This window comes from Malania oleifera, chromosome 4 (assembly GCF_029873635.1).
Source record: "Malania oleifera isolate guangnan ecotype guangnan chromosome 4, ASM2987363v1, whole genome shotgun sequence".
Lineage (NCBI taxonomy): Eukaryota > Viridiplantae > Streptophyta > Magnoliopsida > Santalales > Ximeniaceae > Malania > Malania oleifera.
Genome location: NC_080420.1, coordinates 48,403,751 through 48,547,929, shown reverse-complemented (window position 1 = coordinate 48,547,929; position 144,179 = coordinate 48,403,751). Strand labels below are relative to the sequence as shown.

The 144,179-nt window shown below is 37.2% G+C and overlaps 1 protein-coding gene across 2 annotated transcripts; it reads left to right on the top strand.

The window, feature by feature from the left end:
* The first annotated feature begins 55,695 nt into the window (after window positions 1-55,695).
* Window positions 55,696-107,493, top strand: LOC131154246 (protein ESMERALDA 1). Of its 2 annotated transcripts, XM_058106895.1 has the most exons (10): window positions 55,696-56,275; window positions 59,730-59,799; window positions 74,047-74,114; window positions 74,245-74,333; window positions 80,366-80,563; window positions 102,245-102,449; window positions 102,534-102,701; window positions 105,227-105,394; window positions 105,470-105,660; window positions 106,605-107,493. In XM_058106895.1, exons 1-10 carry the CDS (start codon window positions 55,901-55,903, stop codon window positions 106,765-106,767), a joined length of 1,695 nt encoding a protein of 564 aa, XP_057962878.1. In that variant the 5' UTR covers window positions 55,696-55,900; the 3' UTR covers window positions 106,768-107,493. The 2 variants fall into 2 exon arrangements, with proteins under 2 accessions (XP_057962878.1, XP_057962879.1); XM_058106896.1 differs by lacking the exon at window positions 106,605-107,493 and having other exon boundaries at window positions 55,744-56,275; window positions 105,484-105,654.
* The last annotated feature ends 36,686 nt before the right edge of the window (window positions 107,494-144,179 follow it).

The window sequence follows — 144,179 nt, the reverse complement described above, 5'->3', positions numbered from 1 at the left end:
AATTCTCGATATTTGATATTTTGATTTGAAGTATATAGTTGTGTTTTAAACTTGTACTAATCAGCTCTTGTTGACCGTGTCTTTGTACACCGAATTTTCTTGTGTTTTTGTTGATGGTTCAAGATTGTTAAATCATTGTACTGAGCGTGGGATATCGCTTGGAGAGGAGTGCTCTATCCTACTGAAGGAGTGTTGTAAAGGTTTGCTCCGCCCATAAAGGAGTGGTATAGTGGAATCCTTAGGTGTGTTGCCTAAGGCGAGGATGTAGGTGGGGATAGCCGAACCTCGTAAACTCTCAGTGTCACTCTCTTCCCTACTCTATTTAATTTTCTACACATATATCAACTGTGTGGATTGAATATCAAATTTCTGAAAATTAATTTGCTTTTGAGAATTGCGGAAACCAAAAGGGAGTACATTGATCAATACATATTGCGAAACCGTAAGGGAATACGTTGATTGATTAATACCCAAGACTCATTAATATTGAAAGCGGTTTACTTAATTTCTGAGTTTTGGATGCCTGGTTGAAATCTTTAATTCTTTTCATATTAAAATTCAACTTATCTTGTTGAGTGGGTTGTCATATTCAAAAGTTGAATCTTGAAAATATTGCTGAAATTAAAAAGAATTGAGAAGTAACTAATAAAAGAGGATATAAAGAAATTTTTATAATCCCAATTCATCCCCCCCCCCCCTCTTAGGAGTACACCTTCCTTTTCAATTGGTATAAGAGCGGGGTTGTAAAAAATCTTAAATTAGAAGTTATATAAAGATCTCAATGGCACGCCTAGGTGTATCTCCTTTTGCCGAGGGTCAATCCTCAACTAGACATCCTTTTTTCTGTGGTATAAACTACACATTTTGGAAACAAAGAATCAGAATCTATTTATAGACTATAGATTGGAAAGCATGGAAAGTTGTCACACATGGTGACCTTATTCCCACTAAAATCGTAGATAATAAAGAAATACCCAAAGAGGAAGAAGAAATGGCCGACAATGACCATAAAATGTTGCAAGTAAACTCAAGTAGTGCAATGAATGCACTATATTGTGCTTTGGACGTAAATGAGTTTAATAGGGTCATGACATGTAAATCAACTAAAGAAATATGAGACAAACTAGAGGTAACCTATGAAAGAACCATTGATGTTAGAGATAGTAGAATCGATATGCTCACAAGCAAGTATGAGGCATTGAGGATGAACCCGGATGAAAATATCACTAGCATGTATACTAGGTTTACTTATATAATAAACTAATTAACTGCTTTAAGGGAAAATTACCAACTTATGAAATGATTTGGAAAATACTTAGAGGACTTCCTCCAATATAGGAACCTAAGGCCACAACAATCACGGAAGGAAGAAACTTGAAAAATACTTCCCTTGATGAATTAATTGGATCCCTTCTCACATATGAGATGGTAATAAATGAAAGAAATTTTGAAAATAACAAGAATAAGAAATCAATAGCCCTTAAGGCTGCCAAAGAAAACTCTAGTGACGAAGACGAAGACAATGAATTATATGATGATGAACTAGCCTTCATTACTAGAAGACTTGGAAAGTTTTTCAAAAAGAACAAGAAGTTCCCTCAAAAGTTTAAAGGATCAAAAACTAATAAAGGAGAAACAAGTAAAAAGGAGACTAAGAATGAACCTCCTACGTGTTATAACTACAAAAAGGTTGGACATATTAAACCTGATTGTCCACAGCTGAAGAAAGACAAGAAGAAGAAAAAGAAGGCAATGAAAGTTACATGGGATGATACAAGTTCAAGTGAATCGGAGAACGAATCAAGTGAACAAGAAATGGCAAACATATGCTTCATGGCTCATAATGCTGAGGTAAACTCGTACTATAGTTCATCTAAAGAATCCAGTGAGGAGTCATGTAGTGATTTATGTGATAATATGCCTTCATACAAAGAAATCCAGGTTGAATTATTTGCCTTACACAATAGGTTCATAAAACTAACTAAAAGAAACATTGCCTTAAAAGAACAAAATGAAAAGCAAAAGAATCAACTAGAAACCTCAATATCTGCTGAAAAAGAAAAAGACACACATATTGATGATCTTATGAAGAAAATAAATAAGATGTCTTAAGATTTAGTTAAATTACAAGTGAATGGTGAAAGCAAGAAGGATGTAGAAATAAGTAATCTTAAAAGTAAAGTTGAAGATAAAGACAAGATCATCTACAATTTTACTAGAGGAAAAGAAAATTTTGAAAAGATGGTTGGACAATAAATGATGATTTGTGATAAAGAAGGAATTGGATACAATGGAATTGAAAGCAAAAAGAAGAAGAACTTATTTATGGGATATTTTGTAAAAGAAGCAAAATACAAGTACATCCTTTGTAAGTATTTATGAACACACTACTTGCTTTTTGTGTAGGAAAAAGGGGCATATAAAATTTGATTGTCCACTTAAAAAGAAGTATGTCAAAATCAAGAATGAATGGAAAGTTAACACTAAAAATAGACATGACTTAAAAAGGATTAAGAAGGTTTGGGTTCCAAAAGTAACGCCTTAAATCCTTCTTGTAGGTATGCTTTAGGACCACTCCATCAAAGAATAGGTGGTACTTGGACAGTAGGTGTTCAAGACACATGACCAGGGATAGAACAAAATTCACCATCCTAATGCAAAAAGATGGAGGGTATGTCACCTTCGGTGACAACGCTAAAGGTAAAATCATCGGAATCGGAAAAATAGGAAAAAAGCCTTCGTTAACTATAGATTATGTTTTTCTAGTAGATGGGTTAAAACATAATCTTTTAAGTATAATTCAACTAAGTGATAAAGGGTTTGACGTAATCTTTAAACAAGATAAATGCATAGTTGAAAGTCCAAGAAAACATGAAGTCTTATTCACCCTTATGGAGTTAATAATGTATATTGTATAAACTTTGAAAATTTAATTTCTCAAGAAGTTACATGCTTAGCTGCCATGAATGAAGCCAGTTGGCTTTGGCATAGAAGACTAGGACATGCAAGCATGAAATTGTTATCAAACCTATCTAGAAAGAAGTTAGTCAAAGGGTTACCTAGTACAAGATTCATAAAAGATAAAATTTGTAATGTTTGCCAACTTGGGAAGCAAAGAAAGAAGAAACATATTTCTATTAGTAGGCCCTTTGAACTTATTCGTTTAGACTTATTTGGTCCTACTAGAATACAAAGCATAAGAGGAAAGCAATATGCTTTTGTCATAGTTGATGACGACTCCAGGTTTACCTGGGTACTTTTCTTAGCCTCCAAAGATGAAGCATGCAAGATGCTAATAAACTTGTACAAGAGACTTCAAATGAAAAAAGATATGGTATTTCAAACATTAGGAGTGATCAAGGAAGAGATTTCAATAGCAAAGAATTTGAAGAATTTTGTAATGAACATGGAATCAATCATAATTTTTTAGCACCTAGAACTCCACAACAAAATGGAGTTGTTGAAAAAAAGAATAGTTCCCTTTAAGAGATGGCTAGGACCATGTTAAATGAGCATAAGCTACCTAAGTATTTTTGGGTTGAAGCGGAAATACCGCATGTTATGTAATAAATAGAGTATCCATAAGATCTAACCTAAACAAAACTCCCTATGAATTATATAAAGGTAGAAGTCCTAACATATCTTAGTTTCATGTATTTGGATGCAAATGTTTTGTACTAAATGACAAAGATGATGAGAAAATTTGATGCTAAATCTGATGAAGGAATATTCTTAGGATACACATTAAAGTGTAAAACATTTAGAATATATAATAAAAAAACTCTTACAATTTTAGAATCTATACATGTAACCTTTGATGAGGAAAATCCAGTCACTAAAATAGTAAATGTTAAAGAAGTTAAAGCTAATGCTATACAAAAACCAGACATAGAAGTAAAAGAAGAGAAAACTGAATTAACTTCAAATGATGATCCTACAAAAAATTTTGAATTACCTAAAGATTGGAAATTTGTAAGAGACCATCCAAAAGATCAAATCATAGGAGAACCCTCACGAGGTGTATCTACTAGATCTTCCTTGAAAAATCTATGTAATCATTATGCATTCTTATCTTAAGATGAACCCAAGAACATTGAGGAAGCCTTAAGTGATGATTTATGGATAGTTGCTATGCAAGAAGAGTTAAATCAATTTGAAAGAAATAAAGTATGGAAATTTGTTCCTAGATCGGATGACCATTCAATAATTGGAACAAAGTGGGTATTTAGGAATAAAAAGGACGAAAATGGTATTATGGTAAGAAATAAAGCTAGACTTGTGGTTCAAGGATATAACCAAGAAGAAGGAATAAACTACGATGAAACATTTGCTCCCATAACTAGAATGGAAGCCATAAGAATGTTATTAGCCTATGCATCTCAGAAGGAATCCAAACTTTATCAAATGGATGTGAAGAGAGCATTCCTAAATGGTTTTATAAATGAAGAAGTCTATGTCGCACAACCTCTAGGTTTTGAGGATAGTCATAACCTTGATTATGTGTTTAGATTAACAAAAGCTCAATAGGGGTTGAAACAAGCTCCTAGGGCTTGGTATGAGAGGTTGAGTGGATTCTTACTAGAAAAAGGATTTTCTAAAGGAAAGGTTGACAGCACTTTATTTATAAAAACTAAGAAGAAAGATATGCTCATTATCCAACTATGTAAATGATATCATATTTGGTGCTACAAATGACGATTTATGTAAGGAATTTGCAAAATGTATGTAAAAGGAATTTGAAATGAACATGATGGGAGAATTGACCTACTTTCTACGACTACAAATTAGGCAAGCCAAGAATGGAACTTTCATAAATCAATCAAAGAATATATAGGACATGCTTAAAAAGTTTAACATGGAAAGTAGCAAGCCTATAGAACTCCAATGAGTACTTTCATAAGTCTTAATAAGGATGAAAAAGAAAAACCAATTGATATGAAATATTATCGAGGTATGATAGCAAGTTTGTCATACTTGATAGCTAGTAGATAGGATATAATATTTAGTGTATGCATGTGCGCACGATTTTAGTAAGCTCCTAAGGAGTCTCATCAAATAGCCGAAAAAAGGATATTAAGATACTTAATAGGTACTATTGACTTAGGACTTTGGTATCCTAAGGACACCGGATTTGAGATGATTAGTTATTTATATACCGATTACACTAGATGTAAGATTGATAGGAAAAGTACAAGTGGTACGTGTCATTTTCTAGGACGATCTCTTGTATCTTGGTTCTTTAAGAAATAAAACTCCATCACTTTAACTACTGCTAAAGCTAAGTATGTGGCAGCAGGTAGTTGTTGCGCACAAACACTCTATATGAAGCAATAATTAAAAGACTTTAATTTAGAATACTCTGCTATACCTATAAAGCGTGATAATACTAGTGCTATAAAAATTTCCAAAAATCCGATATCACACTCAAGAACCAAGCATATAGACATAAGACATCATTTTCTACGAGATCATGTGTAGCAAGGAGATATCTTACTTGAATTTGTGAATACAAGTGACCAATGTGCGGATATTTTTACCAAACCTCTTCCAGAAGATAGGTTTATATCAATAAGAAGAGAGACTTATTACACAACAAGGAAGTGGTTTAGGAAGGATACAAAGAGGGAATGATAATCCCCAAAAGAAAATAATTTTGAAGAAAAAAGGTAAAATAGTTAAAACACAGAGTGGCAAACTTTTTTTTTTTTTTTTTGAAAACATAAGGAAAACAAAGAAAAACCTTGAAAAAGGTATGCGAAAACCATATTTAGAGTTTAGGAGTGTATTTGTGCTAAGGAAGTAATTAATTAGTCATTTCAGTGATGATCAACCTTTTAGAATCCCTAACGACACTGGTTTGTAGAATGGTTACTATAATTGCATATGTATTCCATCCAAAAAGAAAAGAAACAGAAAATGAAAGAGGAAAGACTTTCTTTTGTTCATTTAATGATTGAATCATTGCCAAAGCACTCTAGCATGGCTTCGAGGAGCCCAAATTGTTGCTCTAAAAAGGGTTGGCCTCAAAAACCTAAGTTTGTGGAAAGCATGATGATGACAGTCATGCTAATGAAAAACGGTTGGTTTGAAAACGTCGGGCTTATGTTGGCCTAACATGGCTTACGAATCTTATTTTGATGATAACAAATCAAGGATATTTAACATGTTTTGGTTAAAGTGATGATGTTTCAGGAATCAATTATATGAGTTCAAGGTTAAGTGATCACAAGCCCTATTGAAAGATTACATTCCAAGGACAAGTTGAAAAATGAAAACTTAAAGAGTATGAAAGCATAAATTCAAAGATGATTTGATGAAAGCTTAAAAGAGTATTGAAACTCAAAGTGAAGATGGGCTCAACAAATGACAAACATGAAGACTTCGAGCTTAGAACGTTTTTTAAGTCTTAAGAAAGTCTTTATGTAAGTGCTTCATTCATAAGTCAAAATGGACTCCTTGAAGCTTATTAGGATAAATCATTGACTTAGAGACCATATTTTGAAAAACCTCGGAAAATATTTTCCAGAGTTTCAAAGTGTTTTGATAAGTATAAAAGAACACAAAAGATTTTGGAAATAAAATGAAAAACAGATTTTTTGAACTGTCTAGGCGACTGATCCTTGTTGGCCCAGTCAACTGAACTTTATACAAAACAAAATTGGGCAAATAGTAAAGGCCTAGTTCATTGACCCTGGCGGGCCCAGTCGATTGACCCTACACTGACTTTGAAATTTCACTATTTTTTTAAAGGCTAGGGCGACTGACCTCTTGAGTCCAGTCGACTAGCCCTTCAAAATTCAAAAATTTTAAAATAAAGAGAAGTTTCCAAAATTGAGTTTTTTAAATTCTTCACGTTATGAAAACTTGGGAAACACTCCAAGTCACTTGGGAACACGAAATTCACTTTTTAAACTCTATAAATACGCCCCAAGACAAAGGATTTCATACTCCAAGAATTATAATCAGCCATCAAGCCTTATTGCTTACAATCTTCAAAAGCTCTCTTGCTCACATACTTGCTGAAGTTTCTACTGAGTCTTGCTGAGATTTTCTCACCAATCTTTGCACACAAATTCTAAATCATTCAATCAAAGAAATAAGATCACGGTGATAGATATCTAAAGCTTCAAATTCTCTATATTTGATATTTTGATTTGAAGTATATAGTTGTGTTTTAAAGTTGTACTAATTAGCTCTTGTTGAGAGTGTATTTGTACACCGAATTCTCTTGTGTTTTTGTTGACGGTTCAGGATTGTTGAATCGTTGTACCGAGCATGGGGTATCGCTTGGAGAGAAGTGCTCTATCCTATTGAAGGAGTGTTGTAAAGGTTTGCTCCACTCGTAAAGGAGTGGTATAGTGGAATTCTTAGGTGTGTTGCCTAAGGCGATGACGTAGGTGAGGATAGCTGAACCTCGTAAACTCTCAGTGTCACTCTCTTCCCTACTTTATTTAATTTTCTACACATATATCAACTACGTGGATTGGATATCAAATTGCTGAAAATTAATTTACTTTTGGGAATTGTGGAAACCAAAAGGGAGTATGTTGGTTAATCAATACATAATGCCGAAACCGTAAAGGAGTACGTTGATTGATTAATACCCAAGACTCATACATATTGAAAGCGGTTTATTTAATTTCTGAGTTTTGGATGCTTGGTTGAAATCTTTATTTCTTTTCATATTAAAATTTAGCTTATCTTGTTGAGTGAATTGTCATATTCAAAAGCTGAATCTTGAAAGTATTGCTGAAATTAAAAAGAATTGAGAAAGAATTAATAAAAGAGGATATAAAGAAATTTTTATAATCCCAATTCACCCCCCCTCTTGGGAGTACACCTTCTTTTTCAGCTTGTATTACCAAATTGGAGAAACCAAAGTTTAAGGAAAAGGGTCCGAACTTGTATTATCAGTATTTGAAAATGGTGAAAATGTTGAGCTCTGAAAGAGGTTTTAAATTAAAAATGATGAAATGCATGGATTCTAGAAAAAATAAGGGCTTCATTAGCCTCTTAAAATCAAGAAAAAACACTGAAAATACAAATTTTTAGGATTTTTTTTAGAAAAATATTTAGAAGAAGAAAACTCCAATACTAGACCTAGTTTGTTCAGTCTAACTTTGTTGGTTGGAGTTATAATCTTTCTAAAATCATATAATTCTTGAAGCTAAGAAACTCCACCTAGGGATAAGAGGAAGAAAGCACTAGAGTAGAATTCTCCCTTTTTATCCCATCATAAACCAATGACAGACTTTGGAACCAAGAGATAAGAAACTCAAAATTTTGAGATTTTTCACATTCTTCAAAATTTCAGGAATTTTAGTCATGATGAGATGAAAATAATAATAACACATGCTAAAACCCTTGTTAACATACTAAGACATACATTAACTAGCACACCTCCATTTCCATTTATGAAAATACATACACCACACACACTTATATACCTACATGCATATCCTATACATACACATATCCAAATATAATACATTGACAAGCAACACATATTGCCTACACTTGCATATATAAACTTATACATCAACACGTTTACAGACATGTATACGCATATATGATAACTTGCATGCATACATGTATACTTACATATACATACATATACCTACACATATACAATACATATATATATATATATCAAATACTAAACACACACACACACACACATATATATATATATCAATATAAACACATATATATTACATACATATACATATATATTAATACATATACTATACACATATTTAATACTCATTTATGTGTATATATATATATACACACACACACACACACACACTAAATACCACATACATATATGTATATTAATACACACACACACACACACACTATATATATATATATATATATATATATATATATATACCAAATACCAAACACACACACACACGCACACATATACATATATATATATATATATATATATATTAATATAAACGCATATATATTACATACATATACATATATATTAATACAAATACTATACACATTTAATACTCATTTATGTGTGTGTGTGTGTGTGTGTGTATATATATATATATATTTACATACATACTAATATAATTACAACAAACACATGCACACATACACATAATAAAACAGATATGCATACATACATATACACACACACACATAAATGCTTAATATACATATATAAATATATACTTACATCATCATCCATCATCACGCATACATGCGTACGCATACCTACATCAACATGCACATTCACATGCCCGCATACACCATCATGCATAACCATGGAGACAAACATATATACATATATCCATGCCTTTCATGCATCCATGCACATGCATATGCATTTGTTCATTCATGCATGCATCATTCACACACATACATACACACACACACACATACCTCCACATGCATCCAACATGCATATATGCATACACATACAAACATCAACATGCATATACGCATGCATACATACATAACTACATGCATGCACATCACCATTCATCTACCATGCATCCACTACATATACCCATACATACATACATACATACATACCCATGCATCATCATCATCCGTCTACATGCATACCTACATTTCTCCCACATGCATATACACATGCATAAATACATGATTACATGCATCCTCACATTCCTTTATGCATCCACATAGGCATGCATATATCCTACATCCATTCAAACATGTCAACATGCAATCTACACATGCATATTCATGCATCTATGCATGCATGCATCGCACACTTCCAACCATGCACACACTCACACACACATGTACACACACACACACACACTAAATACAAAAACCACACATGCAAAAGAAGAAGAAGAAGAAGAAGAAGAAGACGAAGAGAAATCGAAAGAGAGCTAAAAGCACTCTCCTTAGGCCAGCACCTCCCCTCTAGCTTTCATAGGCCAGAGGAGAGAGTAATGAAAAATAAATAAATAAATAAATAAAAGGGGTGGCAATGTGGCTCTGGCGTAGTCGTCGGAGTTGTATCGGCAAGGCATAGAGCAAGCTAATTTGAGAGGGATTGAGGGCGGCGGTAGAGGTCAATGAGGCTTGGGGGTGAGGCCTTGTATGTGGTAGAAGAGAGGGGAAGAAAAGAGACAGAAAAAAAAAGAGAGGAGGAGGTGAAAAATGGTGGCTTTAGTAGCTAAAGGGCGACTAGAGCTACAGGAAGATGTTTGGGGAAGAGGGCCAAAATGGCATTGTTTTTTACCCCATTTATATATATATATATATATATATATATATATATATATATAAAATTTAAAACTCAGTGAAACGACATTATTCCACTAAAGGGGTAGGTGCATACGTGCATGTGCTCTCCTATTTTTAATTATTTATTTTTAAATAAATGGATAGCCAACACATGCCCACACGAACGGGTGCGTTATATCCCATGCATTGGTGTATACAACCACGCGCCAACCTATATTTTTTATTTTTTTAAAGTTATTTTAAACTTCATCATCTTCAACAAGCATGGAGGATGAAGCTTTGTTCCCAGTTGTATTCATTTGTGGCATGATGATTCAATGGAAACCCTATGTATTTTGAATGGAAATGAAGCAGAAGTATATGCTTCAAGTGAAAATTGAAGGTTTATAAGAAGCGAAAGGGTGGAAATTGAAGGAAAGGGAGTGTTAGATAAGTAAAGAAGCTGAGTCAGGCGACTAAGGGTTTAAAAATGAGTATTTTTCATATATAAGTATACTACCCTCCGCATGTCAATCTCCTCACACTTGAAGAGTCAGATGCTTGATGAGCTTAATTTCGTTAGGCAGTAGCAAGTCAATCGCCTAACTCAAATGGTCAATTGCGTTACATGTAGATTTCTTGTTTTCTTCTTTAAACGACTTCTCTAATATGTAACAATCCTAGTTCATGTCTAATAGAGATAAATCAATCCTCTAAAAGTGGTTTTGTAAAGATGTCTGCCCATTGATCATTTGTATTCATAAAGTTAAGAATTATATCATTTTTTGAACATGATTTATTAAAAAATGGAGTCTAATATCTATATGTTTTGTTCTTGAATGTGATATTGGATTTTTTGAAATATTTATAGCGCTTGCATTATCACACTTGATGCGTATAGCTGAGTACTCTAAATTAAAGTCTTTTAATTGTTGTTTCATGTAGAGTGTTTGATCACAATAGCTACCTGCTGCAACATACTCAGCTTCAGTAGTGGATAATGCTATGGAATTTTGTTTCTTGGAAAACCAAGACATGGGAGATCGTCCTAGAAAATGACAAGTTCCACTTGTGCTTTTTCTAGCAATTTTACATTCCGCATAATCTGCATCTGAATAACTAATCATCTCAAATCCAATGTTCTTAAGATACCATAGACCAAAGTCAATAGTGCCTATTAAATATTGAAAACCAAGGTGTAGTCCCAAGAGGGGGGTGAATTGGGTTACTAAAATTTCTTTTAAATCTTTTAATGAATTCTTAAGCTGTTGATGATTTATGAACAACACAGGACAAGCTTATTTCTTTATTTAATCAACAACCACAAAAACTTAAATGAACAAGCAATCCTCAAAACCAGTCAACCAAACCAATTGATTTACCAAGTATAAGTGATCAAAAACTTAAACATCCACATAACCAATCAATATCTAAGTAATCAAAAACAAAATACTCAAGAAAATATAATTTTCAGTACTTTGGTAATTTCAGCTTTTGTTAATAGCCCTATGTGTATGATTGTTTCAAGCCCTATAGTGAATGTAATTTGATTCAATGCAAACCACAACTCAAATCCCAAACAACTCAGAATTTATATAAACTCTCAGTTAATTTGTCATTAGGTGTTAACCAATCAATGTACTCCCTTTAAGGTTTCCGTAAATTATTAATCAACCAACGTACTCCCTTTCAATTTCCGCAATCCCAAAACCAAATTAAACTTCTGTTTATTTAATTTCCAAATTACGTAGTATATATGATTAAGAACTTAAATCATTCACAGTTTATATATTTACTAGAATTTAAAGAGAGTAAGGGAAAGAGAGAGACACCACGTTTTTACGAGGTTCGGCTTATCCTCAGCCTACGTCCTCACCTTTGGCAAATACCACCAAAGGATTCCACTACACCAGTTCCTTTCTGGGCAGAACAAAACCATTACACACTCCTTCAGTAGGCTAGAGCAATCACCTCTCCCCTCGCTTGGGCACTCCTTCAATAGGCTAGAGTAGTGACTTCTCCAAGCAATACCCCACGCTTGGTCAACGATCCAACAACCAGGAATCATCCAAGAACTACAAAAAATATGAAATAAATGCTGCGTAAAGAAAACAATCTCAATTAGAGCACATTAGAACAAATTCAACACTATGCACTTCAAAATTTAAATATCAAGATGAAATAGAATTGAAGCTCAAGTTAACATATCATCAGAGGTTCTTTCTTAGGATTTGAAAAACTCAGTAGCAAGTTAGAACTATGAGCTTCTGAATCAACATCAATTCAGTAGAATTCTCCCAGTAAAAATGTGAGCAAGACTGAGCTTTAGAGAATATTTAAAGTAGGATGTTTGATTGCTGATTTTTGCTTGGTGATTTGATTCCTTGGGTTACAGAAGTATTTATAGACTTTTTAGGGTGAGTTTCCTTATTTCCCAAGTTACTTGGATTGTCCACCAAGTTTTTAAAATGTTTAGATTTGAACAACTAAATTTTAGAATTTTCCGTTAAAGTTCAAAATTTAAATTCCCGCAAGGTCAATCGGTTGGGTCACTTGACTGGGTCAGATTTTATATAGGTCAGTCAATTAGACAGGTGACTAACACCATTCTATCTATCTGAGAAATTTGGAAAATAATTTTTAGTCAGCTGACTGAACTCAATTCAATATTGTCAGTCATCTAGAAAAACTCTTTGTCATTCGGCTGACTGAACACACTTCAATCGGGTCAGTCGACTGATCAGATTAATTAATCGTTGTGATTTGTCGGTCAACTGAGCAAATAAAGCTTGTTTAGGTCATTTGGTTGAGCAGTCCATCTTTTCAAAAACTTTCATTTTTTAAGATTTTAAACCCTTGTTATTTGAAAAACTCAATTTTGATTTTTCAAAATCATTTTCCAGATTTTTCAAAAACTGGTCTTTAAGTCTTAATTGTATCCTAAAGAGATTCAACACATTTCAAGAGATATTCAAATATGAAGCACTTACATAAAGAATGAATTTGAAGCTCAAGAATTTAACCACCGAGTTCTTCTTTAGATTGAAAGAAGCTTAGTAAGAACACAAGACCCGAGTGATTGTATCAGCCAGAATTCAATATAACTTCAGCAAGAATGTGTGAGCAAGAGAGTTTTGAGAATTAAAGACTTTGATTGCTCGATTGTAAGTAGTTGTTGTTGTAAAAATCCTTTTGTTTTCCATGTATTTGTAGAGTTCTAAAAGTAATTCCTTGTTGCCCAAGTTTACTTGGAGTATTTCCCAAGTTTATACATAGTTTAGAGCACAAACAAAAATTTTTGAAGACTTTTCAATGCTGCTTTATTTTAAAAGTTACGAACGTTAGTCGCTTGAAAAAAAGTGTCAGTCGCCTATCACGTTAAAAATCAGCGTATTTCAAAAGTCAGTACTCTGTCAGTCGCCTAACTACTGTCAGTCACCTGAGAAAGATTTGTGAGGCGCCTATCACAGTTCTGTTTGTTTTTCTTTAAAACATATAAGCTGTCAGTCGCTTGACAAAATTAAGTCAGCCGCCTGAGTGTGCAATTTCACTATTTTTAAGCTTTTGTTTCCAAAGCTCTTTTGGATTTTAATCTTGGAAACTTTGATTTGAAATTTGAAAAATGTATTTCCTAAGGTTTTAAAAACTGGTCTCTAAGTCCATAAACATTCCTAAAGATGATTTTAAATTGAAGTACTAACATAAGACTTCCTTAAGACTTAAAACTCTCTAAGTGTGAAGTATCATGAATATCCTTCGTTGAGTTCATCTTGACCTTAAGCTTCAATATTCTTTAAACTTTCATAAGATTTGTCAAACTTTGATCTGTTGAGCTTTCTTTTGATCACTTGTTTTGAATGTAGGCTATCAATGCACCCTTGATCTTGAACTCTAATGTTTGTTTCCTGAAATGTCATCACTTTAACCAAAATATGTTAAATTCCCTTGATTTGTTATCAACAAAATAAGATTCGTAAGCCTTGTTAGGCCAATAGATAAAGTTTCCGATGCATGTCAATATGGAAAAAAAATTAAATCACCTTTTAAAACCAAAAAGATGATTTCCACAACTAGACCATTAGAGTTAATACATCTTGATTTATTTGGGCCTAATAATGTTGCTAGCATTGGCGGAAAATTATATGCTTTGTAATTATTGATGATTTCTTTAGATTTTCTTGCGTAATCTTTCTTGCAAACAAAAGAGACACTTGTAATGCTTTCATTTATTTTTGGGGAAAAGTTCAACAAGAAAAAGCTATGCCCATTGTTCGTATTAGGAGTGATAGGGGAAGATAATTTAGAAGATTTTTGCAACGAAAATGGTTATTCAGAGAACTTCTCCACACCAAAAACTCCACAACAAAACGGAGTAGTTGAAAGAAAGAACCAAACACTCCAAGAAATGGCCAGAGTAATGCTTAATGAACATAACCTTCCAAAATATTTTTGGGCTAAAGCCGTTAGTACAACTTCCTACGTTAGCGACCAAGTCATCATGAGATCCAAAATAGGCAAAACCCCCTATGAGATATGGAAAGGTAGAAAACCAAACATTTCACATTTCAAGGTCTTTAGATGCAAATGCTTTATTTTAAATAATAGAGATCATCTTGCAAAATTTTATCCAAAATCTAATGAAGGGATCTTCTTAGGGTACGCTATGAACAGTAAAGCTTATAGATCTTTAACAAAAAACCCAAACTGTTTAGGGGTCAACACACGTAGTTTTTGATGAATCAAACCCTTCTGAACCCAAAGCAACAGTTGGCTTAGAAGAATATAATTAAGTAATCTATTGACTTTTTGAGTCCGATCTCTGTTTTGATACTCACAAAGCACCAGTATCTTATGTGTATTTAAGTATGTAAACAGGTCTAAAATTCAGCACATATAAGATGAAGGGACTTGAAAGCCAGAAGAAACTCCAAGATCATTTGTATATAGCGCATTCCATGAAGACACGTGAGCAAGAAGATTGAAGACATTTAATTTTATTGTAAATGCATTCTTATTTTTTATTTTTTAATTATGGTATGTAATAATGCATTGCATGCATGATGTTAATGTAAGTTCAGAATGACCATAGTCTGACCATAGGGAAATCAAATGACCATAGACAGACTTCGGTCGACCAACGTTGTATTTTTGGGCTGAATTAAAAAACCTAGGCCATTGACTGACCTTTGGTCCCCAAACACTTCATGAAAAATCCCTTAGCTAAAATGCCATACTTATATAAATAGGGATAAAACTTATTAGGTCAAAAATTGGGGTTACCTTGATGTTTCAAAGGGCTCGGGAGACCGACTCATGGTAGTATAAACATCTCGGTAGACCAAACACACCCTAGGCCAAAAGTCAAATGTTTGAATAAGCCTCGGTCGACCTACCCTATTTTGAACTAAGCTTTCACGGTCGACCGACCATTGAATTTGACTTTTTCTACCTACCCGGCCGACCAAACTTTCAATTCAAGAACTCCTTGGTCAACCGAACTTATCCCTTCGACAAATCGACCACAATACCGGGCGAGCAAACCTACGAAAGTTTGGAATATCGCCTTGGCTCGGCCAACTTACCCTTTAAGACGGTCAACCGAACATCTCGGGCTAGGCCATTTTTAAATGTTTAAACACGCTTAAAAATTAATTAAACAATTTTAAAAATGACCAGTGTATCCCCAACAGTTATATTTTGGCCAATGCCTATATATACCCCCTCATAACTTATAATTAGCAAGATGATTAGCTAGATAATTCTCCTAAACATTTTTATCATTTTTTCATCTTCAAAAGCTTTATTTTTCATACTCTCTTATTTTTCATTCAATTCAAAATCATTTTCAAGAGAGCTTAGATTTTTCCTATACACTTTTCATTAGCAAGCTCTTTGCTTTTGGGGATTGTTCAAGGAGTTATATTTTTGGGCATTTACTTCTTCATTCAAAGCACAAGTACTCTCATTTTCTCTCTTCCTTGAAAAATCTTTTTGAGAGTAAACTCAGTGGTTTCTCCACATATTTCCTTGATAAATATTTCTGGAGAAATACATTCTTGTTTGGAAACCTTTTTGCACATAGATTTTAAATGCTCATCTTTGTTTATGAAAAATCATTTGAAAGCTAAACCCTAGATCCTCCAACACTTTATTTGGGAAAATATTTTTGGAGAGAAATTATATTTGGGTTTAAAATCTTTGAGCATTTATTATACATATTTTTATAAAAAGATTATTTTTGAAAATTCCATATACTCACACTGAGCCTATATTCATGTCATACGTGAGTGTATTTTTGAGCTGTAGTGTTGTACATATATGCTTGCTTAGAAGCATATCTTGTTGTACACAATTGTTTTTATTTGTTGTATTCTCGACGTGTGGTCGAAAAAGGGAGACTAGCCCTATGAATAGTCCCGAATTGCTCAAACTCAGTTAGGTGAGCACCAGATTGACTTAGAACTAGTTAAGAAAGTCTCAGACTAGTTCAGACCCAGTTAAGAGAACTAAATGCACCATCCTGTAAGGTGTTGTATTCGGTGCCGCTCCACCCTTAAGTGAGTCTTAGTGGAATCCTCTTGCTTGTGAGCTTGAGACGGGGATGTAGGCAGTATTGGCCAAACCCCAATATCATTTTTTATGTCTTCTCTTTATATTCCTACACTTTAATTTCCTACACATGTATGCTTATATTTGATTTATTTTATATGTTGTGCATGTGTTAAACATTGTGAATGATTGGAAAATACTAAACCTATCATATCTGATTTTAACATCTGCTCAGTTATATTGTGTTGGGTTTTGGAATTGCGTAGAAAGACCCTAGGTTGTGTTTTTACTGAATTGTGATTTGAACCAAACCTAAGCATAAATTTTTAAATACCAAATTCACCCTCCCCCTCTTGGGAATACACAAATTCCAACATAATCACAATTAGAATTGAAAAGGAACTTGAGCAGCTTAAGATAAATAATGAGCAAGAAGAAAGTTCCAAAGATAACAAAACTGATCATCAAAAGTTACAACCTAAAAAAGAAACTGTAAAATTAGATGAAGCATATTAGGAACTCCATAAAGCCTAGAAATTTGTTCGAAATCATCCAACTAATCTTATCATAGGAAATCCATCTGGGGGAGTTAGTACTAGATCACACCTAAGAAGTGGATTAAATCACATAGCCTTCGTATTCCAAATAGAACCTAAAAATTTTGTAGAAGTTGAAAATGATGAAAATTGGATCATGACTATGCAAGAAGAGCTTGATCAATCTGAAAGAAACAAAATATGGGAGCTAGTTCCTAAACCCAATAACACATCAATAATAGGCACAAAATGGGTGTTTATGAATAAGAAAGACGAAGATAGCAACATGGTAAGAAATAAAGTAAGACTAGTTGCACAAGGGTATAACCAACAAGAGGGTATTGACTGTGTTGAAACTTATGCTCCTGTAGTAAGACTAGAAGCCATTAGGAAGTTACTAGCCTTCACTTGTTACAAAGACTTCAAATTGTTTCAAATGGATGTTAAAAATGCCTTTCTAAATGGGTACATTAATGAAGAAGTCTATGTCAAATAAGCAATAAGATTTGAGAGTCATGTACACCCTAAATACGTTTTCAAACTCTCAAAAGCTCTTTATGGACTTAAGCAAGCACCGAGAGCATGGTATGAACGTTAAGTAAGTTTCTCTTGGAAGATGGTTTCACAAGAGGACAATTTGATACTACCCTGTTCTTGAAACATAAAGGAGATGATATGCTTATTGTGCAAATCTATGTAGATGATATCATCTTTGTTGCCACGAATGAAATCATGTGTAAAGAGTTTGCTCGGTCTATGCAAGAGACCTTTGAAATGAGTATGATGGGAGAATTGACATTCTTCCTTGGCTTGCAAATAAAACAGATGAAAAATGGAATATTTATTAATCAAGCTAAGTACGTAAAGTACATGCTCAAAAATTTTGGTTTAGAAATTATAAAAACTAAATAACCTCCAATGAGCTTAACAACAAAGCTTGATAGTGATGAAAATGGCAAAGAAGTTGACTTGAAAATGTATAGAGGGATGATTGGTAATCTACTTTATCTAACCTCCAGTAGGTCGGACATCATGTTCAGTGTATGCTTATGTGCTAGGTTCCAATCACGTCCCAAAGAGTCTCATCTCAATGCCGTCAAGAGAACATTTAGGTATCTAGCAGGAACACATGACTTAGGGCTCTTCTACCCTAAGAATGCTCCATTTGACCTCATTTGCTATTTTGATGCTGACTATGGGGGATGCAAAATTGGTAGGAAAAGCACTAGTGGTATGTGTCACATTCTGGGACACTCACTTGTTTTTGGTTTTGCAAGAAACAAACCTCAGTTGCACTCTCAACCATCGAGGCTGAATATATAGCAACTAGTACTTGTTGTGCTCAGGCTTTGTATAAGAAACAACAACTCGATAATTTTAAGGTTTTAGTAAAGGGTACTCCAATCCATAATGACAACACCAGTACCATCAATATCTTTGTGTCTGCACTCTAGGACAAAGCATATTGAAATCCAGCACCATTTCATTCAAGACCACGTGCAAAAATGAGATATTAAGTTAGTATACGTTAACACCGAGAATCAATTAGTAGATAATTTGACAAAACCCCTAAATGAAGAGAGACTAAGCAAAATTAGAAATGAATTGGGTAAGTGCACTCCCAAGGACTTATACTAAGAACACCCTATTCATCCATGATCTTTATTGGTTTCGAATTGAAATTTCAAGGCCACAACCCTGCTGCACTCGTCGACGGGACAGAGCCATTAGTCAATCAGTGAGGGGCACTACTTGACGAGCGATTAGCACTCATCAACGAATCCTATTGGGAAAACTTAAAATCCAGCACCCATAACTTCATTTTTTCGAGCCCTAACTCGAGAGCCCTCTCACCTTTCCCCTCTTCTCGTCTATTTGAGCCCTAATATCCTCATCCCATCAGTCTCTAAGCCCTAACCAACCTCAATGGCACCATGATCAAAATTAAAAGCCTCAACTACATCACAACAATCTGATACTCCCAAAAGCTCCTCACAAAACCTGACCTCCAAACAAGTTTGTAAGGCATCCCAAAGCTTAGCTTCTCTATAACGACGACATCTATAAGAAGAGCATTGTCTTTGGTAAGATCGTTCCGATTAAATTCATATAACATAATTTCTCAACTCTTTTAAACAAAATATGGGCTATTGTTGAATGATAGGAATTTTTTTGAGGTATTGTCTTGCCAATGTTACCCCATTCAGAGCCTGCCCAAGGCCATGTGGCCTACGAATTATGATTGGTTCGACTCTCATGAGGCACTGAAATTAGTGACAGGTAACTCCAATGTTCTTGAACTTGCCAAAAGCGAATCTAAGGAATTAACTATAGAATTTCGAGTTTTGCATCACATGATCACATATACCTTCTCCCCGAGACAAGGCGAGCGAGATTAGGTGATGCTTATGACATTTTTGCCATGTTCTATCTATGGCATGGATGGGGAATTTATCTTCCAGCTGTTAAACTTTGAAAAGGGTGTCTTTCATACACTCGTATGCTTACCAAATTCTTTGAAATTTTTGAAATTATACGAGCAAGCATACTAGTGATGGTGCCTACTCAACTCATGATGATATTTACACCGAGGCCACCATGCACAGGATGCACTTTGTTTGGGATGATTAGGCATTAATATGGAGGAAACCTAATTAGCAAGTAGGTGGGCTTGTAGATGTAGTAGAGGAAGCAATGGAGGAGGAAGCAGTGGGCGAGGAACATCATTTCCCTGACGTCCATATGGATGCTTTCGAAGCACCACCAGTTGATCCCATCATAGAGCACCTGGATAGGCTAGAGTTGGGTATGACAGCACGTATGGATGCAATGGAATAAGAAAATTGTGCCTGATTTGTCTCCTTAGACTCTAGTCTAGTAGCCATCCTTGACCCTCTGCGCAGCAACCAATAAGAACCCCTCATTTTTTTTATAAAGGCAAAGGGGGAGAAAGGCATATTGTATTGGTGTTGACCGTTGCTCACTGACCGATTACCACGTGACACTTGCACTTGTTTTTTTTTTTTTTTTTGTTATGTATGTCTTTTTTTTATGACCGTTGTTTTGATGCATCGCTTGTTGGCTTGATGCATCATCTTGTTTTCATATTAGATGTTGTTGTAATGACTTGATTACTTAATTGCTTGTTTGATTGAATCATACTGGACATATTGCTCATTTGTTGGATATTATGCTTGCGTGATTGGAAATATTGATTGTCATTGGGAAATACTACTAAACTATTGGACATACTGAACTTTTTGGAATCATGCAAGTCTATCTCAAGATTGATTTATCTCTTTCAAACCATGCATAAATTGCATACATTAAGGGGGAGGAATGTTTTCAATTTTTTTCAAAACAAGTATGCATATTTTGAGGGGGAGTTTTTTTAAGAAAAATATTACAAAGAACACCAATGATTTGCCATCATTAAAAAGGGGGAGAATGTTTACCTTAGAGGCTAAGGTATCTCAATCCAACTAGTTTTGATAATATCAACCCATTAGTGACCCTCTGGTTAACTAATCCAAACTCTCAAGTTCAGTTTAGGTATACAGGACAAAACCAAAGCAAGCATAATGATCAGGCGTACATTGAAGCAATGAGCAAAAGCCTTGGCCAAAGGTCACACAAGGAATACTCAAAGTACAACCAACCGAATATTATATAAAGACTTGTTTTTGTTTAAATTTTTGTTGGGTTGTGTGTGAGGTAGGGTCATCTTGTAACTCTTACATATGATGTTGATAAGAATACTTTGCAAAAGCTAAGAAAATGCATGTGCATGTAGTTCATATAGTTTAGAACATCATAACCGAATTTACACATGCATACCAAACCATCCTTAGTGCTCAAGATGTCAAACGAGCTTTAAAACTTGGCTTTCCAAACAAGACATCTTAAAACCTCATTTAGACAAGCCTAAAGTATCATTAGATCAAATATCATTCATGTACACTTGTCCTAGCATGAGTTAGTACCTTTAGAGGCCTACTAGTGTGGAAAACAGGGGACTTGTCGACTAACAGGCTTAGCTCGTCCATGAGAAAATCTAGTAGCTAAATCATGTCTCGCAGCCCAAATGATACGTCGACTAGAACAGGGCACTCGTCAACTAGTGGGTGTGACTCGTCAACTAGTGAGTGTCACTCGTCGACGAGTGACTACGGCAGACTCGCAATTAAAAAGCTTCAAACAGCTAGTTTTTTCTTTGTCTTGTCTCCATTAATGCCCAACAGCTAGCCAGCAACTTGCTCGTCTCCTTGGCCATAAATATAACCCATTGGCATTCATTAAACACATTGATTGAATATTGGTTGTTGAGAAATTAGTTGGAGCATTCATTCTAGGTTTTCATTTGCTCAAAGCTCTCTTGCACCTTGTTCTTATTATTCATCACTTGCTAAAAGAGAATAGTGTGAGGTTCTATTTGTAATATTAGCTCAAGAAGGAGCATCATTTGTAATCTCTAGTTGCTTTTGATTCATTGTGAGTTTGAAGGTTCTTTGTGAGCCATTGGTAAGGTAGTTCTTGGTGAGCTCTTTGGTTCAGCTCTTGGTGAGCAGCTGGGATTGGTTCCCTTTGCGTGAAGGCTTCTCTGCCTTGAAAGGAGATTGTTTGGTGGATTTGGAAATCCTTGAGTTGGTGTCAAGATGTGGACGTAGGCTGGGCGCCAAAGCACGTTAAAATCATTGTGTTAAGCTTCTCTCTCCTTTATCTCTTTACTTGCTTGTTGTATAAACTCGAACTTGAAAAATAAGAAAAATAAATAAGAAAAAAAGTAAGGAAAATTTTTAAGGGCAAACAGTAGGATTCGTCGATGAACTCCCTGCTTTCATGGACAAAGTCCCTTCTACAATTCTTCAACAAAGTTCAAGGATCGTTGACGAGGAAATGCTGAGAGGAATTTCAGGCTTGGGGTTTATCGACGAACCCCTCCTTTCGTCAACAAACATCCTTCTGCAGTTCGTCGACAAAGGCACCATTTCATCGATGAATGCGACCGGGTCAACGGTCTATAAATAGGATTTTTTCATTTCTTCTTCACTAAGAAATCATATCTCTCTCTCTCTCTCTCTCTCTCTCTCTCTCTCTCTCTCTCTCTCTCTCTCTCTCTCTAAACTAGTGCCCCTCACTCTCTCTTTATGATTCTTCACCCTTCGTCACCCAAATCAACAATCGGAGGTTACCACAAGGATATGGGGGAAATTCTCTTCAACTATAGTGGAGTGGATTCTTAAATAGGGTCTTTTCAGGCATCACCCCAAAGTTAAGGTAAGGGAAGAAAGGAGTTTTTTATCTAGCGTATAACTGTTTAAATGGGGTGTATGGGCTTGGGGGTGTTTAATGGTTATTATTTTGGGGAAATGTGTTTTCAGGGTTTTGGAGCCCGTGTTGTCGTGGGTTTGGCTTAGGAGCATTATAGGGACTCTCACAATAAACAGCTAAGGGGATTAGGTTAAGTCAAGATTTTTAATAAAGTTAAACCGAATAAAATGCTATGTATGTATATTTATGCTTTCAGTTGTTGTTTTGAAAACCAACCGTTCAAAATGGACTTTTCAAACCTAGGATATATGATATGGTATTTTAAGCAAAAAAGAACTGTGGAAAGTTTGGTTTAACATCATAAATGGGATATACTGTATACTGAAGTCGTGTGACAGATGAATATTATTTTGAAGGTTATTGTATAATCGAGTTTGTGAATGTTTTCGAAATACTGGAACTGTTTGTGATAATACAGGAATTTGCAATAGCGGTTGTGAGCAGAGTTTTATATGACGGCCGAGCGTCGGGATTTGATATAGCGGCTACGAGCCGAGATTTATATGGCGGTCGAGGGCCGGGATTTGATATAATGGCTACAAGACGAGTTGTATATGACAGACGAGGGCCGAGTTTTATAATATGGTAGATTTTATATGAAATGAATTTAAAATACAATTTTTATTACTTAAATTGCATGATATGCTTTAGGAACCCTGAGAACCAGTTATGTTATGAGCATGGTACCATTGCTAGAGATTCAGTATTTGACCATGTGCACTCACACAGTTCTGGATAGAAGTGTAGGGTGATCTCAGCCGATTGGCCTCAGTAGAGAGTGTACCTTCCTTGGCAGTCTGGACCAGGAAGTGGTAATGTAATCGGACCTGCAAGTAAGTTGCGGATGCCTGCTGTCGGAGTTAGCGGCAGATGAATAATTTGACTTTGTCTGGGTTGATCCCCCAAGGATTAGTCTAGCCTTCAGGCCACACAACTCGTACCATGGGCGAAGTAAATGATGTTTAGTCCCAGGGAGTGTCTTTTATGCATATCTGTTGATTTATGTAAATGATGTTATTTATTTATTTATTTACTAAATTGTTTATATCATGGAAATGAGATGAATATTTTCAACTATGTAAAGTGAGTACAATGTAAAATAACTATTTTCGGTTAAATGGAGGATGGATGTTTTCTGTTAACACTAAATGCATGCTGACCACACACTGATATTAACTTAATTTTCCTTATAGAGAAGTGTCTCACCCCAATATATAAATTATCTTTTTAAGACCATCTCGAGGTTGAGTTTAGAGAACTCTGGGGCGGGTTGATAGCTAGTTAGTTTTTGAGAGTATCAGTAAGAACTCTAACGTACATAAGTTGGGTTTGAAGCCCTAAGTATGTAATATGGGTGTATGGAATAAATTGTTTTTGTTTGTACTATTAATGGGTTATAATATAGATAATTGGAGGCTATTGTATGTAAAGGTACTTTAGAACTCTGGTAATGGATTATGAAGGATATTTTCTTTATTTTCGCTTCATTTATATTACTAATTATGGTATCAGGTACACAGATGTCACTAAAGTAGCACCCCGGGCCCACGTGGTGGGTCGGGGCGTTACAGATAGTATCAGAGCCAAGTTTGCTAGGTTCTACAGATTTTGATAGTTGATAATTACCAAAGTATAGGTTGACATAAGTTAAGGATAGGAATGGGTAGATTAAGCGAGTCTTGGTCTGGAAGCTTAGAGGTGGAATCCTTCGACGGTCTATTGTGTTTTTCCTAGAATGACGATTTTAGGAAAACCATGGTAAACCCATCGATGGTTTCGTTTTTGGGTTGAGAGACTGGAGCTCGAAAATATAGGTTGGGATGTTAGGGCAGTCGAGTATGTGTATGGAGTCAGTGTTATGTTGGAGACTGATACCTTAACGGTTTTGTGACAGAACTAAAGGAATTAATCTTAAAATTGAGAATTCATACACATTAGTAGTTTCTTCATTTCATACTCTCTTCAATTATGATAAATGAGGGGTTTCTAAGTCAGTTTCTATCCTATCTTCAGGATGGATTCCAGGGGAAAGGAGATCATGGCTTGAGGGGATAATTACATGGATACCTCCAGTGAAGATGACATCGATGCCTCGGTAGTGCTGCGCAGTATAGCACATCAAGTTAGGAAGGAAACTCAGAGGGATTCCTGAGAGTAGAGTCAGCTATTAGCTGATAGGGGATGCACGTTCCAGTAGTTTATCTGAATGAATCCACCGAAATTTTTAGGAGGAGCGAACCTAATTGCATCTGAAGATTGGGTTCAAGAGATGGAGGAGCTGCTGGGTGTGCTGGAGTGCACAGAGGAGCAGAGGGTGGGATTTGCCACCTTTAAATTGGTGGGGGAAGCAAATAGGTGGTGGAGGTCTGCAAAGTTGGTGGATGAATAGCGCCCAGGATATGTATCTATTACCTGGATCCGTTTCAGGGATGTTTTCTTCGGCAAATATTTCCCTGTTGCCACCTGAGAGGTGAAGGCAGAAAAGTTCCTGCATCTGACCCAGGGGCCCATGACTGTGCAACGGTATGCGACAAGGTTTGTGGAGTCGTCTCATTTTGCTTTGCACATGGTCCCAGATAAGCCAAAGAAGGCTCAGATGTTTGATAAAGGTCTGAGGCAGGGTGTACACGCAAAGGTAGTGGCGTTATTGATGTAGAGTTGCACTAAACTGGTGGACAGGGCCATGGCAGTCGAGGCCAGTATTCAGAAGGGGGAGAGAGCAGTAAACTAGAAGAAAAGGCAATTGCCTCAGGGTTTTCAGTCCAGCACCTGCCAGGGTTCATGGAGGCGGCTTAGTAATTTTACGGGCTAGTGACAGGAGTTGGGATCTCGAGTTCCTCAGGGGAATTATCAACATTTTACCTGTCCTAGGTGCCATAAGAGGCATTGGAGCGAGTGTAGGGTTGGGTCAGCTGGTTGTTACCTTTGCAGTGGGGCAGGACATAAGGCATGGGACTGTCACATGACATTGAATTACATACCTCCATAGCATCAGTATGGGACAGGTAACTACGCACCCTAAGGTGGTCACCAGAGGGGCACCGTCTAGGCGCGGGTGTATTCTATGACTCCGGGTGACGCCGAACATGCAAGAGATGTAGTTATAGGTAACATTTATGTGCTTTCAAATAAAATTGTTGTGCTCTTTGATTCTGGTGTGACACACTCTTTTGTGTCTCAGAGATTTATTAAACTGTGTGGGGTGGAAGCATAGTCGTTAGATGCCAAGTTAGCAGTAATCACATCGACAGGGTCAGTGGTAGTGTGCAACAAGGTGATTAGAGACTACCCAGTGTAGATTCAGGGGAGAAGGTTGCCTGCTAGTTTAATCATCTTTGATATGCATGGATTTGACATTATTTTGCAGATGGATTGGCTAACATCCACCTACGCAAACATTGACTGCCACAAAATGGAGGTAGTGTTTAGACCACTAGGGGAGCAGGAGTTTATATTTGTCGAGTCATGTGTGCGTTCTGCACCACAGATCCTTTTGGCGGTTCAAGCAAGAAGGTTACTTCTGGAGGGTTGCCGAGCGTACCTAGCATATGTGAAAAGGGCACCAAAGGAAGGACCGAAGCTAGAGGATATCCTAGTGATAAGGTGTTGACCTCATAGGTTACACCCAGTTTTGATAATGACAAATATTCAAGTATTTGATAACTATCTAGTTTATGTGCAGGTATATAATTAGCAAATCAAATTGATGGCACATGAAGTAGAGCTTGAAGACCCTAAAGACTATATTATGTTGAATTTCAATTCATTTCTCATTTGGGTCTGTAATAGTAAATAGGAAATGATATGTGATAATCAATGCATTACATGCATGATTAGATAGATAAGCTCGAAAAGACCTAGACTGACCTTAGGTCCCCCCCTATGCATGCATAATAGAGTGCGCTATTAAAATTAAGTTAATTATCATATGAATAGGGACAGCATTATAAAGAGAAAAGGACCAAAAGTGCCCAAATTGGCATGTTCAGTCGATCGAACTCAATTACACTGAGATCTTCGGTTGACCAAACCTCTATAGGTCAACATGTTGACCCCTTGATTGACCAACCAAAAACATATAAGCAACGCCCTGGTCAACCAAACCCCTACATGGGAATTTCCAATCGCCCGGTTGACCGAACCTCCTAGTTCAAAATGATCTGGTCAACTGAACCATGTAGATTTGAAAATTTGCTTTTGAAACCCTCAAGTACGGTCGACCATATTTCTAGTTCAAAATACTCCTGGTCGACCGAACTAGGACACTCGGTCAACCGAACCTTAGGTACGGTCGACCGGTGCTCTCAGGTTGGCGAATTTTACCGAGGTTAAAAATATTGTTATTTTTATTAACCTCACTTAAATTTTTTCTAAAATGACCAATATGTCCTGAACGGTTATAATTTTGGGGAATTCTATGTACACCCCCTCATTTGAAAAAATTAGGAACTAATTAGCAAACTTAATTAGCAAAAATCATTTGAAACTCAAAAATTCCTACTCTCATTTTCAAGCATCCTACACTCATTCTAACTCACTCTTATTGCTAAAATCACTCTGTAAGTGTGCTTGAGTGTTCTTCTCATTAGGCTTACACTCTCACTTGTTTGGTGTTGATTGAAATTCATTTATCTTGAGAGTAAGTCCTAAGTGTTTCTAGGATACTTTGTTAATAAGTCTTCCCTAGGAATACTTCATTGAGCTTTTGGATTTTGCATTGTCATTACAATACTCAAGGAGTTCACATTGTGTTTTGGTTGCTAAAAATATTTTACAAATCATTTTTAAAATATCTCTTGTGCTTATCTTTGAGAAATACATTTTGAGATATTTGCTTGAGTGCTGAAGATCTTTGTTGCTATATCTTTTTATTGATATTATCATCTTGACACAAATATCAAATAATTTTTTACAAACCATTTCTTAATATATTTTGTGGTTTATTTTGAGAAAAATATTTGTTGAGATATTTGAAGTGTGCTTGTGATCTTTGTTGTTGCATTGTGATTGAGACTATTATTTCGACACAAAGATCCTATCACTTACACTCTCACATACTAATTGCAATATTTGCATTAATCTTTGAGAGTAGACACTAAGACTGCACTGAGCTTATCTTATCTTACCATTCGGTAGTGTATTGATTACATTGGTACATACTCTGCTTAGTTGAGAAGCATATTGATTGTACGCAAATTTTATTGTGAAATCTGTTGTATTCCAGGCATGGCCTAAGGGGGCAGTAATCCAGCCCGGTAAGGATTGTATGTAAAGGTTGAGGTCAATCTTGTGCTAATTGATCTGGTTGTTTAGGTGTCTCTCCACCTGTTAAGTGAGCTTATAGTGTTAATCCTTGTGCTTGTTAGCCAAGGCGGGAACGTAGGCAATTTGTCAAACCTCGATAACATTTCTAGGTGTCATCTTTATTTATTGCTTTATTGTGCATGCTTAGCAAAATTAATTGTGCAGTTTACTTTTCGTTGTATATTTATATTGATTTACTTTATCTGTACTAGAATGACCTTAGGCTTGCGTAATACTGCTGTTAGTGGATTGACCTAGATGATAAAATTTGAAAATACCAATTCACCTTGCTCTTGGGATTATGGTAAAGCTAACACAAGGGAGTTCTCAAATGTGTTTCTTGAAGATTTACCAGGATTACCTCCGGATCGTGAGGTGGAATTCACTATTGAGTTAACTCCAGGGACAGCGCCAATTTTCGAGGCTCCATGCCGAATGGCTCTAACTAAACTAAAGGAACTAAAGGAGCGGCTACAGAAACTTCTTGAAAAAGGGTTCATCAGACAGAGCGTATCACCCTAAGGAGTGTCGGTGTTGTTCGTGAAGAAGAAGGATGGGTCGATGAGGATGTGCATCGACTACGGGGAGATTAATAAGGTGACAGTGAAAAATAAGTACCCATTACCTCATGTTGACGATCTGTTTGACCAATTAAAGGGCACATAGGTTTTTTCCAAGGTCCATCTGCGATCCGGGTATCATCAGTTGAAGGTGAAATCAGAGGATTTGAAGACAACTTTCCGAACGTGGTATGGCTATTACAAATTTCTGGTTATGTCGTTCGATTTGAGGAACACGACCGTAACATTCATGGATCTGATGAACAGGGTGTTCCACGAGTACTTAGATCAGTTCGTGCTGGTGTTCATCGATGACATCCTAGTTTATTCAAGGAGTTTGGCAGAGCATGAAGCTCACTTCAGGCTGGTGCTACGGAACTAAGAGGGAAGAGGTTATTTGCTAAATTCAAGAAGTGCGAGTTTGGGCTGGAACAAGTTGCATTTCTTGGGCATGTAGTGTAGAGACGTGAAGAATTTTAGCAATTAAATAATAAAGGAAAAGAGAGAAAAAAGATTTTTCCAAGGGGGATTAGTATCGTAGTTTTCTAATATAATGATGTGTAGAGTATCGTCCTCAGGGATTGATGTCTTAATTTTACCAAGTACCGAATTTATAATAACCTTGATTTTATTTAGAAAAATTAATAATTTTAGACTGCAAAATTTAAACAAATCTAATTTAAATAACTATTCAAAAGAAATTAAAACTGGATGCCGCTTATCAAATTAATGATGGTGAAAACTTCTAGGAAACCTATTTCACCTAGTTTCTAACTATGCTTTACTCATCTAGCCAATTTGAATTCATATTCTCTGTTTGTTAGCAAATCTCCAATTTCTCCAAAAGCCTCTTTCGATAGCCAATCAAAACTTATTCTTATTTATTATTTAACATAAGATTATGTAAATTAATAACGCAAGAATGCAATAAGACCCTCAATTTTTAATGCTACATAGGTTCATACAAGTCTTTCAATCTATATATTTACCTACGCTGAATTATCCAAGATCTATCCTATAATGCCCCCTTTCGGTAGTAAATCACAAGACTAATATCATTTAATTAATAACTAGTTAATTAAAAGCATTAAGTGCAGAATAACTAAAACAAACATAAAAGAAAACTACTTTAGATTAGCATCAAAGAGCAAGCATAGTTTAAAACTGGACTACATTGTTTTCCTAGAATACAAATATTAGTTCATTATGAAAATTAAATCCAACAACAAAGACTTCACCATGTTTTCTTTTATTTAGAGAGTAGAGGAAAAATCAACACTCGCAGCACCGCCGTCGCTCGCCGCGAACACCCCGAGCACCGCCGTTGTTCGCTGCCTTCCGATTTCGAAAAGATTTTATTTTTCTATGCCACGAGCCCCCCTTTACCGTTGTTTGTGTTGTTTTTCAATGCAGTGCAACACCTCTAAATGACTCCAAGAAAGAAGATCTCTTGGGACAGATGCCTCTACGGCCTCAAAGAAGAGAGACGCCAAGAAACCCCTCTATGGCTCCCCTTCTTTGTGCGCTCCAAAAGAAAATCCTCCTTCTCTGGTGCAGCCTCTCCCAGAAAAAAATTTTGTCCTCCAAAAGACTCCTCTCTCTGCACCACCTTCTAGCCCCCTCTTCAAACCTTACCCCCCGGTTCCCCCTAAAGAACCCCTACAAAAATATGTCTCCTTACTTTTTCCTTCTTCTTTTCAAAAATCCTCCTTTTTCTTTTGAATTTTCTTTCTTTTCTTTGTGTACTATCACCTCACCCAGCGCATGCTAAGATGACCCGACTACATGGCTGGGTCACAACTCGCTTTTTTTTGTTTTTTCTTTTCTTTTTTCAAAGCCACACGATCTGCTCTACACCTTCAAGCCCAATTTCGACCCTCCTACAACCCATAACTCTCAAAGATCAAAACACAAAAGTTTTAAAACTCTTTCTCATATTTCCTTAGAATTTTGAATTGTCTTGATCGAAGCTCGGACGAGAAAGTTACAGCTAGATTACGTAGAATTGTCGAAATAGTCCATAAAATAGCATATGATAATTTCATGTCTGATTTCGACCTTGATGTAGCTAGTATTTCACAAAACGAAAAACATGAAAATTGTAGAGAATTTTCTTACACACGGGAATAGGTTTATTTGGATTTGTGGGCTTCTCAGTAAGCCAAGTAAGGGGATAAACTAAGTCAGCATTTTTCGTGAAATTATTTATGAATATACAACATTTATTTTCAGAAATTATATATGTATAGTACAGGGTTTGAAAATACTACTGTTGAACAGCAAAATAGATTTAATACATTTTATCAGAAAATATGATTTTAGATCAGATTTTATGTTTAGAATATTATTCATATTTGTGTGGCATGAGTATAGATTTCCATGAAAATTATGTTATATCAGAATATTATGATTTTCCAGAATAAGCATGTTATAATAGTTTTCAAAAAAACCATGAAAGCATTTCAGAAACTATGGTTTAAAATATTATGTTAAATAGTGCAGAAAATTTATGTTCAGTAACTTATGATATGGCCAGCGTAGATGCCATGATTTATATGCTATGACATGACCAGTGTAGATGCTGCGATTTATATGTTATGATATGGCCGATGAAGATGCCGTAATTATGTATGATATGTTAGAATTGATGAAAATATGATCATGTCAGATATTACTTAGAAATACAAAATAGCTATGTATCAGTAATATGAAATGTACTATATGTTATCAGAACCAGGATGACTTAGTTTAGTGTTTCAGAGCATGGTACCATAGCTATATGTATAAGTTCAAGTTTATGTTAGTGTTACCACATGTCTCAAATAGAGTGTGAGAGATGGCAGTCGATGTCGCTTTAGTGTAGTGTAGATGTTCTCCTGGTAGCGGGTGGGAGAAGCCCATCGTACTTACAGACTTATGTTGACTTAGCGTAATCAGCTAGCCATTGCTAGGTCCTGCTTTCGGGTCACACAACCCTGTTATATGGGGGGTAAGGCATGACATCAACTAACTATCCATCCTGGATATTATTTCAGTATTGTATAGTTATAGAAGATGTTTTACATGATTATAGAAATTAGTACAATATTTAATATGAAGTTTATGATGATATGATGAATCATGTTTTGCTCAGAGTTTATACAGCCAGTTTTTTTCAGATATGCATATTATGTATAGTTCATGTTTAGCATGATAGTACTCATGTTACCACACACTGATATTAGTTTATCTCCCTTACTGAGAGGTGTCTCACTCCAGCATTACAAACATTTCAGGAAATCCAGATAGAAGGGCAGATAGAGCTCCGCAGCAGTAAAGGTTGATCAAACTACCCTGTTAGAAGGGTAAGTAATTGAGTTAGGGTCAAAATGGTTTTTGGGTTATGACCTTAGGGTACTTTTTGGTTCTTTTGGTGGATGATTGTACATATGACAGGTTTAGTAGAATTCTGGTATTGTGCTCGTTGTTGTATGGCATGTATGTAATTTATGTTTTTCGCTGCTTAGGTATCAGAGATGTATGACAGGTATATCCTCGGTACCCACGGGTTCGGGTTGATCATGACTATATCAGTTTAGAAGGATATTAGGGTTATTATGTTTATTGTTATATATATATATATATATATGGAAAAATAGGCAGGTCTTTACATTTTGGTATCAGAGTCTAGGTTTCTAAGTTCTGTAGAATTTAGAGTGCAGCGGAAACAATACGAGAGTATAGGAAAAGGGATTTGATGTTTTGTTCTACAGTGTGGACGCAAGACTTCTGTGGTGGTTTCTGTGTCTTTCATGGGGTGACGATTGTAGGAAAGTCATAGTAAATTATTGTCGGGCTGTGTTTCTAAAGTGTAGGACTAAATCTTGAATTAAGTTAAGGATGTTAAGATAGTGGTTAAATACGTAAAATTTAAGGATAGGGTCCCTAAGCCATGTTTATTGTATTTTTTAGGATGGACCCTGGGGGTGGTAGTGCTCATACGAGTGATAGCGAGGGTGCAGGGCCCTTGGGTGCAGGCAGATTCAAATGCGGTATTACGTAGTGTAGCTCAGCAGGTCATGACTGAGATTGCACGAAGCTTCAAAGACTAGGGAGTTCTGTCTGTAGGTCATGGGTGTACAATATAGAAATTCACCAAGATGAATCCTCTAGCATTTTCAAGAGGAGTTGATCCTGCAGTCGCCGAAAACTGGATGTAGGAAATTGAGAAAGTATTGGTGGTGTTGCAGTGCACGAAAGAATAGAGAGTCTTATTTGCCACCTATAAGTTGTCAAGAGAGGCCGAGAGATGGTGGACTGCAATAAAACTTGGTGCCGGTTTAGAGGGTTGTTCTTCGACAGATACTTTCTAGCCACTACCAGGGAGGCCAAAGTAGAAGAATTCCTGAATTTAAAGCAGGGATAGCAAACAGTCCAGCAGTACACGACGAGATTTATAGAGTTGTCTTGTTTCGCCCCGTATATCATTCCCAATGAGGCAAAGAAGGCGAGACAGTTTGAAAGAGGTTTGAGGCGTGAAATATATAAATAGGTGGCGGTGCTAAAAGTACAGGACTTTGTTTAGTTGGTGGATAGAGTAGCTGTGGCAGAGGCCAGTGAGCGGATGGGTGTAGAGGATCAGGGACAAAAAAAAGTGGTCCACACTTTCAAGTTTGTAGTAGGGATCTAGTCGTGGCCCGTGGAGGAAAGGTAATTATGGTAGGGGACAGAGGCAGGAGAAAAGGGGCCGTGAGGCTTAAGGTATGCAGATTTACCCAGTCTGTCAGACGTGTGGAAAGAAACATCTCGGAGAGTGCCTAGTGGGGAAAGGCATATGCTATCATTGTGGTGGATCAAGACATTTAGCACGAGATTGCCCAACACCACCTGGTATCGCTTCTACTCCTAGACCTTATCGGGGAGGTTATCAAGCGCCCCGTGGAGGCCAGCAGAGGAATGTAGCCCTAACGAGGGTTTACGCATTGATGTCGGGAGATGCTGAGACCACAGGCGACGTCGTGACAGGTACCCTTACTACTTTATCACGTCAAATTATTGTTTTATTTAATTCAGGTGCCACCCACTCTTTTGTATCTGTGGAATATGTTAAACTGTTTGGTGTTAAGACGCAGATATTAGATGTTGAATTGTCAGTACCTACACCGACAGGGTTAGTGGTGAAGTGTCGTAAGGTGCTCAGAGGCTATCTAGTAGATATTTAGGGAAAAGTGTTACCAACTAACCTAATTGTGTTAGACATGCATGGATTCGATGTAATACTGGGTATGGATTGGCTGGTAGCTAACTATGCTAATACCAACTGTCATTTGAAAGAGGTGATATTCAAACCACCAGTAAAGCATGAATTCAAATTTATGGGGTCGCGGGTACATTCCCCACCTCAATTAGTGTTAGCCATACAGGTGAGAAGACTACTCCTGGACGAATGTCAGGGGTTTATAGCCAATGTAAAGGAGGTGATAGAAAATGAATTGAAGCTTGTCAATACACCGGTGGAAAAGGAGTTTCCAGACGTTTTTCTAGAGGAACTACTCGAGTTACCTCCCGACCGCGAGGTAGATTTTGCTATTGATTTACTTCCAGGGACGACACTGATCTCTAAAGCTCCTTATCGAATGGCTCCAACAGAATTGGGAGAATTAAAGGATCAGTTGTAGAATTTATTGAATAAATGGTTTATCAGACCTAGTGTATCGCCAGGGAGAGCTCTTATTTTATTTGTGAAAAAGAAAGACGGGACTATGAGGATGTGCATAGATTATAAGGAGATAAACAAAGTAACAATTAAGAACCAGTATCCTCTACCCCGTATAGATGATTTATTTGATCAGCTTTAGCGTACACGAGTTTATTCAAAGATTGATCTATGCTCTAGGTACAATTAGGTAAAAGTCAGAGCAGAGGACATCTCTAAGACAGTGTTCCAAACTCGGTATGGCCATTATGAATTTTTGGTCATGCCATTCGAACTGATGAATGCTCCTGCTGTATTTATGAATTTGATGAACAAAGTCTTTCATCAATATTTAGATCAATTCGTTGTGGTTTTCATTGATGATATACTGGTCTACTCGAGGAGTTTTGAGAAGCATGAGACGCACTTAAGGTTGGTACTTTATATGCTCAGTAAAAAGAAATTGAATGCCAAGTTTAGAAAATGTGAATTCTGGCTGGAAAAAATTGCTTTTGGGGGGCATATTATATCAGGAGATGGAATCTTAGTAGATCCCAGTAAGATAGAGGCAGTGGTGAATTGGGCCAGGCCGAGGAATGTTCAGGAAATCAGGAGTTTCTTAGGACTAGCGGGATATTACCATCGATTTGTAGAGGGATTCTTAGGATTGTTAGGGCTTTTGACGCGGCTAACTAGGAAGATTGTCAGGTTTGAATTGAATGACAATTGTAAGCAGAGTTTCCAAGAATTGAAGTAGAGGCTCATCACTGCACCCTTATTGACCATTCCATCAGGAGGATAGTGATATATGATCTACAATGACGCGTCTTTTTAAGGACTTGAATGTGTGTTGATGCACAAAGGTAGAGTTGTAGCATATGCTTCCAAACATTTGCAAGAATATGAAAAGAATTATCCTACCCATGATCTAGAGTTGGCTGCAGTGGTTTATGCATTGAAAATTTGGAGGCATTATCTGTACGGAGAGAGATGTGAAATATTTTCAAACCATAAAAGTATAAAGTACTTTTTCATGCAGAAGGAGTTGAATATGAGACATAGAAGATGGTTGAAACTTATTAAGGATTACGACTGCACCATTAGTTACCACCGAGGGAAGGCAAATGTGGTGGCTAATGCTCTGAGCCAAAAATTAGGGGAAGTAGCACAGTTAGGTAGTAATTCAGCACCTGATCCAGATGGACTTGGAGAGGCTTGGTATAGAGCTAGTAGAGAGTGATCCTTAAACATTTATTGCCCACTTGGTGGTACAGCCTACTCTACTGGAAATGATTAAAATTGTTTAGAGGGATGACACAGAATTAGTGGAATTGATAGCTAAAGTGCAGGATGGTCTGGGAAAGGAATTTAGTATTTCAAATAATGGGGCTCTGAGGTTCTGTACCAGGCTGTGCATGCCTGCAGATGTAGATATCAAAAGGACAATCCTAGAGGAGGCACACAGGTCCTTGTATGCAGTTCATCCTGGCAGTACTAAAATGTATATGGATCTTCGGGAGTCTTTCTGGTGGAGCAACATGAAGAGGGAGATAATTGAATTTGTGTAGCATTGTTTGACGTGCCAGCAGGTGAAGACTGAGCACCAGAGATCAGCGGGATAGTTGCAGCCACTTCACATCCCTGAGTGGAAGTGGGTTCATATTTCTATAGATTTTGTTACAAGTTTACCGCCAGCGTTGCATAGACAAAATATGATTTGGGTGATTGTAGATAGACTAATGAAGACTGCTCATTTTATTCCTATTAAATTCAATTACTCTATGGACAGGCTGGCAGAATTGTATATTCAAGAGATAGTATGATCACATGGTGTGCTAGTGTCTATAGTATCAGACCGAGACCCACGTTTTACCTCACGATTTGGAGGAGCTTGCAAGAAGCTATGGGGTCTCAGTTGTCATTCAGAATGACGTTCCATCCTCAGACTGATGGGCAGATGGAGAGGACGATCAAGATCCTTGAGGATATGCTACACGCATGTGTGCTGGATTTTGGGGGTAGTTGGACCCAGTATCTGCCGTTGGTTGAGTTTGCGTATAATAACAGCTATCGGGCCAGCATCGGCACGACACCTTACGAGGCGTTATATTGTAGGAGGTGTCGTTCTCCATTATATTGGGATGACATGGGTGAGAGGCGAGTTTTGGGACCAGAGTTAGTGCAACAGGTATACGATAAGGTCTAACTTATTAAAGACAGAATCAGTGCAGCTCAGAGTCAACAGAAAAGTTACGCTGATACTCACAACCAGAAATTGGAGTTTGATATAGGAGATCATGTGTTTCTGAAAATAGCACCACTGAAAGGAGTTATGAGGCTTGGGAGAAAGGGTGAGTTGAGCTCTAGGTTTATTGGCTCATTTGAGATATTTGAGAGAGTGGGGTCAGTTGCCTGTCGGCTAGCTTTATCACCAAATTTATCCAAAATACACAACGTATTTCATATTTCTATGTTAAGGAAATACATCCCAGATCCCTCCTATGTGATCAGCTATGTAGCGATAGAACTCAGTAATATTTTGGCATATGAGGAAACACTAGTGCATATTTTGGATAGGAAAGAGCAGGAATTGCGCAGTAAGAAAATTTCGTTAGTAAAAGTCCTATGGAGGAATCACGCAATGGAAGAAGTTTCATGGGAACGCGAGGAGCAAATACGATAGAAATACCCATATCTTTTCAATGGGGACTAGCAGTAATTAGAAAAGATCAAGTAAGTAATAAAATGTTTCTTTTGAAGGTTAATTAGTACATGTATAGTTTCGATTTTGGTTGGTTATAGGAGAATTTTTGTTCAATTATTGTAATCTCCCATAACCATATATGTAACCACGGTATTCCTCCGTCATAAGTGAGGGTAAGTAATAAAATAAGTAGTTCATTTTTCCTTAAGGGATGGTGTATAGTATGGATAGCAAATTTCAAGGACGAAATTTTTATAAGGAGGGGAGAATGTAGATACCGAGAGAATTTTAGCAATTAAATAATAAAGGAAAAAAGATAAAAATGATTTTTCTAAGGGGGCTCAGTAGGGACTCGTCGACGAACACAGAATATTCATCGATAAGTGGCCTCTTGGGAACGTCGATGAGGACACGTGTCTCATCGACAAAGAGAAACTGAGAGCAAGATTAAGGACATGCAGGCTCGTCGACGAATGCATAGTCTTCATCGACGAACTCCCTCCTTGGACTTGTCGATGAGGCGACGTGGCTCGTCGACGAGGCCACGTAGATAACACTTTGTAAATAAGCTCAAATCGGGATTTCAGAGAGAGTTTACATGCAAAACTCTTTCTCTTTCTAAAAATCCGTCTCTCTCACCTTCTCTCTAGCATTTCAGCTTCAATTCTTTCTGGTTTGACGATCAGAAGCTGCCACGTTACTCTTGGGAAGATTCTTTGCAATACTGCTGGATCAAAATTTTGATTTGGAGTATTTGGGCACCATCCCAATATTTGGGTAAGTTGGTTATTTTAAGCTTTATAAGTTATTGGGTATTTCTGGACTGAGAGGAATGTGTTGGAAGGTGTTATACTGGTATATGTTGATTTGTTGGAAAATGTGAATTTCAGTGTGTTGACTTGGGAACACACACATGAATAGGTTTATTTAGATTTGTGGACTTCTTAGTAAGTCAGTTAAGGGGATAAACTAAGTTAACATTTTTTGTGAAATTATTTATGAATATACAACATTTATTTTTAGAAATTATATATGTATAATACAAGGTTTGAAAATACTGTTGTTGAATAGGAAAATGGATTTAATACACTTTATAAAAAAAAATGATTTCAGATCAGATTTTATGTTTATAATATTATTCATATTTGTGTGATATGAGTATAGATTTCCATGAAAATTATGTTATATCAGAATATTATGATTTTCCATAATAAGTATGTTATAATAGTTTTCAGAAAAACCATGAAAGCATTTCAAAAACTATGATTTAAAATATTATGTTAAACAATGCAGAAAATTTATGTTCAATAAGTTATGATATGGCTGGCATAAATGCCGTGATTTATATGCTATGACATGACTAGCGTAGATGCCATGATTTATATGTTATGATATGGCTAGCGTAGATGTCATGATTTACGATCGGCATAGAATTCATGAAAATATGATCATATCAGATATTACTCAGAAATACGAAACAACTATGTATCAGTAATATGAAATGTACTATATGTTATCAGAACCAAGATGGCTTAGTTTACTATATCAGAGCACGGTACCATAGCTATATGTATAAGTTCAAGTTTATGTTAGTGTTACCACACGTTTCAGATAGAGTGTGGGAGATAGCAGTCGATGTGACTTTAGTGTGGTGTAGATGTTTCCCTGGTAGTTCGGAACAGGTGGGACAAGCCCATCGTACTTACATACTTATGTTGACTTAGTGTGGTCGGCCAACCATTGCTAGGTCCCGCCTTCGAACCGCACAACCCTGTTATGTGAGGGGTAAGACATGACATCAGCTACCTAACCATCCTGGATATTATTTCAGTATTGTACAGTTATAGAAGATGTTTTACATGATTACAGAAATTAGTATGATATTTATTATGAAATTTATGATGATATGATGAATCATGTTTTGCTCAGAGTTTATACAACCAGTTTTTATCAGATATGCATATTATGTATAGTTCATGTTTAAGCATGATAGTACCCATGTTGCCACACACTGATATTAGTTTATCTCCCTTATTGAGAGGTGTCTCACCCCAGCATTACAAACATTTTAGGAAATCCAGATAGAAGGGTGGATAGAGCTCCGCAGCAATAGAGGTTGACCGAACTACCCTGTTAGAAGGGTAAGTAATTGAGTTAGGGTCGGAATGGTTTTTAGGTTATGATCCTAGGGTACTTTTTGGTCCTTTTGGTGGATGATTGTACATATATGATAGGTTCAGTAGACTTCTGGTATTGTGCCCGTTGTTGTATGACATGTATGTAATTTATGTTTTTCGCTACTTAGGTATCAGAGATGTATGACAGATATATCCTCGGTACCCACAGGTCCAGGTTGATCATGACTATATTAGTTTAGTAGGATATTAGGGTTATTATGTATGTTGTTAAAAAAATATATATGGAAAAATAGGCAGGTCATTTCATGTATTGTCTAAGGAAGGAATCTTAGTGGATCCGAGCACGGTAGAGCCGGTAGTCGATTGGGCGAGACCGAAGAATATGCATGAGATTAGAAGTTTCTTGGGTTTGGCATGGTACTATCGTCGATTCATCGAGGGTTTCTCCAGGCTGTCAGGTCCTTTGAAATAGCTTACGAGAAAGAATAGTACATTTGTGTGGACTAGGGAGTGCGAGAAGAGCTTTTAGGAATTGAAATAGTGATTAGTCACAGCCCTAGTGTTGACCATTCCATCAGAGGATAGTGTTTTTGTAATTTATAGTGACGCATCTCTGAAAGGAATCCGGTGTATCTTAATGAAATAGGGAAAGGTTATCATGTCACACCCCAAACCCGTGAGTGGGTCCCAGGTGTGAATTTAGTAATCTAACCTGTCTCTATATCAATTAAAACATACATGATACCACATACAAAGAGGGTCTGACCCCGTGGGGTGAACGGATGCCCTATATACATACATACATACATACATACGTCCATACTCATCAAAATACGTAGCAAAATACGGTCTTTTATACATAACCAGTATCATACCAGAGTCTATACAAGTTAGGATATACCTTCCCATATACAAAACATACCCCAGGTGTCTACAAAAACCATCCCGACAACCTGGATACCAAAACTCATACCTAACAAGTACTAGTAGTAGCTAAACAACACCCCTCGCTTTCGGATGCTAGGATGCTAGTTTCAGCTACCCGAAGGACCTTAAAAACATTTATATATATTCGGTGTGAGACACCTCTCCGTAAGGGAGAAAACAGGTTATATAAGTGTGTGGCATACCAGTGTCATTTTACATACTTCATAACACTATACATACGATACAGTTTGAAACAATTCGTACAATTTCATACATTTCCATACAGTTCCAGTATTTTCACAAAAACATTCCAGTTCATATGATACCCAAAACATATATACATACATACATACATACATACATACGGTCAGTGTTGTCACACCAGTTTCAAAACAACACAAGGTCACCTCATTTCACAGCGATTACATTGCTACCTACGCAACTACGCTGCGACGATCAAGACCCAATAATGATTACATTGCTCCATACGCAACTACACAAGGTCACCTAGTCTCACAGCGATTACATTACTACACGTGCAACTATGAAGATCTATGACTTAGGCCCAATAGTGATTACATTGCTACATACGCAACAACACAAGGTCACCTAGTCTCACCACGATTATATTGCCACATGCACAACTACGCTATGACGAACTAGGCCCACAGTGATTCCCTTGCTACATATAGTGTAGAACACACCCTTCGATGACCAGCCGGAACATACTGGTGATATTTCACACCCCGAATATAGAGCCGGCCACTCTCACCCATGGTAGTTAACCGATACATGGCTGTTTTACAAACTCCTGGAATCATTTTGGAACTCACGTTCCTATATATTTCAACGTACGGTAATTAGTCACCACATAGCTGTTTCACAAATATTTGGAACAAATTACATACATACAAACATACCACACTTATTTGGTTTATGACAAATCATATCGTTTACAAATTCAAGTATACAGTTTATGCAAATATGGATTACGGTCACCTTAATAATACAGTTTTAATACAACCAACAATTTTCCAAACAAAGTAGAAATGATACCCGAAATCCCCAATTTTCCCGAAAACTGTAAGCCGAAAATCCCGTGTTTTTACCCGATAGATTTTCCCAAATAAGTAACCAAAACATACATATGATCGTAGCCTACAGGCTTACCAATCCTGATTTCGAAAATGAACTGATATAAACAGAATCCCCTTACCTTAACCTGAAATCCAACTACGAACTTTACGGTCCTCGAAACTACGAACCGAGACTCCGAAACCTACAAACCACAGTACAATACATACTTACAATCCGTACTACTACACATATATCGAATCAGAAATGAAAACCAAGCTCTACCTCGATTTTAGCCCGTAACCGAAATCCTCCAAAACAAGATTCCGATCCGCTAGAAACGTAGAGAATCCTTCACTGATCCACGCTGTAACTTTGGATTTGCGAATCAAGCAACGTACGACAAAGAAAACTAGAGAGAGAGTGTGTAGGGAGAGTTCTAGAGAGAGAGAGAGAGAGAGCTTTTGGGAGAATTAGCCCCCAAGCAATCCCAAAATATCCTTTTATAAGCCTTTGACCTGGGGAATTTTGTCAACGAATTGGTGTCTTCGTCGACGAATTCTTCAGAGATTTCATCGACAAACCTTGATATTTCCAATTTCTTAAACCCCTCAGCATTTCCTCGTCGACGAACCTCTGAATTTCGTCGACGAGAAGCCTTCTGCCTTCGTTGACGAATTATGGCCTCGTCGACGAAGTCTGTAGAATTCCATTTCCATCCCTCTTTTACATATAAACCCACCTCACACGGTTCGGGTTCTTACAATCTCCCCTCCTTACAAAAATTTCATCATCGAAATTTGCAATCTCTTTTCACAATCATATTCATACTTCTACATACATACATACTCTGATGTGAAACGGTGACTATTTATACGCAGTCCCTTTACGATACATACACACTCACTCTAGAGAATACGGCGGCTATTTATACGCAGCCCCATTACAATACGTACATACATTTTCTAGAGAATACGACGGCCATTTATACATAGCCCCGTTACAATACATACATACATACCCTCACCTATGGTGGAGGAATACCGCGGTTACATATATACGTGACCTCGAGAGCTTACAATACAACAGAACTCTCCCAGAGGCTAACCACTAAATACAATATGATAGCAGAGGATTACATACATACATATATACATACATACTCATACCACCCTGCTATCTAAATACTACTCAAAACAATTGTGGATACTTCTAGCGTATTTCCGTCTCTAGTTCCCAAGAAGCTTCCTCAACCTCATGGTTCTACCACAATACTTTCACTAACGGTATCTCTTTGGTACGAAGCTTTTGAATTTTACGGTCCAGAACCTGAACAAGTATCTCCTCATACGCTAAAGTATCCCCAACTTCCAACTTATCATAACTAATAACATGAGATGGATCCAACACATACCTTCTCAGCATGGATACGTGAAACACATCGTGGACCCTCAAGAGTGTTGGGGGTAGTGCAACTCTGTAGGCTACAGGACCCACTCGCTCAAGTACCTCAAATGGTCCAATATACCTCGGGCTCAGCTTGCCCTTCCTCCCGAATCTCATCACTCCCTTCATTGGAGCAATTCTAAGGAATACCTTACCCCCCACTTCGAACTCCAACTCATGGCGGCGAACATCCGCGTAACTCTTTTGTCGACTTTGAGCCGATCTAATCCTCTCCCGAATCAAACCTACTTTCTTAGATGCCTGCTGAACAAGTTCAGGTCCTAAAACTTGACGTTCACCGACCTCATCCCAATATAAAGGAAATTGACACCTTCGACCATATAAAGCCTCGAATGGTGCCATCCCTATACTAGCCTGGAAGCTATTGTTATAGGCAAACTCCACTAGTGGCAAAAACTGAATCCAACGACCACCGAAGTCCAATACACAAGCCCGTAACATGTCCTCCAAGATCTGTATCGTCCTCTCTGACTGTCCATCAGTCTGGGGGTGGAATGCTGTACTAAAAGTAAGCTTCGTCCCTAATGCTTCCTGCAAACTCTTCCAAAATTGAGAAGTAAACCTCGGATCTCGATTTGAAACAATGGACACCAGAACTCTATGCATTCTCACTATCTCATGCACATATAGGTCTGCTAGTCTACTTAAAGGGTAGCTGACCTTCATAGGTACAAAGTGAGCAGATTTCGTCAACCTGTCCACAATTACCCAAATAGCATTTTGCCTATGAAGCACTATCGGTAATCTGATAACAAAGTAAATGGAAATGTGGTCCCATTTCCATATCAGAATAGGCAAAGGCTGCAACGGCCCTACCGGTCTCTGATGTTCAGCCTTTACCTGCTGACACGTCAGACACTACTCCACGAACCAGGCAATATCCCTCTTCATACCACTCCACCAGAACGGCTCGCGCAAATCCCGATACATCTTTGTACTACTCGGATATACCGTATATAAAGAACGATGCGTTTCTTCCAAAATCATTCTTCTGATCTCATCGTCTTTTGGAACACATAACCTGGTCCCAAATCTCAACACACCTCTATCCGAGATGCTAAAATCCGTAGCCAAACCTTGCTGCACTTTCTCCACAATCTCAGTTAACTCTGCATCACTAGCCTGCGCAGCTTTAATATGCTCAAACAAGGTCGGTTGGATTACCAAGCTAGCAAAAAAAGCCTGATGATCACCATACACCAACTCTACGCCAAGGCTTTCCAAATCTTGCCTGACATGTTGCTGAACTACAACTGCAGTTACTGCTACATGTTCCGACTTCTGACTCAACGCATATGTTACCGCATTAGTCTTCCCTAGGTGATAACTGATCGTGCAATCATAGTCCTTAATCAACTCTAGTCACCGCCTCTGCCTCATATTCAGCTCCTTCTACGTGAAAAAGTACCTGAGGCTTTTGTGGTCAGTGAAAATATCACACTGAACATCGTATAGGTAGTGTCGCCAGATCTTTAAGGCATAAACTACAGCAGCCAATTCCAGATCATGTGTAGAGTAATTCTTCTCATACTCTTGCAGTTGCCGAGAAACGTACGCCACCACCTTACCCTGTTGCATAAGCACACATCCTAAACCCCTCAGGGACACGTCACTATAAATCACAAAACTCCCATCCCCCGAAGGAATGGTCAATACTGGAGCAGTAACCAGCCGGTGCTTTAACTCGAGAAAGCACTGCTCGCAATCACTAGTCCAATCAAACCTCACCCCCTTCTTAGTCAATCGTGTTAGAGGTCCAGACAATTTAGAAAAACCCTCTACGAACCGACGATAGTAACCCGCTAGTCCCAGAAAACTCCAAACCTCTTGCATACTCTTCGGTCTAGCCCAGTCAACCACAACTTCAATCTTACAGGAATCGATGGAGATACCGCCCTTAAACACCACATGGCCTAAGAACGCGACCTGATTCAACCACAACTCACACTTTTTCAGCTTAGCAAACAATTTCTTCTCCTACAGAATCTGTAGTACCAACCTCAAATGGTACTCATGCTCTTCCGAACTCTTCGAATATACCAGAATATCGTCGATGAACACCACTACGAACTGGTCCAGGTACTCATGAAATACCCTGTTCATCAGATCCATGAACACTGCCGGTGCATTAGTTAACCCAAATGGCAAAACCAAGAATTCATAGTGGCCGTATCTAGTTCGGAAAGTTGTCTTTGCTACATCCTCAGATCTAACCCTTATCTGATGATACCATGACCGTAGGTCAATCTTCGAAAAGACCTCCATTCCCTGAAGCTGGTCAAAGAGATCATCTATACGAGGCAAAGGGTAACGGTTCTTCACCGTCACTTTGATGATCTCACGATAGTCAATACACATACACATCGACCCATCCTTCTTCTTCACAAATAATACTGGAGCTCCCCAGGGTGAAACATTCAGTCGAATAAAACCTTGGTCTAGTAGTTCTTGCAACTGCTCCTTCAACTCTCGAAATTTTGCTGGAGCCATCCGGTATGAAGCTTTAGAGATCGGTGCCTTGCTAGGCAGCAACTCAATCGCAAACTCCACCTCACGATCCGGAGGTAAACCGGGTAAATCATCTAGAAACACATCCAGGAACTCACTAACTATCCGAATTAGGGGTGAGCAAAATTCGGTGAAAATCGAATTAACCGAATTAACCGGCCGAAATTGGTCGGTTCGGTTCGGGTAAAAATCTCGGTTCGGTCGGTTCGGTTATAATTCTACAAAATTTCGGTTAATCGGTTTCGGTTCGGTTAAGGGTAAAAAAAATTTCGGTTAACCGAATTAACCAAATTACTAATTAATTAGATTTAAATATAATTTATGAATATAAATTTTGCTTATGTAAGTGCATTAAGAAGTTTAATTAACCTATTTGGATTCTTTGTTCTATGGTAAAATATTATTTTCATTAATAAAATTAATAAATAAGGTATTTAATTAAGTTGGATTTGGTTTTTAAAAAAAATTATAATTGTATTATATTTCTAACAATTAATTTTAAATGATTTCGGTTAAAATCGGTTAACCGAATTACCCGAATGGGCAATTCGGTCGGGGTCGGTTCGGTGTCTTTCGTCAATTCGGTCGGTTCGGTTAATGGTTTATATTAACCGAATTTTTCGGTTAATTCGGTTAATTACCCGAATTTAACCGAACCGACCATTTGCTCACCCCTAATCCGAATGTCCTCGAGTCTTAACTCATTCCGCGGTGGTTCCTGCACACAAGCTAAGTACCCTTGACATTCGTCCAAAAGTAACCTCCTCACCTGCAAAGCCAATAGAATCTGTGGCGTCGAATGCACACACGATCCCACGAACTCATACTCCTGCTTCCCAGGAGGTCTGAACACTACTACCTTCTTCCGACAGTCAATCACCGCATAACTAGAGAACAACCAATCCATTCTCAGTATGACATCGAAACCCGACATGTCGTATACTACAAGATTCACCGGTAGCAGTCTCTTCTGAATGACAACCAGGCAGTTTCCTAACACCTTACTACAAATTGTTATACTCCCAGTCCGCGTAGCCACAGCCAAACATTCATCCAAAAGTTGGGTTTCAACCCCACACTATTTCACAAATCTAGCAGATATGAACGAATGGGTTGCCCCCGAATCAAATAAAACAACAGCTCTATTCGAAAGCAATAACATGGTACCTATCACCACGTTCCTAGCGTGTTCCGCATCTGCTAGAGTAAGTAAATATACTCTCGCTAGAGCCGTGGGCGCCTGGTAATTCCCCCAAGGCACCTGATTACTCCCACGATTTTGGTTCTGTGCAGGCATATTCCTACTCTGTTCCTGACAGCTCTTTGCCATGTGGCCTGACTTGTCACAGTTGTAGCATACACCCCAAAATGGTCGACACTCGCCATCATGCCATTTATGGCACTTAGCACATGGTGCGGAGGATGGATCCCCCTGAGCATTCGGTCGCTCGGTGTTCTGCCAATAACTAGAGCTATAATTCTTCTTCTTCTTCCACTAACTCTGTCGATGACCACTCTGAGGACCAGAAGATACTGGCCTCTTCCCCTGAACCTGCACTACCTCATCTCCCCGAAGGTCGGTCTCAACTATAGTGACTTTATCCACTAGAATAGAGAACTCACGGATCTACAGCACCCCCCCCAAGATGGCGGATGTCTTTCCTCAGACCCCTCTCAAACCTCCGAGACTTCTCGTGCTCATTCGGAACCAAGTACGGCATGAATTGAGATAACTCGATATATTTGGCAACATACCTCTACACCGTCAAAGTTCCCTGCCTTAGGCCCAAAAACTCATCAGCCTTTGCATCCTGAGTGGAGACCGGAAAGTATCTCTCGAAAAATACCTCCTTAAAATGGCCCCACGTCATATCAGATGGACCAACTCTCTGCCTCTCAAGCAGACTCACTGCCGTCCACCTTCGCCCTACCTCCCCAGTTAGCTGGAAGGTAGCGTACAAGACCTTCTGCCCATCAATGCAGTGGAGAACATCTAGAATCCTCTCGGTCTTCTCGACCCAGTCCTCTGCCACTATCGGATCAGGTCTTCCCATAAATGTTGGAGGAGGTATGCGTGTGAACCTCTCAATGGTACACCCCGCATCAGTAGGAGAACTCTCACGTCTCCTAACACTCCGCCCAATCTCTCGGATCACCTATCTCACCAAATCACGAGACACAGAAGGAGACTCATCACTTGCCGTCTCCTCGGAGCCACTCTCCAAGTTATTATCCTTGGGCTCCATTTTGAAAATAGAATAGGAATCGGTTAGAATTCCTATATTGTACGCAGTTAACACAATCATAGACCTAAACATGTCAACTATTACTCTCACAAGACTAAGCATGTCCCGTCACACCGACACGAACGTCATCAATGGTCTGCCCTGCCTTTATTGGAATCGTCATCTTAGGAAAAACATGGAATATCGTCGACAAATCCTGGTCTAGCAATAGAACAACCCTCAACCAATACTACCCATTTCCTACATCCTATACTCTAGAATGCACTCATCAATACTCCTAACCAAGTCTACAAGACCTAACAACCTAGTTAGCTCTGATACCAAGTCACGCCCTGAACCCGCGAGTGGGTCCCAGGTGTGAATTTAGTAACCTAACCTGTCTCTGTATCAATTAAAATATACGTGATACCACATACAAAGAGGGTCCGACCCTATGGGGTGAACGAATGCCCTATATGCATACATACATACGTCCATACTCATCATAATACACAGCACAATATGGTCTTTTATACATAACCAGTATCATACCAGAGTCTATACAAGCTAGGATATACCTTCCCATATACAAAACATACCCCAGGTGTCTACAAAAACCATCCCGACAACTTGGATACCAAAACTCGTACTTAACAGGTACTAGTAGTAGCTAAACAACACCCCTCGCTTTCAGATGCTAGGATGCTAGTTTCAACTACCCGAAGGACTTGAAAAACATTTATATATATTCGGGGTGAGACACCTCTCAGTAAGGGAGAAAATAGGTTATATAAGTGTGTGGCATACCAGTGTCATTTTACATACTTCATAACACTATACATACGATAAAATTTGAAACAATTCGTACAGTTTCATACATTTCCATACAGTTCCAGTATTTTCACAAAAAAATTCCAGTTTATACGATACCCAAAACATACATACATACATACATACATACGGTCAGTGTTGTCATACCAGTTTCGCAACTACGGTCATCTCGTCTCACAGTGATTACATTGCTACCTATGCAACTACGTTGCGACGATCAAGGCCTAATAGTGATTACATTGCTCCATACGCAACTACACAAGGTCACCTAGTCTCACAACAATTACATTATTACACGTGCAACTACGAAGATCTACGACTCAGGCCCAATAGTGATTACATTGCTACATATACAACTACGCAAGGTCACCTAGTCTCACCACGATTACATTGCCACATGCACAACTACGCTGCAATGACCTAGGCCCACAGTGATTCCATTGCTACATATGGTGTAGAACATACCCTTCGGTGACCAGCCAGAACATACTAGTGATATTTCACACCCCAGATATAGAGCCGGCCACTCTCACCCACGGTAGTTAACCGATACATGGCTGTTTTACAAACTCCTGGAATCATTTTGGAACTCTTCCTATACATTTTAGCGTACGGTAATTAGCCGCCACATACCTGTTTCACAAATATCTGGAACAAAATACATACATACAAACATACCACACTTATTTGGTTTATGGCAAATCATATCTTTTACAAATTCAAGTATACAGTTTTTGCAAATATGGATTACCGTCACCTTAATAATACAGTTTTAATACAACCAATAGTTTTCCAAACAAAGTAGAAATGATACCCGCAATCCCCAATTTTCCCGAAATCTATAACCCAAAAATCCCGTGTTTTTACCCGATAGATTTCCCCAAATAAGTAACCAAAACGTACATACGATCGTAGCCTACAGGTTTACCAATCCTAATTTCGAAAATGAACTGATATAAACAGAATCCCCTTACCTTAACCCAAAATCCAACTACGAACTCTACGATCCTCGAAACTACGAATTGAGACTCCGAAACCTACAAACCACAATACAATACATACTTACAATCCGCACTACTACACATATATCGAATCAAAAATGAAAATCAAGCCCTACCTCGATTTTAGCCCAAAACCCGAAATCCTCCGAAACAAGATTCTGATCTGCTAGAAACGTTGAGAATCCTTCACTGATCCTCGCTGAAACTTTGGATTTGAGAATCAGGCGACGTACGACAAAGAAAACTAGAGAGAGAGTGTGGGGAGAGTTCTAAAGAGAGAGAGAGAGAGAGAGAGAGAGAGAGAGAGCTTTTGGGAGGCTTAGCCCCAAAGCAATCCCAAAATATCCTTTTATAAGCCTTTGACCCGGGGAATTTCGTCAATGAATTGGTGTCCTCGTCGACAAATTCTTTAGAGATTTCGTCGACGAGACGGAGATTTCGTCGATGAACCCTGATATTTCCAATTTCCTGAACCCCTCGGCTTTTCCTCGTTGACAAACCTCTGAATTTCGTCGATAAGAAGCCTTTTGCCTTCGTCGATGAATTATGGCCTCGTTGACGAAGTCTGCCATTTTCATCCCTCTTTTACATATAAACCCACCTCAAACGGTTCAGGTTCTTACATTTCGCGTACGCTTCTCGCCAACTCAAGGAGTATAAGAAGAACTACCCTACGTATGACTTGGAGTTGGCAGCAGTGGTTCTTGCATTTAAATTTGGCGGCACTACCTATACGATGAAAAGTACGAAATCTTTACCGACCACAAGAGTCTTAAGTAATTTTTCACTCAGAAAGAGTTGAACATGAGGTAGCGGAGATGACTTGAGTTGATAAAGGACTACAACTATACCATTAGTTACCACCCAAGAAAGCCTAATGTGGTAGTTGATGCTTTGATTTAGAAGTCAGTGCCTGCGTCAATCTTTGAAATTGGGGTTTAGCATGAGATTAGGATGGACTTGGAAAGGTTGGGTGTGGAATTAATGGAACGAAATCACCAGGGATTCATTGCTAACCTAGTAGTGCAACTGATCTTAAGGGAAAGGATCAGAGTAGCTCAAATGAAAGATGCAAAGCTGGCAAAGATTGTAAGTGGAATACAGGATGGGTTGAATATAGATTTCAATGTCTCAGACGATGGGGTGTTAAGATTTCACACCAGGATATGCATACCGAATGATGCTGAGATTAAACAAACCATCCTGGAAGAAGCACATCGCTCTCTATATATACAGTGCATCCAGGGAGCACAATGATGTACAGGGATCTTCAGGAATCTTTCTGGTGGTTTAACATGAAAAGAGAGATCACACATTTTGTTGAGCAGTGCCTAATGTGTCAGCAGGTGAAGGCCGAGCACTAGAGGCCAACAAGACCTTTGCAACCATTTCTCATTCCTAAGTGGAAATGGGAGTACATTTCTATGGACTTTGTCACGGGACTGCCATCGGCACATTAAAGACAGAATGCTATATGGGTTGTAGTTAACAGGATGACGAAGATTGCTCATTTCATCCTAGTTAAAATCATTTACTCTATAAAAAGGTTGGTAGAGCTCTATGTGCATGAAATAGTCAGAATGCACAGGGTGCTTGTGTCTATAATTTCAAATAGGGACCCGCGGTTTACTTCCCGGTTCTGGAAGAGTCTATAGGAAGCTTTGGGATCTCAACTCACTTTTAGTACTGCTTTTCACCCGCAAACTGATGGTTAGTTAGAGAGGATCATTCAGATTCTAGAGGATATACTGCGGGCATGTGTATTGGATTTCAGGGGTAGTTGGATTAAATATCTACCGTTAGTTAAGTTTGTATATAATAATAGTTATCAGGCCAGTATCAGGTTAGTGCCATAAGAGGCACTGTATGGTCGCAGGTGCTAATCTTCGTTGTATTAGGACGAGGTCTGTGAGCGACAGATTCTAGGTCGGAGCTTGTGCAGTAAACCTCTAAGAAGGTTCAGTTTATCAGAGAAAGAATTAAGGCAGCGTAAAATCAATAAAAAAGCTATGCGGATAATCGCCGACGAGAGCTAGAGTTCGAGATCGGTGATATGATATTCTTAAGGATTGCTCCGATGAAGGGGGTGATGGGGTTCGGGAAGAAAGGAAATTTGAGCCCTCGGTACATTGGGCCATTTGAGATCCTGTAAAGGATTGGTCTAATGGCCTATCGAGTGGCATTACCCCCAGCTTTGTCTAGAGTTCACAATGTGTTCCACGTGTTAGTGTTAAGGAAGTATGTGCCAGATCCTTTGCACGTGATAAGTTATGAGCCTTTGGAGATTGGGGATGCTCTAGCATACGAGGAGGTACTAGTTTAGATTCTGGATTGGAAAATATAAGAGCTGCATACTAAGGATATACCGTTAGTGAAAGTGCTATAGCGGAATCATGCAGTTGAGGAGGCTTCTTGAGACTTAGAGATAAAAATACACCAAAAATACCCACAACTTTTCAGAGAATTGACCCCAGACAAATTAGTAGGCAACACAGGTAAGTGTTAGTTTTATTTGTAGGTCGAGTAAGGTAGGTTTGTTTAGTTTGTTAGTTGTTTATGATTCTATATATGAATGGTCTTGGGGGAGATTGGTATGATATTGTAACCTCTCAAGACATTATATGTAACCACGGTCCTCCATAAGTGAGGGTATTTAATAAACTTAGGACGAGGCTGCTATGTGGGTAGCTACCAACTCTTTTGTAAAGATGGATTGTGAGTTAAGGATGTGATTGGTGGCAGTTAGCAAATTTCAAGGACAAAATTTTCATAAAAGGGGAGATTGTAGAAACCCGAATAAAAAAAATAAGGAAAATAAATAAGAAAAGAAGTAAGGAAATTTTTTAAATGCAAACAACAGGATTCGTCGACAAACTCCCTATTTTCATCGATAAAGTCCCTTCTGCAATTCATTAACAAACTTCAGGCATCATCGACGAGGAAATGCCGAGATGAATTTCAGGCTTAGGGTTCATCGATGAACCCCTCCTTTTGTTGACGAACATCCTTCTACAGTTCGTCGACGAAGGCATCATTTCGTCGACAAATGTGACTAGGTCAACGGTCTATAAATAGGATTTTTCATTTCTTCTTCATTAAGAAATCATATTTCTCTCTCTCTAAACCGGCATCCCTCACTCTCCCTTTACAATTCTTCACCGTTCGTCGCCTGAATCGACGATTGGAGGTTACCACGAGGATCTGGAGGAAATTCTTTACAAGTCTAGCGGAGTGGATTCTTGAATGAGGTTTTTTTAGGCATCACCCCAAAGTTAAGGTAAGGGTAGAAATGAGCTGTTTATTTAGCGTATAACTGTTTAAATGGGGTGTATGGGCCTGGGGGTGTTTAATGGTTATTATGAGCCTGTGTTGCCATGGGTTGGGCTTAGGAGCATTGTAGGAGCTCTTTCAGTAAATATATATAGCATTTTATTCGGTTCAACTCTAATAAAACTTCTGACTTAACTTAATCCCCTTACCTATATATATGTTTTTAGTTGTTGTTTTGAAAACCAACTGTTCAAAATGGACTTTTCAAACCTAGGATATATGATATGGTATTTTGAGTAAAAATAAACGGTGGAAAGTTTGGTTTAACATCATAAATGGGATATATTGTATATTGAAATCGCGTGGCAGATGAGTATTATTTTGAGGGTTATTGTATAATCGAGTTTGTGAATGTTTGCGAAATACTATAACTGTTTGTGAAAATACAGGGATTTGCTATAGCGGTTGTGAGCCGAGTTTTATATGACGGGCGAGGTCCAGGATTTGATATAGCGACTGCGAGTTGAGATTTATATGGTGGCTGAGGGCCGAGATTTGATATAGCGACTACGAGCCGAGTTGTATATGACGACGGAGGGCCGAGTTTTATAATATGACAGATTTTATATGAAATGAGTTTGAAATACAATTTTTATTACTTAAATTGCATGATATGCTTTAGGAACCCTGAGAACCAGTTATATTATGAGCACGGTACTATTGCTAAAGATTCAGTATTTGACCATGTGCGCCCATACTATTTTGGATAGAAATGTAGGACGGTCTCAGCTAATTGGCCTCAGTCGAGGGTGTACCTTTCCTGACAGTCCGGACTAGGAAGTAGTAAGGCAATCGGACCCGCAAGCAAGTTGCGGATGCCTGCTGTCGTAGTTAGCTACAGATGAATGATTTGACTTTGTCTGTATTAATCTCCCAAGGCTTAGCCCAACCTTCGGGCAGCACAACCAATACCATGGGGGAAGTAAATAGTGTTTAGTCCTAGGGAGTGTCTTTTATGCTTATTTGTAGATTTATGTAAATGATGTTATTTATTTATTTACTGAATTATTTATACCATGGAAATGAGATGAATATTTTCAACTGTGTAAAGTGAGTACAATGTAAAATAGCTATTTTCGGTTAAATGGAAGATGAATGTTTTCTGTAAACACTAAATGCATGTTGACCACACACTGATGTTAACTTAATCTTCCTTAAAGAGAAATGTCTCACCCTAATGTACAAATTATCTTTTCAGGAGCATCTCGAGGTCGAGTTTAGCAAACTCCAGGGCGGGTTGATAGTTAGTTAGTTTCTGTGAGTGTCAGTAAGAACTCTACTGTATATAAGTGGGGTTTGAAGCCCTGAGTATGTAATATCAGTGTATGGAATGAGTCGTTTTTGTTTGTATTGTTTTAATGGGTTGTAATATGGATAATTGGAGGCTATTGTGGATAAAGGTACTTTAGAACTTTGGTAATCGATTATGAAGGATATATATATATTTTTTATTTCCGCTGCATTTATATTACTGATTATGGCATCAGGTACATAGATGTCACTAAAGTAGCACCCCGGGCCCACGTGGTAGGTCGGGACATTACACTTGTGCTATTTACTTTGTCATTTATTTTGATATCAATCACTTGTATCCTATCAAAGTTTTTGTTTTGTAGAAAAACTTATTATCTGCGAAAAACGTCTATTCACCCCACTTTAGACACACACTAGGGCCGACAATATATGCAAAGGAAATAAAAGGGGGTGCAGAAGATAGTCTAGGAGGGTTTATTGTCATGGACAAACAAGTGTAATCAATCACCTAATCTTTGGTTATGCACACTTTTCAAATAAATTTTTTTTTAAAAAAAAAACCGAGTTACTTATGTCCATCATCCCTATACTACCATAAGATAAACATGTTCTATCACTAACATGGGCTACACATGGCAACACATGAGATTTTAGAGAAGGAGAGTCATCATCCAACTCTTTGGGAACATCATCAATTAGTTCAAATATTCAATTGTTCATTGTACGAGCTAGTTTACTAATGTGGGAGATCTATCTAAGCAATAACCACAAAAGCATGCTAGTCTAGCCAATGAACAAAGCTTGCTAAAACTTTTTTGATATGCTAGTGGTAAGCTAACACAATATGGAGATTTGATAGACTAATTAAACTACCATGGCTCTGATTGCAATTAGAAAGACAAAAATTGGAAATTTATTTAAGATACTAATTAGAAAAAGATATAAAGAAAGTACTAATGAGGGTCGAAACATAAATAAAGTGAAGATAGCTCCTTCGTTATGTTTGCAACACGTCTTTACCCTTATAGTAAGGAAGGTGCTTTAAAACTCCAAACCACTATCGAGTACATAGAATATATATGTGTGTGTGCGCGTGCTTGTACACTATTAGGGAAGTTTAAGCAATTTTTCGTCATTTTGTTTTGTTTTTTTGTTTTTTCTTTTTTTTTTAAATCATCTTTTCAATAAGTAAGACAAATTTATAACTTTTCATTGTCTCTTATCTCTTAGTTATCCAAAATATTGTAAATTAAAAAAAAATAAGACATAAACAGTGGCATGTGTACCAAATCCATTAAAAATACCAAACTGGGTTGGGGGTGTTAGTAACTCCTTAACCGATTTAGGTTTTTAAAATTTCAATTTCATCTCTAACTTTTTAAAAATTAAAAATGCATTAAAAATTGAATTCAAAATTTATAAGTCTAAATTGGTTATTCGAAAATCATATATTTGATGGATTCCCTCTATAAGGTTGGATTTCAAATAAAAACATATTGGATGATGTGACCAATTTCCTTTCATTCTTCTAATTAATGTTTTAATTCAATTAATAAAAGAATCATATCTTGATGCTGATATAAAGTAAGATTTTAATTCTCCTTTTTGCTTTAAAAAAACTAATTAGATGACAAAAAATTATAAATTCACGCTTATAATTAATTTCAAAATACACGTATTTTTATAAATTCTATTCTGGTTAAAGGCTCCTTCAAATGGGTAATTGGAGCAACATGTTAGATCGCATTCTATAAAACATTCTTACAAATTCACGCTTATAATTAATTTCAGTTCCAAATCACTATATTCAAATGGATAGATGGAGCAATCTGTTCGGTCGCACTCTAGAAGACATTCTCTTTGTTTCGGGCAAGCATGGAAAACATTTTCTGGAACATGATAAACAAAATGGAAGGGGAAAAAACAAAAGCGGGAGAATAAACCAGAGAAGGACAGAAAAATTCCTAGTCCCAAACAGCCCTCAAGCACGCCACAGTAGACCGCGCGTGCGCTCCCACAAAAACAAAAATGCCTTGCTTCCAAATCGAGAACGCCTCGCCCGCATTATTTCTATTCCCTCAGCACGTGCGCCCCACCCCCCTCCCTCTCTCTCTCTCTCTGGGCTTGCTTCGCAAGCGTCTGTTGGTACAATTTCGAACGGAACTCTCTCTCTCTCTCTCTCTCTCTCTCTCTCAAATATAACAAACACGGAGAAAGGGAAAAGAGAGGGAGAGAATCATATGAAGTTGGTGGCAGCGACGGGATGATGCATGCGTACAATCGGCTTCCGAGTAGCGGTCACAGCACGCCATCGCCGCCGCAGTCGCCGCTCCGGTCGCCGAGGTACCGCCACGGAAAGTCCAAGTCCGGCCGCTTCCCGCAGACGCCGGGTCAGGCCCGGAGTTTCGCACAGCGCCTCGCCTGGGTTCTCCTTTCCGTTCTCCTCCGCCGACAGGGCATCTTCCTCTTCGCTCCCCTCATCTACATCTCCGGCATGCTTCTCTATATGGGTTCCGTTTCGTTTGACGTTGTTCCGATCATCAAGCACCGCCCCGCCACCGGCTCCGTTTACCGCAGCCCCCAGCTCTACGCGAAGCTCGGCCCCGAGATGGCGGCCGATAATTCAACGGCCGATGCGGTCAGTGTTTTTAATTTTTCGATCTCGTGCAGCTGAATTCCGGTGAATTGTTTGGTGTTTGAATATGGATGTGATCTGTTTGTTTATCCTTTGTGTCTCAAATTTGTGCGTGGGCTGAGTTGGGAATCGTGTGGTTGTGATCTTGCTTTAATTTGTTGAAGGGATGTTATATATAGACAATGCACTACTAGTAAATCATTGCGCGTCCTCTGATCAGAAGTAAATGAGTACCAGGGGTTTCTCCCTTTATTGGGACGGAGGTGGGGGAGGTTGTGGGGCTTGAATTTTTAATTTTAACTGTTTCAGGATGCTCTGGTATTTGAAGATAATTGTGGCAATTATATCTGTTATTAAAATCTATTAAATTAATGAAAATTTAAATCATGAAATCTTCTTTGAACAAAGATTAATTGGGAGACAATGCAATCCTGCCTGCTTACAGCCTGAAGGCATGAGAAATGCTAAGTCTAATACGAGGTTGGTATGTCTGCAGTAATATTGAAATTAGCTTTCTATTTGTTTAACATTTGGGCAAATTCCTCCATGGCAACACTGTGAGCGCCTTATGTTGTTTGGCATGGTTAAACTCTTTTTTATTGAGGAATGCTAGGAAGAGCTGCTCCATGCACTTCCCTTGTACACTTTCTCTGATTGGCAAGTGGTTTTTGAATTCTCAATGCTACTTTTTTTTTTTGGACTTTTTAAGGTTAAAGGCTAAAGCGGTAGCTTATTTATTTTTTTATTTTTTTAAATGGTAAGTAGTCCAATCATAGAGAGTTTGTAAAGAGAGTGCATTGAGCAACTACTTTCTAGCATTCCTCTTTATTTTTCTAGAAATACATTATTAGGGTAATGGAGAATTCTCTTTGGGAAAGGAGACAAGGACAAGGCATCCTCCACAAAAAAAAGGGACCAAAACAAAAGGAAGAAAAAACAAGGAAGTGAAAACAAGTATTGAAGCGCTGCCCTCTCTAAGCCTCAAGCCTCTTATTAGACAAGTTAAAGAAACTCTTCTAAAAAAGCTTTCAGCAAAACACAAGTGAAGCCAAACTAACTAAGAGTGATTTGCTAGTTAAATTTCTAGAAGAATTCAATGCCCATAGTCTTCCATTACTCAAAGAAGAGCGAAAAGAACGATAACATTCATCAACAAAAATAAGATGACTAGTCTCCCTTTTGTTCAAATTTTTAATGAAATGGAAATTCCAAGATGTCAAATTTCCTTGAAAAAGGTAGAAATTAGAAGGAAGCATCCCAAACCAAAGATCCTTCCTAAGACACTCCCTCACTATCACTAATTTTATAACTCGCCAGATGAGAACATCGCAAGAGCTTGCGCAACAAACATTGAATCTAGTATAGAGTCTTAACGATTGTGCTGAAACTCATACTTACTATAAATTACCTTATGCTAAATGGAATTAGAATCTTAAGGAAAACGTAAATAACCATTTCCACGCTGAAGTTTTGTTTATGATTTTTTGTGATTGAAATAGTGATTCACTATAGCTGGTCTTTATATGGTGTTAACAAGAGCTAAATAAAACAATTTATAGGCCTTATCCAAATACATGGAAACAATTGGAAACTTTGTTATTTAGGATGATTCCTTGATCTCTTCCTTTTGTAATTTTTCTTTCTTCATCTTAGTACGTTGTCTTTTTCTATCCAAATAAGAATTTGAAAACTAGCTTTATCCAACATGCAAAATTTTAAGTGCTTCATTCCAATTGTAGACTTCTAAAATTGTTACAAAATTCCCATGATAAAAGTTAGAAAGGTGCATGATGACATCTAATTGATTGTAACATTTCCATTTCTATAAATAAGGACATGATAGATAAACTGGCAAGTCCTTGGAAAAGTAGAAGATGTTCCATGGTGCACATTCTATGGGAAATTCATTGTTGGAGAATTGGCTTGGTCTGCATTTTTTGGGGGGATCCAAGACTAGGCCTACATTGATGAATTGAACCCAACCAACCTATTGAAGGTGATTGGCTTCAAACTGGAACTATCATGAGTTGAATCTGACCTGTGGTTAGGTTATAACAACAACAACAAAACCAAGCCTTAATTTTCACTAGGTTGGTTATATGAATCCTTTTCCGCCGATTTATGCGATCATGAACCATTTGTTTTGACATATTCAGGGATATTAAATCCCTACTTATTATTTCCTCCCAAGTTATTTAGGGTCTACCCCTGCCCCTTCTACTGCCCCCACAGTAACTAACTCACTCTTCCTCATTCGTACACTATGTGGCCTATCTTGCAAGTGTCCATACCATTTGAGTCATCCCTTCCATATCTTATCTTCTATAGGAGTTACACCTAACTTAGTGCCAATATGTTCATTCCTTAATTTATCTTTCAATGTTATACCACTCATCCATCTAAGCATTCTCATCTCGGTAACTTTTACTTTTTGAATATTATGTTTCTTTGTCGCCCAACATTCCGATCCATATAGCATAACTGGTCTTATAGCTGTCCTATAAAACTTCTCTTTTAATTTTAAGGATATCTTGTGATCACAGAGCACATTTGAAGCACTTCTCCATTTTACCCAACCTGTTTTAACTCTATGCATTACATCATCTTCAATTTCTCCTTCATTTTGCATAATAGATCCAAGATATCGAAATCTACAAGTGCTATTTATTTCTTCATCATCAAGTCTATCTTTGTCTCTAATATTCCTCCTATTATTACTAAAATTACATTTCATATATTTTGTCTAATTTTTGCTTATCCTAAAGCCTCTAGATTCCAAAGCTTCTCTCCATAATTCTAACTCAGCCTCTTTGCCGTCCCTAGTTTTATCAATTAATACAATATCATCTACAAACAACATACACCATGGAACCTCCTTTTGAGCACTCTTAGTTAGTTGGTCTATCACTAAAACAAAAAGATAAGGATTCAAAGAAGATCCTTGATGTAGGTTAAATTAGGGAATTTCTTAATGTGGGGGAATATATACTAGTTTTAGGTCATGGCTTATATGTGTTGATAATTTGTGTTTATGGGCACACATATATAGTTTTTTTTTTTGTTTTCCTGATTTGTTGTTTTTGTTTTTTGTTCGGGGGTGGGAGAATGACACCCGGGGGGGGGGGGGGGTGCCACGTTTTTTGTTTTTCCCACAAACTTGCTATTGCCATTTGCGACTGTTTAGATTATTTTTGAACTGTGTTTCTATCAAATTTATTTAGTAAATTTATTTTCTTGTATAATGTTAGGATGCTTTATTGAAAAAGATACTAATGGGTTAAATCTTTGTTGCACATAAAATTGAAAATTGTGCATCGATATTTTATGTTGCTATTTTATCTGTGATTCCTTTTTTGGTTTATCAAGGAGTTGTTGGAGATTTCTATTTAGCTGTTGGTTTATGGGTTCTTGATTCCTTGGTTTTTTTAGTGCTGACATGATATTAAATCTGCTGTAGATATTAACCATATGGAAACACTCTGTTAAAGGTGGTGGGTGGAAACCATGTATAAACAAATCTTCAGAAGGTACTAAGAATGCCAGTAATTAAATTTGTAGAGTTCATTATGAAATTTCCTTTGTTCCAGTTTTTATTTAAATTTAAAGCTTGACCAGATCTGGCTTTTGCCTTACTCTTCTTTTAATGTCATCTTTAACCTCTTTGGTGTTGATTTGTGTTAGGTTGCTCAGTTTTGTAACATGTCATAATTTTTGTTTTCATCTAGTCTATAATCTCTTCTATTTTCGCCAATGGCCATCCTGTTCCATATAATGACACTTGGCTGGGTATTTAAAGAATCTATGGGCCTTCTTGGTGTCAAAAACTATGAAAATGAGAGAAACTAAAAACCGAAAACCAACCAGCTGTGAAACTAAAACAAATTAAAAACTTGGTTAAACAAATGCACATTTTTGTCTTTGAATCAAATAAAAATTAAAAAACAGGAATTAAAAATAAAAATACAAAAAATAATACAAGTTAAAAATATTATAATAAAAGTAAAAAATTAGTATAATTTTTTATTAATTATTATTTTTCAAAACTCATTGTTTAGTGCTACAAGAAACACTCTTATTGTACACGGAAAAATAGTAATTTTTTTTAATTTTATCATTTTTTTTTCAAATTTCAGAAAATTTATGGATATTTTATTTTAATTATATTTTAAATTCACTTGGTCATTTTATTCTAATTTTACTAAAAAATTATTTATGGAATGAATGGTTTAATCTTCAAAAGTTAACCTTGATTGAAGTATTCTGGCAATAGGTTGGTAAAACAAGTGAAAACCTGGTTTTGAGTATTTTTTTTGGCCCCAAAAATAGCTAAAAACTGGCAACCAAACAAAGAACTAATGACGTAAATAAATGCTTTGTCATAATCTATGTCTTCATTGTGTAGAAACAAAAACAATCAATAGAAACAAATAGACACTGAAATAACAAACTTGTCTGCTACTTCCTATTTGGAATATGTGTGAAGAAGTTGGATCAGAAACTACGCTGCATATGATGTTAGTATCTCGAGAAACATGCTCATGCAAGACGTGTAAGATTTCAGGAAAGTTGTCTGTTTGAACTGCTTTGGGGTGGCCTAAGCAGGTTTGGGTGCTGAAGTATAAAAATTTGTTCTAACAGATCCTATTTTTTACCAGACTAAAACGTATTTCTTTTGTGTATACTGTGCATGTGATAAAACTTTTGCGCTTTGTTTGGGAGCATGAAATTTAGGCTTCATTTGGAACATGGAATGCAAATGAACGCATTGGAAATTCCAGTGTAGCCATTCCCATTCCAAAGGAATGGGACTGGTTCACCAACTTCACTCCCACTCATGTGTTTGGATCATTTTAGTAGGAGTCATAATCATTAAAATGCATAGGATATTTTTATTTATTTTTTATTTTTTTTATCTTAATAAAAGGGCAATATTGCCATATTGAGGCATGAAAACTCATTCTCCTACCTGGATTGGCATTGCCAAACCCCTATTATTTTCTAATCTAAAATTTCAAGAATGACAATCTATATTTAGTGGTGGGGCCACGGGGCATGATTGCCAACATGCAAGTCTCATTGTTGGATTCATTCCAATTCCAGGTGCATTCCTATTACTGCGAATTGGTTCCTGCATGCCAAACATGGTTACAAACCTTGGATTTGGAATTGTGTGGGTTTGGATTAACTACAACATTTTATTGAGTTTTATCCAAGGTTGTCCTATGTAGGATCATTGGAGGGTCCACAGGATCGGATTGTAGAATTGTATCAAGGATCGTAAGATTCTATTTACAATGTAAAATAAAAATTAAAAATCAATATAGGTGAAATTTTATGTCAACATTTAACACTATAAGCTCGGTTAATAATCAAAACAAAATTAGAAGAAAAGTTGAAAACCAGATACTAGACTCAATCATTAATCTCCAATCCTCATATTATTAAAACAGATTCAGAAATTCATAATTTTTTCATAGTTTCAGACCTTAAGAATGAGGATAAAAATAAGAAGAATATTTCAAGTCTCTACTTTCAACAAATAAGAGTTTTAAGAAGATTTCATGTCTCAAGAAGAAAATATAAGAGTTTCAGAAGGATACCCTGCTGCTTCCGAACAAGAAGAGGGGCAGAGAGAAGAGATAGACCTATTTGCAGAAGAGATAGCTCTGTCAAAGCCTAATGCAGCTCTGCTTCCCAGTTTCTGTTCTGCTGCTGTCAAAGGAGATGAGGGCTGTGACTGGAGTTGCCTGCTGCTGCTGAAGGACCTAAAGGAGCTCTGCAACTTGTGCTGCTTCCGAAGGACCTGAGGGAGTCTCTAGATTGTTGTTGCCCAAAATAAATCAGTAATTTTTGCCCTAGAATGTGAAGGCTTTGTGCCAAATGGGCCAAGAGAACAGAGAAAGATCTATTCAGGAGCTTTAGAAATTCATAGTGGTCCTTATTTTTAAAGCCCAAGCCCTTAAAAATTCCATTTCAGCTCATGAAGTAGACTCCTACGATGCCATTATGAGTCCACGATTCTACAGTTCTATATGATCCTGTGTGATCCTGATTGCCCTCACGATCTGAATCGACATCCTATTTTGGGATCATATAATCATATGATCCTACAATCCGGGTCGGGAGTTTAATAACCATGGTTTATCAAATTCTACGCAATTCGAGATCCATGAACGGAACTTCATATTCACAAAGACATCTTTAATCCACTTGGCACTGCTGAATAAAATTCAAGTTTCTAAAGCTCTCTATTGGCTATGACTTTTAAGTCGGGAAGTGGGATCCCTTTTCTACATCAGTAAACTAGGACAGAAGAAGAATATTCAAATCAATGAGTTTTACTAGTGGACTTATTTACTTTTCCTGAATGTGGTACCTGAACTCTTATGCTATGTTGTTCCTATCATAATGGCTCTTTTCCTTGGGATGTTTTCTTATTATCTTTTCTTTTAACTATAGGATCAGTTATACATATTCTTTAATTCATTACTTGCCCTTTTCATACTTCAAAATTCTGAAGTACGACCTCTTTAAAGGGTTCCTTGCTCGTTATTTATTGAAGGCTTTTGGTATTAGAAAATTTCCAATGAGATGGTTTAGTCCTTGGAATAAGTGGTGTAGTTTTGCACTATTTCCTTTTTATGAATATAATTTTGAGGTTGGGTTCACTATTTAAACAACTCTTTACCCATGAGTTATGTATCCTAAACATGGTTTTAAATAAAGGCCTTGACCATTACGTAACGCCGTTACGTAAAGGTTTTTTGAGTTACCGATACCGTTACACACCGCGAAATCGGTGGGAAGAAAAATTACGGCCGTAGCGGTCGTTACGGACCGCGACTGTTACGTAAAGGCTGCTACGGCCGCTACGTAACCGCTACAGGACTGTTACACCTAAAAAATATTTTATTTTTTACTTTTTCTTCTCATTTTTTCTCTCTCTTTCATATATCATTCTCAATATACCAAGTGGCAAGAGGGGGAAAAGATTATAATGAGGATGACAATGATACAAAATTTACTATTTCTTTAAATACTCACAATAGATGCATTAATTAACAATTTCAAAATACTAACTTGTTAGGAAATTTTTTTTTTAATAATATTAGTAATGTGATATTTATGTTCTTCATTTTTCAACTTCAACCTTCTTTCTTTTCTAGCTATTTTATATTTATATTTATATTTTTCATATGTCTTATGTCTCTAATAGATTAATGGAGTGTATAATGTATTTTATTTTATTAATTCATTTAGCACACATAAGAATTTATCACAGATAAGAACAATGAGAAGTATAAATACGCGCACACACGTAATTTTCTATCAATGATGGTTTAAAACAAATGTAAACTTGTTGCCCTTACTAAATAACTTAGTTATTCAAACTAAAGGTCCAAAATACACTAAAACCCTTTCTAAGAATGGCTAAAAGTTTAAAACATGCAAGTTCGCTAATATGCACAAGGTTGTGCGTGCTTCAAAAAAATTCACAGCTGTTACACCTGTTTCCCGTTATGTAACATCCGCTCCTCCTGCTTCCCGTTACACTCGTTACTGTTACGTTACGCTACCCGCTACTGCGATTTAAAACCATGATCCTAAAGTCTTCAAAATGATTTTTATACACCTTATGGTTTTAAAGATATCTGTGGAATCTAATGAGCAGACCCTGTCCACTATGGTACAAACAACTGTTTATGATTGACCATGCGAGCAACTGGGCATCATAAAATTGATGAAGACCTATATTTGTTTTATCCTATTTAGTAAGCATGACTATTTGAGAATAAAGTAAAACATTCAAAAATGAAATGCTTGTTCGAAATATAATAGAAGGGAATAATATTTACTAATAAAATTAAGATTAAATAAAGATATAAATACTTATTAGAAGTTGAGGCATGGAAGGACCACTGTTTTCAAAGCCGATTTTGCGCCTACGAAGTACATTTGTTGACGCATATAGTCACTGCGCGCACGACCTCCAAGATTACTCAACTGGCTCGGTGTTGTGTGCAGTTACAAACACTAGAGCTTTAGGAGATGTAATGTCATTTAATTACCCAACAAAATATAAATCTCAAAAGAGAGTAGAATATAATGTTGTTTTGAAGAAGAAAAACGTATCTTGAAATGAAGTTGGATCATTGTTTATATAGGTAAAATTAAATATAACCTCCAGCATTATAAATACGAAACGTTAAAGTAGTAGTTAATATTTGAAAAATGTTAAAAACAAGATATTAAATTTAACGTATACTTAATTAAAATAAAAACCGATGACTGTTATATAATATTTATTAAAAATATATATATATATATATTAATTTGAAACATCCAACATAAATATCAACAATCCCCCACATGGTTCAAGTTAAAAAAATCGAAAAAAGTTAAAAATCAGCATTGGGTAACCACAAGGTGTAATGCATTGGGTGACAATACCTTTCAGTTTGAATTGCACTTAGAGAAAATATATTACGAGTTATAAGAACTTGGTGAATATTAAATTCTTGAACGAAATTCTTTTAACGTAACACTATAAAAATTTCACTCACATAACATCTCTAGAAACAAAACTCCTGCGGGTTGGTACGAATAGACCATGTACTATACCTGGATATTCATGAATGCTCTAGAAAGTTTTAGCCAAGTAAACTTTCATAAGCGGCCCCACTTCCAGATTCGCATAGGTAAATCTATCAAGCGTGTAATTGCAATGAAACACACCATCTAACAGTGGATATGGATTTATTAAGAGATAAACTCAAATTCACAATCATTACAGTTGCACCATTCAAAATACCATAGGGATGATCAAAACAAATAATGGTACTAACAAAACTACTCAATGACTTGTTATTACCCATTGAACCTATTCATGGGATCTCCAATTGCATAGGCTGGGTTGCCATCATTAGTAGTTTATGTTAAGGACTTAAGACACATCCCCCTCGATGTTTATTTTCTATTAGCTTTTAAGCTAGTCCTTTAGTTAAGGAAATCATTAATTAACAACTGTTTCTCAATTCTCATATTTTGATCATATTGATATTAGGTACCCCCACATTTTTGTGATCACACAAATAATTGCCCAATTTGACTGTTCAATTAGTTCAGGTTAGTCCTCAAATATACTAACCAAAGCCAATACCATGGCTGTGTCTATTATCCACTTGGATAATGCACCACAAAAATAAGTAATTTACACACCCTTGTGTGTTTACACTTTAATTTCTCCATGCCATTTTATGGCTAAGTGACTTCATCCCCACATCTTTGCTTCCATGTATTATGCCTTATTTGCACCTCTAATTTGCCTCTCAAAGACATGACAATCATTAATAACAATCATGGAGCATATATTTATTTATCTACATGTTTATGCATCATCACACATTTTCATGAATGAACAAGAATACCAAAAACCACATTGGATACCCCCCACAACTAAAGATAATAAAATTTGTGTGACATGAGAATTCACCCCATTATGGGAAAAAATAGGTAATATTCTATTTTATGTAATAGAAAATTGAAAGAAAAAATATAATAATATTGTCAACTACAAAATAGTGGAAAATGATCTACTGAAAATACTAATGGCAAATAAAAATTTTACATTTAGATATCACTAAAGAAATTACTTTATTATATCCCGTCCATGTACATGGTTGGAGCATTCATAATAAAATCAATTCAAGAATTATGTCAGCTCATTTATGCACACATGCTTCCACCACTTAAAAACAAGTCATAACAACAGTGGGGAGCATTTAAATTCTTATATTACTATAAACCCCACTATTAATTAGGTTGTAATCTATAGAGAAAACCTCACAATCCCAAGATTTTTCTCCCCATTTTATAAACAAATTTACCAGCAGTTTGAAGAAAAGAAAACAGGGTCCCAAAGAGAAAAACTCACAAGAGTTATATAACCTAATTAATAGTGGGGCCCGCCCATTGTGGTCCGGCCCTTCTCCGGACCCCGCATACGCGGGAGCTTTGTGCATTGGGCTGCCCTTTTTTACAAAGAGTTATATAACTGTATTTTCTGCTCCCTTGAAATGCATGCTTCACCCATTGAAGGCAATAATATTTGAGCTTGACGATTACTATCTCTATGCTCTGTAATAGATGGAGTTTTTTACATAACCAACAATTATTTGACACTCTCAAACCATTATTACCATTGAAAGTCTTCATAAATGAACTTGGATTTGGTTTACAAATCAGTCAAGTATTTTCAGATAAATCAACCCAAATGATAGGTATTAAGGTTCTAACAATTCATAAGAATTGGGTGAAAATGCAAATGAGATGGAGCAATAAAAAAAAATTGAACATGTCAATGAAGCACATTGGAGAAGTCAAACACTCTTGCTTAACCGAATCACTTGCTCATCCCGAACCTTAGTCAGCACCTGTAGAACAAAATGAAACTAGCCAACACACACCAAATTAAAAGCATTTTTGACAAAATAAATAATAATGCAATTTTACTAAAATTGTTTAATAAGATTAATGATCCAAAATTTCTACAATATTTGTGACATCATATGCAATTGATTTTTCCATTGTTCTTGTTTGACTTCCCCAAAGTTGTGCAACGCATAAATGGGAAATGAAGATATCATTTAAACTTCTAGCAAATATAAATAATATCAATTTAACAGGTTGTAAAACATTTCAAACCAAAAATAAAATCAAAACTATAAGGGGCTAAGTTACATTAAATAATAATGAAAGAGATGGTGATTATATCATGGTATGAAGCAAAGGAACAAACACGTTGCTTAATCGACACTTTACTTGATCCACACATTTCTTGCCAACTTCAGCAGATCATGATTGCGCCAATCAACAAATTGCCTTGATCATCAATACGACATTTATGGTCTGACCGAAGCACCAAAACTCAACCACAACAAATTAGGATAAGATGGTTGGATGTAAATTTCACGTGTGGAAGAAAAATTTGTTACTACGTGCCTTGTTCTCATTGCGCTAAAATGATTCGGCTCTAAGATTGTTGGAAATATAAAAGAAGGAAAAAGTATTTACTATAAATTAAGAATAAGTAAAAATGTAAATACTTATTAGAAGCTAAGGCGTGGAAGTACCATTGTCCTTAAAGCCGATTTTGCGCCTATGGAGTACATTTCTCGATGCATGTAGTCACTACCCGGACAACCTCCAAGATTACTAAGCTGGCTCAGTTTTGTGTGCACTAACAAACACCAGAGCTTTAGGAGATGTAATGTCATTTAATCACCCAACAAAATATAAATCTCAAAAGAGAGTAGAATATAGAGTTGTTTTGAAGAAGAAAAACATATTTTGAAATGACGTTGGATCACAATTTATTTAGGTAAAGTTAAATATAACTTCCAACATTATAAATACGAAAAATTAAAGTAGTAGTTAATATTTTAAAAATATTAAAACTAATATATTATATTTAACTACATGAACTTAACTGAAAAATTACACAGTCTTCCTTGGTTAATTTTTCTGGGATTGAAATGATGTTAAGAGCAAGTGGAAAAATTATATCATGCTTTCAACCTTGTGTGCATATGTGTGTGTTGGCACGTGCGTGCGCGTGCATGCATGCATCATTTTATTCGCTATCCATCTTCTTCACATATCCCTCTCCCTACCTTTGGCAATTCTTCTCTTTATTGTTTTCTTTTTTTCTTGTAATAGGCCTGACTCTGGCTTGTGTTTCACTGAGACAGCTTAGTATTTGAGTCATCTTGGCATGTTAAGCCTTTTAGGGTGAAAGTGTGAAGTGTAGAGCCTTTCATAGAAGCTCCCAAAGATTGTACCCTCTTGGTACTAGTACAAAAAAGCTGTTAAATTCTAAATAATATTGAAATATTTTCTTAGAATAGTTTGCGACCATTGGAAATTTAATGCTTCCATTGTTGGCCAATATCACCATCTCGTGCAATCACTAGACCAGTAATCCAAGCATGGGCTAAAATTGCCCTAGCATGATAATTGGTTGGGTCTGGGCTTTGAAAATAGCCCCATAGGCCCAGCTGAAATCCCTCGGTCTATAATTTTTTGTGTTATGCCTGGATTAATGAAATATTATGACTTTGCCTGACTCGGCCCATTGTCCCTTTAAAGATTATGTTTTGATCTTGTGATATGGTAAATTGGTAATGCTGTAGCATTTTTATCTCGTTAATTGTGTATGCTATAAAAGAAAATGATACACACGCAAACACATAGCTAGAAACAAAAACTTCCACATGCATATGCAAATCTAAATATGCCATCCAAGGTTGATTTTGGAAATCAAAAAAGAAAGAAAGAGAATTACAGCCTCTTGATTACCTCAAGATTTGAATCTTGTTTGCATCCTTTAGCAACGTAAGTATTTGGCCTCTAGTTGTGCATCCACACAAGCAGGAAATGAAAAGAAATCCCTCTCAAAACACTTAAGCACAACACATTGGTTGAGAGAGAGAGAGAGATCCTTTAGCAACATAAGCATCCAACCTCTAGTTGTGCATCCACATGAGCATGAAATGAAAGGAATTTCCTCACAAAACACTTAAAGCGCAGCATTTTCATGAAGAGTGCTACCTCCCTTTGCTGTGTGTGTGTGTGTGTGTGCGCGCGCGCGCGCGTGTGAGAGAGAGAGAGAGAGAGAGAGAGAGGAGAGGCTAATGAGTGCTACCTCCCAAAGTCACTCCTCTAAAATACCTTTATTCCTCTTAAAATGTATTTCGTACTTGTTGACTCTTTTCTTCTTTATTTGCATAGTTGTCCCTTTAACCCCCAATGGTGTGAGACCCCTTAGGTTCATTCTAATCTACTTATAAATATGACTATATGGCGATAATGATCTAGATCAATATCTTAGTTGAGTTGAAACATCTTCTAATTCTCCTTTTATGAGAAATCTTGTATCAAAGTAGCTTTATATGACACTCACTCTCACGATCCATGTGCGACACCTAGTGGTATATTATGGCAATCTAGATTAGTTTGAATGGAAAAAGCCTATTGATTACAATTACCATGTGATCTAGACCTTCATGCAAATATGTAATGTCTCGAATAAGCAAATAAGGTGTGGAAGTAACTATCAAACCCCTTACATAACTGATCACTGACAATGACTAATTAATCTAAATAACTCATTATATTCTCTCATAGCTTGGCCAAAATTTTCATGAGTCATATGACTCATATCAAGCAAGATGATGATATGTGCACTCATCAAAACAACATACCCATGCATTAGATATGTTTGATGTATTAGGTGTAAGGACTACATACATTATATAGTAAGAATACCTTGTTGACAGTAATGGGGAGCTCCATTTAGGTTTTCTAGAGGTTGGTCATGTTTAGTGTATATGTTCTCTAACATGTGCCCTTTGTGTTTGTCTTAGTTTTACTCTATTAATGTCTTGAGGCTTGCCACTTCAATTTGTGGACACGACATTAGCTAATCTATCTAGATTATCAATATGCATTGTTGATAGTCCTATGACTAGGACTCTTAGCAACCATGTATAGACTTAACTTATGGCCTCAACTTAAATCCTATGGACTGAGTTAGGTTCTTAATTAAATATATATGGGAATATGAAAAACTTGCCCTTTGATTAGGTAGAGGTGGGGAGTACAATGTAAATGCTCTTTACTTTGATTGCATTTAGGATTTTTAGCAAACAATCTCTAATTGCCTATGTATTTTATACTAATTTACTCTAAATGACGATCTAAGTGCTGTTGAGTAAGAACATTAGTAAGTGAATCTGTGGCATTCTAAGATGACACAATTTTTTGTACCTCCTCCAACAAATTCTTCAGTGGCATGATATTGTTTTTCAATATGTTTGGAATTCAGATGAGACCTTGGTTCCTTTACTTGAGTTACAGATTCATTGTTGTATTAAACAGTGGTATGGGTGAATGAGCTCAAGAAATGACTCCAAGTTCTCCAACAAACTTCTTGCATACAACTTCATTTATAGCATCTGAAGCTACATTATATTCTGCTTCTGTGGTTGAATCAGTTACTTTCTGGCTTACAACTCTTCAGGCTAACCAAACCACCCCGCAATTACATGTAAATATGAATTCTATTGTTAATTTCCTATCATCCTCAGTTGACTAGAAATCTGAATCTGTATACCATTCACTTGTATCTTTCCTCCTCTGTACACCAGGACTCCTTTGTTCTCAAGTACTTTATAATATTCTTAATTGCAGTCTAGCCTTATTAACCAAATGTCTGTGTGTCACATTTGCAATATGACTAATGTCAGGTCTTGTACATGGCATAAGTAGGACTACCTAAAATGGATGCATAAGGTATCTTGTTCATGCTTTCTTTTTCTTTTTCTGTCATATGACTCATCTCCTGAGACAAATGGATTCCATGCCTAAAAGGCAGCAGTTTTCTCCTTGAATTCTGCATGCTGTGCCTGTTGAATACTTCTGTGTACAATGACTACGACAACCCTTTTTTTATTAATAAAAAAAGAAGCTGTATTAGGTAGAGATGAGAGAAGATACAGCCTAAGAGGACAGGAAGTCCACAAAAAATAAAAAATAAAATAAAAAATAAAAAGAAAGATTTGGGATAAAAGCTAAAAAATTAACCAAGGAAACCTATTATATAAGATGTACTGCCCCATATCTTTCACGAAGAAGATTTTGGATAATCAGACATTGTCAAAGTGTATATGTCATTGTCATCTACATAGATGATAAGGGAAGTGGTCTTGCTCCCACTAACCTTTTTAATACATACAAGGCTCATGTACGTTTTTTAAAGAAACCACGACTTTGGATGGCATCATAAAAATGGATGTTCCAAGTTCAGGAGGTTTGCTTTAATCCATAAATGGATCTTTTAAGCTTGCACACTTTTGGTTATGAAGCTTTTTGGTTGTTGCGTGCAAATGTCTTCCTTAGTATATCCATTGAGGAAAGTAGTCTTTACATCCATTTGGCACATTCCTACGGCAACTAGAAAGAGGTTTTGTTACAGTCCAACCCTTGCCTTTGAGTGTAACCTTTAGTTACCAATCTATTTTTGCAAATCTCCACCTTCAAGTTGTCTAACATCAGTTCTTCTAGTTTGAAGGATTATTTCTATAATAATTATTAGGAGGAAAATCCCTCAACTTCATGGAGAAATCCATGTCTCTATGGAGCTTTAGGAATTGTAGACCGATGAAGAGGTTGTGTGTGTGCTTCAGTTGTGTTTGAACAAGGTTTCAAGGATTTCTTCTTCCATATAACACTTGTTCAAGCTCTATATTCTTTATATGCTACTCTATTGAATAAGCTTTATTTTCCCTTGAGAGAAGTAGCATTTCTTTTGAACAATTACCCTTAATTCATTAAAGTATAGGAATGATATCCAAATATTTCTTTGGGATATGTGATAAGTTGGTCTAGTTTCCATTTTGTTTGCCTAAAGTTTCTTAGTATAGGAAGTACAATCCAAATCTTAACATGCTCAAGACTTGGTTTCTTCCCATGTGACCATCTTATATGGGGTTTATTGTCAAACTTGGAAGTTGGAAGGTACTCTATTCAAAATGTAGGATGTGCTCTCTAGGGTGTAAAAGGGAATATATAAATTGGTATTACTCATCATATCACATAGCAAATCCAACAAGGTGCAATTTCTTAATCAAAACTACCATTTAATTGCAATATTTGAGGAGTCCATAAGGATATTATCCTGACTTCCTTGAGATGATCTGGAACTTAGTACTAAAGTATTCACCTCCTTGTTCTCATTGAAGTGCTTTAGGTTTGTTTCGCTGCTTCACTTCTAAATTCTTTTTAGTTTTCAAAGATTTCCAAGCTCATGAGTGTACGTACCTAATCTAGAGTGGTCATCATTAAAGATAATGAATTAAGTGTTGTTCCTTCTAGCCTTGCCTACATCTATTGGTATAATCCTAATACATCTTAGGCCCTTTCACTATGCCTTAAAAAGGGTTTTTGGTCATCTTTCTTATGAGACAAGATTGACTAGATGGATAGGTGCTAATGAGTAACCTTCCTAATTGACCTTCTTTGGCCAATGTGATGTTTCATTGATGTGACCTAATCTGATGTTGCACATGTAAGTAGGATTACAATCAATTGTAGGTCTCTTGGGTATGTTCTCACTTCTCATTCTCAAGTGAGTTTATTTTGGGGTAAAAGATATCGACCTCCTCTGAGGTTTGGCAAAAAGATACAAGTCTCTCATGAGGTTTCAAAAATCCCGGGGACCTCCCGTGAAACTTCCAAATTTTGAGACCTCTCTAAAGGTTTGCCAAAAAGACACAAACCTCCCCTTATATTTGTCCAAGAAAAAGAAAATCTTTTTGAGGGGTATAAATGTCCCAAAAATCAAATGTCTTGGGAGGTCTGTGGAATTTTAGAAACCTAAGGGGAGATTCGTGTCTTTTTTCCAAATCATAGGGGAGGTTAGCGTTTTTTTCCCTTTATATTGCCATTTAACTTGGAGAAACATAGCCCATATGCAAGTATGCCAAAACCCAATAAAACATTATTTTTTAGATAACAAAATAAATCCATTAAGAAAAGAAATAATTACAAGGTAAGGAGGATAAGACATCCTCCAACAAAGGAAAGAAAAATTACACCAACCCCTTTGAATGTTGGACAGTGAATGACCCCCCAGCCTGCAAAAGAATGAGCCCGAAAAGAAGCAAGAAAAGTAACTTTCTTCCAATAGATCTTGTTACATACCACAATAGTTGGATAACAATAGTTGCAGTCGACCAGCAAGTGGTGGAAATCAATGTTCTTTGCCTTTGTCTAAAAAGGTTTATACATGTCAAAGGGCTATGGAGGCGGTATGTGCAAAGTTTTATAGGAAAAATGACTTAATCAGGAGGTGCATATGAATAAAATCTTAAAGGGAAGGATGATGGCAGTTTCTTTGTCTGATTGACATGAGAGAAGGATCAGGGGGGAAGGTTGATGGGAGCAGTTTGTCCATGACAGGCAGGGAATGGACTGATGAGTACGATAAGGAGAGTGATTTTGATAGCAGGACTGCTGGTGATGGATGCTTAATATTGGATAAATTTTGTGAACAATATGGTTATGATTTGGACTCCCCAGATTTAGTGGGTGATATCTCTAATGTGCCAGCATCTTCTTTGGAAGGTTTGGCAGGCCATCCTATTTTTGAGGATGAGGAGGTGGATAAAGGTTCTTAGATGAATGGTCGTATAAGTCGTGTACTTTGTCTGTTCCTGCCTATCCCATATTCCCATGGAAGAGGTGAATGAGAAAGATATTGAATCTCAACAATTGATGGTTGAGATGGAACTGTGGTTGTCTGCAGCTGTAGGCTGTAGGAAATGAAGTTAGGGTGGATGGTGGTATGGGGAGGATGAAAAAAGGTAAATGTGAATTAGCTAATTTAAAATGTTCTATATATCATGGAAAGGGGTTGAGAATTGGTTTTTTGAATTAGCATGGTATAGGGTTTCTGTAGGCATCTAAAAAACATGTGAAATGCTTTTTGGTTTTTCTTTTTGTTTGTGTTTGCTTGCTTGGTGTAGCGCTTGTTAACTTGCTACTGGAAAACTTTTTCTGCTAAGCCTTCGATGCCTGGTGATTACTTGTTTAATTTTATGCATCTATTGTAACTTTGCCTCCATAGTACTTGTGCATTTTGCATGAACTTGTATACTCTCTCCCTCTCTCTCATTCTTCAAAGCTGATGCAACATTGTTCTGACTTCTTTATAGGTTTACCTGATTCTAATGGTTATCTGTTTGTTGAGGCAAATGGTGGCTTGAATCAGCAGAGGACATCGGTTGTGTTCCACCCACTTTATTTACAACAACTCCCTCTTATTTTATTTACAGTCTTCTATTTGGAAGGATTTCCCGTTTAGCAACTTTATTTACTTATATTTTCAACATGTTTCTGATTGTCCACTGCAGATATGCAATGCAGTTGCAGTGGCAGGCTATCTAAATGCAACCCTCGTAATCCCCAATTTTCATTATCATAGCATTTGGAGAGATCCTAGGTTGGTTGATATGTGTATCCTTAATCTTTTCTTTTGTAATCAAGTGGCCTAAGTAAATAAAGCATTGATATTCAAAGATGCATAAACTTAAAGCTAAATTTTATAGCGGAATTAGATGTTTGGCTCTGATACTTAATTGAAGGGAGCTTTTGCTGATGAAAACTATGTTTCTTCCATGAATTGCATTTTCTTGATAGGTCCATGAATTGAGTTTGTTAGGCATTAGTTTGTCATCTCGTCCTTGGATTCAGTATCTTATGGCTGATTATCTGTTCAGGTTTATGCTGTGCTAGTGCAATGAATATAGTAGCATGTCACAAAACCTTACCTCAAGCGTAGGTGTTGGCCTATAGGCACCTAAGAAGGATAGACAGGGGTGAATTGGGTGTTTATAAAAATAAAAATAATTAATTTCACCGACAGTTTAAATTTAGCAAACTACATGGCAACACATGCCACCTGAAATGTGAAAGAGTAAGGAGAGAGTGACAAACAATGTTATTACTATTTGGCCCTATTGGCCTATGTCCACTCCTAAGAGCCTGTCAAAGGAATTCACTGTCAATCTTAATACTATTGTGCATCATTTGCGTATCTGCATTCTTGATCCCTGCACAAACTTGCACTCTTATAATCTTGGTTAACTCTTTTCTCACAAAATAATAATAAATAAAAGAAAAGTTTTGAGCATGCTTGAATAAATACTCTCAAGGTAGTTCACTCATGAAGAAAGAAAAAGAAAAAAAACAAAGATAAACAAAGAAGAAAATTTGCCTCAACCTTAATAGTATCATAAGATGTCTCAAGAATATCAAACGGCCCAATGTCTGGGCACAATTTTAGCAATCTCTTATCTCTTTGCATCATCCACAAACTTTGAACCCTCAATTTATGCAACCAGCTTCAAATTGAGAACATTTTCTTTCTTAATGTTGCCAAAGCAAGTATCTTCAATCTCTCCAACTATTTGCCACAAATGTTCTATATTTGTCAAGAAACAAGAGGAGATCAAATGATATCATCATTCAAGCAATGTGTTCAGGCAAATTTCATGTTACAACAACATAACAAGCCTTAAGCCCCACTAAGTGGGGTCTGATGTATGAATCTTTTCCATCAGTTCACTTGATCAAGGGCATTTTCTTTGAATTACTTCAGAGCTGTTAAATCCTTCCTCACTACCTCATTCCAACTTGTTTTAGTTCTACCCCTTCCTCTTTTAGTACCATTAGCAATAACTAGCTCACACCTCCTCACTAGTGCATTACTTGGCCTGTGTTTAAATGCCGCAAACCATTTAAGTGATCCCTCCTTTATCTTATATAGAAACTAAGGAAACTAATTTCAAACAAGATGTACACGCCCACAATTTTAGGAATAAGAGATTTATGCAAATATGTGTTCTTCGCAAAATATTATCATAGGAAAATATTAAATAAATAAATTCCAATTCAAAAACTTAACAACTAGGATACACTCCACATTCCATAGGACCATTTTAATGCAATAATTAATCAAAATTAAATTTATATCTAAATTAAATCCATCAATAATCAAGTTTATCAATCAAAATTAATTCAGCTTGCATGACTCTTACATAAATGAGAATGCTTTGATTGAAACTTACATAAGTGAGCAAGCTTTGCATGAAGCTTACCTAAATAAGTGAGCTTTGCATGATACATAAACAAGCAATCTTTGCCTGATTTCATGTAAACTAGCTAGTTTGGCATGAAACGCACATAAAAAATATGACAAGCTTACTAAATAATATTTTTATCCTTAGTTACCGTGAACGACAATCTTAATGTGATAGAACTCATGTAAATGCTTTAACACACTATATATCACATGAAAGCTAATTATCCAATTCATTCAATTTTCACATATTAAACTAAACTAATGTTTTGTGACTATCAAAACCATCAGACGAGCTAAACCAATAGGATCATGTAACTGTTCATTCACATGATAGCACAGTGCATGCATGCATGTATGGACTTGACTTTTTATGTGCTTAACTGCTTTATGTTTTTATTTAGACCTTTTGTACCTTCTCTTCTTTGGATGTGGTCTAAAAGTTAGAAGGAGCCTATCAGCTTCTGTTTCTATACTAAGCTTCTGTTTCTATACTAACATAAGCATAGTTTCTAGTCTCTCAAATGTGGTAATTGCTGTTATAAACATAGTTGTCGAATGGATATTCGAATTGTGAATCAAAATTCCAACTTTAGGAATCGAGAATCGATACTTGAATCGTAAGATCAGTACAAATTTCCAAAATCAATTCTAAAAGACATGAATATATTGATATATGAAGGAAATGTCTCGATCACTCTCTCTGCCCCTCACCCCCCTTCACTCTCGTGATACGATTCTTCTCTTACTTGTGCATATGGAGTTATGGAGCCTTATGCTGTAGGCTATGGTGAATCTTTGGGTCCGGATCGAAGGATATCCTTTGATCTGCATTTAGACAAGATTGGGGAGATTTCTTCTTTACTCGTGGTAAGAAATGATGTTGCTTGATGCAGATGGGGTAGGTTGTTTAAGGAGGCAACTTTCCAGTTCGCTGATGGGTTGTCAGTCTTCAGCCAGATGGAAAGTGGTTATCGGAGCATTCCTAAGGGTATTATGCATATTGTGTGTTGATTAGGTAGATGAAGGTGGGAAAGTTATTAGAGTGGAAAGGGAGGAAATTTGCAGTGCTCATTCCTGGCAGTGCAAAGGGCAATGGTCGGAGAAACTTTGCAAACGATTATTGTGAGATTGCTAAGGAATTTCAGGACTCTGGTGGTGTAGTTATGGATGACTCTTCATGCCCTATGTTGTGGAGTCAGATGGTGCTGGAAGGCAAAAAAATGAAGGTATGGTTCATGGTAGTCAATCGCTCCTTGGAAATTAGGGTACGATGGCTGGGAGAGAAGAACGATGCTGTTGGTGTTGAGGTGCGATGCAGCTGAGGGATCATGGGTTCTCGAAGTCAGGTTCCATCACAAACTGACTGGAATCAATTGACCAGAATGTGAGGAAGCTAGGGTTCTGGTGGGAGTTACGCTTCTCTCAGATGCAGCTACGGTTGCATTTGGGAGGACATTGCGAGGAGTACTGGGCTCCGGGAGAGAGGGGGGGGGGGGGGATTTATTGTTTTGGACCTGACCATATTAATTGAAAAAAATGAGGCTTGTCTTTTTTGAACCGATTGAGCCACTTATTTGAACACGCTCAATGTTCTGGAAAATCTGATTTGGATTTTAATGTGGAGTCAAAGGGAGCTCGGCCTTTGGGTTCTATGCAGACGGGTCATGGTGGTAGTCAGTCTTATGGTTTGTGTAAGAGTGATCCAGGTACTTCTTTGCTGGAAACCAAAAATTGGCGTGGCCAAAATACTGATCCTAAAATGCATAAGATGAGTACTGGAAAGGAGCTTGGTTAGTATTGTCTAGTTTTATTTTGTAATTTTTTTTCTCTTTTTTTAATTTTTTCATTCTCTTTTTAGTTTTTCTTTTTTGCTTGGTGTTTTATTTTTATTTTTATTTTTTTGGTTTTATTGGTGAACTCCTTGTTTCAACTCATCTTCCCTCCTTTCTATCTAATATAGCTTCTTTTTAATAAAAAAAAAAGGTTGATGTATGAACAACAAATAAAATAATAAAATACATTTAAATTTTGACAATAAAAAAATGTTTTTCATGTGTATGCTTTTTCTAAACTAATGGTAAGGACAGGAATGAGAAAAAGATATTAATTAAGAAAATGAACTTTATGCTGTTTAAGGGAAAGAAATCATGAAAAAAATAAAAAATAAAAACTGAACTTTTGGTGTTTATCAACAATTTAAAAAAAAATAAAATTCATACACATTCTTTCTCAAGCTAAAAGGAAAATAAATTAACTTTAAAAAATGACAATAATTGAACAAACTACTAGAAAATCCAATTGCTGAATCTTAACTACACAACAAAACATGAGTACCACCTTGGCCATTTGAACACTATACTCCAAGAGTGAAGAATGGTTTAGGGAAGGCAACATAAGATTTAAACTTCCATTTTCTCCTCTTTTTGAGCGCAAAACTGACGTAGACAAGGAATGGAAGGTAATCGTGTACAAATAAAAGCAGTAAAAAAAGAAATGAGGTTTTTAAACAAGTTGGGTTTGTTAGGATATGATAGGTCTAGAATCATGTGAATTGATAGATTCAGATCATTTCGCTAGATTTGCAAGGTGAATCGATAGATTCAGCAATGGTTCAGTTGTTTTTAGATTCACTAGTAAGATTCAAAATGAAGCGGGAGCCTGGGCGCAACAGTAAAGTTGTCACCGTGATATTTGGAGGTCACAGGTTTGAGGCATGGAAACAGCTTCTTGTAAGAATGCAAAGTAAGGCTGCATACTATAGACCCATTGTGACTGCCCCTTCCTCGGACCCTGCATACATGGGAGCTTTGTGCACCAGGCTGCCCTTTTTAGTAAGATTCAAATTGATTTGGTGTGGAATGGATACAAATTGTATTCGTATGAATTGAATTGCAAATTGTAAGATTCTAACAACCATGGTTGTGAAGTTGTGGCTATTGATTTGTAGGCTAATGTCTCATTGTCTCAATAATTTTTTCTATTTATCTCATTTCATATAAAAACTAATTCCATGCAAGTAAAACAAGCTTGGACCATAGCAGCAGCCTTTCATTGTTCATTATGGATGAGTGAGATGTGGACTGTTTGGCAATGATGATTTTTGAGAGCTAGCTTTTTATTTATTTATTATTTATTATTTTTATTATTTTATAAAATCTTATGGAATGCAGATATCTAACTCGTGGAGTGTTTTTGTCTGAATATATTTGAATTGAAAGATGACATTATCTTTTAAGTACCTGGTGGGATTCTTCTCCTTATAGAATGAACAGTTAGTACACAAAATTTTTTCCCTAGTACAGCCTTAAATGGAGAGTCTAGTGTCACTTAGAACTGGGAATGTTCTGGTTCATGAAACAGGAACATTATCGTTAGATTTAGCATTCTGGAATGAAAATGTACTATGCTTTAGAATGTTTGTATCAATACATGGTTCGTTAGGGTGTCGGTGTTTTCTGGTAACTAACATACTCTCCACAAAAATAGAAAAGGAATCTACTGTGCTACCCTAACATTTTATGGTAACTAAAAGACTCCACAAAAATATAAAAGGAATCTACAATGCTACAAAAGCATCCATTAAACAGAGATGGAGCTAAAGTCATCTACTTTTTCCTATGAAATTTCAATTTGTTCAAAAGCCCTTGCATTTTTTTTCTGTTGATTTGAGCCAGAGCACTGCCAAACGAATGCTGTCTTCAATGATCATTTTTTTTTTTTTTTAAGTTTAGGTCCCCTAGATAGACTACTCCATTTCCTCTGTTTTCCTTCAGCATTTTCGGTTTAGTTGCAACCACAACTCTAGCTTTTTCCCTCTTGACCTGCTGTCATCACTGATTCCTGACACTATAGAACCAAAATCTTTAGCCTTCAACCACATATTTTTTCAAACCTCAAGGTATATTTCCATTTGTTATCCTTCTGCAGTCCTGGATGATAGAGTGGTGATCAGACATGGGCCTTGGAAGGAGTTTTGGAAGAGCCCCAGGGCATAGGCTTCTGAATGAATGAACCATGTGAACTCCATATAAGCAGGAAGTTTCTCCATATGTAACATGAGATTGAAAATCCCATTGTTCACTGGTTCTGACCATTTTCCTTCAATGTGTTGAATGCCTGCCAAAGAAAATGCCTCTCCATTTTATGTACACCCTTCCTGTAAAACTCGCTGACAACCCACTCCTTAGCTGTTCGTTCAAATTTGAATTTACGGGATGCTGTGTGCAATCATCCTTGAAAATCTACTTTTTCCAGCAGGTCGTTGCTTCACGTGATTAAATTGTGTTTGTGCTTTACAGCTTTCCATTGGGTGTTATTTTCAGCATTTAGATATAATATCAGAGTGTTTCATTTGCTTTGGGAAAATATCTTACTGCATTTTACTTGCACAGCAAGTTCAAAGATATTTATGACGAGGAGCATTTCATTAGCAGTTTAGAAAATGATGTCCGAGTGGTCACTAAGATTCCTGAGTACTTAATGGAGCGTTTTGACAATAACATGAGCAATGTTTACAACTTCAGAATTAAAGCATGGGCATCCATTCAGTACTATAGAGATGCAGTCCTCCCAAGGCTTCTTGAAGAGAGGTGAGTTAAAATCTCTACTTTTTTTTTTTTTGCCTATTTACTTTGTTCACTGACAAAGTGACAATTGTAATTGTATTTGCTGGATGATGAAGCTTTACTTGCATTGGTGCTGAATCTAGAGAAGTTTATGTTAATAGTGCTAAATTCGGTTTTGTAATTGTCTTTATTTTTATTTTTACTTTTGGAGCACAAGCTTGTGGCCCAGAGGCTCAATTCCTGGTTCCCACAAGGTGGGTGGGGTTCACTCCCCACAGGGGACTGTTATGTGTGTATGTTTGTGTGTCTGTGGTGTTAGTGTGTGTTTGTCTTTGCCTACAAAAGAAAGCTAAATAAGTTATGAATCAAGGCATTGAGGGGGTTCCCCCAAAATGATAAATTAGGTTGTGCTTGTGTAACTATGCAGCGGTGGGGTGTTAGATGTTTAGTGCTAAGTGCCAAGCCTCCCTTAACTCTTTTGTTTTATTTTATATTGGTAGGAAGTATGCTTGTTAGGTGCCCATTCACGTGATTGATGACTAGGGGGTAGCATTGTATTTTTTATTGGAAAATCTTCTTTTAACGGTAGTTGCAAAGCAAAGTTTTTAAAAATGGGTCCTTTGAGATTATTATTGTTAAGATTTGATTAAAATGAATGACCTAACTTGAAGATAGGTCTCTTCTTCTATTTATAATACAAATTAAATACATTCTAATGACAATAATACCCTTACTAACTCTCACTAAACAGCATACTAACACGCTCAAATATAATAATACTAAAAGACATATATAACCTCTAACACTCCCCCTCAAGCTAGAGCATAAATGTCATGCTCCTAGCTTGTTACAAATGAATTTAACATGAGCATCCCCCAATGCTTTGGTAAACAAATCAACAAGCTGCATGTCCGACTTCACATAAGCAGTTGTAATGAGCTTCTGCCCAAGTTTCTCCTAAATAAAGTGGCAATCAACTTCAATGTGCTTTGTTCGCTCATGAAAGACCGGGTTGGAGGCAATATGAAGAGCAGCTTGATTATCACGCATCAACTTCATAGGCTGAGAATGCGAAAAACCCAATTCTTCCAACATGTTCTTCAACTAGACAAGTTCACAAGCAGTGTGAGTTATAGCTCTATATTCTAATTCAGCACTTGACCTTGCCACCACAATTTGTTTCTTACTCTTCCAAGAAACCAAATTACCACCAAACAAGATACAGTACCCAGTGGTGGATCTTCAATCGGAAGGTGATCCAGCCCAATCTACATCTGTATATACATGGATATAAGTGTGATCCTGATCATGATATAAAAACCTCTCGCAGGTGAACTTTTGAGATATCTCAAGATGTGAATTATTGCGTCCCAATGACTTGTCCTTAGAGAATCTAGAAATTGACTCACAACATTTGTTGCAAAAGATATATCCAACCGAGTAACTATGAGATAATTCAACTTTCCAAAAAGTCTCTGGTATTGTTCAGGATTAGGTAGCAAATCACCCATATCTGGCATTAACTTGTTGTTAGGATCCATGAGTGTGTCAACAGGTTTAAATCCCAACAAGCCAGTTTCATCCAACAGATCAAGAACATACTTCCTCTGCGGCATAACAGTTTCGATACAAGATCTAGATACTTCTATACCCAAGAAGTATTTCAACAGTCCCAAATCTTTGGTCTGAAACTTAGTTTATAGAAAAAGTTTGAGACTTTGAATACCTTTGTCATCATTATCTGAAATTAAAATATCATCCACTTTAACAATAAGAAGGATTCTACTCAATGAAGTATGACAATAAAACACGAAATTATCCACAGCACACCGTCGTAGACCACACTCAAGTACTACAACATTGAAATGACCAAACCTTGGTTTGGGAGATTGTTTTAAACCATATAAAGCTTTCTTGAGGCGACACACACTAAGCTTGACTCCCATGAGCAACAAAGTCAGGTGGTTGCTCCATATAAACCTCCTCCTCCTGCAAGAAGTCATTTTTCACATCTAGCTGATGCAGAGACCAATGACTAGTAGCCAAGGAGATGAATAGACGTATTGATGTAAGTTTGGCAACCGGAGAAAGAGTATTAGAATAATCCAGACCATACACCTGAGTGTATGCCTTAGCAACATGACAAGCCTTTAGACGAGCCACAAAACCATTAGGGTTGACTTTCATAGTGTAAACCCAGCGTCAACCAACCACTGACTTGTTAGGAGGAAGAGGTACCAAGTCCCAAGTGCCACTATCATGTAAAACGTTCCTCTCTTCAACCGCATCCCTCCACCCATAGTAGTCAAAAGAGCGTCTGAGGCATAAGGCGCAATAGGGCGACGAGGCTAGCGCCTCATCAGGGTTGAAGCGAGGCGACCTTCAAGAGGCGCAGTACAACGTGTTGAGGCTCCAGGCGCAGTGAGTTGCGCCTTGAAATTTTTGACTTTTAAATTCTTTTTTTTTTTTTAAAAACCGTTTAAGAAAGAAAACATAGCCAACTCCAAAACCAAAGCTTTCGAACCAACCCTAGCCCTAGCCAAAGGCTTCAACTCAAACCAGTAGGAGCCCTTCTTTTTTGAGCCTTCGAACCACCACAAAACCAGTAGGATTCCTTTGTCTTCGAGGTTCAAGCCTTCAAACCAACACAACGTTTGTCCTTGAGCCTTCGAACTAGCTCGAAACACATTCATCTTCAAGTCTTTGAGCTTTCACCAACAAGAGAGCCTTTGCAAGAGCCCTTCATCTTTGAGGTTTGAGCCTTCGAATCAGCATGACCTTCGTCTTTGAGCCTTTGAGCCTTTCACTAGAGCCTTCTTCGTGTTCCTTAGGGCTCAGTATTTTGCTACTACTGCCTGCTAGATGTTGGCATTTGGCCCTGCTCTTGGCAAGTTGTAGATTAGCTATTTTGTTTGGAAATACATTATACAAACTATACATTTTTCTGAAATACATTATACATTGCTTTTGCATTTAGGATAACAAGTCTTAAATCTTAAATAGATTTTGGAAGTGGAAACTTTGGCTTTGCAAAGAAAGTCTTGCATGGAAGTATGCACATTTGGATCATAAAAAAAATAACAATAATTTGACTTGCAATTTTGGCGGGAAAGTCACAAAGGGAGGAATATTTCGGGCAAACCAACATATTGTCGGAGGATTTTGAAATGTCAAAGAATGCTCTAAGTGCCCTACTCATATTCGTGAGGAGATTAGGGAGTGTATGTTGAAGAATGATAATAGACGAGGTAACTGAGTTATTGCTTGACTTTGATGACATAGATCGTCATGGTAAAGATGAAGTTTAGGAAATTGACTCTCGTGGCAAGAGAGTGCTTAGTAGTGGAAGTGGAATTCAAAGTTCATACCAATCCACCTTGAAGAAACCAAAACAGAAGGGGTCTATAGACTTGTTTTTCACTCCTAATCCAAAGAAAGCGGTTCAAGCTAGGAAAGAAAGGAGGATGAAGCGAACATCAATAAGTGAGGCGTGCAAGACAAAATTAAGACAAAAGGCAATCGCAGATTTTCCTAGGTGGATGTATGATGTTGGAATACCATTTAATGTTGTACGTTTGGACAACTTTGTAGTGGCACTTGAATAAATTGGGCAATATGGTCCTAGAATAAAGCCGCTTAGTTATCTTGAAGTGAGAGTTGCTTTCCTAAAGAAGGAAGTTAGTTGAACGAAAGAGTTGATGAAGGTCCATAAGGAGGAATGGGCAAAATATAGATGATCGATTATGTCCGATGGGTGGAGAGATTCGGTTGCTAATAAGGACATAATAAACTTCTTAGTGAACTCTCCAAAGGGATCAGTGCTCATCAAGTCTATTGATGCTTCTAATATTGTCAAGAATGCAGATAGAATGTACAAATTACTTGATAAGATGGTGGAGGAAATTAGAGAATCAAATGTGATTCAAGTAGTAACTGATAATGCTTCAAACTATGTTGCAGCATGTAAGAACTTATTTCTAAAACAACATTCTATAGTGTATATATTTAATGGCTTCACTCCTTGATTTTTGAATAGGGAGATTGTTGGAAGCAAAGAGGCCACATTTATATTGGACACCTTGTGCTGCCAATTGCCTCGATTTGATATTGGAGGATATTGGGAAGATGCCTACAATTTATACAACTTTGAAAAGGGAAATATTTTTGAATGGTTATATTTATAACCGTGTTGGTGCGGTGAACTTAATGAGGCAGTTCACTGGAGGAAAGGAGTTACTAAGGCTTGTAGGTATAGGATTTGCAACTGCCTTCATCACTCTTCATTTGATCCACCTTCAAAAGAACAACTTGTGGAAGATGTTTACTTCTGAAGATTGGAATACTACTAAATGGGCAATAAAGGCAGCTGGCAAAAGAGCAGCCAGTATTGTTTTGATGCCTACCTTTTGGAGTACAATTGTCTATGCTCTTAAATTGACATGCCCGCTTATCCTTGTACTCCTTTTGGTTGATGGGGAAAAGAAACTTGCAATGAGATCTATTTATGAAGCGATGAATAGGGCTAAGGAAGCCATAGCTAAGGCTTTCGGTGAGAGAGAGGATAAATTCAAGGAGGCATTTGAAATCATTGACACGAGTTGGGGATGCCTACTCCATCAACCTTTGCATGCAGCTGCACACTACTTGAACTCAGAATATTTCTATTCAAAACCCCACATTTCGCAAAATGAAGAAATCATGGCGTGTTTGTACAAATGCATTGCAAGGTTGGTGCCAACCCATGATTTGCAAGATAAACTTTTACATGAGTTGGAAAATTACACTAGCGCTAGTGGCCTCTTTGGAATTGATTTGGCAATGAGAAAGGAAAAAAAAAGCACCAAGTAAAGTGACATTTTTATTGCCTCTTTTTATCTAAAACTATTTTTGCTATTTAGCTAGTAGGTATTCATTAAAAATTATTTTATAACAGCGCAATGGTGGATATCGTCTGAATCACCTGCTCCAAATTTGCAAAAGTTTGCTGTGAAAATCCTTAGCCTCTCGGGTAGTGCTACCGGCTGCGAAAGAAATTGGAACATATTCCAACATGTAAGCCATTAGGATATCTTGGATTAAAGAACATGTCCTACCAGTTTACTACTTTTTAGAATCATTATTTACTATGTTACTTTAAACTTCTTGCAGCTTCATAGCAAAAGGAGAAATAGGCTAGCACAACAATGCTTGAATGATTTGGTATTTGGGAAATATAATCGAACTTTGAGGTATTGATACAACAAGCGTGACATCATTGATCTCATCCTTCTAAAGGACATTGATGATGGTAATGAGTGGTTGATTGTTAGGATTAATGGCAATTTCGATGAAGATGATGAACTTGTGTTTGAAGATGAACTTTTGACTTGGGGTTCTATTGTCAGAGCTGCTGGAGTGAATAACCCCCTACATCACACTAGATCAAGAATAAGTGTGAATATGTTATCATCTTCTAGAGGAAAAGCTTCATCTAGCAGTGCTAGGGGCTGGACTACAGCATTGGAACTTGTAGATGAGGATGAGATCCAAGTGGACAACGTAGAGGAGACAAAAGAGGAAGAAGATGCTGGAGAAGAAAATTCAGATGATGAAGAGGAAGATGATGATATCTTGGCAGATTTAGTTGATGCTAAGTGATGACTAATGATTGAGGAGGATTTTTAGATTTTAGACTTTGAAATCTTTTATTGTACTCTTTTCTTTTGATAATGAACTATGTTGATTCTTTTGGGCCTTTGGCCTGGCAATTTCATTTCATATCTAATTTGAAGCTTGAAGTCTTGCATGTGTAATTACTTATGTTGAACTATGTTTGTTTCACTTGGAACTTGGTCCTTGGTTGTTATAATTCTATGCATTGATGTTTCGGTATAGAATATTTTGGCATTTTAAATTCTAATATTATTATTAATGTGTTCATATATCAATTACCCACCAAATTGGCATTGAACACAATTTCAATAATTGTGCACCTCACCTTTGTGAGGCATGCGTCTTCACCTTGTGCCCCGGCTCCAAATACCCTTTGCACCTCGGTGCGCCTTGCACCTTTGACTATTATGCCTTTACCCAGAATGGGCTAAGGCTTTCAAAACAGATTTAGGAAGGGTAGTAGATGATAGAGCGGTAACAAGACAATAATAGGAGGGTGATAAAAAGTCATAAGAAACATAGTTGGAAATGGGGTGTTGAGTACATGTGCATTTACCTTTCCGAACATCAATAGGAGGATCAGCATCATGGGAAGTATGATCATCAGATGAGGAAACTAAAGCGTGGTAGTAGAAGCTAGAGGGGATTCTCTTCCTTGGAGCCACCATCATGAATACTCCTGTAAATTTGGATGATCAAGACGATAAGGACTCAAACTACATGGAGACTTAGATGGTTGGTTGGACAAGGACAACAACGTAGAATTTGTAAGATTAGGCAAAGGAAGAGACTCATTGAGCTCAGAAGCGCTTAATGACCGGGTGTAGTATGATGTAGAATCAAAGAAGGTAACATTGGCATAAACAAAGAAGTGATGCAGCATAAGACTATAACAATGATATCCCTTTTGAGTATATGAGTAGCCTAGAGAGACATATTTAATAGCACGAGGATCCAACTTATCCACCCTAGGACTTAGTTGATGAACAAAGGACACACACCCAAATATACGAGGAGGAAGAGAAAATAAAGGTGAATTAGGAAAGAGAATGGAGTATGGAATTGTACCGCTAAGAACAGAGGATGACATTCTGTTGATCAGATAACAAGCAGTAAGTACAACATCACTCCACAACACTTTAGGTACATGCATTTGATAAAGTAAGGTGTGAGTGATTTCAAGAAGATGTCTATTTTTCCACTCTGCAACCCCATTTTGTTAAGGAATGTGGGCACAGGATGATTGATGAGCAATACCAAACTGAGTCATATAAGTAGTGAATTGTGCACTGAAAAACTCTTTAGCATTATCACTTTGAAGTATTTGAATTAGCAAACGAAATTGAGTCTTTATTTCAGAACAAAAGGCGCAAAATACATGAAATAACTCGAAACAATCTTTTACCAAATATAACCAAGTCATTCTTGAATAATCATCCACAAAGGTTACAAAGTACTAGACCCAACTTGGAAACAACCCTACTAGGACCCCAGACATCTAAATGAACTAACATAAAAGGGTTTGCAGCCCGTTTATTGACTCCAAAAGGGAAAGAAAGACAATGGTGCTTTCCTAACTAACAAGATTCACAATCGAGACTAGACACAAAACTCAAACTAGGAACATGACATTTTACTTTTCCAATGAAGGATTACCCAGGCAACAATAAATTTGGAAAGGTGTGGTAGTAGCAATGCAGGCAGTAGAAGGAGATAGCGGCTTTAGCTTCACGCCCTCCACCAACCGTTTTCCTTGTCTTCAAATCCTGAATAACCATAGAATCGGGGAAGAATGTCATTGAACAATTCATGGATTTAGTAATTTAGCTAACAGACATTAGATTGAAAGGAAATTTGGGAATATGTAAAACTAAATGGAGAGAAGTAGAAGAAGTGGGATTTATAGTCCCAATTCCCTTGATTGCTGTAGTGGATCCATCAGCAAGAGTAACACAAGGTAAATTTGCAAGATATTGAAGAGTGGAGAAATAGCTAGGTATACTTGTGATATGATTAGTGACAACGGATTTTACGACCCAAGGACTAGGACGAGAAGTACTGGATGACAGGCATACTATGTGATTACCTGTTTGGGCAAAAGATACAATGGGAAGAGAAGCTTGTTGTGATGCTTGATACTATTGAAACTTGGAATATTCTTCCTCCGACATAGATATAGTACGTTGCCCCCACTCAACCCCAAAGATGAGGAGTCGGTGGTGGCTGCATTGGCTACCCCCAAAGGTGTGAAGTTAGTGGTGGTAGCATTGGCAACACTTGAAGGTGTGCCATGAAGATCCCAACACTGTTCAATGGTATGATTATTCTTTCCACAATGAGTGCACTTGCGTGGAGTACCTCTACCTCATTCGTCTCTCCCAGCACAACCACTCGAACCACCGCGATAACTTTTTCTATTGTTTGGCAGACAACTAGAATCACCCTGTGTAGCAAATGCTGTCCTCTCAGAGCCAGATGCAAGAGTAGGAGAATGCGTGCTAAAGGAAGCACGAAAGACATAACAATAAACATCGGCAAATTGCAGATCGGAACCAATAAGTTTGGGACCGAACTGCCACAAACTTAGGTCTCAAGCCTACTAGAACACAAAGAACTGTCATATGCTCCCTCTGCTTTTACATCTCACAAACGTCGGCTGTTATAGGTTGCATGACGTTAAGCCCCTCATGAATACGCTTCATCTCTCCAAAATAATCTGCAATACTCCTATCTCCTTATAACCGAAAGCACTCTTGGGATAAATCATACATACGTATAATGTTACTTGGGTATAGAAGTTTGACATAATCCCAAATCTCCTTGCACGTATCTAGATGCATACACATCCATGCAATCTGTGGCTCCATTGAATTCCAGAAAAGGGGAACAATCAAGGCATCTTCTTGAACCCACATGTCTTTTCTCTTCTCATCAGAAGAATCAAATTGGAGCAAGTGGTTAGATTTCCCTAATCTTGCTAAATAAATCCCAACAGTTTTAGACCATTGAACATAGCTCTTTCTATCCAAAATTTGAGTCGTTATTTGTGGCATTGATGTAGGAAACAAATTCTTGGGATTCATAGATTCCATCCCAACACTCACAAATCAATACCACACCAAAAACAAGAAGAACAATCAAAACTAATTGGGACAATCACAAACTATGTGAAGCATCGACACAACGACGGATATAGCACTGCCACAGCACTCACAAATCAGCAACCACACCAAATACAAGAAGAACAATCAAATAATTGGGTCAATCACAAACTATGTGAAGCACCGACACAACCATAGACGAGGTGAACAACTCACCGACGGATATAGCACTGCCACAGCCTTACAACTGAACAAACAAATGCTGCCACGGCTCAGAAAAACTCTTAAAGAAGCCTTTACAAACCTTGACCATAAATTAACGCCTTAATGGAATACCGTGAGTGCATGGTCGAAAAAGGTTGAATTTTTGAGCCAAAAACTGGCATAACAGCTTGGTAATATAGTCTAAAGAGGGCATCAGAGCATGGTAGAGGTAAAAAAAGAAAAAAAGTGGCCGAAACTTCACTCACGCGCTGGTGCGTGGGGTCCGCCCTACCGGCAATTGGCCGGTGCGTGGGGGTGTGTGGGGAGTCCTCTAGTGATGGGATTTTGTGGGGTGGGTCGTTTTTGTGGGGGGGGGGGGGGGTTTGTTTATGGGTGTATGGTTGGTTTTGTGAAATAATGGAATGGAGGTGGGTCTAGGAAGGACAGCCATGGGAATGGTGTTTTCCGGCGACGACTGAGGGGAATAGAGTTTAGGTTGGATCAAGATTTGATACCATGTTAAGATTTGATTAAAATGAATGACCTAACTTGAAGATAGGTCTCTTTCTTTATTTATACAAATTAAATACATTCTAATGACAATAATGCCCTTACTAACTCTCACTAATTAACATATACTAACACACTCAATAATAATAATACTAAAAGGCATAAATAACGTTTAACAATTAAATTTGTTGAGCATAATTAAGTAAATACAATGCCGTGGTCTTCTTAATGTTTTAAATTGACAATCAACTGTTCAAGATTATGGATTCTTAGTTTGTGCTAGTTTTACTTGCTCCTTTTAGCTTTCCAGGTTTTTTTTAATGTTTTTTTATCTGGATTTTTCTAGACTTTACTAAGGAGATGTCTTATTTTCATGGCTGTATATTCTTAATCTGTTAATGAAATTCTTATTTTACTATCAAAAAAGAAAAGAAAAAAAGCTGTTCAAGATTACTTGAACAGGGATTTGGGAAAAATTGAAATTTGAATGGAGAAAGAGTTCAAGGGCTGGGCCATCATTCAGACCATTCAACTGAGTCCAAAGTGTTAATTTTGGTCTGAATGCCCTTTCCATCACGTTTGCTTTCATTATATAGAAGAGATTTACAGCCTAATTGCCTGAATTATCTCCGTTAACATCCCCCCTCAAATTGATGCTGGTAAATGAAGAAGCATCAATTTGTCAACCAAGAACTGATGCCGGTGCCAAGAAAGAGCTTTAGTGAATATGTCTGCAGTTTGACGTTCAGTGGAAATTTGAGGAAGAGTAATCACTTGTTTGTCAAAGGATTCATGTATGGAATAGCAATCGACTTCGATATGTTTCGTACGCTCATAGAAGACAGGTCGAGCGGCAATCTGAATAGCACTGGTATTATCAGCATGAAGAGGAGTGGAATGAAGCTGAGAAAATCCAAGTTCACCCAATAACCCACGAAGCCATGTAATCTCAGAGCATGCTAAAGACATAGCACAATACTCATACTCAGTGGAGACTTGGAAACTCTGTCTTCAGGAAATGAGTGCATTGCCTAAGAACATGCACCAATCAGTAACAATGACGAGTATCCGCACATCCGACCCAATTAGTATCACTATACCCCACCAACTATAAGGAAGATTCCTTAGGAAAGAACAACCTGCGTGTAGAGACGCCCTTCAGATATTGGATAATGCGGCGGACAGCGGCTAAATGAAGATGTCGGGGAGCCTGCATAAATTGATTGACTTGCTGCACAGCAAAAGAAATATCAGGATGAGTAATTGTTAAGTAGTTCAAACTCCCAACAAGCTACCAATACAAGGATGGATCTGATAGAAACTCGCCTTCCTCTTGACAAAGCTTAAGATTTACCTCCAAGGGAGTAAGAACAGAATTACCCGATTGGAGACCAGCCAATGAAATCACTTCCTGCGTGTATTTGTGCTGGTGTAATAACATACCAGTCGGAGTAAGATGCACCTCAAGACCAAGAAAGTACTACAGGAGACCAAGATCTTTCATGTGAAAAGAGTCCTTGAGATGCTGTTGTAATTGCTTAATTAACTCAGTATCAGAGCCAGTAATTACAATGTCATCAACATATACTAGAAGCAGTACAATTCCTCCAGAAGTCGTGCGAAGAAAGAGAGAGGAATCAAACTGACTCTGAGTAAAATGAAAAGCAAGTAGTGTAGAGCGAAATTTATCAAACCATGCACGTGGAGCTTGTTTCAGTCCATACAAGGATCGGTGTAGCCGAAAAACCTCTGAGGAAGGTGTAGTAAACATGTCGGGAGGTGGAGACATATAGATTTCTTCCTTCAAATCCCCATGTAGAAAAGCATTCTTCACATCCATCTGTCGAACAGACCACCCCTGCGACGCAGCAAGTGCCAAGATAATCTGCACAGTGGTCATTTTGGCAACAGGTGCAAAGGTCTCTTTATAATCAATACCATACTCCTACCGGTTCCCAAACGCCACGAGACGAGCCTTATATTTGTCCAGTGACCCATTAGGCCGATACTTGACTGAGTACACCCATTTACAACCAATAGGTTTGACACCAGAGGGACAAGTCACAAGATCCCAAGTGTGATTATCTTGAAGAGCTTGGATTTCTTCTTGCATGGCTTGCTGCCAACATGCTTGGGTGGCTGCTTGGGTATATGAGTGAGGAACATAAACACTGTCGAGAGTGGAAGTAAGCGAGGTATGAGGAAAACCATATCTATCTAGTGGATGTGTAACCCGAGTAGAGCGTTGAGGAATTGCATAATCAAATGACGGATCAGTTTCTGGAAGGGGTGTTTAAGGAGGACGTCGTCGATGATACACCACACCTAGTTTAAATTGCTTTATAGAAGAAGACACATCATCAAAAGCGGGAAAAAGAGTAATAAGAGCATTAGAAATAACTTGAGACTGAAAAAAATATTGATTTTTGAAGAAAATCACATTCCAGGAGATCCAAAATTTGTTTGCATGAGCATCATAATAAAAAAATTGTTTTTGAGTAGGACTATATCCCATAAAGGCACACGTGACAGACTGGGCAGCAAGCTTGTGATGCTCAACAGGTGGTAGATGAACAAAACACACACACCCAAAAGTATGAAAGGATTGATACTCAGGAGATATGCCAAATAATTGAAAATAGGGAGAATCATAATTTAGAGTGGCAGTAGGCAAACGATTGATCAAATAGACAGCATTAGATAAAGCTTCTACCCAGAACTTAGAGGTACAGAAGAATCAATCAGCAAAGTACTAATGACATCTAAGAAATGACGATTCTTATGCTCAGGAACTCCATTTTGTTGAGGGGTATAAGGACAAGAATGCTGGGAAATGATCCCCTTTTGTTGAAGAAAAGTCTGAAAAGAATGAGACATGTACTCCCCCCTGAGTCGGCGTGTAAAGTTTTGATACAAGTACTAAATTGTGTCTCGACAAATGCAACAAATTTTTGAAAGGCAGAAAACATGTCATCTTTAGAGCGGAGAAAACACATCCAAGTGAATCGACTATAATCATCAATAAACTCACAAAATAACGATACTAACCATGAGTAATAACATGACTCACCCAAACATCAGTATGCACAATCTCAAAGCAATTAGAAGCATGACTACGTTGCGCAGGAAAAGGTAAAGTTTTACCAAGACGACAAGTAGCACAATCAAAAGATATAGGAGAAGAAGAAAAGGAATCTTTGTGGCCCAAAAAACCATGTTTCATAAGATGATTCAAGACAATAGAATTAGGATGACCCAATTTCTTATGCCATACTTCATCATTATTGGCAATTGCTGTACAAGCAAGAGAAACAACATTAGGAATAGGAAACTGTAAAGGAAATAAACGTCCCACTTTAGGCCCCTTCGTGATCACCGTCCCCGACACCAGATTCTGCACAACATAATTACCACAAGAAAATGAACATCAGATTTATTGTCTACCAATTGTCCAATAGAAATCAAATTGGTAGACTATCCAGGAGAGACAAAAACATCGCGAAATGAAGAGCCCAAATTACCAACAACAGTAATTGGAAGAGTAATGCCATCAACAATCTGAATATTTTGCATGCCTATGTACTCACGAACACCATGGAGACTCGTCATATTACCAGTCATATGATTAGAAGCGCCCGAATCAACAATCCAAGAAGTTGAGTTAGTAGCCATACCTTGTAGGCCTAAGGGCATAAAAGTAGACACAATCATCTATTGGACCATTGCTGGTGTGAGAACAGACGAGTCAGAGCTTACAATGGGTGGCACAAAAGAAGAAGAAGAGGACTGAACAATAGCCTGAAAAGCTTGGAATTGGTAATTTTGAGGCCGCACTCAACAGTCTTTGATGTTATGGCCTTCTTTCTTGCAGTAGTTACAAACTTTATTAGGACAGTTACAAACAATATGGCTGAACTCCTTGCAACTGAAACACTGCAACTTGTTTCTCCCTCTCTTGTGCTGCATATGCTACATTCACAGACTCAAAAAATAACTTCTCAGAAGTCGTACCCATATGAATGGATAATCGTTGTTCTTCACGCAATAAATCTCCCAAAAAAATATCCAAAGAAGGAACCGGATTACGGTTCAATAAACTAGCTCGAACAAGCTCAAATTCAGGTCAAAATTTATAAAAAACTGACCGTGTTGACTCTTAGCATTAACCGCTTGAAGAGCCGCGAGTGCCATAGGGGGAACCTTAGCATGAACAGTAGCAAAATACTTGCTCAAAATTGTTCAATAGGTAAATTACCTTGACTGTAATTACTAATTTCCAACTCCAATTAGAACTTCCGAGCACTGTGATCTTGGTGGTAAATATAGTGGAGAAAATCCCACATAGCTTGAGCCGTAGTAAAACAACGAAGATTGGTCACAAGGTGAGACTCAATTGTCCCCAAAAGCCAAGATTTCACCTTAGCATTTTGACCTCCCATTGTGCAAATTCCTTTTCATCAGTGGGAACTTGAGTAGAACTATCAATATGATTTGATAATTTGTTTCCTTTCAAGAACATTTTAAATTGGAATTCCCTCGTAGAGAAATTCTTTCCAATAAATCAAACTATAGTCTTTTCAATAGACATGATGAAAGGCACTAAAAAAAAAAAAAACCCAAGCAGTCAACCAAATAAACGGCAATCCCAACTCAAATCAGGTCCAAATCCAAATAATAAGAGGTCCACAGACACAACCAGATTACAAAAGCTCAAAAGAAATGAAAAAAAAAAAAAACCCCAGATCAAACATGGAAGGCCCAGATCAAACATGGAAGCCTAACTTGAAATACCTGCCCTGTGTGAAAAACGACACAGCAGAGGAAGAAACACGACACCTTCATCGATCACACTAGGAGGAGTCGAAGCTGTCGGCCACCACAGAAACTGCTGACAGCCACAAAGATGCGCAGCCACCACGAGAAAAAACACCGAGATGAGTAGCTTGCAACGAAGGACAGTGTGCGCAGCTAAAAAAAAAATTCCGGCACCCCAAGAAAAACTCAAAACCACCAAAGTGGACATCACAGGAGAAGCTCGACGGCCACGAAGAGCAAGAAAGAACTTGCTGAAACCGAGAGAAAGAAAAAAAAAAAAACCCGCTATAAGAATCGCACCCAGTGATTAAGACCAAAATGACGGAATCAGAAGAGGGGCTTTGATACCATGTTAATTTTGGTCTGACTGCCCTTTCCATCAGGTTTGCTTTCATTATATAGAAGAGATTTACTTTGTTGTTGCCTGATTTTCAGCGCTTAAATGCTGCCAGATTTTCAGCATTATTTACAGCCTAATCAGCATTATTTACAGCCTAATTGCCTGATTTATCTCCATTAACACAAAGGAGGTAGAAATGACACTTTTCGGGTGGGCTTCTCTTTGGGCCCAGTGAAGACACAAAGGCCACAAAACTTTTAATGGTGGGTCTGGCTCAGAGGTTAGCACAGAGGCCCATTTTGGAGCATTTCAGTCCTACAAGGATGCGCTTATGTGAGGCAGGTCAAAGATGCCTTTTGCTACTTTATGAACCAACACAGATGGAGATAATTCTTCAAGAGAGGGAAGCAAATCTCCTTCGTCTTCAGCCAGAGCAAGTTCGAGAGAGGATGTCTTGAAGAGGCTTTTAGCAGCTTGCTGGAGGATTAGCTCTCATATGGGTTTGGGAGGCTCTAATGAAAACAAGGGCAAATAAATTGTTCTGTCAAAGAGAGAAGATTTAGAGGATGAAGAAGAGGATCTTAGCCCTATTTCATCAGATTATGAAGGGGCTTCCGCCCTAGGAAGAGCGAGTTCAAGGATTATCATTGGTGTGCAGATTTTGAGAGTCCCATTATTGGGGTTCCGTCTTCTAACAGAGCTTGTGTTTCTTTTTTCTAGGGTGTTGCATGCTCAAACCGGAATGCTTTTCAAGAGCCAAGCCCTAGACCCTCCGTAACCTGTGATGTTTTTGTTGAAAGCTTGGAGTCTCCTAGTGACTAATAAGACTATGCTCATTCCCTATTCATCCATCCTTTGACCTAGGACACAAAGCTCTAGAAGATATGCAGGTCAGACATGCCGTTGATGTGTGTAATCCACTTGTACCATTGGAATTTCAGAATAGCTTGGCTGCACCTCTGTGCCATAGGGTGCGATTGGAGGAGGGTTCTTCCTTGCCCCTTGACCTATTAGAAGTTGTGAGGGATAACTTGGAAGCCTAGGAACTCCTGGAAGAGCTGGACTTAGTTTTGGTTAATTCAAAAGATGAGAGGATTAGGCTTCATTATACTTGATTTGCATCCCCTTGATGCCCTTTTCCCTCATCAATAAATTTCTTCTTTGCTGATAAAAATATAAAAATAAAAAAAGGTGAGAGGGTCAAATTTAGGAGAGAGGATTCCGGGGATAGAAAAAAGGCAACGAAACTTAGAAGGGAGTTAGGAATGTTGGCTTTGTTGATGAAATATGACAAGGGTGGTACGTCATCGAGGGCCCATTTGTGTTTAAAATTCTTGGTAGTTGGGGCAAGAGGAGAGTGCTTAGGGAGCTTGTATTTAAGGCCATCCCTACTGTATCGTTCCTTTAGGGAATTGAGCGGAGGGAAGTTGACTCCTTCACGATAAGAAGTTTCTGGGGTAGTGAACATAAAAATTGGGCTTGTCTTCCTTCGTTAGGGGCGTCAAATTATTGTTTGGGGTACTAGAGTAGTGCCCTTTAAGAAAGTCCTTAAGGGTCCTATTCTTTGTCTATCCCCCTTCACATTAGAGGTGTAGGGGTATGGTGGTTCACTTCTGCGTATGGGCTGAATATAGTCTCTTTGAGGAGTCAATTCCTTAAGGAGTTAGTAGTAGATGTTTTTAGTTTGTGTAGTTCTTGTTTTTTTTTTTTTTTGTTTTGGTTGTTGTTGTTGTTTTTTTGGGGGGGGGGGGGGTAAGTTTTCAATTCATCTTGTAGCTCTAGAGAGATCCTAGGGAACTTTAGGACCTCTTTGAGCATGAGAAAGTTTGACTTCTTTATTTGGGGTTGTGTGTTTAGATATATTCATATCAATAATGGTTGATTCACCTAGGCACTTTCGGTGCAAGATGAGCTTGTTCTTTTATTGACAGATTTTCACTTACAAATGAGTGGGAGGATGTGTTTCCGCATCTCGTTCAGCAAATCCTTCCTAGACCCACATTTGATCACTGCCCTTTCCTTTTAGAGTCTAATCCATATTTACTACAAAACACTACCACCCTAGCGAACTACGTATTGGAATGCACATTCCAAAACGTGGTACATTTTCATACTGGAATGTTAAATCTAATGATCCCAAGTTTTAGTTCATTATTTTTCACATAAAATATTTTTTATTAGTTAAAATGGAGAATTTTCACATTATAATTCTATCCTATTCCATTAATTATCTATTTCATGAAGAAAACCTATTCTAGATTTTGAGACACTTTGGCAGTCTCCCCAAATATACAAGTACTGTTACAAATTTATCACCAATATATTTATGTATGTATACCCCTAACATTCCACATTTTAGAGCACTTGTGCCGTCCGCAATCGTGTTCGTGTTCCATGAACTAGAACGGACCATGTTTTGTACCATAGGTCTAACCCTATGAAGGGGGCTACCCCTTTCCATTTCAAGAACATGTGGCTAGCTCATCTTCCCTATAGGGAGGGGGTTAGTGGTTGGTAGAGTGAGTCACATGTGGAGGGTTGGGACGGTTTTTGATTCATGAAGAAGCTGAAATTCATAAAATCTAAGCTGAAAGATTGGAATAGAGACTTTTTGGAATGTCATAAGTTCTAAAAACAGCATCCTCTTTGAAATTGCAGGATTGGATAGGCTAGAAGACTGCAGCTTTGTCAAGGAAGATTGGAGCAGGATGGCCAATCTAAGTAATGAGTTAGAAATCCTCTTATTGGGAGAGGACATGTGCTGACGTCAGAAGTCGAGGGTGAAAAGGTTAAAGGAGAGGGACTGTAGTTTTGGTTATTTCCACAAGATGGAAAAGGGGAGGAGGAGGAAAGTTTACATCGAGGAGCTGATCTTTAACTTTGGCTAGGTGGTGGGATCAATCTAAGGTCAGAGTTGGGATCACTAATTTCTATAAAATTATAATTGTTTTGAGGAGACGCCAAATGGATTGATGGTGAGGAAGGCTTGGGTTGGAGTTCTGTCCAGGGGACTTCTGCTCGGTGGCTGGAAAGACCTTTTGAGGTTGAAGAAAATTAGAAAAATGGTATCTGACATGTGTAGAGACAAGGCCCCAACCCAGATTTTCTTAGTGACATACTTTCACACCCCATTTGGATCATGGATTTTGTTTGAGGAAAGGAAAGGAAAATAAGAAGGAAATATATTTTCCATTGTATTTTCACTTTACGTCAAATAGTATTAAAAATAAAGATTTATCCTAATGTGATTAAGAATTAAAACAAAATTAAATGTTATGCTAGTGGAAGTTGATATCCTAATCTTTTTTTTGATGAATTCCATCGTAAGGGTGAATACTAGTGTGAATTCCACTTTTATCACCCTCATTCCCAAAAAGGAGAGATTCAGAAGAGTTAGGACTTTAGACCAATTAGCCTAGTTACTAGCCTATAAAAAATCCTATCAAAGTTCTTGCTAATAAACTTAGAATAGTCTTTGGGGATACTGTTACCATGGCACAATTCGTATTTATCCATAATAGGCAAATTCTAGATGCTATGCTAGTGGCTAATGAGGTGGTAGAGGATGTGAGGAGGGTAGGCAAGAAGGGGCTTCTCTTTTTAAAGTGGATTTCAAGAAAGCTTATGATAGAGTTATGGGGCTTTTTAGATAAGGTGTTAAATGAAAATGGCTTTGGGGACTTGTGGAGAAGTGGATCAGCGGTGCCATAGTTTGACCCATTTATTGTCAATTGGTCAACCTAGAGAGTGGTTTAGGGCCTCTAGGGAGGGGGTCTTAGACAAGGGGGTTTGCTCTCTGTTTTTGTTCACCCTAGTTGTTTACACCCTTAGTAGGATGCTTCTCCATGCTTAAGGTAGGGGTTGATCATAGGTTTGCATGTTGGGAGGGGGGAAGTGGAGATCTCATACCTACAATTTCTTGATGACACCCTGCTCCTTGAGGACAATTTTGAAAAGTCTCAAAATATTTGAGTAGCCTTTGGACTTAAAAATTAATGTCTCCAATAGTGTGGGATGGTAGGCATCAGTATGGAGGAGAGGAGAGGGTTCTTTAGAATTTTATATTGCTTGTGGGTTCTGACTACCTTGAGTGGCCCCTATCTTATCTTGGCCTCCCTTTGGGAGAGAACCCAAACTCTCAAGCCTTCTAGGTTCATGTGCTGAAAAAGGTGACTAGGAGATTGGAGGGTTAGAAGAGGCATATTTCTCTCTTTAGGGTCAAACCACTGTCATTATTGCTTCATGCTCTAACATCCCTATTTATTATTGCTCCTTGTTTAAGATTCCCTCGAAAGTAGCCAAATTGCTAGAGGTTGATGCGCGATTTCCTTTGGTTGGGTTCTAGGGAGGGGAGGGGAGGTGAGACCATCTAGTTAGTTGGGAAGTGGTTAGCAATCCTAAGTCCTTGGGGGGGGGGGGGGGGGGTAGGGATTAGGAATATGATATCCAAAAACATCTCCCATATAGGCAAATGGCTTTGTGGGGGTTCCCTCTGGAGGGGGTTATCTCTCATAAGGTGATTAAGACAAAGTATGGGATCAAACGGAATAGGTGGGAAATGAGAGTTTGTGGCGTCATCTCTTATGTCTATCCTTGGAAATCGTACCCCAAGTAGCTTGTCATTCCTTTCCTCTCATCTGATAAGTGGGTAAAGACAAAATATTTTATTTTTGGGAGGATGAATGCCGCCCCGGGGGGGGGGGGGGACTTCGTTGGAGTTGAAAGTTCCTTGTTCATTTAAGCTTTCATTGCTACATAACAGTCCCATTAACTCCATTTCTTCCTAGGGGGTTCTTCTTCTTGGGATTTCCATTTCTTTTGGAGTCTCAATGAAAGAGAACTCGATGAGCTCACTATCTTTCTTGTTGGACCATCATGTTCCTTCCATTTTTTAGGACATGAGTGTGGGAGGGTGATTATTCGGGTGTATTCAATTCTAAATCCTTTCTCTCTCACCTTTTAAAACTCCCTCCCTCTGACCTTTTCCTTTGGAACCACATTTTTTGGAGGGTTAAGGTGCATGGGAAGATTTGAGCTGTTGACTGGACTGTGTTTCTAGAAAGGATTAACATGCATGATTTGCTTCAAAGGAGGCCCCATAAATCTTTCAATCATGACAAGTGCTTCCTGTGTTGTGAAAGCAGCGAAATGAGTGCCCATATTTTTGTGCATTGTAGGTTGGCATTGGACTCATTGAAGCTTTGGAACACTTTTTATGCACGGGGAAAGAGTGGGTAGCTCCAGGAAAGGTGGGAGACTTGTTATTGGTTAACTTCAGGGGTTTTGGAAATAATAGAATTGGTAAAGCTCTTAGGTGTGCAACTGTCTTTGCCATCCTTTGGCTGTGGATTGAAAGATTTGTGGCCCCACTGAAGCATGATCAGAATCAGAAAAATTTTGGACCAACTTAAATTGGCATGATGTGCTCTGCCATTCAACAGATCGCAATTGGCTGATTTAGCAGCTTCCTCTTGTTGGCCCTGATGCATCACTGGATTCATATTACTAAAGAATTGGATTAAAGCCAGGTTTATGTTAATAACTCCCAGACTGCTCTTATAGACAAATGCACTGTCATGGCTAGATGCAGACTCCTGTTCTTGAAGTCTCTTTGTGCTGCTTGTAAACCTTAGCTTCCCACCACTAGTGCTACCATCACTTGATATTGATCCCGATGCTCCATCATTCCACCAGAACTGGAGACTTTCAATTGATAAATCCTCTTCACCATCTCGTTCCAGCCATGACTGCCATTACTAGCAGACTGGTTCCCTCTCATGATTTCAGAGGATCTAGAATCCTTCAATCCCATCACTGACAGAAAAGCTTCCATGGAGCCCCTTTCAAACCCCAGTAACAAATTAGAGAACCTTTTCCCCTCTAAACCCAATACTATTTCTTGATACTCATCCCTATGAGTTGGTCGGTGTACTGCCCAATGGTTAAATCTCCCCATCCTCGCTAGCATGGAAAGTCCTTCAACTGAACAAAAATTGAAGAGCTACAGTCATAAATTCATCGTGCCACAACACTGTAATTGATCCCACTGACCATTCTTCTTTAGCAATTAATAGATCTCCCTGCACCTATCTTTTGAAATCTTAGATTGAAGATCCTTCAATTTGGATTGAAATTGAAGAACTTACTCTATCATCCTGATTGGAAACCAGCAGCAATGCACCACTAGACATGCGAACTAGGAAAAATAGCAGTGGGAGAAGAGAGAAGAGAGTGAGGCAAAAGCAAATCGCAGCAATTTTCCAATAGCATTTTCCACACTGCCGCTGCATATCCATGGAACCTAAGAGCTACATCTGAACTTATCATTCCGGTTGAAATATAAAATATTATGAAGTATCCAGCACAATGTATACAGATATATATAGCTATATGCATATATTTTGGACAACTAGGCTAGGTTTATACAACCTAGGGATGGCTCTTCCCCCATCCAAACCCCTCCCTATCCTTTTTAAGGTTTTGAATCTGGCATTCAATGATATTTAAAAGTATCTAATTCATTTATGATATGATTGGATTTGAGTTGGCCAAGCTTTTTTTCTGGGTTTATTAGATGTAACCCGAACTCCTTTTTTAGCTTAGCTGCCTGGTCCAGATTAGAATGCTAGTCGCCTTTGTTTATGATGCTATTCTAAAGTTAAATCAGTTCATGGACTTTAAAATTATGGTGGCTGAGGACCCTAGACTTCGAATAATTTTGTGTGCGCCATGGCACTTCACATACTTGGAAGATTGAGAACAAACTTGTTCAAGGTTGCATACTCTTCTGATTTCTGAGAAATCCTTTTTATATGCATTCTTTTAGTATACAGGATTTATTTTTGGTATGATGATGGCTTAACCCTTCAAATGATACTCTTGTGTAAATAAATATGGCGATTTGATATTGTTCATAACTGATGATGGCCCCATTATATCTACTGGTTATGTAAGTTAAAAAGTTCTCATATAGAAACTAAAAGAACAATATAGTCTGTAGCTAATTTTTAAGTGATTTGTGAATTAGACTATGTTTATTGTTTTCTTATCTGAAGGCATCTGATGTAGAATTTGCTAATTTAGGGTCATAAGGATCTCTCCTTTCGCAAATAGATTGTCTTTTGATGCTCCTCCAGCTGTTCAACGGCTTAGATGCTTGGCGAATTATGAAGCTCTAAAGTTTTCAAATCCTATTTTAACTCTGGGTGAAACATTGGTGGCAAGAATGAGAGAACGCAGCACAAATGATAGTGGAAAATACATTTCCGTGCATCTTCGGTTTGAGGAGGTAAGTTTCCATTGACTTGAAAGAATTTTTGTGAAAATTTAAGAATCTTGCTATCAGACCTCGACTATCTTCTGTCTTTTGTAGGATATGGTTGCTTTTTCATGTTGCATATTTGATGGCGGACAGCAAGAGAAAGAGGACATGAATGCAGCTAGAGAAAGAGGTTGGAGAGGGAAGTTTACAAAACCAGGTCGTGTTATACGTCCTGGAGCAATCAGGATAAATGGAAAATGTCCACTCACTCCTTTGGAGGTATTGTCATTTATACTTGCTTGATTCCATCTGTTTCCTATGGGGTGATTATCATTGCTATCATATTGTGCTTTGCAAATCCTCTCATTTCCCAGCCTAATTTGTTTACACTTAAGAAATCTGTTACAGATGTCAATGCTTTAGCCTTTTGTTTTCAGTGCATGCACTTGCTCTTCTTGAATTAGAATTCTCTAGAATCATGCATATTTTATTTCTTATTTTATATATATATATACTTTTTAGCAGTTTGATATGGGTTTCATGCATTTGTATAAATTTTTATGCATTTCTATTCATGTCTACTGTTATGCAAGTGTCAGTAGAGGGAGAGAATGTTTCTCATTAACAGTAATGTTGCCCGACCCTTTTTTAGAATTTTTTTGGGGGAGAGGGGTGGAGATTTGCTGAAGAACATTAGGTGTTTCTCTGATAAACTAATTTGATTTGGTAAAAAATTGAAGAATGACCAAGCATTTACTGGTAATCTGGTCTGCTGGGGTTATGACTTCACATTTTTAAGAACATTTTCACAGTTCGTCTTAGAGTTCCTTCTCAGATACATAAGCTAAAGCATTGCAACTGTTTACTGATAAAAAATAAAAGAAAAAAATTTAGGGGCTGGTTTAGTATCACTGTCCCCAAAAAAATGCTTAGAAACCAGAAACTAATACTAAAAATTGAAAACTAGTAACTATTTGGTTATAACTTAATATTTTCAAAACTAAAACAAATGAAAAACCTAATTAAGCACATTTCATTTTTGTGCCCGAGTCAAGTGACAATTAAACAATATGACTAAAATAGCAAAAATGCAAAAGAATGCAAATTAGAAAATATTATTATTTGAAAATAGAAATTAATTACTACTATTTAGTTAATTATTATATTTTTTTAGGAATTTTTTTAGAGCTCCAAGAACAACTTATTGTGTAGGACAATTAAAAAAAATGTAAAAATATTTTTTGAATGGATTTTATTATTTTCTCAAATTTTTAGAAATTTTATGGATATTATATTTAAATTTTATTTTAAATTCACATGGTCATATTATTTTAATCTTTTACTTAAAATTATGTAAAGAATGATTTAATTTACAGAAAAAAAAAAAAGCTATTAAAGTATTGTGGCAACACAGCAATTGAAAACCATACAATCTGCAGTAGCTAAAAACTGAACAGAAGCGCATAAACTAGCAAGGTAAACAAATTCGTTGCCATCACCAGTTTAATCACTACTCTGCGACAAAAACAGAAAAAAAGAAAAAGAAAGATATCAAACAGCCCCTTGAGGCCAGTTTAATTGTGAAGAACAGTTTTCATTTTTCATTTTTATTTTACAATGGATTACAAATTTGCCATCTCGATTTCCACTTTTCCAGTATTTGCACTGGTAAACTTGAAAAGCCTCTTTTTATTGTTTTCCATATAAATATTGGAAAATTAGAAAACAAGTGTGATGTTTTTCTTAACTGAGTAAAATCAAAAGTTATTCCCTACCTATACTATTAAGAGAAATCTATTTTAGTTCTAGACTTATTGATTTCATGCAATTATTTTTGTCATCCTAATTAAATCTAAAAATATTACTAAATCTCCTTTACATATATAAAATGGTGAGTTGGCATTCCATGTATCATTATTATTTGTTATGAGCCTAGTGTTAAAAGGAAAAATCTTAAGAAGTTTTGTTTTTAAAGTGATTATGGCTTCTAGTGCATAATTAGTTAAAATAATTCAAAAATAATATATACTTTTTTCCGTAACCAAAAATATCCATGCCCCAAATGAGCTGACTAATCTAAGGTTGGAGGGGCCTTCCATTAATTTCTACTTTTCAATTCATAATTGTTAAATTAGTTTTGATGACAATTTTATTTCAATAAAATTAATAAGTACGGTTCCTTAATTGTACAAATTAAAAGTACTGGGACTAAAACAAGTTTCAGCTAATAGTACAACGACTAACTTATCATTTCACTCTTCTTAATTCTTTGGAAAATTGGAAATGGAAAATGGACATTGTCTTCCGCAACTAAACAAGTCCTCAGGTTTTTAAGGAATCCTTTTTTCCCCCATGCAAACTACCAAGACATCATCATGTTTTAAATGTTCTCACATTGATGCGCAGAAAATTGGAGATATCGTTAAACTTTCATCAAACAGTTGACTAAATCTGAAACTTCTCTCCTTTACCACTGGGGTAACTATGTTGATGAGTGTTCTTTTCATGAATGCCAATACATTGCACTGGAGGGAATTGAAGAATGAATGTGAAGTTCTTCTCATGAACTAATCTCATTTGTTGTGGCTATCATTCCATATTTCTATGACATAGATGTCCACCTTGTATTAAAGATGCCTAAAGCAGATAAAAATTGTTTGTTGCAAGAAGAGCTAATTTTGATATATTCTTTGAATCTTCTACAGTTCTAGTAAATAATGTTCATCCAGTCATTCATGTCTTATGTGTAAAGTACTAGAATAACATGATGTTGCTAGCTGATTTTTGATTTGTGGTGTAAACAGGTTGGCTTGATGCTTAGGGGAATGGGATTTGATAAAAGTACATCTATCTATTTGGCGTCAGGAAAGATATACAATTCTGAGAAAAATATGGCTCCACTATTGGAAATGTTTCCCCTTCTACAAACTAAAGAGATGTTGGCATCTGACGAGGAGCTTGCTCCATATAAGGTTCGACAGCCTTGCATCTCTCTCATTTTGGATCTCATTCATTATCATTGCTTTAACTTGAGTTATTGCTTCTAGAACTATTCTTCCAGGATGGCTGCCATAGATTACACTGTTTGCCTCCACAGTGAAGTATTTGTGACAACCCAAGGTGGAAATTTCCCTCATTTTCTTATGGGCCACAGAAGATACTTGTATGGTGGACACTCCAAGACAATCAAGCCTGATAAACGAAAGTTAGCATTATTGTTTGATAATCCAAATATCGGGTACATATTCATCTTATTCTAGACATCTTTATGCTATGGTCAGAATTTGGGAATGAGGGAATACAGGAATAGTGTGAATGAAACTGGATACGGCAATGGTTTATGGGACCCACCTCTCTAAGTGTTATGGATTCCCAATCCAGTGGCTCGGATTGGGTTACCTACATGGGGGAAGTGAGAAGGGGAATTTTGTTAGGGGAATGGAATCTTGTGCTCTACTATAATAGTATTCCAGTCTATTAATGTATTCATTATGTCTCGATGATTCTGATTGCAACATAGGAATGGACTGGGATTCCCAGTCTGGCTCATTCCTATTCTAGGATGCAAATGAACCCTTAGGTGACTCTTATAATCCGTCCATGACTGCTGACTGAAATGGCCAGCATGTGCTGAGATTGATTGAATTTCAAACCTGGCGTGAAATAGATTGTCTTGTTGGCATCGCAAAAATGGAATCAGCCAAGGACACTTAAATATGTAGGGTATTCTGGCAAGCTGAGTTTGATACGAGTAAATGTAATTCAGTTTTTGTGACATTTGCCAGTCCCATAAGGCAGCAAGCCTTTATCTTTAAATTTTTGCATTAATGTTATATCCTCTCTGATCAAATGGCAGAAGTCAGATTGGATGATGTGATGAGTTTATTATCTGTAGAACTAGAATCATATGCTTGGGGCAGTATTGGCATCAATTGGACCCAAAAACTGGAACAATATTCTCCCAAAAAAATAAAAAATAAGTAACTACCGAAACACCCCCTCCCCCCCATCACCCCGAAAAAGAGTTAAAGTGACCTTTTATTTTTTAAAAATACTATGTACAAGATTGTTTCAATTTTTTATGGAATGATTTGGTCTGACAGTAGCTTCTGTAAATGTTCATATATGTGAAATATGGTGTTTTAACTACAGCATTTATCCCACTATTTTTTCTTCGCATAGATGGAAATCCTTCAAGCGTCAAATGCTGAACATGCGAGCACATAGTGATTCCAAGGGAATCGAGCTCAAAAGGCCGAATGATTCGATATATACATTTCCATGCCCAGATTGCATGTGCCGCACAAACAAATCTGAAGATTCAAGATCATCATCAGCCACGTGACTTGCTTGGTGGAAGTGGTTTTGTTGGATGATTTTTTATCCTGTTTTTGTGAGGGACATCTAGGTGCTGACCCCACCATTGATAAATTTTGATCCTGTAATTTTGTGACGTACCTCTAATCACTGACTGCCCCGCCACTCCTCACCCCCCACCCTGCCCCCAATTATTTGTTGTAATTCTTTCATTCTTTTTTTTTTTGCCTTCCCATTTACCCTTCATTTTTGGGCTTTGGGAGACAAGTTGATAATTATTTGTGGGAGTGGGTTGAGGGAAGTTACATCTTTTTGTACATGATGCTGGAAGAGAGAACAGAAGCGAAAAATCTGTGTTGCTGGAGCTATCTGGGCATTAACATTCCGTTGGCTGATGTATTGTGTAGATGGTGCGGCTATCAGGCTGCAAAATGACACTTGGCATTCTTCCGGCCTGGGTTCTCCGAAGCTTGTACATTGTTTTGATTTTGATCGGACTGTCAGAATATTTGTACATTTATCACAACCTAGGCAATGATTGTTTCCCCTATATTTTGCCTTTTTCCTCCTTGGGAATTCCCTTGCTAGCCATCTTGATGGTTTTGTAAGCAATAGTCTCTTATAGAACTGTACTCATCCATTCCCTTAATTTCATTTTCTCAATTTGGGCTGTTAGAAGAGTAGAATTGTATTCTTGGTTCACTTGTACAAAAAGACATATTTATGTAGTCTTCTATATAATCAGCTTCGATTATAATGTGGGGTGTTTTCTTTGGACAATGTGGAGCAGATATGAAGTGACTCCTGTAGGGGGGAACTGTTTATGATTGCTATTTCAAGAAGTTTACCGTTGATAATGAAGGCGTCTCATCAATCATCCAAGAAAACATTGTCCCTGCCTCATCTGTTTAAAGGAAGAGTGGTGGCCTGATGAAAATGATAAGTCAATTTTTACCTACCTTGTTTGTTTATTGTTTTGTTTTTCTTATTTGATTCTTTATTGATATCTTTTTTGGTTTTTTGGACTCACTTTGAGGTAAGAGTCAAGTGCACCACTGGTGGCGGTTTGGAAAACATAGCTAAAAAAGCTTTGATGTGCTTCATTCTTGTTGAAATACATTGTATGCTCCTTAAGACAAAAATTGTTAGTTTTTATGGTAGCCATCATCCCAACCTAGTCCAACACCTCAGCAACCCCTCCCCTCTTCACCCTCCTGGATGCACTGTGCTTCCTGGAACAAATTGTGTAGGTGGAGATGCAACTTTTGGCTCTCAATGCGCATAAGTTTGCTTGGAGTAACATGTTCATGAACGGAGCACAGCCATTATCATCCTTTCTCTAGGTTGGACAAAAGTCGGTGAGCTGCCACAATAGCTCTAGTTTAAAGCACCCGCCCTAAATGTTGGTCTCCAGGAATTCATGGCCTGCAAAAAATTGTGGCTATTTTGGGTTAGATATAATATGAGAAATAGGATAAGACGAGCACTTCAAGCAGAGAGAAACAACATTAATAGGAAAATCATGGATGATATTTTGAGTCAAACGGCTATAGCATGTTGGGCTTCTGTAACCATCCTAAACAAATCAAGTTAGACTTGCTTTGGAGTGCTTTTTCTATCAATTAAGCACTTTATTCATCAATCATGTAAATACCTCTCTTTAGTTTAATTGTAATATTAATCATAGTCTGCAATCACATTAATTACTTGTTCGATTGACTTCTAATCTTACAATTGGTTTTGCAAGAGTGATGCTTAGCGAGTGCTTGGGATTGATCACGAGGCGCATGGTGGGTTTCGTGATGTTATAGGGAGATTTGGCTTGGTGGGCTCGAATCAGGATTCACTAAGGGCAACTCACTTTTAACCTTTCCTTAACTAGCTCAAGTGCTACTTATGTTGCGTTTCCTTATTTTCTTTCTAGCCATGTGTCATTCTATTATTGAATAATAGAATGACACAACCAGAATGACACAACCTTTTATATTAGCCTGTTTAGAGAGCCCCGGCCAACCGACCATCTTTAGGCACAGAAGCCCAGCCAATCGGCCACCCTAGCACAAAACAACCCAACTGACCAGCCTTAACATTTGGCCATATTTGCATGCCTCAACCGATCGACCATTTAGCCATTAGAAAGCCCCAATCGACCGGCCTAATGGATCAGCCGATCGGCTTGTGAGCTAAGCTAACCAAACCAATGAAGGTTGGAAAATCGCCTGAGGTCAGCCGACTAGGACCTTCCCCAGTTAGCTGAACCTCCCAAGTTAGACCATTTTTCAACGCCAAAACGTCATTATTTTTCAATTAAACAAATTAATTATTTCCCTTCGTGTCCCTAACGGTCATATTTTTTGGGAGGTCTATAAATTGCCCATTCATAAGCATAATTAGCAAGGTGATTAGCTAAAAAATTCTCTCAAATGTTTTTGCTATATTTCTTATCTTTAAAGCTTTAATTCACTCTCTTTATGCATTCGAAAAATCATATTTAAGAGAGTTTTTATTTTCTTTCACTTCTTTCATTTGCATATTGATTGCATTTGAGGGTTGATTGAAAGAAGCTTTTATTTGGGCAATTTATTTTGTCATTTAAAGAACTTACTCTCACTCATCTTTCATTTTGAAAAACAATTTTTGAGAGTAAGATTAAAGTTTCTCCCATATATTTTCCTGATAAATATTTTTCGGGAAACATATTCAAGCTTGTGAATTGTTTTGCACATTTATTGCAAAATCCAAAAGTTCACATAGTTTTTATTGCAAAAATCTTCTTGAGCAAATACCCTAGGCTTTTCCTACATTTATTTTGAAATATATTTTTTAAGAAAATCTTTGAGTAGGCTAAGAGAACCTTGAGCATATTTCCATCTACATATCTTTGCTTGAAAGGCCTCTTACATTTATTGGGCAAAAATCATTTGAAGGCAAAACCCTAGGTTCTCCTACTTTTTTATTGAAAAATATTTTTGGAGAAATCTTTTTGGGTTTATCTTTGAAGTATTCATTATATATATTTGATTCAAAGATTGCAAAAACCTTTTTGAGAAAAGCATCCACACTCTATTGAGCATTATTTCATATTGTTACCCCTTGTGGCTAAGGTTTCTCATTCCAGCTAATTTTGATGATTTCAACCCATTAGTGTCCCTCATAGTATCTAATATATATTCCCAAGTTAAGTTCAGGTATACAGGTCAACACCAAAGCAAAGCATTATGATCAAACAAGTCTTGATGAGACAATTAGCAAATGAATGATTGAAGAAACAATAACCAAAGGTCATAACCAAAGAACATACATGAAACACCCAAAGCACAACCAACCAAAGCACATATAAAGACTTTTGTTTGTTTTTGTTGGGTTGTGCAAGAGGTAGGAACTGCTTTGTAACTCTTGTGTGTGTGATGTGTATAAGAATACCTTGCAAGAGTTGAGAAATTGCATACGCATTTAGTTCATATTAGTTTAGAACATTAAAACCGAGTTAACACATGCATATCGAATCACACCATTGCTTAAGATGTCAAAACGAGCTTCCAAACATGTTTTATTAACCAAGACATCTTATATTTGGTCAAAATTACACTTGGACAAGGTTGGATTTTAATTAAAACAACCACACTTCTTTTGAACCTATCCTAGTACATTTAGAGACTTATTTATGTAAGTAAAACAAGCAACTCGTTGACGAGACCAGGGCACTCATGGACTAGTGTATACAGGGGACTTGTCGACTAGTTTAGGGCACTTGTCGACTAGGAGATCCCAAGATCAACCTGAGATTGTAAAGGTGACTCATTGACGAGAATAGGGGACTCGTCGACTAGTGTATGCAGGTGACTCATCAACGAGAACAAGGCACTCGTCGACTAGGAGATCCCGAGACCAGTTTGAGACTTGCAAAGAAGACTTGTCGACAATAACAAGGCACTCATCGACTAGTGCATGTGTGTGACTCGTCGACTGGTCCATGGACTCATCAACTAGTGACTGTTGTAGAAAGAAATAAATGCATGATAACAGCTAGTATTGTCCTTGTCTTGTCTCCATTAATGCCCAATGGCTAGCCAACAACTTGCTCATATTCTTGGCCATAAATATACCCCATTAGTATTCATTAGATACATTGGTTAAACATTGGTTGTTGAGAATATTCATTGTGCATTCATTCTAGGTTTCATATTTGCTCTCAAGGTCTCTTGCACCTTATTCTTGTTTACACATCATTTGCCAAAGAGAGTAGGGTGAGGTTTCTACTTGTAATATCAACTCAAGAAGGAGCATTTCGAATTGTATCTACTTGCTGTTGATTCATTGTACACTTGGAGGTTCTTTGTGAGCCATTGTAAGGTGGTTCTTGGTGAACACCTTGGTTGAGCTCTTAGTGAGCATCTGGGAGTGGTTCCCTTGTTGTAAAGGCTTCTCCGTCTTGCAAGGAGATCATATAATGGATTTGAGAATCCTTGTGTTGGTCTTAAGGCGTAGACGTAGGCTTGGTGCTGAACCACATTAAATCGTTGTGTTGAGCTTTTCTCTCCCTCATCTATGTATTTGCTTGTGTTTTTTTTGCTTTGAAATAATTGTGACATATTTCACTTGCTTTTTGCCAAGTTATTTGATTTTGTACAAAACTTACATATCCGCGAAAATCGTCTATTCAATTCCCCTCTAGATGCACACACGGGCCAACAAGTGGTGTCAAAGCCAGTCACTAGACTTTCGGAGTAACATCTAGCACGGAAAGATCATGGCGGATATGTTTTTCCAAGGACAATTTGTTGATCATCCACCAAAGTTCAGTGGAAGCAACTACTTGGCATAGTAGGACCGAATGTCAATCTTCATCCAATCATTTGACTTGAAAATATAGAATGTGATCACCCAAGGAGATTACGTGTTCAAGGATGACAAAGGTGAGCTCAAACCAATCGAGAAATTGTTAGACACAGAATCAAGGTTAGTTTAACTAAATTACAAAACAAAGAATTTTCTCTATTGTGTTGTAAGTGGTGAAGAGTACAACCGCATTTGTGAATGCAACAACGCAAAGGAAATGTGGGAAAAGCTCCAAGTAACATATGAAGGTACGTCTCAAGTTAAAAAAGTCAAAAATTTATATGTTTGTTAAAGAATATGAAATGTTCAAAATGGAAGAAGGTGAGTCAATTACTTCCATGTTTACACGATTTACACATATAACAAATGGCTTGAAATCACTTGGTAGGGAATACTCTATGGAAGATAATATGCAAAAAGTGCTTCATTCATTATTGGAATCGTGGCATGCAAAGTCTATAGCCATTGAAGAAGCAAAAGACCTTTCAAAGGTCACACTTGATGAGCTCATCGGGTCTCTCGTGACCTTTGAGATCAAAAATAAAAATGATGCACTTGAAGTGGAAAAATTGAAAAGGGCACCACGGATAGCCTTGAAGGTAGCAAGTCAAAAATAAATTTTGGAAGAAGGAAGAAGAGAGTGACAATGAAGATGAAGTAGCTCTCCTCACAAGAAGATTCATAAATTTCTTGTTGAACAAACGGACTGGTAAGCCAAAGGAGAAAGGAGAATCAAGTATAAAATGTTACAATTGCATGGAGCCTAGACATCGGATGGCTGAATGTCCCCAATTCAAAAACAAAGGAAATAATTAGCAAAGAGATAAGAAGAAATACAAAGCTATGAATGCAACCGGATGGGACGAGTTGGACGAAACTTCAACTGATGGAGAAAATGAAGAGAAAGTTGCAAACTTTCATGGTGGACAAGCTAGATGAGGTAAGCTCTAATGATGAATATTTTCCTTCTTATGATGAATTGAAAGAAAATTGTAGGAAGCTTTATAATGAGTTAGTTGCAACTAAAAGGAGAAATAAACATTTTGAAGAAACACACTCAAATTGCAAGAGAAAAGAGATATGTCTTTGTTCTGCTTTAAAGGAAGAAAATGCATTTTTGAGTGCAAAAATTAAAGAACTTCCTAAAAGTTATTGAATAGGTCATGAGTTTTTCCAAAAGAAAATAGAAAATTTGAAAAATCAAATTGATGAAAGTTTTTTTTTTTTAAAAAAAAACTTGTCTTTGAAGAAGAAAATTGAGGACCAAAGCAAAATCATTTATAAGTTTACTAATAGGGAATAGAATTTTGACAAATTACTTGGAGTTCAAAGATTTGGGATTTTCAAAGAAGGTTTAGGTTATGACTTTTCATCATCCAAATCTATTGGTTTTACAAATCTATGTGTCAAAAGAAACTCATTACCAAGCAAAAACCCAGCACCCAAACCAAACCCTTTGCATGTTAATAAAACTTGCTTATACTGTGAAAGAAAGGTCATGAACGCTTCAATGGTCCTTTTAAAGGAAACAAAAGGGGAAAAAATATGCGTGGATGATCAAGAACACTAACCCCATAGAACCCAAGGAAAATTGGTACCAAAGCAAATCACCTAACTTTATTTGCAGGTTTGCTTGGAGACCTCTTCAATGAAGAACAAGTGGTTCCTTGACAGTGGGTGTTCAAGGCACATGATGGAGACACCGGTAAATTTGTCTCTCTCAACTACAAGAAAGAAGGGGTCGTGACGTTCGGAGACAACGCCAAGGGAAGAATCATCGGTAAAGGTAAAATAGGTAATTCATCTCTTTCCATTGAAAATGTTGCCCTTGTTAGCACACTTAAGTACAACTTATTAAGTATTAGTCAGCTATGTGATAAGGGACTCATTGTTATATTTCAGTCCAACCAATGCCTAATAAATATTTTGAGTGGAAATACTATACTAGTAGGCAAACGTGAATCAAATATCCACACTATTGAACTTGATGATATAAATTCTTGTGATGTTAGATGTTTGGCTGCTACAAATGAATCCAGTTGGTTATGGCATAGGAGGCTTGGTTATGCTAGTATGGATTTATTGCATAGGTTATCTTCTAAAGATCTAGTTAATGGCTTACCAAAGTGTTAATTTAGGTGTAATCCCAAGAGGGGGGTGAATTGGGTATTTTCAAAATCTTTCAAATTATTTAGCACTTAAACCCTATTTCTAAATTTAATAAATTGATTGCAGAGGTTTAAGACTGATTTAAATTATTATACCGATGAATTCTTTTCACCCAACTAATTTTCAAGTACATGAGGGGTTTTTCAACATACACATGTAAGATAGATATTGAAATGCGTTGCGGAAAATAAAAGGAGTAAAGGAAGAGATAAGGCAAACACAATTTTTACGAGGTTCAACCAACCCGACCTACGTCCTCACTTTGAGCAACCCACTCAAGGATTCCACTAAATCCCAGCTCCTTTAACCGAGACGGAGCTTCCCTTACATTTGCTGCTTACAAGAGGCAACACTTCCTCCTCACCCGGTTCACAACCCAAACTGTGATTACAATATATAATTTCAAATCTGCAAAACAACTTAATATTGCTTCTAACAAAGTGAGTGAGTACAATTGAAATCCTAACACATATCCATATGATGAAACTTGAAGTTCAGTATGTATGTAACGATACAATCGTTGTATGAATGATATGCTTCAACCAATTTCCCTTTCATCAAATCTCCCAAGTAATGATATAAGTAAAAGTTTTGGAGAAATTAGGGTTATAGTTCAACTTGCTAAATGCACGAATATCAAATGTGAACTTATCAAAAGATTTGTTTTGAATATTATAATGATCAAAAACAATAATTTAACTTTCTTCCAAATATTCAACCACAATATGATCTTTGTAATATGCATATATATATATATGATATGATTTCCAAAGATCAAAAACCTGATATAATATTTTTTAAAAAATATCCCTCAATAATATATATAGTTATGAACACTAAGGATATTTAATTAAGTAGTTTTGTAATATCGAAAATATCAAGTCTTTAACTAAATACTCACTTGAGTCAAAACCGTTTAACCAATAGCGAAAACTTTTCTCAAATAGTGATCTTGTCACAAACAATTTAATATAAGCACACTCAAGATCAACCTTTCAACAAATATTCAATAATGGATTTTGAGATGAAAAACTCTATGAAAAATAAATATCAACAAGCAAATCAATTTAGATGAAAAACTCTAAGAGAATAAACATTAACAAGCAGATCGATTTACCAAACCTCAATACCAAAATGAAAGCACAATGATAGCTAGATTGCCTTTTAAAAATCAAGATAACCTTAGCTCAGATTTAACGTATAGACTTTGAAATCCCAATCAAAAACTCAGCAATGTATTCTCCCAAGTTGTGCTAATCGTACAATATGCTCAATCGTATGCCAAAGGTACTTTCTCTTATCTCTCTTTTGTCTCTTGTATGGGGCACTAAGGTTTAGATGTTGATTATATAGGTAACCTTGCCCTTAGAATGAATCTTAACCGTTGGATCAAAAAATAACTCGTTTGTTCTCTTATTAAAAAAATCAAATTATTAATCTTCCTATAAGTTCAGACGACTAAGGGTTAAGGCTTAGATGACTGAAGTTCCTTAGAGCTTCGAAAAAAAATAACCTGGGCACAGGGTCAGACAACTGAGGTTAGGGTTTAGTCTTCTGAAGTGTCGGGTTCAGACGACTGAAGTCTGAGTTTAGTCTTTTGATGTGCTTCTGTCAGGTTTTGTGTTTCACCAATAATTCTTCAGATGACTGAACTTAATCTTCGGTCTTCTGAAGAAATTCTTCAAATGATTGAGCTTAACTTCGGTCTTCTAAAGTTGAATCTTCAGACAACTGAACGTGGAGTTCAGTCTTTTGAACTGACCATTTTTTGGATTTTCCTTTTTAGTTTGAAAAATTTGCTTTTACACTCTTTCTTTGCTCTTTTATAAAATATTTTTCAAGGTTTTAAAAACATCTCTAAGTCCATAAATATCCCCTAAGGATGTTCATGAGATGCATGAGTCCTAAGGTCAATTTAGGGTATAATTTGAACCTCAAATTAAATCATATGAAATATGTAAATACATTCAATTCTAAATATCCATTCCCATGACGATTTTGAACTTGTCGCTTGCGTCTTCGTTCTTCAACTCTTTTAGTTCCATAGATTTCATCAGGGTATATATACGTTAGTCTTCATGGCTTCCATGACTTTTGATCCTTCCATGCATGCTAAATATTGTTCATGTTCACAATCTCAATGCACATATCAAATACCAAGTAATTTGTCATTATCAAAATCGGATTGGACTCATAGAGTCAACACAAAGGAAAACTATGTCAAAGACAAAGTTTGTGATGCATGTCAATATGGAAAACAAATTAAATCCGCATTCAAAACCAAGAAATTGATTTCCACAACTAGACCTCCTTAGTTAATACATCTTGATTTATTTGGGCCAAATGATGTAGCAAGCATTAGTGATAAATTGTATGCTTTTGTGATCATTGATGATTTCTCTAGTTTTTCTTGGGTTATATTTATTGCAAACAAAAGTGATACTTGCAATGCTTTCATTCATTTTTGTGGAAAAGTTCAAAATGAAAAAGGAATGCCTATTGTTAACATTAGGAGTGATAGGGGAAAAGAATTTAGAAACAAAGAGTTAAAAGATTTCTATAATGAAAATGGTTACTTGCACAACTTCTCTACACCAAAAACTCCACAACAAAATGGAGTAGTTGAAAGAAAGAACCAAACACTTCAAGAAATGGCAAGAACAATGTTTAATGAACATGGGCTTCCAAAATATTTTTGGGCTGAAGCCGTTAGTACAGCTTGCTATGTTAGTAACCGTGTCATCATTAGATCCAAAATAGGCAAAACCCCATATGAGATATGGAAGGGTAGGAAACCCAACATCTCACACTTCAAGGTTTTTGGTTGTGAATGCTTTATTCTAAATGATAGAGATTGCCTAACAAAATTTGACTCAAAATCCGATGAAGGGATCTTCCTAGGGTATGCAATAAATAGTAAGGCATATAGAGTATTTAATAAAAAAACCCAAACTATTCAAGAGTCAACTCATGTTGTTTTTGATGAATCAAACCCATATGCACCCAAAGCTACAATTGACTTAGAAGAAGATGATTAAGTAACTACCATGAGAAGTGAAAAGAAACTTGAGCAACTCAAGATAAATAATGAACAAGAAGAAAGTTCCCAAGAAATCAAAACTAATCATCATGAGTCACAAACTCTGTAAGAATTTGTAGAAATAGAGCAAAAGCTCCCCAAAGCATGGAAATTTTTCAGAAATCATCCGATTGATATTATCATAGGAAATCCATCCAAAGGAGTTAGTACTAGGTGACACCTAAAAAGCGAATGCAATCATATAGCCTTCGTATTCAAAATTGAACCTAAAAATTTTGAGGAGGCTGAAAATGACAAGAATTGGATCATTGTCATGCAAGAAGAACTTGACCAATTCGAAAGAAACAAAGTACGAGAATTGGTTCCTAAACCCAAGAACACAACGATAATAGGCACAAAATGGGTGTTTAGGAATAAGAAATATGAAGATGATAATATTGTGAGAAGCAAAGTAAGGCTAGTTGCACAAGGATATAACCAACAAGAAAGTATTGATTATGATGAAACTCATGCCCCCTGTAGCAAGACTTGAGGCTATTAGGATGTTACTTGAATTTGCTTGCTTTAAAGACTTTAAACTGTTTCAAATGGACATCAAGAGTGCATTTCTAAATGGATATATTAATGAAGAAGTATATGTTAGACAAACCCCAAGTTTTGAGAGTCATACTCACCCTAAACATGTATTTAAACTCTCAAAAGCCCTATATGGACTTAAACAAACACCAACAGCATGGTATGAACGTTTAAGTAAGTTTCTCTTGAAAGATGGTTTCACAAGACGACAATTTGATACTACCTTGTTCTTAAAACATAAGAGAAACGATATGCTTGTCATACAGATTTATGTAGACGATATCATTTTTGGTGCTTCAAATGAAAATATGTGTAAATAATTTGCCTGAACTATGCAGGAGACATTTGAGATGAGTATAATGGGTAAATTAACCTTCTTCCTTGGCTTACAAATTAAACAGTTGAAAAATGGAATATTCATAAATCAAGATAAATACGTAAAAGATATGCTCAAAAAGTTTGGTTTAGAAATGGGGGGAAAAAAAAAACAACTTCAATGAGCATAAAAACAAAGCTTGATAATGATGAGAATGGTAAAAAGGTTGACCAAAAACTATATAGAGGGATGATTGGCAATCTTCTTTATCTAACCTCCAGTAGGCCAGACATCATATTTAGCATTTGCCTATGTGCTAGGTTCCAATCATGTCCCAAGGAATCCCACCTAAATGTCATTAAGAGAATCTTCAAGTATCTGGCAGGTACACATGACTTAGGGCTCTTCTACCCGAAGAGTGCCCCATTTGATCTAACTTGCTATTCAGACGCTAATCATGGGGGATGCAAAACTGATAGGAAAAGTATTAGTGGAACATGTCACTTTCTTGAACACTCTCTTGTTTTTTGGTTTTGCAAGAAGCAAACCTCAATTGCCCTTTCAACCAAAGAGGCTGAATATATAGCAACTGGTAGTTGTTGTGTTCAAGTGTTATATATGAAGTAGCAACTTGAGGATTTCAAAGTTTTAGTAAAAGGAAATCCAATTCATTGTGATAACACCAGCAACATAAACATCTTGAAAAACCCATGCATGCACTCTAGGACTAAATATATCGAAATCTAGCATCAGTTCATTCAAGACCATGTGCAAAAGGGGGACATTAAGCTAGTATACGTTAACACCGCAAATCAATTAGCAGATTTTCTTACGAAACCCCTAAATGAGGAAAGATTCAGAAAATTAGACAAGAGTTAGGTATGTGCACTTTCAATGACTTATGTTAAAACACCCAAATCATTCTTGGTCTTTATTGGCTCAAATTTGAAATTACAAGGCAATAATTTTTACTACACTTGTCGAAGAGTAATAAAGAGCCACTCGTCGACTAGTGTATACCACATGTTGATGATTGATAAAGAACCACTCATCGACTAGCTTGTGTCACTCGTCAACGAGTCCTGGTGGGCAAATTAAAATTCCAGCACCCAGAACAGAAACCCTTCGAGCCCTAAAAACCCCAACTCTCTCCCATTTCCTCTCAACCGTCTGAGCCCTAATCTCTCATCCCAACAACTTCAAGCCCTATAACGAACTCCATGGCATCATCCTCCAAGAGAAAAGCCGTCGGCTCTTCCCGATGACCTGATATTGGTAAGGGTTCTTCTCGAAAACCCACCTCCAAGCAAGCACACAAAGATGCCAAAGATGCAGGCATGGGACTTGTGCGTTCAGAGGCTGAGTACCAATACAACACCAACATCTCTAAATGGAATATAGTATTTGATAAGATTGTTCCAAAAAAATTTCTTGATGATAATTTCTTTACCTTATTAGATAAGATTAAAGCTATAGGATGGGAAGCTTTGTTTACTTTGAATGAGCCTGTTTATGTTGAATTAGTTAGGGAGTTCTACACAAATTTTGTTCCATCATCCTGAAGTTGTGCGGCATACTCCATAGGCTATGACTAGTTTGACTCACACGATGCATTAAAATTAGTGACAAGCAATCCAGATATTCATGAAATAGCAAAACCGAAATCTAAGGAACTAATAGTCGAATTTAGAGTTTTACATCATATGATTACCTATAATTTCTCGCCGCGAAAGGGCGGGCGACACTCAGTAACGCTTGGTGACGTCTTTGCTATGTTTTGTCTATGGAATGATTAGGGAATACATTTGCCAATTGTCATTGTTAAACATATGGAAGAGAATTTAAAAAGGAAAAAAATGTGTTTGCCATATGGACATTTGCTTACCAAATTCTTTGATCATTTCGAAATTTCTCAAGCCAGCATGCCTAGTGTAGTACCTTCTTTGGAAGACATTTACATTGAGGCCACCCTTCATTGGATGCACTTTGTGAGAGATGATCAGGACATGATTTAGATGAAATTTGCAGAACTGGTTGGCAAATCCGAAGACAAAGTGGAAGCCGCTATGGAAGCGGACTCGGCAGCCAAAGGACAGTTCCTTCCTAATGCTCTTGAGGTTGCTCCTAAGGCATAACCATTTGATCCCATCATGGAGTATCTGGATAGAATTGAGTTATACATGGCAGCAATGGATCAAAGAAATCGTGCCTGTTTTGACTCCATAGACGCTAATCTCGCAGCTATTCTTGAGCATCTCCGCCGCAACCCATAGGGACCTCTCATTTATTTTTAATGATGGCAAAGGGCGAGAAGAAATTGTGTTTTAGGAAGCATTTTGAGAAAGATTATATTGAGATATAAAGGGGTAGAAAAAGATTTTTTTGAAAGGAAGAAATACTATTGTGATGTTGCTTATTGTTAGCTGATGTTTGCATCATTTTGTTGTTTTGATGCAAATCATCTTGTCTTAGATATTTTTTCTAACTATGTTATGAATGTGTTGTTAGTCGTACTATTTTGTAAGCATGATACATGCCAATGAGTACACGTTAATAAGTAACAACTTTTTGTGGGTTCTGCTATGCTCATATGATGATTTTTGATTAATGATCATTGCTTAACTTAATTGCTTGTTTAATTAAGCCATACTGAAATAATTTTGTGTTGGACATACTAAACTTCTTGTTTTGGACATACTAATTGACATTGTGAATATTGTTGGATTGTTGGATACTGATTTTTTTTAATAATGTTTTCAAACCATGCATACAGTGCATATAGTTAGGGGGGGGAATTATTCAAATTATTCAAACAAGTATGCATATTTTGAGGGGGAGCATTTTTACGAAAAATATTTCAAAAGAACAAAAATGGTTTGTCATCATCAAAAAGGAGGAGAATGTTAGCCCTAGTGGCTAAGGTTTATCATTCCAACTAGTTTTGATGATTTCAACCCACTAGTGTCCCTCATGATATCTAATCTATATTCCCGAGTTAAGTTCAGGTATACAGGTCAACACCAAAGCAATACATTATGATCAAACAAGTCTTGATGAGGCAATGAGCAAACGAGTGATTGAAGAAGCAATAACCAAAGGTCATAACCAAAGAACATACATGAAACACCCGAAGCACAACCAACCAGAGCACTATAAAGACTTTTGTTTGTTTCTGTTGGGTTGTGTGAGAGGTAGGAACTGCTTTGTAACTTTTGTGCGTGTGATTTGTATAAGAATACCTTGCAAGAGCTGAGCATTTGCATATGCATTTAGTTCATGTTAGTTTAGAACACTAAAACCGAGTTAACACATGCATATTGAGTCACACCATTGCGTAAGATGTCAAAAAAAGCTTCCAAACATGTTTTATTAACCAAGACATCTTATATTTGGTCAAAATTACACTTGGACAAGGTACTTTAATTAGAAATACCACACTTCTTTTGAACCTGTCCTAGTACATTTAGAGACTTATTTGTGTTAGTAAAACAAGCAACTCATTGACGAGAGGGCGACTAATGCAGGGCCTTCGTTGACTAGAAGATCCCGAGATCAACCTGCGATTATAGAGGTGACTCGTCAACAAGAACAAGGGACTCATCGACTAGTGTATGCAGGTGACTCGTCGATGAGAACAGGGTACTCGTCGACTAGGAGATCCTAAGATCAGTCTGAGACTTGAAGAGAAGACTCATCGACGAGAACAGGGTACTTGTTGACTAGTGCATGTGTGTGACTCATTGACTAGTCCATGGACCTGTCAACTAGTGATTGCGGCAGATAGAAATAAATGCGCGATAACGGCTAGTTTTTTCCTTGTCTTGTCTCCATTAATGCCCAACAACTAGCCAATGACTTACTCGTCTTGTTGACCATAAATATACTCCATTAGCATTCATTAGATGCATTGATTGAGCATTGGTTGTTGAGAATATTCATTGTGCATTCATTCTAGGTTTCATATTTGCTCTCAAACTCTCTTGCAACTTATTCTTGTTTACACATCATTTGCAAAAGAGAGCAGTATGAGGTTTCTACTTGTAATATTAGCTCAAGAAGAAGCATTTTGAGTTGTATCTACTTGCTATTGATTCATTGTACACTTGGAGGTTCTTTGTGAGCCATTGTAAGGTGATTCTTGGTGAACACCTTGTTTGAGCTCTTAGTGAGCAGCTAGGAATGGTTCCCTTGTTCTAAAGGCTTCTCCATCTTGAAAGGAGATCATATAGTGGATTTGGGAATCCTTGAGTTGGTCTAAAGGCATGGACATAGGTTTGGTGCCGAACCACGTTAAATCGTTGTGTTGAGCTTTTCTCTTCATCGTCTATTTATTTGCTTGTGTTTATTTTCTTTGAAACAATTGTGATATATTTCACTTGCTTCTCACCAAGTTATTTGATTTTGTAGAAAATTTACATATTTGCAAAAATTTTCTATTCACCCCCCCTCTATATGGACACATGGGCTGACATATATCATATAAGAGTGCATATTGAGCTTCACATCGTACATCTTTGCTTATTTTAGAAGCATCCTTTTTGTACAAAAATTATTCTATCTTGTAGCCTATTTGGCTCAGCCTGATGATTGAGTTGGGAAGACTCTGCCCCGTAAGGAGAACCAGTTTGGCTTCGTCTGGTTAAGTGAGCTAGGGAGACTCTACCCCATGAGGAGAACCGATTTGGCTCTGCCCAATTAAGTGAGTTGGGGAGACTCAGCCCTGCCTCGTAAGGAGAACCGATTTTGCTCCGCCCAGTTAAGTGAGTTAGGGAGACTCTACCCTGTAAGGATATTTGTAAATTGCATCGCTCCACCCAATTAACTAAGCATATAGTGGAATCCTCAAGTGGTTTGTCTTGAGGCAGGGATGTAGGCAGGATTGGCCGAACCTTGGTAAAAATATTGTGTCTGCTCTCTCTTCCCTAATCTACCTTGTTTTCGCACTTTAATTTTCGTACATGTATGTTTGATCATTTATTGTATTGATTGTTTTACATATGTGCCTTAAATATTTGTGGGATTTGAGATTGTATAAATAGACCCTACGTTGTGTTATACTAAATGCGATTTAAAATAGGGGTAAATTGACCTAGGAATTTTAAAATACCCAATTCACCCCCCTCTCTAGGGAATACACCATTCTTGTCAATTGGTATCAAAGTCTCGTTGCAAATAGCTTAACCTCTTGTATTAAAGATCGCAATAGCTCACGTTGGTGTATCCCCATTCGGTGAGGGACAATCATGAGTCATGCCTCCAGTATTTTGTGGTATTGACTTCACCACCTGGAAATAAAGAATGAGCGTTTTTATAAAATCAATGGATTGGAGGGCCTGTCAAGTGGTTGATAAATAAATTTGTATGCCAATGAATGAAAATGAAACTAGTTTAATGCATGCAAATTCAAATGCAATGGATATTCTATATCATGCTTTAGATTATGATATCTTTCTAGAGATTATGGCATGTAAATGAGCAAGGAGTATTTAGGAGAAGATAGACAAGAGATATGGAGGAGGTAAAGAGAAGGAGACCACTCCTCCGAATGCTTCGAGTTCAAATGATCAGGAGGGGGTAAATCATGGGCTAGTCATGTTAATCAATGAAGAGGTATATGATTCCTATCTTACCTCAATTGATGATTCTTATGATAAATGATGTGATATATAATGTGTTGAATCATCTCATAGCTCATGTGATATTTCTATTAATAATTCATGCAGTGATTCATGTAAGAATTATTGTGATAAATTTTGTGATGAATCATGTGTTGAATTATATGATGAGAGCATGCCTTTGCATGGAGAACTTGAAAAAGCTTCGTTTAAAATACACAAATTTCTAGTTAGGATGAATAAGGAGAAAATATTTTTGAAAAATGGACGTAAAAGGTTGGCAAAACAATTAAAAGATCTAAAAGAACATCATGGCACCTTAGAAAGGAAAAATATTGAGAAGGTGTTACAAATCATTTGCTTGGAGGGAAAAATAGAATATCCTTACAGAATAACCCTCAAAGTTAAAAATGAAAAGAATAATTATAATAAACCTTTAGGAGTTAAAAAGAAAAATCTTTTCAAAAAGGGTTCATGCTCACTTTATAAATCCCATAGTCATGCCTCATCAAGCAAACATAGGATTAGTAAGCATAATCTTTCACGTGCATATAAAACTTGCTTGTACCTTTGAAAGAAAGGGCACATTAGGTACACTTGTAAATTTAGAGGTGCCAGAGGCAGGGACAAGAAAATGATATGGGTAATCAGGAAAGCAAACCCTGTAGGACAAAAGGAAGAATGGGTCCCAATAGGAATTACATGATCATATAATTCTTCCTTAGAATTTAAGATAGTTAGAATAAGGGCTTTTGATGACTATAGGCTCGGGAAGTGGAACGTGCTTAAAATTTAAAATCTTAGTATATGTATTCACCATACATTATTGCCATATTAAGAATCTTAAGAGTAGCAAGCCAATATGAAAATTCAAGTAACATATCAAATATGAACTTAATGCATATATCATATTGATTGGTTAAAAATGAAATTATTGGTTGTTGTTAGCTTTGGTGCAACCCCAAGAGGGTGGGGGGGGGTGAATTGGGTATTTAAAATTTATCACTTAGGTTGACTGGTTTTATCAACAGTGTAATATAGCCTAGGGTCAGTCCACGCAATCAACAAATAAACATACACGTGCAGTAAAGGTAAAGAGCGGAAATGTAAAGAACACACAAGATATGTTATCGGGGTTCGGCTAACTGTGCTTGCGTCCCTGCCTTGGCCACACCAACACAAGGATTACCACTATAATGCTCACTTAAACAGGTGGAGCGACACCTATACAAACCAGGTCAATTTAAGGGGCTGACCTCAACCAACACACCTTAACAGGATGACGCACTTAGCTTTCCTAACAGGGTCTAAGCCAATCCCGGGACTATTCCACAGAGCTAGTCTCCCTCTTCAGGCCTGTGCCTGGAATACAACCAATGTGTATAAAATGTGTACACGAAAATACACTTCTAGACAAGCAGATATGTGCACCAATACAACTCAATCAATATTGCAAGCATGATTGATATGTAAATATGTTCAGTACTCTAATGTGTGCTAAACAGTCAATAAAGTATGGATTTTCAGTTCAGATCTAGAGTGTATATTCAAGCAAGATTTGAAATACAGTATGTGAATAACACAAAATCAAATCAGGGTTTCAAATATGCTAAGAAAATTGAATCAAGCTAACTCAATGAGATATTTCAATATACAAAGCACAATGGAGTTGTTTGAAACACTAGTTTTTTGAAAAAGATTTTTGCACACCAAAATGTAGGTTTAGGTAACTTGCAATGATAATGCAAGAACCACAATGCTTAAAGTCTTCCCACACAAGATTTATCAACTAAAATTGGTGGAAGAACTTTAATGCTAAACTCTCAAGTAAAATCAGTCAAACAATAACACAAGTGAGAGTTCTAGCTAGTAAGATTAAGCACACTAAAGTTAGAGATACTCACAACACTTGAAAGATCAAGAAAAATGGAATTCTGAAGTGTATGGGAGTAGTATAGGCTATAAAATGATTTTTCAATTTGAGAGAATTTTGGCCTTAATGATCTTACTAATCTCTTGCTAATTATTCCAAATAAGGGGGGTATTTATAGACTTCCCCAAAAATATGACCGTTAAGGATATAGGCGGAATAATTAGAAAAGTTTTAATGTTATTTAATTAAATTAACGCCATTTAAAAAAGTTAACCACGGTAAAAAATAAGGGGGCAACCTGAGAGCACCGTTCGACTAGGACAAGTTTGGTCAACCCAAGTTCTTGGGGTTCGGTCGACCGGGCCAAAAATGAACTACCCGCTCGGTTGACCGGACATGTATGTCCGAGGACTTTTTGTGAGGTTCGGTCGATCGGAACTAAAATGAACTAACTCGATCGGTCGATCGGACTTATAATTCCAAAGGTGATTTTTCCTTCTAACGAGGTTCAATTGATTAGGGACATTTGAACTGAGTAGTTTGGTCAACCATGGTGTTGGGACATCTCTCGAGGACCCTCGGTCGACTAGAGCGTTGGAGTTCATTTTGGGCTCGATCGACGAGGTGGTCAAAAAGTTGACTCTTGGGAAGTTCGGTCGACCGAGGTCAAATGAACTATATGAGTTTGGTCGACCAGGTTGTGGTCAACCTGTTGACCCGGTCCTGGTTCGGTCGACCGTGGAAATTTTGTACTATGGAGTACGGTCGATCGAATATGCATATATTGTGCATTTTCGGCTCAATTTGATCATGCAAACACCCTATTCACTTAGCCATACATATGTAAGTGTCCTAGGGTCATTTCGAGGTTTTTTTTTTTTTTCCTTTTAAGGACACCAAAAAAATTCAGTGTTGGTCGACCGGTGTTCCGTAAGGTCTTTCTATGGTCTATGTAGGTACCTAAAGTCCAATTAGGATCGATTTGAACATACCTACCTACCATGCATAATGCAAATTATTACAAGTCATAGGAGTGCACAGTCTATAATTAAATTTACATCCCAAAATGAAGAAATGAAATAATGAGTATAAATACAACACACAATTCTTCATTCTTCGGCATGAACATGACACGCCATCATGATATGTCTTTTAGTCCAAATACACGTACACGGTGAACCTGCATGCAAGTCTTAGTACAACCATCAGTGTCATAATCAAAACTGGGTATAACCTATTAGGTCAACAGTTGTAACATGCGAACTTTGAACTGAAAAGGAATATGCTAATCTCTGATTGAGTGGGACGCACGTCCCAACATAATTCATATCATTCCTTCATAGTGTTCAAAGTAAAGGTCAAAAGCATAACTACCTAAAATATCTAGAACCTTAAAGGTCTAAGGTAAATAACACAAATTATCATTTCTTGTATGATATCCCAAAAGCATGCTTGAGTAAAATCCACTTCCAAATGGACAAAGGTATTTTTACCTGGTAAATATTTCGTAATGCTTAATTCAGGCTTAAATACGAATATCTTAAATTAAGCATCTTTTTTCCATTGCACAAAATTGAGCTTTAGGAATCCATCTTATATCATTTTACTATAAACTCATTTTTGAATACAAAAGTCAAAATCAAAATTTAGTCATCACTTAGGTCATAAGCACTAATTTTCATAAATATCTATTCTACAAGTGCTTATTTTAATGACATCTTCATAATCAAATTAGGGGCATCTTCTAAGGCATTCAAGCTCTTCATCTAGTTAAATCAAAATATTCCCTTGTGCTTATTATCTTAAAAACTCTATAATTTTGATTTACCTTCTCCTCCATAGGAAATCTCTACCAAACCACGATCATATCTGGTAAGGATTCATCCTTTTATTGGTTTGTATCCTTGCTCTAAATTATGACCATATCTAAAGGATACCCTCCAAATGTGAAAAATCAGTAATCAACAAAGAGTAGTGTTCAAAAATCCATATATCCCCAAATGCACGTTGCCCAAAAATAGTTAGGACATACTGTAACGACCCAAAGAATAATGGTATTTAAATAATAAAGAGGGAGGGAAATGGAAACAAAAATAGAAGGAGGCAGCAGACTTCGTCGACGAACGTGACTTTGGATGTAATAACCCAAGAAATTAATTCATGGCCTCTTTGACGAAGGGTCTCGTCAACGCGTCGACGAGGATATGTTTCATCGATGAGAAGATACCAAGAGGTTGTTTTCTAAGCTCTGAATTTCTTCGACAAGAAGGTGGTATTCATCGATGAACATCCTTCGTGACCTCGTCAACGAGATGACATGGCTCGTCGACGAAGATCACAATATAAATAGTGTGAAACACAGTTTTTTCGCAGAAAACTCACCAACAACTCTTTCTCTCTCTTCTCCCCTACGCTTCTTCTTCCCTCTCTCCTCAATTTCGACCCCATCAACTGCCAGATCGATGATCTGAGGCCACCACGATGCTCCTAGGGAAGTTCTCCCTATGTCAGCCGGAGCGGATCGTCGGTGGGACAAAGTTGGATTTCATCCCAAATTCAGGATAAGGCCTTTTTGTTGAAATTTGGCTTTCCAGTAGTTATAGGAAATGTAGGAGACGTAGAAATAGTAATATTTTGTTCTAGGATATATAGTTTTCAAAGTGTTGAGTAGGAAGTCCTGCGGGTGTAGGAATCGATATAGTAGGGGGTTTTAGCCAGAATAACGTAAGGAAAATATGCTATGTTAGGCAAACCTGCTTTGATTCAGTATAAATTATATGTATTTCAACAAATTATAATTCAGATTATTTATGTAGTTTCATAGCCTAATAAAGTTAAAGTTTAATTGTGTGGCATAAGTTTATTATTAGCCCAGTACACGGTTTCCATAATTTTTAGAATACCATGATTTTCAGTATATGTACAGAAACATAAAATTTACAAAATTTTCCAAAAAGATTAAGATGTACCTATTTCAAAACCATAACGTTCAGTTTATACAGTTAGTCAGGAAATTTAGTTATTCAGTTATGCAGACATTTCAGATAACCAGTATTTACAGTTTATTCAGCTCAGAATATATAATGTTATGGTTATTTCAGCTGTTACAAAATCATGGTAAAAAATAATATTTTAGAAATATCAGTTATGTATGTAGTATTAGACCCTGATGGACCATATTCAGTAGCAAAGCACGGTACCGTAGCTATATTTAGTTTAAAGTGCAACCCCTATTCAGATAATAGGTGGTGTTCACAAGTCGGTCGTGCCTATGTTGTGGACAGGCTCCCCATCAGATATGGGTTAAGGGGGCACGATCTGACTATCGGAGTTCAGTTGACTTACCCTTGTTGGCCAGCCAGGTTAGGTCCCGCCTTCGGGCCGCACAACCCTGTCATGAGGGGTTAATTCATGACTTCAGTTATCCACCCAGGGAATTTTCTCAATTATTATATATATATGACTAGATTTACAGAAAATAGACATACTTATAGTTATTAGCAGTAGTATTAATAAGATATTCAAAAAACTCAGTTTATGTTAAGCAACATAGGTATGATGTATTTTGCAGCAAGTATATAGGTTTCATTTAGTTATGTTATTTATGGTATTTTTCTAAATCAGATTTTGCAAGCATGTAGCTCATCTGCCACACACTAGCAATAACATGTTTCTTCTTACTGAGCGTCGCCTCATCCCATTTAACTTATATTTTTTAGGTGATCCAACGAGGCGAGCAGATCAGGCTCGCAAATAAAGGGGTTTCAATGCTGCCTGTCAATAGAGTAAGTATTTTTGGTAAAGGTTTTCTTTGTATAGTTCTAGTCTCAAATGAGGGATTTTGGACGTGCAGCTTTATATGTATATTTTGGGAGTATTCTGGCACTCTAGTATTGTACATATTTATATATGGTGGTGGTTATGTGATTTTAGCTTCCTGTTACTTATGTAAGAACTCAAACCGTGATAATGGGTTTAAATAAATAAGAGAGGGCCAAATTGGGAATTTGGCATATTTCTTCGATGAAGACAAATTTCGTCGACAAAGCCTTTGTTCTTCTCGTCGACAAAATTCAGAGACTCATCGATGAGGAGAAGCCAAGGAGTTTCGAAAAAATCAGTGATCTTAGATTTGTTGACGAGTTCATCGATTCGTCGACAAAGTCTGTGAAAGATGCGTCGACGAGAACACCATTTCGTAGACAAAATTGCCTGGGGTCAAAGGCCTATAAATAGAAATTCCTTTACTTCCTCTCTAAGAAAACTTAGATTTTATCTCTCTTTTTCTCTAAACCTCTCCCTACTCTCTCTCTCTCTCTCTAGATTTCTTCACCGATCGTTGATGCAATCAGAAATCTAAAGCTACCATGAGGATCGTGGAAGGATTCTCTATAATTTCTATGGATCAGAATCTTGTTTCGGAGATTTTCGGGTTTTGGCGAAAAATCGAGGTAAGGCTCGGTTTTCATTTCTGATCTGGTAGTTTTGTAGGTATCTATCTTGTGAACATATTCTGTACTGTGATTTGTAGGTTTTGGAACTCGGTTCGCTGTTTAGGGACCTTGGAGTTCGGGATTTGCTATATGGGGTTAAGGTAAGGGGAACTATGTTTATATTGGTTATTTTTGAAATCAAATTCAGTAGAACTATGATCCACTGTCCTGTGTGTGTTTTAGCTACTCATTTGGGGGGATCTAATGGGGAAAACTATGGGTTTTTCATTATTATAGTTATGGGAAAAAGGGGGCGACGGGCTGCATCCCTGGTTTTGTTGAAAACTGAGAGTATATATTGATTTATACTGTGATATTGGGATGGTCATGCCTGAACTTGTTTAAACTGTTATTTTTTGAAAAACCATGATTTAGATTACTAAATGGGTGTGGTTTGTTTGGTTATATGAGCATGCATGTGTGTGTGATATGTTGAAATGCTAGTAGGAACTGGGTTCCGAAATTGTTCCAGGTACTGAGAGTGTCCGGCTCTATATTCGAGGGCGTGTGTTTATCGCCTGCCACGTAGGCAAGAGTGTCCAGTTCTATATCCGAGGGCATGAGCCTATACCGGTAGATCAAGCTGAAGGGTGTGGATCCACCAGTTAGCACCGGTACGATGCCATGGGAGTCGAGGACTAGCCATGTGTCGATGGCGCTGTGCTTCGCAGGTTGGCCGGGCCAATGCCGGATTGTCACGGATCGGCTTCGGGTCGAAGGCTGTGACGACACCAGGATTGCTGATCATGTGTTGTGTGTGTGTGTATACACTGTGTAAATTAGTACTGGATTGCATTCAACTGCATATATGTTGTATCATAATAACACTCAAATGCCACACACCGATATAACCTGTGTTCTTCCTTACTGAGAGGTGTCTCACCCCTGCTATACGTACATTTTTACAGGTCCTTCGGATAACCGAAACTAGCGTCCTGGTGTAGGGAGCGTAGTGGCCGGTGTACTGCGTTTAGCACTGGGTAAGTGCTAGGAATGTAATTTTGGTGGGTTGCCATTTTGGGATGTGTTGGGCACCCGTTTGTACGTTTTGATAGAGCATTATGTCTGCTTTTGTATAGACTCTGGTATGGTACTGCATATGTATGTATGGTTTTTCCGCTGCGTATATGATTGTGTTTGGATGTGTTTAGGGTGCTTGGGAACCCCATGGGGTCGGACCCTCATCCTTTGTATTGTATTTGTAATGATTTGTATGATACAGGGACATGTTAGGTAACATTTTCACCCTTAGGTCCCATTTCGGGGTTTGGGGCGTGACAACTTAGGTGGACGGTTAGTTTTGTGTATAAAGGTATTAGAGTAGTGGAATTTCACAGTAATTATTATTATATATATAAAAAAAAGAAATCTCAATTAAATTAGCAGGACATTACAATTTGGTATCAAAGCCTAGGTTGCTAGGTTCTATAGGCTTTAGAATGTAGCGGAAGTAATACGAGAGTATAGGAAAGGATTTGAGGTTTGTTCTGTGGTCTGGGCACAAGATTTTCTGTGGTGGTTTCTGTGTTTTTCCTGGAGTAACGATTTCAAGAAAATCATAGTAAACTGTCATTGGGTTGTGTGTCTAGGTGGCAGAACTTGATTTTGAGTTAAGATTGGGGAGAGTAGTTAATAATAAATATGGGATTTGAGTGGAATGAAATAGATAGGGTCTGTACAGGAGATAAGGTTCTTAAGTGTATTTTTATTTTTCGAAATGGACCCAGGAAGCAGTGGCACAAATGCGGGAGGAGACAAGCCAGACCTTCCAGCATGGGTGGTGATACTGATGTAGTACTGCACAGCGTCACCCAACAGGTGATGGTTGGGATGGCCAGGAGTTCAGGGGAGCGTAGCTACACGATCGAGTAGTTTACGTGGATGAAGACCTCATCCTTTATTGGAGGAGATGACCCTATTGTAGCTGAGAATTGGATCTAGGACATCGAAGAAACGTTGGCAGTGCTTCACTATTCGGATGAGCAGAAGGTAGTATTTGCAGCATTTAAACTAACAGGGGAGGTGAAGCGCCGATGGAGATCAGCGCTATTGATAGTGAAGCATAGGTCGGTTCCAGTGTGAGTGACATGGGACCAATTCAAGGAGTTGTTTTTCAAGCAATATTTTCCTTCTGTCATTCAGAGCGCGAAGGCAGTAGAGTTTCTACATCTGGTACACGGGCAGATGACCGTATCCTAGTACGCAGCTCGGTTTATCGAGTTGTCACGTTTTTCTCCACATCTAGCACCTAATGAAGAGAAAAAGGCTAGGAATTTTGAAGAGGGAATGAGGCAGAACTTGTTTTAGAAGGTGTTTGGCTTCAGAGCTCAGACATTTACAGAGGTTGTAGATAGATCTGCGATTATTGAGAGTGGTATACAAAAGGGTTTAGCAGCTCAGAGTCAGAAGAAAAGTTCGGCGCCTCAGGGTTACCAGGTTGGCTTCAATAGGGGTCCATGGAGAGGAGGTCATGAAAGAGGAAATTAGAGGCAAACGATAGGACCTCGAGAGAATTAGGGTACGCAAACCTTTCCAGTATGTTAGATGTGCGGAAGACGCCATTTGGGGGAGTTTTGGGCAGGGAGAGATGTGTGTTATCACTGTGGGAAACCCAGTCACATGGCAAGTGCATGCCTAGGTCCACCAGACCAAATCCCAGCTCCCAGGCCCTATCGGGGAGGTTATCAAGTGGCTTAGGGAGATCAGCAAAGGAATGTGGCTCCGGTGAGAGTTTATGCATTGACGTCGGGTGATGCTGAGGCTGCCGCAGATGTGGTGACAAGTACTTTTACTATTTTATCATATTCAGTTATTGTTTTATTTGACTCAGGTGCTACACATTCATTTGTCTCTACATCCTACGTTAAATTATTTGGAAGTGAGACCCAATTGTTAGATATGGAATTGTCAGTAGCTACACCATCAGGGTCAGTGATACTGTGTTAGAAGGTGCTAAGAGGATATCCAATAGAAATTTAGGGGAGAGTGCTACCAGCAGACTTGATTGTGTTTGAGATGTGTGGATTTGATGTAATACTGGGTATGGATTGGTTGGTTGTTAATCACGCCAATATTGATTGTTCTCAAAAGGAAGTAATTTTCAGACCCCCTGGTGAGCAAAAATTCAGGTTTGTTGGTCCTCATGTACATGCTCCATTGCAGATAGTATCAGCTATATAGGGGAGTAGACTACTCCGAGATAAAAATCAGGGGCTTGTGGCTTTTGAAAAGGAAGCGTCAAAGAATGAATCGAAACTCGACAGTACCCCAGTCGTACAAGAATTTCTAGATGTATTTCCAGAGGAGCTACCACGGTTGCCTCCCAAACACAAGGTGAATTTTTCTATAAATTTACCTCTAGGGACAGCACCGATTTCTAAGGTTCCCTACCGTATGGCACCAATTGAATTAGGAGAGTTAAAGGATCAGTTGTGAGACCTGCTGAATAGGGGTTTTATACGACCCAGTGTATCACCATGGGGAGCTCCAGTATTGTTTGTAAAGAAGAAAGACGGGTCTTTGAGGATGTGTATTGATTACAGAGAAATCAACAAGGTTACTATTAAGAATAAATATCCTCTACCCCGTATAGAGGATTTTTTTTATCAGCTCCAGGGTACACGGGTATATTCCAAGATCGACCTCAGATAAGGGTATCATCAAGTGAGAGTAAAAGCAGAGGACGTCGCAAAGACAACCTTCAGAACCAGGTACGAGCACTGTGAATTTCTCGTTATGCCTTCTGGTCTAACGAATGCCCCAACTATGTTCATTGACTTGATGAATAGAGTTTTTCACCAGTATCTAGATTAGTTTGTAGTGGTTTTTATTGATGATATACTGGTGTACTCGAAGAATTTTGAGGATCATGAGGTGCATTTGAGGTAGGTACTGCAGACACTCAGGGAGGAAGCTTTATGCTAATTTTAGTAAGTGTGAGTTCTATCTTGAGCAAGTTGCATTTTTAGGCCATGTGATCTCACAAGACAATATATCAGTAGATCTCAGTAAGATTGACACAGTAGTGAGTTGGGCTAGGTCGACGAACGTGCAGGAAGTCAGAAGTTTCTTGGTACTGGAAGGTTATTACCGTTGATTTGTAGAAGGATTTTCAACCCTATCAGGACCTCTCACGCATTTAACCAAGAAAAATGTTAGATTTGTGTGGGATGAAGAATGCGAGCAGAGTTTTTAGGAATTAAAGAAGCGACTTGTCACTGCACTAGTTCTGACGATCCCATCAAGAGGTGATGGGTATGTGATTTACAGTGACGCGTCTTTGAAAGGACTTAGTTGTGTGCTAATGCAGCACAGTAGGGTGGTAGCGTATGCTTCTAGAAAGTTGAAAGAATATGAAAAGATCTACCCTACCCACAATCTAAAATTGGCTAGGGTGGTACACACACTAAAGATCTGGAGACATTACTTATATGGAGAAAGATGTGAAATATTTTCTGATCACAAGAGCCTAAAGTATTTCTTTACACAGAAAGAGTTGAATAAGCGCCAGAGAAGGTGGTTAGAACTCATCAATGATTACGACTGTACCATCAGTTACCACCCAGGTAAAGCCAATGTGGTGGCTGACGCTTTGAGCCATAAATCAGAAGATACAATATAGCTAGCAGCAGTAGTTTGGCACCTAATTCAGATGGACTTGGAAAGGCTAGACGTGGAACTAGTAGCAGATGATCCTCAGGCGTTCATGGCTCGTCTGGTTGTATAGCCTACACTTTATGAAAGGATTAAAGCTGCTCAGGGGGATGATCCAGAATTAGTAGAGGAGATAGCCAGAATATAAGATGGTTAGGGAGAGGAATTCAGTATTTCTTACGATAGGACTTTGAGATTTTGCACCAGATTGTATGTGTCTATGGATGATAGCATCAGGAGGAAAATTCTGGAAGAGGCACAAAAATCTCTATACACTGTTCATCCTAACAGTACGAAAATGTATAGGGATCTACGGAAGTATTTATGGTGGAGTGGCATGAAGAGGGAAATAGCAGAATTTGTGCGGTAGTGCTTGACGTGCCAGCAGGTTAAAGCTAAGCACCAAAGGCCGGTTGGTCAATTGCAGCCACTTTTCATTCTTGAGTGGAAGTGGGACCATGTATTCATGGATTTTGTTATTGGGTTACCACCGAGGCCGCATGGTCCGAATGGCATTTGAGTGGTGGTTGATATGTTGACGAAGACAGCACACTTTTTGCCCATTAGAGTTAGCTACCCTATGAACAGGTTAGCAGAGATTTACATACAAGAGATTGTTCAACCCCATGGAGTGTCGGTATCCATAGTCTTGGACCATGATCCACGTTTTACATCGCGATTCTGGAGGAGTTTGCAAGAGGCCTTGGGGACTCAATTAGCATTCAGCACTGCTTTCCATCCTTAGATAGACAGTCAGACAGAGAGAACGATGTACTTGAGGATATGTTGCGAGTGTGTGTATTGGATTTTGGGGGTAGCTGGACTCAGTATATGCCATTGGTGGAATTTTCCTAGAACAACAGCTATCAGGCTAGCGTAGGCATGGCTCCTTATGAAGCACTTTATGGTAAGAAGTGTCGTTCCCCTTTATACTGGAGTGAGCTGGGTAAGAGGCGAGTTTTAGGGCTAAAGATAGTTCAGCAGACGTATGATAAAGTCCGAATCATTCAAGATCAAATCAGTGTAGCACAGAGTCGGTAGAAAAGCTACGCCGATACTCGCCACCTAGAACTAAAATTTGAAGTGGGTGATTATGTATTTTTGAAGATAGCACCACTAAAGGGTATCATAAGATTTGGAAAGAAGGGTAAGTTGAGCCATAGGTTTATTGGCCCCTTAGAGATGCTTGAGAAAATTGGGTCAGTGGCCTATTGGCTAGCTCTACCACCATCTTTATTCAAGATTCATGACGTGTTTTATGTCTCTATGTTAAGGAAATACGTCCCAGATCCTTCCCATATCATTAGCTATGCAGAATTGGAACTCAATGGTGATTTAGCGTATGAAGAAGGTTCAGTGCGGATCTTAGATAGAAAAAAACAGGAATTACGCAACAAAAGAATACCATTAGTGAAAGTCTTGTGGATGAATCACGCAGTAGAAGAAGCCTCGTGGGAGCTTGAAGATGAGACTAGACAGAAATATCCCCACTTATTTAGTGAACACAATGGTGCTGTATAGATTAGGGTAGTAGTAATTTTATTTTGTTTAGCATAGTGTAACTGTAATATAGTGTATAGGATAGGTAATATTTTAATTTTGGGGGTAATTTTCTTTTATAGTTGTAATCTCCCAGAACTACCCATATAACCACGATAATCCTCCACCATAAGTGAGGGCAGGTAATAAAATAAGTAAACCGTTTTGCCTTTAAAGGATGATGAGTTATATGAATAGTAAATTTTGAGGTCGAGGATGAAATTTTATAAGGAGGGGATAATGTAACGACCCAAAGAATAATGGTATTTAAATAATAAAGAGGGAGGGAAATGGAAACATAAACAGAAGAAGGCAGCAGACTTTGTAGACAAATGCAACTTTGGATGTAATAACCCAAGAAATTAATTCATGGCCTCGTTGATGAACACAGGGGATTCGTCGACGAGGGTACAAGAGGGTCTCGTCGACAAGGACATGTTTCGTCGACGAGAAGATACCGAGAGGCTATTTTCTAAGTTCTAAATTTCGCCGACGAGAAGGTGGTATTAGTTGACAAACATCCTTTGTGACCTAGTCAACGAGATGACATGGCTTGTCAACGTAGGCCACAGTATAAATAGTGTGAAACGTAGTTTTTTCGCAGAAAACTCACCAGGAACTCTCTCTCTCTCTCTCCTCTCCCTTACGGTTCTTTTTCCCTCTCTCCTCGATTTTTGCCCATTGATCGCCAGATCGACGATCTGAGGCCACCACGATGCTCCTGGGGAAGTTCTCCCTAAGTCTACCGGAGCGGATCGTCGGTGGGACGAAGTTGGATTTCATCCCAAATTTAGGGTAAGGTCTTGTTGAATTTTGGCTTTCCAGCAGTTGTAGAAAATACAGTAGATGTAGAAATAGTAATATTTTGTTCTGGGATATATGGTTTTCAAGGTGTTGAGTGGGAAGCCCTACGAGTATAGGACCTGATAAAGTAGGGGGTTTTAACTTGAATCAGGTAAGGAAAATATGCTAGGCTAGGCAAACCTGCTTTGATTTAGTATAAATTATATGTTTTTTAGCAAATTATTATTCAGATTATTTATGCAGTTTCATAGCCTGATAAAGTTAAAGTTTAATTGTGTGGCACGAGTTTATTATTAGCCCAGTACACGGTTTCCATAATTTTCAGAATACCATGATTTTCAGTATATGCACAGAAACATGGAATTTACAGTATTTTCCAAAATATTAAGATGTACCTATTTCAAAACCATAACGTTCAGTTTATATAGTTAGTCTGGAAATTCAGTTATTCAGTTATGCAAACATTTCAGATAACCAGTATTTACAATTTATTCAGCTTAAAATATATAATGTTATGGTTATTTCAGTTGTTACAAAATCATGGTAAAAAAACAGTATTTTAGAAATATCAGTTATGTATATATTATCAGACCTTGATGGACATATTCAGTAGCAGAGCAAGGTATCGTAGCTATATTTAGCTCAGAATGCAACCCCTATTCAAATAATAGGTGGTATTCAGAAGTCGGTCGTGCCTATGTTGTGGACATGCTCCCCATCAAATATGGGTTGAGGGGGTACGATCCAATTGTCAGAGTTCAGTTGACTTACCCTTGTCGGCCAGCTAGGTTAGGTCTTGCCTTTGGGTCGCACAACCCTATCATGAGGGGTTAATTCATGACTTCAATTATCCATCCAGGGAATTTTCTCAGTTATTATATATATATATATATATATATGAGCAGATTTACAGAAAATAGACATATTTATAGTTATTAGTAGTAGTATTAATAAGATATTCAGAAAACTCAGAACATAAGTATGATGTATTTTGCAGCAGGTATACAGGTTTCATTTAGTTATGTTATTTATGGTATTTTTCTAAATTAGATTTGCAAGCATGTAGTTCATCTACCACACACTAGCAATAGCATGTTTCTTCTTACTGAGCGTCGCCTCATCCCATTTAATTTATATTTTTTAGGTGATTCAGCGAGGCGAGCAGATCAGGCTCACAGATAAAGGGGTTTCAGTGTTGTTTGTCGATAAAGTGAGTATTTTTGGGAAAGGTTTTCTATGTATAGTTCTAGTCTCAAATGAGGGATTTTGGAGGTGCAACTTTATATGTATATTTTGGGAGTATTCTGGCACTCTGGTATTGTACATATTTATATATGGTGGTGGTTATGTGATTTTAGTTTCCTGCTACTTAGGGGGATGGTTAGTTTTATATATGAAGGTATCAGAATGGTGGAATTTCACAGTAATTATTATTATAAAAAAAAATTTCAATTAGTTTAGCAGGATGTTACACATACTCATTAGCATGAAAATAATTTGAATAATGTCCTCTCATAATCCTCCTAAACACTCTTCTCAACTCAATAGTAAATTAATCTTTAAGAGTATTTATTCAAATTCCCTTCACAAGTTCTCAAACTTTAAGTCAAAGCATTTAGAGCTTCATATCCATAAAATGGAGTTGAATGGCTAAAGTGGTTGCACTAGATTTCATTCTGTTCAACAAAACCTATGCACGAGCAGTGAAAATAAAAGGTCATTCGAACTTATGCCTGTCACATGTTGAAATTCATAAGAAAAAGGGGCAAGGTAGGCTTATAAGCCTAAAGAAATATTGCTTGTGACTTTTTGGTCCTTTAAGCTGAAGTTTTCAAAGCCAAGTTTAAATCATTGAAAATATTAAAGCACTTGGCAAAAAAAATATTTGAAGATTTTGAAAGGATGAAAAGGGCATAAGATGAATGATAGTGCATAACTAAGGGGGAGCATTTATCTTTCATGGCTATATAAATTAAATTGCTCTCATGATCTTATATTATTTATGCCTATATGTCCATATGAGTACAGCATTGTAGCCTACTATCTTTAATGCATTAAATGATTAAATCTCTTTAAGGGATAGTTGTATATGAACTGTTGATTGAACTACTGAATGCATACTTGTGTTAAATGTCAACTGCATAGCTAATGCAGTATCTTTTGTATTGCATGCTGGTAGTGGATATAGGTGTTGCATGCTGACTAAACTGAATGTCACCTATATGGCTGATGCAGTGATTTGTGAATTGCATGTTGTAAAAACTGTTAGGCTATTTGGTGCATTTTCTTTGATCTACATGAAGGAAAAATGTTCTATTTACAGATGGCATGTTGTCAAAATTTTGTTAAATTTAAATCCTTCCTAAGATAATCAAAATTCCATAAATCATGTGTTAAATGCTTATATTTGCTGCATGTTGAATCTCATTTATAGGATGAATATATGATGAATGCGTGTTAGATGAACATTCTTGAACGAAAAATGCAAGTATGCGTGCATGAAAATATACAGGGGAGCATAAGCCCCATCCTTAGAAAAAGCATAAATTTAAAGGACTCAAATGCATCATGTTTCACTTTTTGAATATTGAGGATCTTTTAAAAACCCTGAACATTATATCTTACTCTTAAAGCTCTATGATTGTTATGGATTGCTCTTGGGTTCATGAGCACCATAGTATGCCTTAATATATACTTTTTGATGCATTAGCGTCCTATAGGGAGACTATACTGATTGCATATTTGAAATGAATTAATCAATGTTCCAGTATAGTTATCATAATTTTTTTTTTAAATGATTGCTTATACTGCTTGGTATGCTTAATGAATTTAATCTTTGATTAGAATAAGTAGTGCATCTCATCTAAGCCAACATTCAAATCTAAAGGGGGAGATTTTATAAAATCCTATTTCTTATGCTCACCCTACTTTTAGCTTAGACTTACAGCTACTGTGGCATGCATGTTTAAAGCATAATGATTTTTCTTGCTCACACTAGCTCTTGTAGCCATATGATCTAAGATTATATTGTTTGATCATTTTGGATCTATATGGCTGATTTTTCTGATTATTTTTCGGAAGGAACTTAAATGCTTAACTAGAAAAATTTCAGCTTGCATGAACTTTCATCTTAAAGTTTCTTTTTCAGCAAGCATCGACCCCAGTTTTTTCTCTAAAACATGAAAGGGGGGAATATTTCTAAAGAAATGTTTCATGAAAAAAAATATTTTCAAAACTAAAATTCTTTATATCTTGCCTATTTTATATGTATATATATATATATATATATATATATATATATAATAGCAATGACTGGTTCATTGATCATACATGAAAATGCACGCGAACTTATTATATATATATAATAGCAATGACTAGTTCATTGATCATACATGAAAATGCATGCGAACTTATTACCTATACTTATATTTCATATGTCATATGTTCTGAACTCCAAACTCTTACGGGTTTTATGAAATGTTTGAGTTCAAATGGTTTGTGGATATTTCTAATCTGACCATATTTAACATGTCTTTTTAATATTAAATGGCATGTTATACCATTTTTGGGTGTACAATTGTAAACTTTTTTAACAACTATAAATTTATATGCCCAGATTTTATATCAATAGGGGGAAGCTCTCTTTTAAGCTAAAGTTTTTTTTTCTCTTATACTCAAATACTTTCATACTTAACTTAACCCTTTTGCTGATGCCAAAGGGGGGAGAATTTTTCTAAGTAAAATGAAAAATATTTGGAAAATATTTTTGTGAAGGGGCAAATAATCTTAAATGGGGTAAATATCTTAGCTGCAAGCATCAAGTACCTGTGTTTTATTGCTAAAACGAAATACATGATTAATTTGAAATGTCTTCTGTCTTTGATATGCTTGAGCTATATTGTTTATTTTTAAATTATGCATATTGCCAGGGGGAACCTTTTCAGGCTAAACCCATTTTTCTCATGTGTATTTGTCATCATCAAAAAGAGGGAGATTGTTGACTTTTTGAGTCTGATCTCTGTTTTGATAATGACAAAGCACAAGTATCTTATGTGTGTGCTTAGTACTTGAACAGGTTAACAATTCATAATGCACACATGAAAGGGGATAAATGGAAGCCATGAAAGACTTAAAAACCATCTTAATTTGGCGTATTCCATGAAGACTAAAGAGCAAAAAAGAAAAGAAGACAAATGTTTTATTTATAATGTATTTAGTTTATATTTAGTCTATAATAATGCATGTTTTACATGATATGATGCTAAAGCTCAACTGGACCATAGACTAACCTTAGGAGAACAAATATTTTCATGAAAAACCTTTTACATAAAAGGTAAACTCACACAAAAGTTTTTAAAATATTTTTGAAATCAAAAAGTAGGCTGAACTTAAAATTTCATTAACCTCAGTCGACTGGCCACTTAATGTTTTAAAGGCCTTAGTCAACCGGCCTTTTATATTAGCCCGTTTAGAGAGCCCTGGCTGACCAACCATCTTTAGGCATAGAAGCCCAACCAACCGACCTTTGTACTTGGTCTAAAGGCCAGCCAACCACCCACCTTAGCACAAAACAGCCCAGTCAATCAGCCTTAACATTTGGCTAGATTTGCATGCCTCAGCCGACAGACCATTTGGCCATTAGAAAGTCCCAACCAACTAGCCTAATGGACTAGTCAACCGATTCGCGAGCCCAACTGACCAAACCAACGAAGGTTGGAAAATCGCCCGAGGTCAGCTAACCAGGACCTTCCCCAGTCAACTGAACCTCTTGAGTTGGACCATTTTTCAACATAAAAATGTCATTATTTTTTAATTAAACAAATTAATTAATTCCCTTTGTATCCCTAACGGTCATATTTTTTGGGAGGTCTATAAATTGCCCATTCATAAGCATAATTAGAAAGGTGATTAGTTGAAAATTTCCCTCAAATATTTTTTCTATATTTCTCTTCTTCAAAGCTTTAATTCACTCTCTTACTTTATTCATTTGAAAAATCATATTTAAGATAGCTTTCATTTTCTTTCACCTCTTTCATTTGCATATTGATTTCATGTGAGGGTTGATTGAAAGAAGCTTTTATTTGGGCAATTTATTCTATCATTTAAAGCACTTGCTCTCACTTATCTTTCATTTTGGAAAACAATTTTTGAGAGTAAGATTAAAGTTTCTCCCATGTATTTTCTTGATAAATACTTTGGGGAAACTTATTCTAGCTTGTGAATTGTTTTGCACATCTATTGCAAAATCCAAAAGTTCACATAGTTTTTATTGCAAAAATCTTCTTGAGCAAATACCCTAGGCTTTTCCTACATTTATTTTGAAATATATTTTTTGAGAAAATCTTTGAGTAGGTTAAGAGAACCTTGAGCATATTTCCATCTACATATCTTAGCTTGAAAGGCCTCTTACATTTATTTTGGGCAAAAATCATTTGAAGGCAAAACCCTAGGTTCTCCTACTTTTTTATTGAAATTTTTTTTTGGAGAAATCTATTTGGGTTTTAATCTTTGAAGTATTCATTATATATATTTGATTCAAAGATTGCAAAAATCTTTTTGAGAAAAGCAACCACACTCTATTGAGCATTATTTCATATCATATAAGAGTGCATATTGAACTTCACATTGTACATCTCTGCTTATTTCAAAAGCATCCTTTTTGTACAAATATTATTTTATCTTGTAACCAGTTTTGCTCAGTCCGGTGATTGAGCTGGGGAGACTCCATCCCGTAAGGAGAACCGGTTTGGCTCCGCCCGATTAAGTGAGCTAGGGAGACTCCGCCCCGTAAGGAGAACCGGTTTGGCTCCGCCAGGTTAAGTGAGCTAGGGAGACTCTGCCCTGTAAGGAGATTTATAAACGGCGTCGCCCAGTTTAGTAAGCATATAGTGGAATCCTTAAGTGGTTTAGCTTGAGGTGAGGATGTAGGCAAGATTGGCTAAACCTCAATAAAAATATTGTGTCTGCTCTTTCTTCCCTACTCCATTTAATTTCTGCACTTTAATTTCCACACATGTATGTTTGGTCATTTATTGTATTGATTATTTTACATACGTGCCTAAAATATTTGTGGGATTTGAGATTGTATAGACAGACCCTAGGTTGTGTTATACTGACTGTGATTTAAAATAAGGGTAAATTGACCTAGGAATTTTAAAATACCCAATTCACCCCCTTTGGGAATACACCATTCCTGTCAGTTACTTTATATTAGCTCTTCTGGAACCTTTAATCAAATTTGTAGAACTAGATATTGTATTAACATTTATTGAAGATATATTCAAGTAATGAAAATAAACTTCTTCTATAGACATCTTATAATCAATCAAACCTTTATGACAATCCCCGCTACAATACATATTTTAAAAACTCATTATTATAATTGATTATAACAACAATAAATATTATAATTTAGTTATTGAAATCCAAATACGATATTGCTTACTTTATATCTTAAAATATTGCATCATTATTTTCGTCTTGATTTACAAGGAAATCAGCAACAGCAAGATAAATAAAGTTGGATAGTCTAGCATCAAGGTCTATTAGAACAAAATTATCAGCAAAATTTGTTTCAACTTCTTTACTCTGTTCATTTTCTTTTATAAAGGCTTGTTATAGATCTACCAAGTGTCTGAGCATACGACAGGTACAAGATCAATGACATTTTTCTCTGCATCTGTAGCATTTATTTTCATGATGCCTGGGTCGTTGATCCTGATCATTATCCCACTTTTGGGGCTCATCCATTTTCTGGGAGTCATCCCTTTTCTAGGGGATTGCAGCCTCACATCGATGCCAGTGACTATTTCGACCATTCCTATGACCACTCCTGCGGCCTCATCCTCGACCACGAGATGTATTCATATTCACTTCATAGAATGGGGTTGAACCAGTTGGACGAGTTTGGTGATGTTTCATTAAAAACTCGTTATTTTGCTCAGCAACAAGAAGACATGATATAAGTTCAGAAAATTTAGTAAATTTTTTTTCCCTATATTGCCATTGCATGAGCACATCAGTGGGATAAAAAGTAGTAAATTTCTTTTCAAGCATGTGTTCATTAGTAATATTTTCACCACATAATTTTAGCTTCGAGCTAATCTTATGCAGAGCTAAGTTATATTCACTAACTGTTTTAAAATCTTGCAACCTCAAGTGTAACCTTTCATGTCGAGCATTTGGTAAAATCACAATCTTTTGATGGTCAAATCTATCATTCAAATTTTTCCATAAGATAAGTGGGTTTTTGATGGTGAGGTATTCATTCTTTAATTTTTCATCTAAATGATGATGGAGGAAGATCATAACTTTTATAGGATACTGCAGGGATGCAATATTTCTATCTAAAATATTGTTTCCCAAGTTCATTACATTTAGATGAATATCCACATCAAGAATTTATGATAAATAATTGTTGCATTTGATTTCAAGGAGAACAAATTCAACTTTGATTAGGTTCGACATGTGGATAAATTAAAAATAATAAAGCAATTTAGAAAAATAAAATGTAGAAACTGAAA

Bases quoted from the DNA above. Each gene is read 5' to 3' on its own strand.
- LOC131154246 (XM_058106895.1), top strand. From the start codon at position 55,901: ATGATGCATGCGTACAATCGGCTTCCGAGTAGCGGTCACAGCACGCCA. The intron at 59,800-74,046 runs GTACTAAGAATG...ACTTCTTTATAG, and splicing joins TATAAACAAATCTTCAGAAG to GTTTACCTGATTCTAATGGT. The intron at 102,702-105,226 runs GTATTGTCATTT...TGGTGTAAACAG, and splicing joins GTCCACTCACTCCTTTGGAG to GTTGGCTTGATGCTTAGGGG.